This window comes from Eumetopias jubatus, unplaced genomic scaffold, assembly GCF_037043125.1.
Source record: "Eumetopias jubatus isolate StellerSeaLion01/CBP00866 unplaced genomic scaffold, mEumJub1_p1.0 scaffold_4, whole genome shotgun sequence".
Lineage (NCBI taxonomy): Eukaryota > Metazoa > Chordata > Mammalia > Carnivora > Otariidae > Eumetopias > Eumetopias jubatus.
Window position 1 is genome coordinate 173,404,734 of NW_028274810.1, and position 144,179 is coordinate 173,548,912.

Genomic DNA, 144,179 nt, shown 5'->3' on the forward strand with positions numbered 1-144,179 from the left:
CCTAGCAGAAATCAGTCTACTGGAAACAACAGTGACCTAATATAAAATCATGTAAGTAGTAATTAGAATGCATTCAAACTTGTTATTTAATCCCCAATTTTTTGAGCTAAGCATTATTCCTGTCTTGAAAACAGTATGACTTGTATAACTCCCAAGTCCAGTGCTCTCCGACCCCTATTCGGTACGTATATATAGTAAGTCTCTCAACTAGTCCAATTGTAGGAGACAAAACATACTAGTTAACTTTCTGAGCCTCAGCTATAAAATGTAAAGTTTAACTATTTTTATCATCTTTCACTTCAGGCATTGTGTTGAGTGAGAGAAACTGAGACGTGAATAAGTGGCAACAGATTTCCACCTATAAGAATGCAAAAAGCAAATTCTAAAAAATCTGCATGTACAATATAAGAGAATCTCACCCATTAAAAAAATAATATTTAGGCCTGGTCCAAGGAAAACAAGTTTATTTCAAAACAGTAACTTCCTTCAATTGGAGCAGTGGCCAAAATTCAATACTGATACAAATATAAAATCTTAGGAGGTCAAAATATGTAATTCAGGCAAATTTTCTGAATTTTTTTTAAAGGTAGAATTTGTGAAACAATTAGAAACAATGTAATTAACATATGTAAAATAAGTCACAGTTCAAATTTAAGCTGAAAAACATTTGCTAATATTGAGAACATTGCACATATTTTCAATAACTTAAATGTCTACTCTTCCTATCGCCACTTTTTACTAGATTTAAATAAATCCAAATATTTACTCATGGTAGGAGTTTCTGGCATTAACTATAGCTGAGTTTAACAGAAATAGAGAAAACCATAGATTTATCAAGCATTCACAAATGATCACTTACAGCAATTCTTCAGAAGCCCTCAATGAGGAAGGCTGTTCTCCACTTTCTAATAGCACCTAAAGTTTGCTGCATAATGTAATTCAAAGGAACAGCACTCTGACCAATGATAAACAACTTATAGGAAATTCTTTCTCCTATTCAAGGTTTCATTATAAAGCTACTATATTTGACAAATATTAAAAATCTTAAAACTCCATTATACTGCCCTTTCCATTATTATTAACTTAGCAACAAGTCATCTTTATGATGCCATTTATTCAACTGGAAAAAAGATGGTACATTCTGGTTTTCACCTGTTATAGATTTAATTCAATAATTTGATTTCTCACTATATGAAAACTACATTTTCTTTCTCAGCACTAGACAGCACTAAAGTGAAAGCAGCTTTCATAATCTTTCACTTCCCTTTAAACAAAAGCATTATGGCATTTTCAGCAGTGAACATTATCTGGTTCCTACTTGAACCCCATCTCCAAAGAAATGAGAGAATCTAAGGTCCTATTCAAGGCAAAAGGTTCCAATCCTAAGTATTTCACTCCAACAACCTGTGTTCCATCATTGAGTAGTAAATGATCAATGACAACTTGATGGTAACAGTACCCTCACTGACATCATTAAATATTATACTATTTTATATCCAAATATATGCATATAAAATATTTGCACAGATAAATTAGTGTTAATTAAAAACTCATCTACAAATGTCCTTTCTTCTGAAATCTATATAATTGTTTTCAAGACTAGAAACCTAAAACATCCTGACTATACATTAAAAACACATGTTATGTCTGAATACACATTATGGAAAACTTCAGAACTAATCTCATTAAAAAAAAAAAAACCCACAAACTTAAGAGTGCTTTTGTTATTGCTGAATCTAATTAGACTTAAAGAAGACCACTGAATACTAAATTCAGGTATTTACTAAATAGTGTTGATTTCTACTCGTCAAACAGTCCTAACAAACCAACAACTGGAACAAGGATAGTTTTTCTCTGCTGTCTATTAGGAAGTTGAAACATTTTCAATTAAAGCCTTCATTTTTCCTGTAGACTTCAACATGTGTGGCCCAAACTAGAAAAGAAAGAAAAAGTATAAATGAAGATACTGGTTCAGGTAATAGTAATGATACTCTCCCCCTCCTAATCATGGATCAAAGGTCTGGGTAGGTTGTGCATGAAAAACCAAGCAGCTAGATAATATTAAAACCTCCATGAACTGAACATGACACATTAACAGAGTGAAAGGTAAAGAGGTAACCAAATTACTTCCTAGAAAACTATAATCATCTTAGCAAGACCATAAGCTTTAGTCCAATTTTACTTCTCTGAGTAAAAGAATGAAGTACAAGGTTTCCTTTTTTCAATGTCTAAAGGGTTTCAAAGATGCTAGAATTTCTAAGATACCTGCCTCTCTGGAATGGATAAGCACATATTCCACATGACAGTAAAGGGAATGTATAAATTAATATCTGAGTTTCCCTGAAATCTGCTCAATCTCTACCTATGATACGAACACATCCTGTAAAGCCGAGGTCAAATCTCACCTCTTCAGACGACTTTCACAGGACACCCTAAGGGAAAATGATCTTCACTTTGAATTCTCTATCACAACATACATACTGTCCTAAGATATAAATTTTATTATAATGAAATTTCTTCGCTTCATTTTGCTTACATATAAATAAAGCACAGCATGGAAAATTTAACACTGGAGATGCTAAGTAGTGAAACCAGGAGTTGGCTTTTGGTTCCTTTTTTATGCTCTTCTATAAATAATCTACTTGTGGGGATGGGCTAAATCCCATAGCACATCCTTCTCAATCTTGCTGAGACCATGGCTAAATGTCACAAAATACAGGTGTTCAGCAATGGAGTAAATGTCATACAAGGGAAGAAGTGTAACCTAATACTCACCAACACCGTTTCTGAGGTGGCCTCTGATGCAGGTTTTGGAATTCCTTTTTCAACTTCACCTTGACTATCGCTTCGATATCTATAAGCAAATTTCTTTTTCAGAGCCTCTGCTATGAGGGCAGCAGGGTCAGTAGCATCCACCGGCTTGGGCTTTATATCCTGTTCTGACCTTAAGGAAGTGAACAGAAACCAAGGGGACATTTCAATATGCTGGCATACCTCAGAGAAGTACGTTGTGTGCCTTTACATGCTTTATGGTACGTCTCTAGCATGTTACTGACAAACACTGAGAGAAGTGAGATAGAAACCCTAGATTTAAGGCTCAATAAAAGAACACAAAGATACTCAATTCAGCTCCGGAGCACAGATTATGCTCTCCTTCAGGGCAATTACAGTTCCATTCTTCTCCCAAAGCCTACTCATTACCATAGTAGGTATACAACACAGCTTTACTGAATGAACGACTGGACAATAACAAAGACTTAAAGAACTTTAAATGCAATCGGGGAAGGGCACCTGGGTGGCTCAGTTGGTTAAGCGACTGCCTTCGGCTCACGTCATGATCCTGGAGTCCTGGGATCGAGCCCCGCATAGGCTTCTCCCTCTGACCCTCCCCCTCTCATGCTGTTTCTCACTCTCTCTAATAAATAAATGAATAAAATCTAAAAAAAAAAAAATGCAATGGGGGAAAAACTAAAAAGTAACCTGGAGATGTTTCCTAATTTCTTATATTCGGAGACACTGGGGCCTTTTTTTAAACTAAAAACTAGAACTATTTATGGTAATCAGGTTATAAAAGAAAGTTCTCAAGAAGTCTAGTACTTTTGTTTTACAAGACATAACAAAAATAAAGGAAGTGTGAGAGAAGGTAAATGTATCCTCACCTTTTTACTGACCGAAGTTTTACACTGTTCATATCTTTAAGGATCTCTAGCATATTTGGCATATCAGGTTTCTTTGGATTGCTCTTAACAGGAGTCTTCCCAGCACAGGCTTTTTTCTCTCTCCGCTCTTTTATCAGGTCAACAGCTGATGATACACTTTGGTGGAGCCCTGATGGGGGAAGGGGTGGGGGAGGTGGGGGCGGTGGTGGGACAGAGGATGATGGTGTGGTAACAGATATGGTAGGATCTAAGTCACCTACAGAAATAAGGAAAAATCAATTTAATCTTGATGGTAACAGGCAAAATACTTTTAACAGCAAAATTATGTTAAGGACTTTTGTGTACCTGAAATCAATATGCTTAAAAAAAAAAAAAAAAAAAACACTCAGTTATGTAAGTAAAGGAAGTTTGGGTTACTTGGTTAAAATCTTGAATACCTGCATCTAATCCCAAACTCTCCAGATGGAAAAGTTCCATTTAACAGGGGTGTTTTTGTGATCTCAAGTGTTCAAGTCTGACCGCTGCATACTCTGTAACTACTTTTAGATAAAATAAAGTGTGCACTGTATAAACATCTTCAATATACAGTTTGACAATTCAGTACTATATCTGAAAAAAACTGATAAATTTGTGGTTCATTTTAAGAATATTTACATATAAGACTTAGCATTAAAAGTTTTAAGACTTATTCAACAAATTTCTGAAAGAAGAAAAAGTGTTACTTTTCAAAACCGTAACTAAGGTAAGTTAAAGTGGTTACAAAATAAGGATGTAAAAATGCATCTTTCTGCATAACTAGAGGACAGAGTTGTTCACTGGTTGAACTGTATTGATTAGGGGGAGCTCAATGCAAAATTTTTTACTCAAGAGATTTCGAGTGTAAACAGAACATCTAATAACATAAATCTCCAAACTGCCTCACTATTTACAGCAGTTTTCATAGTCTGCCAGAAGAGGGAGGTAAAGCAAAAGAGAAATGCAATTGAAAAGTTAAAAGCAGGACTTCTGGTTTTAAAAAGTTACATGCAAATTTCATTTAAGTAACCGGTTACTTCTCAAGCACTCAGTGCCCCAGAGTGCATTCACCCTCTGTCCATCTTGGCAGTACACAGGTTGGATGAGGTTCATGTTGCATTACATTAAACTCCAGGAGCACAAGTGGCTCAGAGGCAGAGTTAACTGTCCTTATACTTTAACTTTTAGAGATGGCTAATTCTGAGTCGAGCCAGGACTCAGGAACACCACTAGGAAAAACAACTACTACTTGCCCACAGGTTAATGGGCTAGGATTTCAAGGCTATGGTTTCTTCTCCAAAGTAACAATACACACAAATAAAAGCCAACAGTATTAGACCAGTAGGCACAAGACCTGAATTCAGTTTCTACTCCGGGTAAGAGGAAGAGAAATGACTATTAAGTAGGTACTATGTGCTAAAGGCATTGTATATAATTTCCACATTTACTACAACAACTCCACAGTAAAGGTACTCTTAGCCCATTTTAGAGCAGGAGAGGGAGGGAGAAAGGCCAAGGACTTGCCTTAGGACATGTAGGTAAGTAAACAGCACTCAACCCTGTCAGGGCTGTTTTGAAATTACTTCTCGGCTGATAAAACTGGTGCCATTATCACAAAGTTTCCCAGTGCATTCACACGAGCAGCAATTCAACTGTATGAATTTCAGTACTTTTCTAAACTTATCCTCTCTCATAGCATCACTGCATCAAAATTGTTCAAAACCAACAAAATCCACTTAAACTTGACTGGGTCCAGGACTGAACCATGGGAATGACTGACCTTTGGTTTTCCAACAACCCCATGGCTGTTCCTTGCTAATACATTTTAAAATTAGTGCCATTCTCCTAATTTCCAGTTCATTGGTTAAAACAAATGTAGGATTTACAGACCTGCAATGAGATTTTGCTGTTCTTGCAGGATCACAATTTTGGCAATCTGAGCTCTGAGAGCAGCAAGTTCATTTTCAAGGGCACAGATCTTCTGCAGGGCTTCCTCATTTGCTAGTGCTGTCTTCTGTTGAGGATCTTCTGGAGACAGGTTTGGTAAGGAAAACTGCCTGCTTGGTGGCTTCTCAAAGAAAGGAAGGTCATCCTGAAGGGGTTGCCTTGATCTGACCTCTGTCCTGCAAGAAAGAAAGGACAGCTATATCACAGGGTTTGTAAGGAAATACAAAAATCATCATTACCAATTAATGAGAATATGGTATCTGAGAAATACTTTTCAGACTGACCTTAACATAAATCCCTTCCTGTAAGTTTCAAAACAACAAAGTACTCTACAACCTGATGTAGATACATATCAAGCCAGGTTTCTTATTGCCATCATTCTTCTTAATCTCTATATAATATGCACAAACCCACACTGTCAGGAGGCATCACAGATTCCAACAATGTTTTTGCTAATTCATGTTCTGAATGGGTTTGAACTAAGGTGAAGAAACTTTGTAATGCTCTTAAAAATGGTAAACTAATTACCCGTTACATTTGACAACAAAAATCTAATGAGTAATACAATAGCCTCTTGCTGGGATCTTGGCTTCTGCATTTCAAAGTCAGTGTTTTCCACGTTTGACAGAATACAACAAATTTCAAGATGTAGTGTAACAGTATGTCCCAAATACAGCACCAGAAACTGAAAAGGAGGGACAAGAATCAACTGAAACCATGCAGTAACTACATACACAGTCTCATTTTCACTTGGGTTTAAAGAAGTTTTTTAATATGCACTGCTCCATTGTTCCAAATACAAGTCTTTTGAGACTGAGGCTAAAATTCAGGTTTCTTTCAACCATCAATTTATATGCTTAGCTGTTTCCTATTTTCTACAATTAGGTTTTCTGGGCCTTTAAGGCCTTTGTTCTTCCAGCTTTATTGAGGTAAAAGTGACAGTTGTATTTATTTAAGGTGCACAGCATGATGATCTGAGTACACATTTTAAAATAATCACCACGATCCAGTTAATGAACATATCCTGGTTTCCCTCACAGTTTCCTGTGGTCATGTGACTGAGTTCTGGCTAACCAGATGTAGGCAGATGTTGAAAGGAAAGGACTCCAGGAGTCCTTTCACCTATAGCCCCACCCCCACTCCTTCCTCCTGAGTCTTGAGGACAAGATGATGACTGGACTTGAGAGTCCCAGACAGCCAAAGGCTAACCTGGACATAGAAGCCAATGCTCAGGTTGGCAGAGAGCCTGTCTGAGTTCCTGTAGACACTGTAGAGCCACTGTCAGCTTCAGACTATCTACTCTGGATGTCTTTGATTTGAGGGAAACTTCCATCTGTAGAAGCCACCATTATTTGGGGCTTCTCTGTTACATGCACTCAAACCTAATCCTAACTGTTATAAAACCACCATTAAATTCTATTTTAATTTTCCTTTAACTGGATATTGGTATTTTATTTTTGCTTGAGAACTGTTCTAATTCTTCATTCTACCTTGTGTTCTAAATGAAGGAATTCTTGGACCTTTAGCTTTTGGTATTCACGGAATTCAGATGTTTTTCTAATTTTGCTTATGCTCTGTTAACTAATTTAACATACATGGACGATGCATGTAAACTTTTTACCTGTCATATTGTTAAACAAAAATATTTGGGGAATAAATGTCCCAGTTGTTCCCTAGCCTTAGCTTAGCTAGCAAGAAACTTTAAAAATACTAACTTTATTAGTTTTATTTAATTTGGAGTATCTGTGGGACAGAGAAATAGGTTTGGCTTACAAAGCTTTAATTAACATTCCCTTTCTTACCTCCACACTGGGAAGAAACAGGTGATGAAATTTCTTTAAAAGCACGTGAAGACTAAACAATGGTAAAAACTTCTCTAAGAAACTACCTATATTCTGATTACATACATTAATATGTTCTTTGAAAGATTACATGTTATATAAGTTACAGATTAGATGCATATGCTCTAATAACCTGCAATAAAGAAAATAATTTTAATAAGACACATTTTTTTTAAAGATTTACTTCTTTGAGAGAAAGCATGCATGTACTTTGCTTTAATAAAATGAACCCAAAAGAACAATATTTTCATATCTGGGGATGGAAGTGAGAATGATGGTTTGTTTTCCTATTATGTATGTGCACAGAAATTTCTTGAAGTCTATATTGTAACAGCAAATAAATTTTGGATACCAGAATCTTTAGTGTTACTCAACAAAAAATGTTGTAATACTGCTTATTCAAGAAATAGTGGTCATTTTATTTTTTATTTAAGTAATCTCTATATCCAACAGGGGGCGCGAACTCATGACCCCAAGTTCAAGAGTTGCATGCTCTTCCAACTGACCTGGCCAAGTGCCCCCTAGTGGTCACTTTAGTAGAGAATATTTTCCCACCTACAATTCTACACATCTCAGGATCCAAAAGTATTAAATGATTTTAAGTTTGTCTTAAAATGTTACCATTCAAGTAAGCCAAAGTTCAAATCCCATGAACATTTACGCTTCAATATCCAGAACTGGAACAAGATAATATGACAATTTGGATTAAGAGATCAACTTATCAACTATAAATCATGTTTGAACTACCTTCTTGCCAAAATGAACTGAGAGAGAAATAATGAATATTGAACAGCAACTGAAATGTTAAAAAAAGAAGTTACTGCATCTCCCCATAACTCCTACAGATCAATTCTTCCACTTTGATTTTCTACTGAAAATTAAGGACAAAGCACTATTGTTAATCTTGAAAACCAGTGTGCCAGGATAGGAGGAAAAAAGTCTAGTCCTTAAAAAAAAGTAATTTAAGTAACAGTGTCAGATCATCTGTATTTTATATCTATCCTATTTTTACAAATTTGATGATACAGATTCCACATTTCCTTATGCGAAATACTGTTAATGGTTATGTGTCCAAACAAAGTAATTATAGGAAATGTGGAACTTTCAATGTGGATTTTTAGAAGCTGAAAAGGAAAATAATCCTGAAATGATTATGTCTTCTCAAAGCCATAGATTTAGCATTTATAGGAGCTCAAGAACCAAAACAACAACAAAAAAACCCCAAAAAGTTGCTCTGCAATATTCTTGTGTATGTAAAATATTTAGATGTTATGAAATTCTCAGACATGTCCCTTCCTTTAAAAATGCACAAATCCTTTTCCCATAGACATGTTCTATAAGATATCTGACAATTCATTCTCAGAATCGATGTGTTCTGCCATCCTTCAGAGGGCTAATAAAAGCTAGAATGCAGAGGCAGAATTAATCCAAATGAAGAAAAATGATCTTTTCTAAAATTTATATATATAATTCTGAGAACTTTTAAAGAAACAAAGCAAACATAAAACAAACAACAAAAAGAAGGATCAAGTATGGATGTCCCAAAAGCAGAAGACAAATCATGATCATCTCTTAAAAAACATTTTCTGCATCCCAACTTCTGCAGGCGAGATTTCTACCTCTTTTGTTTGAGTTTGGCTCCAAAATGCCTTACAGCAGGCTCCCGTTCAGAGTGGCATTGCACAAGAATTTTCTAGCTCTTATTTCTTCAATGATATTATCAAGGGCAGCCACTTTTGAAGTACAACTTCGATAAATTTGAAGGGCTTTTTAAGCTCCAATATTTCAAAGAAAATTCTAAATTAATATAATGCACCTCTGAAGTCCTTTCTTTCTCCTTATCACACAGTTAATGAAAACTTGAAATTTGAGATCATTTTAAATTAGCCCATTGCCCTATGAAAGACGGTATTCCCGGTAGGATTTTTACTAACTCTCCCTCATCTTTTTAGTTTAGAGAATGGCCCAGAAAGGTATAAAAATACAATCTTAATAGGATCCAGGGAGCGGAAAAAAACAGCAATTTAGTTCATGAAGTTGGGTAGAAAACTAAGTCTTTTCAAAGTGAGCAAGTAGTTGAATAAAGACAACTGGACTGGGAAATTATTTTGACAGGCAAGTAATCCATTAAAGGATTTATAGTGAGGAGTAAGGCAGGATTTTTTTAAGGCTACAGACCCATGTGACAACTGCATTGTTTCAGACTCTGTTCCTGTTTTGGCATTTTAAAAGATGGACCTTCCTAAAAGTGATTACTTAATGAGAATAACATTAAATCCATGTATTTAATGTAGTACTTAACGGCAGTATTTTGATGTACATTATCAATTAATGTTGTGTCAAATAATTAAGATTAAAATATGAATGAGTAACAACTGCTTTTTGCTGCACTATGAGTAGGACACAGTCTTGCTCTAATCCACTGAGTTTCCTGGTCTACCCTCACACCTGTGGAGCTGTGTCAAACCAGCCTGCTTGCATGCTGAGTCATCTCCTTGGAATCTTGTTAGTCAATGTCCTCCTCTATGAGGTCGGTGTTTCTCCCCAACATTCCTTAAACAGAGCATTCCATTCTCTACTTATATTCAAATTTGAAAAATTAAACTGGGTATCTTTAGTCAAAGTCCTCAGTCTCACTTTGCTATCCTTATATCACAGATTTTCATAAATATGTTTATCTTAGTCATTAGAAGATTATAAACATTCTGGTAAGCAAAGGGGCTACGTTTAATACTTTCAAGTCTTATGAACCTATAAATTTGCATTTTATACATACTCATTTTGATAGGTATGTGCCACTCAGAATTAAGAATAAGATACAATCAGAGTAAAATAAAATGAACTGGAATTGAACTTGAAATAGTCCAATATTCCTTCTACTCCAAAAGCTATCAAATACTTGATGACAATGTCTATGCTGTCTACTAAGAAGCCACAGAGATTATAGTCTTTTATAGTCTTTTAATTTCATCATAATTAATTTCATAATGCTATGCTGTGTATATATCTAAAGATACACATTTCTCCTTAGGCTACTATTAGAGAACAGAGGGATTCTTAAACAAGATTATCAGTTATATTGATTCTGTCAAAGAATCTCAATGCTCTTATAATTCTTTCCAATTCTGAGGTCATTCTGTTAATTCAAAGGGAAATTAAAATGTATATAGAAAAGAGGCCTTACGCCGTGTATACTAAGTTCTCTCTAAGTTCTCTCATGTTATCTTCTAAAATTCTCCTATTTTTAAAAGATTGCATTTATTTATTAGAGAGAGAGAGCACAAGCAGGCGGACAGGGAGAGGGAGAAGCAGGCTCCCCGCTGAGCAGGGAGCCCAATGCGGAGCAGAGAGCCCAATGCGATGCAGGGCTCGATCCCAGGACCCTGGAATCATGACCTGAGCCAAAGGCAGACACTTAACCAACTGAGCCACCCAGGCGCCCTTCAAGATAGGTATTAAATTTTTCTAATATAAAGAAAAAAAAACTGAAGTTCAGTGCATTTGAAAAAAAATCATTTGTACAATAACTGTGCAGGACTCTTATATATGCTATTTTCCCAGAGACAAAATACTGTGACATTGTAATGGTTATAAAAATGTCATCAACATAAATTTGAAGGGAGAAAGAAGAAACAAATACCACAAATAACTTTGGCTTTCAAACAAATACAAATATGAGAGGCACAGAAACACTCAAACTGCAATATACAAGTTCTTGAATCTACTCTCATATTGCCTTTAAGATTTAAAAGTTACAAGGGACGCCTGGCTGGCTCAGTCAGTGGAGCATGTGACTCTTGATCTTGGGGTTGTAAGTTCAAGCCCCACACTGAGTGTAGCGATTACTTAAAAATAAAATCTTTAAAAAAAAAGATTTAAGTTATATTTTTAAAATATTTTTATTACATAATCTCCATCTACAATTTGTCAAAAATCAATGCAAAGAGCAATATAGCACTATACTGCAAAAGAAAAAGTCTGCCCAATTTTTCTAATCATGTGGGCCATTATCACTAACCCTGTAACCATGGCCACGGGCACTTCACTGCCTTATCAACTTCCTCCCTCTAGAGCACCACTCAAATCCAGCTGGGTCTCCTCTGTTTCCTTCTTTGTTTTTTCAAGTTCAGATTATCTTTACCTAGAGTACGTCCAGGCACCTTTTCAAAGACCCTTTAGCCAATTATTTTCAACATCACAGACCAAATCCATTATTCAGATCCATTATGCCAATTCAGTTACTATCATCACAATTCCCATTAATAGCTACCCCACGTCATTCTCCGCGAACATGTCATTTGTGTTAAGTCCTTTAGAGACTTCTCTGTCCAGGAAGATGGAGCAGACTAGTTTTCCCTATTCTTCCTCTAACTAAAACTAAAAACCCTAGACATTACACATAAAACAAATGTAAGATGACTGGAAAGCTGGGGAGAAGACAGAATGGCTGGGACTTTGGGATCCAAACAAACGACACAGGAGTGAGTTCCCCAAGTTTTTCTTTTGCTTCATATATCCCAGACTAGTCGCTGGAGTAATGGGTAACCCAGAAATGTCAAGGGAGCAACAAAAGCCTGCTCTCCCTACCAAAGGACCAAGAAAAGGGTAGGCTCCCAAGAGAGAGAACTTACATAAAAATAACTGCTCTAGGAGCGCCTGGGTAGCTCAGTCAGTTAACCATCTGCCTTCAGCTCAGGTCACAATCTCAGGGTCCTGGGATTGAGCCCTCCGTCGGGCTCCCTGCTCAGCGGGAAGACTGCTTCTCCCTCTCCCTCCCACTCGTGCTCAGTCTCTCTCTCAAATAAATTAATAAAATCTTTAAAAATAGTAATAATAAAATAACTGCTCCACTCCAAACACCACCACAGAAAGCCCTGTGGTCCCACCTTTACCATGCAACAAAGGCTAACTCCCATCCTTATTAGGCTGTAAAGAGATGCCTCATACTCTGCAGGATGCTGTCAGAGAAAGCAGGGAGAAGGAACTTAAGAAGGGCACCCCATCCCTCATGGTATAGTGGAGACAATGTGGGGAGCCAGCAATAATGAGGCACTCACATCTACCTGCTGGGATGGTGTCACAAGAGGCCTTGTGGAGAGCTGGAGCTCCCAACAATACCCTCAGGGGTGAATGGAGGCTTAATGGGAAACCTGGATTTCTACTCCCACCTGGCAGAAGTAAGGTAGCACTTACTCTTTCCCTGCCAGAGTGCTATTAGTGAAAAACAGCTAAAAGAAAAGTTTAGGTCCAGAGGCTCCTATACCAAAAATATCTAGATTTCAATCAAAAATCACTCCTTATACCAAGAACCCTAAAGAACATAAACTGAGTGAAAAAGACAATAGATGCCTGAGAAGTTAGAGATGTTAAAATTATCTGACATAAAGAAACTATAATGGGATCCTGGTGGCTCAGTTAGTTAAGCAACTGCCTCTGGCTCAGGTCATGATCCTGGAGTCCCAGGATCAGTCCCGCATCGGGCTCCCTGCTCAGTGGTGAGCCTGCTTCTCCCTGACCCTCCCCCCTCTCATTCTCTCTCTCTCAAATAAATAAATAAAATCTTAAAAAAAAGAAGTTATGATTAAAAAAGTTTCAATGAGCTATTACCAGCATTCTTGAAATAAATAGTCTCAGCAAAGAAACAGAAAATAAAGGAGAACCAAATGAAAATTTTAGAAAATGTAAAATAACTGAAAACACAGTGGACAGGATCAAAGAATGGTGAAGACAGAGGTAGAACAAGAAAAATTATCCAATTTGAAAAGCAAAGAGCAAACAGACTAGGAAAAAAAATGAACAGTCTCAGTAACCTGTATGACTATAAAAGATCTAATTTTTGGGTTAACAGCGTCCCAGAAGGAGAGGAGAAAGAGGGCCAGGCTGAAAAAGTACTTAAAGAAATAATGGGCAGACAACTTACTTAAAGAAAATATGTACAGAAATAATGACAGAAGACATAAACTTGAAAATTCAAGAAACCGAGTGAACTTGAAACAGGCTAAACACAAAGAAATAAATGCCTAGAAACATCTTACTCAAACTTCTAAAAACCAAAGACAAAGAAGAAATTTTTAAAGCAGCTAGAAAGAAAGGGCACCCTACCTAGAGAGGAAAAAAACTCTTCGAATGACAGACGGTTTCTCATCTGAAACCATGGAGGCTTGAAGAAACTGGCACATTTTTCAAGTGCTAAAAGAAAATACCTATGAACTCATAACCTCATATCCAGCAAATACATCCCTCAAAATTGGGGAAATCAAGAATTCTCAAATGAAAGAAAAAAAAAACGAAAAACATTTAGAGCAAGCACACCTAACCTAAAAGAATGGCTGAAGGAGTTCTCTAAACAGAAAGAAAGCAGTAAAAGGAGATACTGCATCAGGTAAAAAGAAAAACACAGCAAAAATGTAAGTAGACTTATTTTCTCCTCTTTCTAAATTACATTTTCTAAATTATGTTTGATGGTTGAAGGAAATATACTGTCTGATGTGATTCTAAATGTCTGCACAGAAAATTTTTAAGAAAGTTATAAACAGAGGAGGGTATAGGGACATAAAGGAGAAGATTAACTGGTAAAATGACAATACCAGTAGAATGTTTTAAGTTTAGGTATATACAATGTAATACTTAGATCAACCACCAAAAGAACTTTACAAGGAGAGACACTCAAAAACATAGATAAATCACAAAGGGATTCCAAAAAAATGTTTAAGTACCCCACAGAAAAGTAGAAAAAAGAGAGTAGAAGAGAAAAAGAGTAGACTTAAACTCTAACATAACTAAAATTACATATATATATGTAAATGGTTTATATATACACCAATTAAAAGATTGGCAGAGTGGATTAAAAAATTATGACCCAACAGTATGCTGTCTACAAGAAACTCACTTCAAATGTAATGACATAGGCAGGGTGAAAGTATACAAACAGAAAAAGAAAACGATCTGGAACAGAGAGGGACATTAAATAATAGTGAAATTATAAGACATAGCATTTCTAATGTGTATGCACCAAACAGACTTCAAAATATAAAAAGCAAAAACTGTTAAAAAACAGAAAGGAGAAATACACAAACCCACAAATATAGTTGGATCTCAACATCCCCTTTGCAACAACTGTTAGACAATCAGGAAGGATAGAGAAAAATTCAACAACGGGGGTATTCCATGCACAATACACATTTTTTTCAAGTAACCACAGAATATAAACAAAAATGGTCCATATCTGGGACGATTAAAATAAAAAATTCAACACATTTAAAAGAATGGAAATATATAGCATGTGTTCTCTGGCCACAACAGAATCAAACTAGAACTAAATAATGGAATAACAGCAAAATTTCCAAACATTTGGAAACTGAACAAACTTCGACATAATCCATAGGTCAAAGAAGATGTCTCAAGGGAAATTAAAAAAAAAAAATACAGTGAGCTGGATTTCTTTAAAAATACAATATATTGAAAGTTGGGTGCAGCTAAAGCAATGTTGAAGGGGGAATTTATAGCACTAAAATGGTTTTACAGTAGTCTCCCATTATCCATGGAAAAATACGTTCCAAGACCCCCATAGAAGCCTGAAACTTTGGAGAATACTGAATGCTATATATACTATGTTCCTGCCTATACGTATATACCTATGATAAAGTTTAATAAAGTAGGCACAGTGAGAGATTAACAATAACTAATAATAAAATAGAACAATTATAACAATCTACTGTAACAAAAGTTACATGAATGTGATCTCTCTCAAAATGTCTTATTGTACTGTACTCACCCTTCTTGTGATGACAGATGACAAAATGTCTACATGAGATGAAGTGAGGTGAATGTAGAATTATTGTAGAATTAAGCTACCACTGACCTTCTGACAATATGTCAGAGGAGGATCATCTGCTTCTGGACCGCAGTTGACTGTGGGTAACAAACTGTGGAAAGTGAAACTGCAGACAAGGGGGACTACTGTATTAGAAAAAAGGGATAAGTCTCAAAATTTAAGTTCCCACTTTAAAAACCTAGAAAAGAGCAAAATAAACTCAAACAACCAGAAGAAAATAGGAGCAATCAATAAAATTGAAAACAGAAAAATCAACAAAAAGAGAACTGATTCTTTGAAAAGATTAATAGAATTGACAAGTCAAAAAAAGAGAAGGTACAAACTACTAATATCAGGAATGAAACCGGGGATACAAATACAGACCTTGTAAACGTCAACTAGATAAGGAAATGCTACAGATAATACTACACACATACATTTGACCACTTAAATGAAATGGACCAATTCCCTGAGAAGCACAAACTACTACATTTCATCCAACATGAAACTGATAGAATAGTCCTGTAACTTTAAGAAAAATGAATTTATAAATTTTAATTTTTTTAAAGATTTTATTTATTTGACAGAAAGAGCACAAGCAGAGGGAGAGAGAGGGAGACGCAGGCTCCCTGCTGAGCAAGGAGCCCAGGACCCTGGGATCACAACCCAGGCCGAAGGCAGCCGCTTAACCGACTGAGCCACCCAGGCGTACCTGAATTCTAATTTTAAAACACCCCAAAAACAAATCTCCAGGCCCAGATGATTTCACTGGAGAAAACTACAAAATATTTAAAGAACAATTAACACCAGTTCTATACATCTCTTCAGAATATAGAGAAGCACTGTCCAATTCATTTTATGAAGCTAGTATTACCTTGACACCAAAACCAGACAAAGGATCCCAGACTTAAATGTAAAACAAAACTATAAAATTAAAAAAAAAAAAAAAAAGCCATGTCCCAACAACACTGAGAAATCAGACAGGATATACCAATGTTCTGCTCCACACAGTCTCCTCCAATGAAACAGATAATGAAAGAAATCACACAAAATGGACCAGTTCAAGCCATAAGACAAGTCCGTGGGGATTTCTTCCATTGTAAGACAGGGATACCTAGACAGGTTACCAGAACAAAAGAAGAATCGGGAAAATATCAAAAGCTTGACATATGCCATCAAACTCCCCGGAGGGGGCACGCTGAGCCCAAGGACAGAAAGAAAAGTTTTGGATTGCTGCCAGTTCCTAGGGACAGTCATGAGGAGAGAATGGCTATTTCAGGATTCTTCAAGCATTAAATGGTTGGACATTGAAAAGTTGATTGCTGGGGCGCCTGGGTGGCTCAGTCGGTTAAGCGTCTGCCTTCAGCTCAGGTCATGGTCCCAGGGTCCTGGAATCAAGTCCCATATCAGGCTCCCTGCTCAGCGGGGAGCCTGCCTCAGGGAGCCTGCCTCTCCCTCTGCCCCTCACCCCACTTGTGCTCTAATAAATAAAATCTTAAAAAAAAAAAAAAGTTGATTAGCACAACTTGGGGCCGACAAGTTCTGATGAACCACGACATATCATTACATTTCCAAAAGGCCATGAATTTAAGTAACCCCTTAAATTGAAATCAAGCAATGTGAGGTTCTCTGTGACGGTGGAATCTTTGTCCCTTCACCCTGTCATTATAATGTGCCTGTTTTCTTGTATCACCCTAGGCTCCATGCTCTGCTTTTTTTTTATATCACTGAATATATAAAAACACGAATTGAAGACAGCAGAGTAGCTAAATGCCTTGGAAGTTCTCTGGTTGTCTATTTTTCTCTCATGACAATGTCCTTTTTTACTCTGATCGTTCACAAAAGTGTGACAGCGCCTGTCTTAAAAGTTCATGGCATTCCTCTGTAGAAATGAAGTAGTTTGTCTTTAAGCAGTGAAGATTTGACAGGAAAGAAAAAAAAAAAAGAAACGGAAACATCAATTTACCATCTTCATAATTTTTTCAAACACATAATTCTTTAATTCAGACCTTGTTTATGATTTGCCAAAAGCAGTGGAAATAGATTGTTTCTCTCAATAAGCTAACATTTTGTTTCTTTTCATATGTCTTAACCTAACTTGCAATCTGAACTCAAAAGGAAAGTAACTTTCCACAGGAAATAAATATTCTTTATGGTAGTTTACATTTATACTGTGTAATGGCCTGTGCTGTAAAGAAGGTGGTGTCTGGGAGGGAAAATTTCCCACCACTCCTCCTCGTTCTTTTGGTTGATCTAATAATTAAAGGACAGATTTAAAACAGAGAGAAAGAGAGAGAGAAAACCTGCAGTCTCTCACACTAGGCCCAGAGTTCTTACACTGACAGCAAAAGCATGATCCATAAAAGAAAAAAAATTGGTAAACTGGACATTAGCAAAATTAAAAGCTTTTGCTTTGTGAAAGACTGTTAAAAAGATGAAAAGACAAACTTTCACTTGTCCCATTATATGTGAGAAAAAGGTTTACAAACTACATACCGGACAAGGACTCATATCTAAAATACATCAAGAACTCTTGAAAAAAACTCCAATTAAAAAATGGGCACAAGACATGAAGAGAACACTTTATCCAAAAGGATAATAAAGATGGCAAATAAGCTCTTGAAAAGATGTTCAACACCATGAGCCATTAAGGAAACACAGATGAAAACCACAATGAAGTACACAACTTCGTAACTACACAACTACTAGATTGGCAAGAAAAAAGAATGACAACAGCAAAGATTGATGAGGATGCATCTGGATAAGCCATACATTACTAGTAGGAATGTAAAAGGGTATAGCCACTCTGGAAAACAGTCTGTAGTTTCTTAAAACATAAACATGCAACTATCTCCTGACTGAGAAGACCCACCAACTGCACTCCCAGGCATTCATCCCAGAGAAATAAAAATTTATGTTCACTCAAAATCCAGTCCACAAATGTTCATAGCAACTTCATTCATAACAGCCAAAAATTGGAATCAATCCAGGTGTCCATCAACTGGTGCATGGTTAAACAAACTATGGTCCACCCATACCAAGGAATACTACTCAGCCCTAAAAAGGAAAAAAGACTACTGATATATATATATATAACAATCTGGACAAATCACTAGAGAATTATGCTTGGTGAAAAAAGCCTGTCCCAAAAGGTTGCATACTATATGATTCAATTTATATAACATTCTTGAAATGACAAAAGTATGAAAATGGAGCACAGGTTAAGTGGCTACCATAGATTAAGGAGGGGCTGGAGAGGGAAGGTTAGTGGGTGTGGCTATGAGGGAGAACTGGGATACAAAAATGTTCTGCATCTTGACTTTTATCCATGTCAACATCCTGCCTGTGATACTCTACCAGTTTTGCTGGATGTTGCCACTGGAAAAAACTGGGTAAAGAGTACAGGAAATGTATCTGTATCGTTTCTTACCACTGTATATGAAATCTATTATTATCTCAAAATAAAAAGTTTACTAAAAAAATAAAATGAACATCTTTAAAAAGAAACGCTCTTTACCTGCTAATCGTGCAATACCTGGTCTGTGTTCATCTACTGCTATGTCATCGCTTCTACTTGTCATTCAAATCAAATTCCTTCTTTGCTCTTGGATTACTTGATTCTTATTTTATCCAGCTAATACCACTCAAATGAAATTACACTTGCTAAAGTCAATGATAATCTTCCAACTGCAAAACAAAATTGAAACTTGCTTGTTTTTTTATTTACCTAGCCTAGTATTTGACACTGATCATTAGTTTACTCCCTTCCATGAAACTCTCCTACCTCTGCTGGTTGTCCTTCCTCAGCTTTAGTATCCTCTCCTCGAGAAGCCTTGCCAAACCTCTCTCATCCCACAGTGGCCTTCTATATTTACCTAGTAACTTTAGAGTACTGAATTCCTTTTTAATCTCCTCTAGCACAAGAAATATTCCTGGAAATCAGTGTCTTGTTTTATCTCCATATCTTTGAGGCCTAATAAGAATGAAGAGTTGAATATGCTGCATGACTGTTTATTAGACTGAAGTATAGTCAGTAATTTATTCAGGCTCTTTCAAATAAATGGAAGCATCTAACTCTTACACATTATGTCCTTTGAAACAAAACTCATCTTGACACAACTTTTGGAAAGCATTCTCCAGTAATTACACCAATTCCCTAATGACTCACAGGTTCCTCTACCCCAATAAAACTATTATCACATATTTATGATAGTTCCTTTTAGTTTCATATTAAACTTCTGAAGGGCAGGCAATTCTATGATTCATAAGGACTTAAGATACAGTTATATGTCTCTAGGAACTTTATAAAATACTATCTGAATCTTTAAAATGAACAGAAAATAAGACTATTTGAGAAAAATAACTGGCTTAGTTACCAGAGATATAGGTAATACTGCAAATATATCATCTTCTGTAAATAAATACTGCATCCCAGTTCTGATAGCCTTCCAGACTAACCTCCGTCTTGTTGAACACTCTCCTTCTTCTTTGGCTACCCATCCAACATCAGCAAAAGACACCACTGCATCCTCTCCTGGATGGCTTGGGCTCCATTCTGTTGTAGGGCTGATAAGCTGTAAGTTATAAGGAAATTCTTTGGCACCAAGATGTTAGAATAAAACTTATTTAATCACCTAAAGGAAAATCATCAGCTCTGGTGTTACAACCACACAGACAGTTTCTAAGACATTGAAGGTCCCCACAAAAGGGACCATTAGTTATGTCACACTGTTGCCTAGGAATGTATGACAATCTCTGAATTATAATTTAACTTTATTCAATTTTTATTTTACAGATCAAATGAGACTGGCTTTAAGTACAAGCCAACAAACAAGCACGTAAAAACTTGTTTATCCTAAAACGTTATGAAAATTTTTATAATTTAAGCATTAAAAATCAACTTTTCTGAAGAGATTTAGTTAAAAAAAAAGTATAGTAACAATAACAAGTGACCAATCTGTGCTAAACCTGGGACTACTTTAAAATGGGTATTAAATTTAAAAATGGGCATTATATAGATATGCTATTAAAATGCTGAAAATACATTTTTTTAAAAATCCTTAAATTGGGGCGCCTGGATGGCTCATTCGGTTAGGCATCTGCCTTCAGCATGGGTCATGATCCCAGGGTCCTGAGCGGGGAATCTGCTTCTCCCTCTCCCTCTGCCTCTCCCCCCTGCTCATGCTCTCTCTCAAATAAATAAATAAATAAAATCTTCAAAAAAATAAAAATCCTTAAATCATGATTTTTAAATAAAAGTATTAACTATAAAGAACAAAAAATACTAATAGCAGAATAGAATTCTCTAGCTAACCTTAACCACATAAATAAACAGAATATTCTGAAATACAATGGAAAGGCATGAAAGTTCTAAAATTTACTTTAAAAAAAGGAAAGATAATTTAATTGAATTAAATTTGTAATGCCTCAGAGCCAGATGGCCAATGAATATAATAATTTTAAAATGAAGTTACCAGATTAATACTTCCTAAAAATTAGTAACAGTGAGCTTTACATAAATGAGAAAATACAGACTTTTTAATTGAAGAAAAAAGTTAAAAAAGGCCAAAGAGATTTACTTATTAATGTATTTATCAAAAAGGTTCTAGGGGCGCCTGGGTGGCTCAGTCAGTTAAGAGTGTCTGTCTTTGGCTCAGGTCATGATCCCATGGTCCTGGGATGGAGCGCTGTTGGCCTAGCAGGGAGTCTGCTTTTCCCTCTTCCTCTGTCCCTTCCCCTGGTTCATGCTCATGTTCTCTCTCAAACAAATAAAATCTTAAAAAAAAAAAAAAAAAAGGTTCTGCTGTAACCCGTGCTTTGTTTGAATCTTCTTTAATACTATCATTGCCAGATCAAACTTTTGGAAGCTACACTTAAACGTAATGCTTTTTCCTCACATGTCAAATATACCTTGCAAACACATTAATAATGAAACAGTTAAAAATTCAAAATGTCTTTAATATTATGAATAAAATTTTAATTGAACATACTGGCTGCTGGTATGTGCACCAATTCTGATATAATTACCTAACATTGTCAACTTAATAAAGTAGCATTAGAAAACTGACATTTTAATAACATACTAAGAATATCAAGTATTTAAAATGCCTTAAATTATGGCTTTTGGGGAGGACAAGGGTACAGGCAACAGGGAAAGGGTAAGCTTTAAAAGGGTAAATATTTAAGAATCGAATCCTGGGCAAACACAAAAAAACAAAAACTAATAATGGAATTAAGGTGAAAAGCCTTTCAAAATACAAATGTTTTAAAGCATGTAGTGGAATAACTGCAGCCACAAGGAAAAAAAAAGTAAGCACTTCAGGAAGTACACTGTCAAGGGATATGATCAAAGAGAAATCAAAAAGACTTTTCTACTTCTCCCCCTTACATTTCAGAAACTTATCCAAGTCAGTCAATAAACACACAGATACTCGGTCAATAGGTATTTTATATAACTTAACATAACTGGGCATCACATCTCCTCTCAAGAGCCAGAGAAATCTGGTAATATTATTCCCATCCATTACTGAAAACAGAATATGTATTAATATTCCCATAACATTTTAATAGGGAGATTCCAAGTAGGTTACATGGAGATCCTTAAACAAAAGGCCCCTAAGTCCCATAGAAGCTCCCAGAAGATACGGTATTTAATGGGCTGTTTTGTGAAAGTGAAAGATCAAAAAAGTAAAACCTGAATGGTACCTTCCTAAGGTGCTAGAGTTTATGAAGATCAATCTGATTGTAACTATTCTAGAAAATAAAATCTTATTGCAATACAGTTCTAGTTTGTAGTAAGTGAGGTATATTAAAACATAAAAATTAAGTTTTGACCTCAAGATTTCTTCCTTTCCCCCAAGTTACAAAAATTGCAATTTTCTTCCTAGATATTTCTGTTTATAAAAGGAAGCAAAATGATACCTTCCTAAAAATACTTAAAAATATAAAAGTTAACCCATTTTGTGACAGCTTTTCAGAGTATTTTATAACATAAAGATTAAACAATGTATCTTAATTTTACATATGTAATACTTCCCATATAAAACATGAAATGTTGCTTTCTGCATAAACTTAAAAACACACACCAAAATTTTCCATGGATTTAGTTTATAATCTTACTAAGAAATGATTATATGTAATCACTGAAATAATACCATGTCTATAACATGTGCTCAATGAGATGAAAACGTTATAATACTGTCAAGAACCAATTCCAGAACTGATCATATCTGTATCATTTCTAATGGACATCCTGCCCCACAAAACAAAGTCATCGGGGCACCTGGGTGGCTCAGCTGGTTAAGCCACTGCCTTCGGCTCAGGTCATGATCCTGGAGTCCCGGGATCGAGTCCCACATCGGGCTCCCTGCTCAGCAGGGAGTCTGCTTCTCCCTCTGACCCTCTTCCCTCTCGTGCTCTCTATCTCTCATTCTCTCTGTCTCAAACAAATAAATAAAATCTTAAAAAAAAAGTCATCTTTGTTAGTCATCTAACGTAGATATAATGTATCTACATAACAGTGATTTATGCCATTAAAAAAAAAAAAGCCTAAATAAGTCCCTGAGGAAACCAAACTCATCCAAAAGACAAAATAAAAGTGAAAAATAACACTAGTCTTTTTTTTAAGGCATTTCAGTTGCTGCTGAACTGTGCACTGAACAACAAGCATGGAATGGCAAGGACAGTTAAGGTGACATCAGTGCAAGCAAGGGGGCTGATGGCATGGAATTGTTGGAAGTACGATTTAGATGCCACTACTGACATGCATGGATGACTTAAGGGAAGTTTGAAAAAGACAAAGCCAACTTACTGAAAGTTCCAGCAAGGTCCTGTCCTACCATAGCTATTGTTAGTGGGGGGGGGAAAGAAATACAATGAAGAGAATAGAAAAAAAATTTTTTCAAAGTTAAGGGCATTACAAAATTTAAAAGTAAAATTAGTGCTTATAGATTTGTAAGTATCCAAATTCCTTTCAGAAAGTATGAAAAACATTTCATCCAGAGCAAAAAATCCAGTAGTAGCATTGTATTTTTACCGATTTTAAGAAGTTTAATTCAACATCTGATACAATTTAAATTATCCAAAATTCAGTTACATTTCAAGAATTTTACTACAGTAACTTTAGATAATTTTAAATATTCTGATAATGTAAAACTGTACCAAGAAAATTGACTGATTTAATAAAATGCATGAAAAACACAAAGCTTGCATAAAAGTTAAAATACCTAGAATAAAGTATTAGAACTTTGTCCTAATATGACTTTTCAAAAAATAAACACACTGTTATTAGGAACCATGATTCTCTCAGTTTCTTGCCAAAAAGGGTGTAATAGTAAATAGACTCAAGTCTATTTTATCAGCATTTGTTTATAGCCCAATGCAAAACATGTATTCTTAAAAGCAGCACAGCAAAATAATCTCTAGCTTTTACTCACAGATTTAATAATTTTTTCTACCAATTCCTGCCATAATAAGAAAAACTGAAAGCGAAATTTCTGTATTTCAATAGTGACATACAGTAAGCCAAGCAGTATACCTGTGTAAACAACACTAAATCCAGTATTCTAGCCAAGACTCAGTCACTCATGTTTCTTAGTATGGTCATTTTTTAAAAACTGAGCATTCAGGGGCACCTGGGTAGCTCAGTCGGTTAAGCCTCTCTGACTCTTGATTTCGGCTCAGATCATGATCTCAGGGTGGTGAAATCAAGCCCTTCACCGGACTCCATGCTTAGTGTGGAGCCTGCTTAAGATTTTCTCTCTCCCTCTCCCACTGCCCCTCCCTAGCCCCCCTACCCCCGTTCATGCTATCTCACTTTCTCAAAAAACGAACTAAAATAAAAACTGAGCATTTATTAAAGCTTTCTATTCATGATGCTTAGAATGGGGGAGAGTAGGAAGAGAAGGTGAGGGGGTACAGGGACAGGAGAGAGACCAGAGAGACAAAGGGAGAGATACGTGTCTGTCAAAATAGCCCAAGAAGGTAAGTAACAGGATCCCCATGGAGAAAGTAGTCTTTAAGAAGTCAATTACTGCAGGACCCCTGTATGACTCACTTGGTTAAGCATCCAACTCTTGATTTCTGCTCAAATCATGATCTCAGGGCTGTGAGATCAAGCCCCTTCTTGGGCTCTGCCCTGAGCATGGAGCCTGCTTAGGATTCTCTCTCTCTCCCCACCTCTGCTCCTCCCCACCCCCCTCACGTGCATGCGTGAGCGCTCTCTCTCTCTTTCTCAAAGAAAGAAATCGTCAATTACTGAGAATGAATAAAACATCACATTCATTACTATTTACAGAGTTAGGCTTCAAATCACTGAGCCAGACTACCAAATTTATAATACATAACATTGTATCTGAATTTCATTATTCTTAATAGCCATTTTAGAGCTAAAAATAACCAAGAAATGAACATCACATAGTTTGATATCACATGCTAGCATATTCCAGAATATCAAAGAGTAACTGAAAAAAATTAAGTTTAACAGTTATTTTTAGAATTAATCCAGGTACTTAACCTTCAGATGCCTCAGACACCAAAGACCACTATACCATACAAAGTCCCACCACACCAGTTCCTGACAGGTCCTTCTCCTAGTTCCTCAAACAGTACTTCTATCTTGCTTTAGAAGCTCTACACATATTCTCTCTTCATCCCACTCCATCCCTCTCCCCAGCTAAGCAGACTGGCTCTTTCTAATCTTTACCTATCATTCCTCTGGATGGGCCTTCCCAGACAGACCACCATTATTATCCTCCCCCATGCTATACTACTTTTTCCTTCATAGCACTGAGTACAAATTGTAATTATATGCTTATTAGAATATTTACTTATTAAATATCTCTCCCACTGAATCATATCCCAATAAGGGTAGAGATCACATCTTTTTGGTCCATCACTAATCAAAAGCCCATAGAACAACATACAGATTTCAAGTTTATTTGCTAAATAAAAATGGGCTGACAAGTAGCTATTTTACTTCCAGATTTCACCATGGTATGTGAACCTAAGTAAGAATTCCATTCATTACCTATTTGGTTACAGAACAGTCCCTCCACCACCAGTTTCAACAACAACTCCTAGCAATCTAAGAAAATCAGGCCAGGGCAGGATTTCCACAAGGAAAAAAGGTAGCCCAGGTTAAATTCCCCAGAGGTCTGCCAGTTAGAAAGCTGGAAGTAAAACTTTTATACCCCACTGCCAAGTGGCCCACCCCACTTTTTCTGGTAATACTCAAGATCACATTTTTTTTTCTTTTTGCCTTAAGTTTTTCAAGTGTAGTCTGTATCACCCCAATAAGCTGCTTTCTGTTCTTTTTTTAACTCATACAATTTAAAATTTATAAAAATGCATCCCCAAAGTGCTTTGTGATTACTTTTATAACTGCCAGTGGATAACTATGTTACTGCCTTAAGGAAAACTTTAGCAAATTACTTAAATACAATCTGTGCCTGAAGCCTTTAACCTCAGCTGCATAAGAAGCTCCTCAAGAGGTAAAAAAAACAAATGTATGAAATTCAGATTTAGTGAGCCCTGAGCAGGACCTGTATTTTTTAAAAGCTCTGTTTTCACAAGGAGGGCGGGCATATAAAAACTACCCGGCAAGACGGGGCCTGCACATGTATATATATTTTTTAAAGTTCCTGGTGATTTAAATATGCATGCAGTGTTGAGAACCACAGCAAATTAAAACCTCTGCACCCCATTCCTCCCAATTTCCCAGAGCTCCCTGCTTTTGCAAGTTCCTCCATGATCTGAATTTTCTTTTGGTTCTGTGAAACTGGAATAAGTACTAGGAGAAAAACAAGAACCCACTCCCTCAGTTTGTCTTAATCTGGGTTCCTACCTCCAAGGGGGCCATAATATTCAAATACAAAAAAAGTTTATGGCCAGAAGTATGTAATTGTGACTAAAGGTTGAGATGTACATATCTAAAAGGTGTAAAAGGGCCAAGGAAAGTTTATTTTTTTTCAATTAAAGTAAATCTGAAGGGTCTACTCTACATCAAAATAAAAAGATTCTGCACAGACAAAACTAAAAGGCAACCTACTGAATGGGAGAAAATATTTGCAAATCACATATTCGATAAAGGGTTAGTATCCAAAATATATAAAGAATTGATACAACTCAAAATCCAAAAAACAAATAATCTGTTTAAAAATGGGCAGAAGACATGGACAGATAGTTCTCCAAAGAAGACATGCAAATAGCCAACAAACACATGCAAAGATGTTCAGCATCACTCATCATGAGGGAAATGCAAATCAAAACTATAATGAGATATCACCTCTTACCTGTCAGAATGGCTAAAATCAAAACACAAGAAACAAATGATAGCAAGGATGTGGAGAAAAGGAACCCTCGTGCACTGTTGGTGAGAATGCAAACTCGTGCAGCCACTCTGGAAACCAGTATGGAGGTTCTTCAAAAGTTAAAAAATAGAACTACCCTACAATCAAGAAATCACATTACTAGGTACTTACCCCCCAAAATACAAAATCACTAATTCAACAGCATACATGCACCCTGATGTTTATAGCAGCATTATTTACAATAGCCAAATTATGGAAGCAGCCCAAGTGGCCATCAACAGATGAAGGGATAAAGAAGATCTCTCTCTCTCTCTCTCTCTCTCACACACACACACACACACACACATGCAATGGAGTATAACTCAACCATAAAAAAAAAGAATGAAATCTTGCCATTTGCCAAGACATGGATGGAGCTAGAGAGTACAATGTTAAGTGAAATAAGTCACAGAAAGATAAATACTATATGACCTCACTCATGTGGAATTTAGGAAACAAAACAAACGAGCAAAGGGGGGAAAAAAAGAGACAACCCAAGAAAGAGATTTTTAACTATAGAGAACAAACTGATGGGTACCAGAGAGGAGGTGGGAGGGGGCATGAGTGAAGTAGGTGATGGGGATTAAAGACTATACTTACCATGATGAGCACTGAGTATTGTACAGAATTTTTGCATCACTATATTGTATACCTGAAACTAATATAACGCTGTATGGTTAACTATACTGGAATTAAAATAAAAAACTTAATTGAAAAAAAGTAAATATGAAGGGTCTAGAGATCCCATTTTAAGTGTAAAGTAGCCAACTCATTTCTAGCACTCACAAAGTATAGAAACAAGCTATGGGGTTATAGGCATGTCTTTTTCAAATAACACAGCGAAGAACCACTGAGTGCTTTTACATGCTTTTTTACACTTATTACTTTATTTTATTCCTAGCCCAGTATTCATTGGGTCCATTAACTGGATGAAGGTGTAAATAAATGTTTTGGTCTGTGTTCTGGTTTCTGATTCTATAAATCCAATTTGTAAAATCAGGGAGTTGAATTACTTGAATAGCAACTAAGTTAATTTGCTATTCAAATGTAAGGTGGCAATAACAACAACAGAATCACTAGCACACTTATATTATACACTAATTATGTACCAGTTATTATACTCAGGGCTTTACATAGATTATTTTGTCTAACCCTCACAACAATAAGTAATGGGCCCATCTTGCCTATCATTATTGGATCAGTGGATGACAGTGAAAAGATGGTGTGATCTAGAAGGAACCATACTGAAGCTTAAGATTTCAGAGGTAAAATTGTTTTGAGGGTGACAGAGTCGAGGTGTTGGCTATAAGTGTGGGCAGCAGAAAAGAAATGGAAGCTAAAGCCAACAGGAATATAGGAAGTAAAGAATACAAAACGCCAAGTTTCAGATAAATCCTCTAAAAGACTGATATTACCTAGAACACTGGAGGGACTGGTTTTGACTACCTAACTCCTGCTTCTGAAATGACTCACGAATGTCCTATTTGCAAGTTTAAGCCATTTTTATTTTTGTCTCCTGAATATGGCCCCATAAATGGTGTCTACTCTCCCTGGGTCCAACTGTGGTTCCCTAGTTCCAGACTTTCTATACAATTTTCTAATGTTGGACTCCTTAGAGAGTCCAAATACATTCCATATCAATCAAATCCCTAAATGAGCCAGAAAAATAGCAAAAATGCATTTTCAACTTCATTACTCTAAATTGCATGTTTTTAAAAATTCCACATTTCTTACTTTACTGATAGATGTAGTTAAAATATAATAGAAGATACAGCAGATTTAAAATATCTACCTAGCAGATAAAACATTCATTTTAATATTGATCTCGGGGATGCCTGGGTGGCTCAGTGGGTTGAGCATCTGCCTTCAGCTCAGGTCATGATCCCAGAGTGCTGGGATCAAGTCCCAAATTGGGTTCCCTGCTCAGCAGGGAGCCTGCTTCTCCCTCTGCCTGCCGCTCCCACTGCTTATGCACATGCTCGCTCTCTCTCTCTCTGGCAAATAAATAAAATATTTAAAAAAATACTGATCTTGAATTTGAAAAGACCCAGTATGCTGTAAAATCATCTGGAAATAAAAATCTCACTATAAACAAATGTCTTCCATCTTCCATTACATTCTCAAGTAGGTCACCAATCTTTCTCTTACCTTACCCCTCTCTCCTATGTTTATCCATCATTATTCAAAAGCAGCTCCTACACTAAATCTAATAGTTTTAATTCTGCTCATACCTTTTTAAGTGACTAATAACACAGAGAATCTCTCCACTGACTGTCAAGGCAGATTTGGATTGTTACTAAAAAATTCTCGATTATCTTCATATCCTTCCATGTCTCTAGCTACATGAACACAAATACTACGCCAAGTTCTCCTACAACTAGGTTAAGTGGATACTAAGTAGACGAAAAGAAAATTTTAATCAAACTGAGCAATCAGAAAAAAGTTAAAAAGCCCTAATTAACACAGTAGTTATTTGAAGGAAGCTGGCAAATGAAACAATCAGCAATTTGTGTCTAACTGAACTGAATTCTCAGAAATTGTGCTTGAGTCACCACCACAGATTTCTTTATTTTCACTATTTTTTTAAAGCCTATAGTTTGATAAAAAATTACTTCTTGGAAAGTTCCATCTGTCACTTTCTAGACTGATGCACAAAGGTTTTGCCAGTCAATTTGCAAGCAGGATTATGAGCATAGTAATGACAACCTTGTTAATCAACCTGAACAAATGCTAATTTCTACCACTTAGGAACAGATATTTACCTCTATCTACCAGGAGTGCTGATTTAGGAGTAAAATATAATTATCAAATAAGCTTGCAGGGACACTACTGAGCTTCTGAATTATGAGTTAAATACATCTTCCACGTTGCATATGCTAATCTATTATTTAAAATTGGTACAGATATCTGAACTTTACATTCTTAAATGTTGAACTGAAAGATTCTGCAGTATTACTGTTGTAAAGAATTACTGAAAAACAAGAACACGTCTAACACTATTATAACAATAAGGAACAAAGCCCAAATCCAGAAAATAACAATTTATCTCCAAGCAAAGAACAGAGTTGCTCCTGATTTGGTGCTATAAGAGAATCTTAAGACCTGTGCATTTAAAAGTATTCCCAAGTCAGGGTTTCACTATCCTCTCATTCAGAGAACCACAATTACTTCTTTGTCTTGACACTTGCCAGTCGCTGCCAAGGCAATGGTTCCTACAATTAATGCTAAGCTTTAAACCAAGGATGAAGAAAGCAACTTATGAGGCAACCCACAGAGATATCTTAAAAATAAACTAGGGGAACAGAATGGCTGTCCAAAGGAGAAGGTACAATGAAGAAAACAAAGGTGGTACCTGAAGCTTCCTAAAGTAACATAAGGCCATGTTCAAGGTCACCTGGGAATTAACTGCTTGGCTTATTATATGCTTCTACAAAGATGTATTCTATGTATTCTTAAGAAGGATTAAGCGTCTTAAAGAGCTTTAAAAAGCTTGAATAATACTTCACAGAGGAAGTAAAATTAGAAAGACTTTACTATGGTTTTATTGCCTTTTACTGACAGTAGCATCAATAGAGGGAAAGGTTCAAAAATACTTTTAAAGCTGTCTTGCCTATTTGTATTTCTAATGCACATATTAATATAAAATTTCAAAATATATAAAATACAGTACCTGAAACTGAACTCTTGGGCACTGGATCAGAGATAAATTAGTACCAATTTTCCTTACGATACTTCGAGATGAACCATATGGCTTCCCAGACCAAAGTACCTGAGGAAGTAGGAAAAACCAAAAGTTTAATTACAAGAGTTATAAAGGTTTGTAGTTTGTTACTACAAAGCACTGGACAATTACTTGCACAACATATTAACACGTTAATTATGGAATCAGAATGCTCTACATGTTATGGGAAATGAGCTAATATTTCTCAATTAAAAGTTGAAGAATATGTATAGCTGGTTATGATTAACACAATAAAGTTTAATATAAGGCATTATATAAAAACAGAAGAATAATAATTATAAAATAATACATTTGGAGTAAAAAATTGCTTTTTCATTAGGTTTTCATACTATTCTGCAAAGGAAACACTATTTTTACCTCCTCTGCTGTATTTTGAGTTTTAAAATTTTATATACAAATTTTTTTAAAACTCTGAGCTACTTTTGTTATAATGCACTTTTCAAAACAAACCCACATCAGTACAAAGTTCAGAATCTGAATTTGTACCATTCAGGGTGCTTCACTTTGTTTGCTACACAAGAATGTCTGGTTAAAGGTAAGTGGGGGCCAAAATCCAGTTGCACTGCATCTTCCTGTAAGGCCCTGTCCCAGGGTAAAGGTATCTTTTTCCTAATTTATACAAAGGTACTGAATGGACTTGTGGTAACCCTAACTAGCAGAATTTCTCAGATGAAATCATAATACACACAGGACATTATGTTATGCTTTACGCAAAAACAAACCCCCAAAGCAAAAAGCGAACAAAAAAAACCACACATGTAGAATGTTAAATCATTATAAAGTACCTTGAAACTTCTCCCCAAGTATATGATTTTTCCTTAAAGAGAAAAACTATCCATCTGTTTTGAGTGCTACACTTGAAAGCCTGGACAGAGAGGTGGTATGCTATTAAAAGCAATTTAAAAAGAAAAGAATGAGAATGATATGACCATTATACTTAATTCATTAAATTTTACATTCAATTATATCCTAAAACTAAATAAGTAATACCAAATCAGCTGGCATGTATTCTGACCAACAGACACTGACCCCTTTTTAAAGTCATTCCATGGCCATTCTAATTTAAAGAATGGAATTACCCTAACATATGCAGTATGAACAAGGGATAAATGTTATTGTAAACAGCAGTGGCTCCAACACATAACCCAAATTAGATGTTTAAACCATCCTAAAAGCATGCACAACTTGTAAAATGAGCACAGAAGTAATCTGACTTCTTAGATTTTAGCAACCCAATCCAATTAGAGGTTAACAGCTGGGCTCAAAGTGAGGATCAGGGGGGTATGTATATAATACCTCTGGTATATGCCTTCAGCTTTTATATAATTCACCATTAATATGTTCCAAGTTTCAATGACTATTACCTAGGAGAATTCAGAAAGTACTATAACCTACACTGGCTACTATAACCAATAAAAACTGTAACTCTTGCTTTGGAAATATAAACTAAAAAGATGGTACAGAGTGGAAAATAGGTCAGTAGAAAGATAAGAAGACATCGATTTTGAAATATGAATACTAAACAAAGAATATTAAGAGGCAAAGCTACTGTGAAGCTTAGAAGAGAATTACCTGTAATTCAGGAATGCAAATCATTCACACCAATGATCACAACTTTATCACACGACTAATGTTAATAACACATGAGGACCAAGAGAAGAAAAACATCTGACTAGACAAAAATGGGGAGCATCACAGTTTTACAAATTCAACATAAAAGGCCAAGAAAAAATAAGAATATGGGCAAGTAATTCTAAAACACAGTATTTAAGCAAACTCTACCTTATACATGTTCATAGGTCTTAACCTTTTAAAAAGAAACCCACAGGGCAATAGCACCTATACCATTCCTTCTCCTCTTGAATCATATTCAGTCACAAGTCAAAACTCTATGATGTATGTGTAGTGGAACACAGTGCATCACAATGTGACAGTTACAGAATCTAAAGTGAATCTCCCATCCCTCCAGTATGCAAAGATCTTAACTGGAGATGAAGAGGATAAAAAATTCACAAAGAAAACTTTGGAAAGGATTTGCCAAGGTCAGGAACTAATGTTTCTGCCAATTTTTAGCATTCCTTGCTATGCATGCTTCAGGGCTAAGTTTCAACTATTATCTTCCCATCTGCTTAATATCAGAAGGAAAGAATACCAGGTGACTTCTACAAGAGAAGTTGGCCAAAGATTCAGCTTTTACTTTTAAGGACTAAGTAGACTATTTAGGCTTCTTATACAAAGTTTTAAAGGAAGTAAAAACAGATTGCTTTATGTGATTTTTTTCAAGTATACACAGCAGACTGACAATGTTTTTCTATTATTTGTGAATTGCACAGCACTTAGCACCAAGAAATATGAGGAAAGGTCTACGTAAGCTAAAGACTGGAATATTTAGAAGCATCGTAACTTTTACCTGACTATAGGAAAAAGAGAGGGTAAAGAGCAGCTAACTTCAGGAACTCTAAAACTAGGTCCTACTTTATTTTTTCTATTCAGCCCTCATGGAGTGGGAGAAATTGTAAATGGCTGTGAAGAAATAATGAACAGATGGTACTGAAAAGTCACCATCTGTGCACTGGGAGACTGTAAGGCCCAAGTGTATCTCCTACCCTAACTGGTGGCTGAACTGTTGTCTTGTCGGTATACAGGAGAAGGGAGACTTCCTCTAAAGATAAACTGTCATTAATATTTTTTCAGATGTTAGAGAGGGAAGGGAGAAAACTCACTTCTAGACAACTGGATTTCGTTAAGAAATAAGAATTCAATTCCCCTAGAAAATAATTAAGTAACTATTATTATTAAACAGAAAAACTCTGCTTTGCTTTATAATGACTACTGACAAATGATCTAATAATGAATGTGTGCATGTGTTTGCACGTCTGTGTCTAGTAATGACAGTCCATAACATTTAGAAACAGAGTTTGAAAGTGATGACAGCAAGGAGGAGGAGGACAACAAGAAAGCAATTTATTCTTTTTTAACATTGCGAAACGCTACTGTAGAAGTGCTGAAGTGTGAGCCTGGAATCTGAAGCCATCATCTGTCTCATCATGACGACTGTCCTCAAGTTTCATGTGGTAATTCATCTGTTATAGACCAGTTTAATCTAAATTACTATTTCAGAGGTACCGTGTAGCAGGAAAAAGTACAAATTTAATTCTAAATAAATATATTTTTCTCAAGTTAAGCTATTTCATACTAATTCAAGGGTCTTCATTCTGGGGTCCATGTATCCCTGAAATTACGTGCAAAATTGTGTTTATATGGTATTTTTCTAGAAGAAAGTCCATACCACTAATCAAAATTTCAAGGAGTCTAAGACACAACAAAATACAAATCCTTAACTCCAAGGGAACCAGGGGAAAATTCAAAGTGTGTGTTGGGGAGAGGGGCCAGATAGGAAGATGAAACTCTGTAACAATTTCAAAATCCCCAATTAAAGACAACACTTCCCTCAGTTCTCTTCTTCCTTACTCTAAACTCTTAGCATCCAAAGCACAAAAGGAAAACAAAGTTACAATTCTTAAGTATTACTGGAAATATATTACTAATACAAACTAGATATTTGCTCTGACTGTGGTTCTACCTGTAAAACAAAGTGTTGTTTTACTGAACATACATAATTTAGGCAAAAGAATTGGATACAGTAAATCAATCAGTGACAGCTATTACAGTGGTGCTGATGTATACAGTAAAATACAAAGAGCTAATCATCAACAGTTGCTCTAATGGCAAAAACAAAACCCTAATCTCAAAGCTGCACTTTTTCTTTTTAAGCAGATAAAACATACAAAGGATGAAGGTAGTTTCTACTTGGAATACTTTCAAACATAGTATCAAGTTCATTATCAAAAAATGGGGAAAAATGGGAAAATATGTATTTATTACTGAAAGGGAGCAAAGAAGTTTTATTTTCAGATGACCAAAAAGTAAAATCTTGGTAGACTATACCTTTTTACACTTAGGCAGCACACTAAGAGATCTTAGAAACTAAATAATTCCAAAGTATCAAATCGCTTTATGTTAAAAGAAAACTTATTTCTATACAGATTTTCAGTTAACTGATTAAAGTTGATGATTATATGAGGGTGCCTGGGTGGCTCAGGCGGGTAAATGTCTGCCTTCGGCTCAGATCATGATATCAGGGTCTTGGGATATGGGATAGAGTCCCGCATTGGGCTCCCTGCTCAGTGGGGAGCCTGCTTCTCCCTCTCCCTCTGCCTGCTTCTCCCCCTGCTTGTGCTGTCAAATAAATAAAATCTTTGAAAAGGAAAAAAAAAAGTTGATGATTATGTTACATAAAAAAAACCAAAAACCAAAAAAACAATCTTTTTCAGTTGCTACTAATAGGAAGGGCCTTAATTGTGATTACAATATAGGGAGTAAGTTAATGCTCCGTTACCTGGTCCATTTTTTGATGAAAGGCATCCATTTTACCACTCAAAATGAACAAAGCTACTTAAATGAACAAGCTAAATAAAGTGTGTTATCTGTTCCTGAAACAAACTTCTGCACTTCAGTCTCAATCAGTATTAGTCACATTTGCCTGACTTGGGGCGGGGATGGGGGGGGGAATGACAGAGCAAAACCATAGAAAATTAACCATTATTGAATGTAACTATACTACATACAAGCCACTGTACTAGGTGTTTCACAGTCATTTAATCCACAGGCTAACTCTACAGTATTTCTTCTTATAATTTGTGGATGAAGAAAGTAACTGGCAGAGACCAATTTCAGATCCAGAGTTGTTTGAATCCAGGATCTATGATCTTTTCAATAAATTACACTTTTTTTTTTAAGATTTTATTTATTTATTTGACAGAGAGAGAGACAGCAAGGGAACACAAGCAGGAGGAGTGGGCAGAGGGAGAAACAGGCTTCCCACCAAGCAGGGAGCCCAATGCGGGGCTCAATCCCAGGACCCTGGGATCATGACCTGAGCTGAAGGCAGACGCTTCATGACTGAGCCACCCATGCACCCCTTTTTCAATTATTATGTTTTTTTTTAAGTAATCTCTATGCCCAACCTGGGGCTCAAACTCATGACCCTGAGATCAAGAGTTACGTGCTCTTCAGACTGAGCCAGCCAGGCACCCCTCTCTTAAACTGTATTTCTTACTAAAATTGGAAAGAAGAATCATAAATTGTAAAGCTTGACATTTTGGGAATTATAAATAAAAGCTTCCCATTTTTCTGGAAGCAACAGAAATTATTTTACTGTCAGTACTAAAATGTTAATCTACTCTCTCTAGCCAAATGATGGTAAATAACAAATGAGAAAGGCGGTATAAGCTGCATTAAGTGAAGTTCAAAACATAGAAAAATGTAAGTGAAAAAGATGAAAATACTATTAACTTCAGAAATCATTTTCCTATTGCTTCTCCTCAAGCTAATAATCTCAAAATTATGCAGCTATTAAAAAAGGTAATTTCATTTGGTTCTTTGCTTTTTATCTCCAAGGAAAATAGATGTAACTCTGGAGGGTTGGGAGATTCAAAGTTTGACTTTCTCTTAACAAGACATGAAAAGACACAAAATAAAAACAAGAGTAAAAGTAGTACATTAAAAAGTATACCCATATTCAAAAAAAAGACATGTATATATACATATACACCCATATTCAAATTATGTAACCTGCCTGTATCTTTAATAAAATTGAATTCCACATTACTAAGGCAAAATATTGAATGTGAAAATGAAAAACAAATATTCCACAAAACATGCCTGGCACAACTACTGCTCTTAATAACTTTACACTGGATCTTTAAGAAAATTATGTATCAGTAGAAAATACTTCAAATAGTAGCAAGATCAGAACATCTTTGGCATAGAATATTATACCAATCTTTTCTTCATATCCATAGTTGTTATATTTTCAGAAAACATGACTTACCTTTTACCTTAAAAAGTCGTATGATAAACTACGTTATAACAGCATTCAATAAGTTCTACAACATTCAGAGTTGTCAAGTGTTAGTCAAACATATTTTATCCAATGATTTCTATATATATTTCTCTTTCTTCACTACTAACAAATGCATTGTTTTTAACAGTCACATGAATACTGGTACATTTTCAATGTAACCCAAAATGTTACTCCCATACTTAGGATGCTAGGTAAAGATTCACTTCTATGACTTAAATAAACATACTGAATTTAAAATGTTGGTCATGTATAGATTCATTTTACTTTCTCAGAAAAAATTCTTAAAACATATACATGTCTGGACTTAAAAAATTAATTTGGAGCACTCACCGATTGCATGCTTACTCCAACCTGTTGAAAAACCATCCTAATTAGGCGCTTAATCCAGCCAAGCATTTAGATGGCAAAGTGTCTCCAAATTTGCATTTCAAGTACTTCAGGCATACATAGCAGCACATGGTCCAATAAGCACACTAAAATTTTAAAATGCAAATACTAAAATGAAATAATTGTTATTTAGAATCTTTACTGTCTGCAACATGTCTCACAAAGTCTAGTCTAAAACATTTTAAAACTTTGTGTGTACTTAAGAGAAAACAATTTTGCCTGTGATCAGTTTTGAATAAACTAACAGTACAGTATTTTTTTAACTATCTTTTTCCAGCCAGGGTTTTAGTTGGAAGCAATAAAAACCCACTGTGGCTAATTTAAGTAGAGAATGTTTTTATGAAAAGATATCTAGGTAACAATCTTAAAAGAACCTGATGTATAGCTAAGGAAAGACATTCAGGACTGGGGCAGAACTGGTCCTGGGAAGACACCATTGCAACTGCTTGCTCTGCCACCCCTGACACAAGAGTCTGCCGGTTCCCACTTTTCTGCCTCACTGGCTCCTAAGTTGCTGTCCATACTGGTGGCATTTGCTTGGCCAAATCTACCCGCCTATAGTTACAAGCAGATTCTGCCTCCCACCAAAAATCATAAAGGAATCCCAGAAATATGGTACAGCAATTTAGATGCTAGAAGATCAAAAAAGACAAAAGTTCTTCCATAGTATAGGCACTATAACCCCTACCTCTCACCTCCTTCCCCATCAACATATGACACATCTGATAGAATTAAACTGTTAACTCATCATACAGCATAACCCAGTTTACTGGAAGTGTTGGTCTCCAATGAAACAGGAGTTTAAACAAAACTGCCAATGTGCTGCTTCCTCATCAAGGCAGTCTTGATTAAATACAAACAAAACTGCTAAACAAAAACAGTATACTTAGTAACATATTTGATTCACATTCTGATGCAAGTTCATCCCTTTAAGGACCAGAAACACTCTATGGTCTACACTTTACGAACTTCATGTACAACTCGGGGACGGGGAGATAAAAGGTGCCACAAATACATCAGACCCTGGGTGAAACATGAACTGAAAAGAGCAAAGTCCTAATGACATATCTAGGTATGTAACAATTCTAAGCACTGGCAGGAATATATAATTTATTGATAACTGTGAAATGGTCATGACTAGAACTTCGGTGAGACAGATAGATATACTATAGTGTTACCAACATCTATTATTGCTTGTAAGAATGTATACTCTGAGAGTTAACGGGAAGAAAAATAGCAAAGGTCCAAAAATAATGTCAAAGCTGGAAATAATGGGACAAAAAACCTAGTCGGAGGAAAAAAGGATGGTTTTACATAGGATTTGAAAACCTATCACTTTTTTTAAAAATGTGATGTAACTTACACAGAAATGTTTATCACTTTTACCTGTTCAGCTTCATGAATTTTATATATGTATAGACCTGGGTAACCACCACCCTAATCAAGACATAAAACATTTCCCAAACCCCAAAATCTCCCTATTGAACTACTATTCTAACTTTTACGAGCTACTTTTTTGGTGGGAGTTTTGCCCACTGTATATACTCTTTTGTGTTTGATTTCTTTCACTTAACAATGTCGGAAATTAATCCACACCGTTTGTATATCATAGTTCTTTATCGTTGCTGTGTAGTAGTAGTTCACCACATTACTATACCACAATTTACTTACCCAATTTACTGTTCATGAACATTTAGGTTGTTCCCATCTTTTATCTATTACAAATAAAATTGCTAAAATAATTCTTGTACATAGCACAGTAATGTACACATAACAATTCATTTCTCTTGAGTATATGCCCAGGAGTAAAACTGCCAGATTACACGATATACATACAGACAGTTCCCAACTTACAAATGGCTCAATTTATGATTTTTTGACTTTACAATGGTGTGAAAGCAAATACACATTCAGTAGAAACCATACTTCAAATTTTGAATTTTAATCTTTTCCTGGGCTTTTGATATGTGGTAACTACTCTCACGTGATGCTCAGCAGCATCAGTGACTGCAGCTTCCAGTCAGCAACATGATCACGAGGGCAAACAACTGATACTTACAACCATTCTGTACCCATACAGCCATTCTGTTTTTCACTTTTAGAACAGAATTCAACACGTTATAGTAGATTCAACACTTTACTATAAAACAGGCTTTGTGTTAGATGATTTGCCCAACTGTAGGCTAATGTGTTCTGAGCACATTTAAGATAGGCTGAGCTAAGATGTTCAGTAAATTAAGTGTATCAGAGGAATTTTAGAGTTACAGTATCTTCAATTTACAATGAGTTTATTGGGACATAGCTCTATCATCAGCCCAGGAAGATCTGTACAGATAAGATATATAGCTACATCTTTAATAGAAACTAACATCTTTCTGAAGCTTTTGTACCAATTACACTCCTGTAAGCAAGTCAATGAAAGAGATTCAGTCATTCTACAATCTCTGTCAATACTAGATATTGTCAGTCTTTTAAATTTTACCCATTCTAGTGGGTTCTTTACACGTTTGGGGGGCATTTGGGTATCTTCTCCAAAGTGTCTTTTGCTTATTTTTTAAAAGGACAGCTTTTTAAAAATATTTTAAAATTATTTTTGACAGCAGGGCGCCCGAGTGGCTCAGTCGGTTGGGCGTCAGACTCTTGATTTCAGCTCAGGTCATGATCTAAGGGTTGTGGGATCGAGTCCTCCGTAGGGGTTCTTGCTGGGTGTGGAACCTGCTTGGGATTCTCTCTCCCTCTGCCCTCCCCCACTGCTCATGCTCACACTCTCTCTAAAAGAAATGTAATATATAAATATAAAATTATTTCTGCCAGGAAGAGATGTTTTACAATCTGACCTAAAGATCGGAGAGCACAGGCTTAGATAAAGGAGATGAAATCTAAGAGTGAATGACTAAGAAGCCAGGATAGAAACTTCAGGAAATACTTGAGGAACTAGCAGGAAAAAAATAAAAGCCCCTAGGGAAAAAGACCAAAGGGTACCAGAAAAATGAGAGAAGTGTCATCAAAGAAAAAAAAAAAAAAAGAAATTTCAAGAAAGGAAATGGTCCTTGTTAAACAGAAAAACACAAAAAAGCAGTCACTTAGTCAGGTGGTAGCCTCCTACTGCCAGCCTCTCCTCCAAGCTTCTCCACTGTGCTCTCTAAAACCTTCCTTAAAGGTTAAAAGTCCCCTCCCTTCCTGAACTGAAACTGGGCTGGCCTTCTCAAATAAGCTGCTTGCTTATTCTCTCACACTTTCTATCAAAGCTGTTCCAATCAGTCACTTCTCTAACCTCTTTTAAAAAACTCTTTCTCAAAGGCAAAACTAAAGGGACAAAAAAACAGATCAGTGGTCACCAGGGGCTAAGGTGGAAGGAAAAGTTAATTAACAAAAGAGCACAGGGAAGTTTTAGGAACATGGTATTGTGGTGGTGGTGGTTTCATGACTATGCTCATCAAAGAAATGTTTGCCAAACAGTGAATTTTGCTGTACACAAATTAATCCCTCATTAAAAAACAAAAACAAAAACAAAACCTTTCCTTTGGAAGCACAGCTTTACCTACCAGCCTCTGCTGCTTATAAGGGTTGACTCAAGGACACTTAAGTCATTCTCTATCATTTAGCTATGACTCTAGCAAAGTCATCTTCTCTATTCCACGTCCTTCCCTAAATTGAATTCCGTGTTTTGGCCCCATTAGCACTAGTAAATCATAAATATTTCATATTTACCAGTGCTAGATGATTCACAGAAATGATGCATCCAACAGAGTACTGTGTAAGTCCATTCATATAAAGATCCAAAATGGGTAAAATTAAAAGTAAGCTAACCATAGATTAGGGATTTTTTTTCCCCCAAGTTTTATTTGTTTTACTGTTGGAGATAGGGGTACCGACTGGTAGGAGGCCTGAGAAGGATTTCTGAGGATGCTGGCAATACTCTATCTCTAACACAGAGAAATACTTAGGTGTGTTTATTCTATGAAACTGCAGGATAGTTGACAATACTGACTCAATCTTTAGCCCTCCATCTTGTTCATGTCCACTTGCTCAATGACCTGTCTTGTGGTTACGTGTTCCTGGCCCCTTGCAGATTAATATACATACCTTAGAAATACCCATCAAGGAGGCTTGCTTTGGCCTCCCATGAATCTGATGGCGCCGTAAGGTTAGCTGTCAATTAACTGCCTGTAAGCCTTCTGATCTCACTATAATACCCTCCTGCATGTACCCTCATTCTATAACATCTAGACTAAGATCTGGACTTTTCAGAGAATAGTTGCACAGATGTCCAGATTGTCATCCAACCAAACCTGTCAGTAAGTTACCCTGAATAAAACCCTGTGTAAGCTGTATGGAGTTGCCTTCTGTGTTTTTCAGTCCTAAGTGCCTTCTCAGTTTGGAGGATAACTTTACAGTCCTTCTCTTCACCTTCTAATAGAAACTTATCAAGATGTACCTTTACATACTTTTCTTAATGTAAGTTATGCTTCAAATAAAAGCTTTAAAAACACACATAGCCTTTGACCAAGTTATGCAACTCTGAGGAATTTCTCTCACAGAAATAAAAGCATTATACATAAAAATATATGTATAAAGATATTGTCTACAGTGTTTTTTCTACTCACAAAATTGGGATCAACTTTAAGTGTTTGTCAATAGAACTGTTAATTACTCCTTTTAGAAAATATTATGCATCGGGGTGCCTGGGTGGCTCAGTCATTAAGCATCTGCCTTCAGCTCAGGTCATGATCCCAGGATCCTGGGATGGAGCCCCATGTCGGGCTCTCTGCTCAGTGGGAAGCCTGCTTCTCCCTCTCCCACTCCCCTGCTTGTGTTCCCTCTCTTGCTGTCTCTGTCAAATAAATCTTAAAAAAAAAAAAAAAGAAAATATTATGCTTCTATTAAGTGACAGACCAGATGGTAATTACACCTGTGGTGAGCACAGCATAATGTATAAAGTTGTTGAATCATCTTGTTGTATACCTGAAATTAATGTAATATTGTGTGTCAACTATTCTCAAATTTTTTAAAAAGTGAAGTCTATGTAATGACTTGACAGCATATACATGATACAGGAAGAATATGTTAATTATGATTTCATTTCTGTAAAAAACAAAAATCCTCAAGTTTTTTATTTACAGAAAGATACACATCAAACTCAAAACTGGCAAGAGAGGGTAGAAGTGAACTTTTCTTCGTATAGTTTGCTTTTCATTTCAAAACAAATTCTAGAAGTTAAAAAAACCAAATACCTCACCTTCTAGCTTTCCCTCACATACTCGTCTGCCCTACTTGGTCCATACTGAGACCTTCAGTCTCTTCTCCCCTGCAGTTTTCATCAACCTAATCAATCCCTTCTTACCTTCACTTTCTTCTACCCCCTGCAGCCAAAAATCACTGGAACCACTCTTTTGTCAGTATTTTCAACTCCTTGTTCTACAGTTCTATTTCTTTTAGAAGCCAGAACCTGATTAATCCAGCAGGCTACATGTTCTAGAATTGGGCTGTAGAAAAATTAAGCCTCACATTTTGATGTTGCTACAAATATTCTACCTCTGATCTCAAATGGGTCCTCACTGCTGTCTAGCATCCTAGGAAAATACTTTCTTACTCTTGCCCCTCTTCCATTCTCCAAGAAGCTTTTTCAAGCATTCTCCATGCTACCCAAATCTCTCCAACCCTTCCTCCATCATTTCTCAGCAGATGACCAAGCATACTACTTCAAGTAAGAGAAGTCATCTGACAGGAACTCCCTCAACATCCTGCCACTCCACATGCCATACGCTTACCTACACACCTATTCTGTCCCCCATTCTCTCCTGTCCCTCCTTCCAACTAAGTGCTCAGGATTATACCCCCCCAACTCACAGGTCTCATTGTATCAGCTCCAATCCGCATACATAAATTCTTTTTCTTGTCACATGTCAACTTCAGTCACATGCCAACTTCTGGTTTCTCCCATCTGCTCTCAAACCCAAGAAATCCAGAACCCAAGTCCCTAATCTTCCTCCTAAATCTGCTGCTCATGTGTTCCCTACCTCAGAAAAAGGCACCCATATTGTCAGTTATTCCTTCTTTCTCTTTCATTCTCTACAACTGAGTCTATGTTTCCTCCAAAATATATCAGATTCCATTTCCACTGCTATTGTATTCCAGTCCATTACAGCTATTCTAAGCCTGTACTATCATAATCACCCCCCACAAATTTTGCTCTCCCCTTTCTATCCGTTCTCAGTACCGAAATAAGTCCTTTATGATCTGGTCTCTGTACTTTCCTAACCTCTGTATCTTTCACACTCTACTCTTTAATCCAGTCATACAGACAATTCTAAAAATTAAACAGGCTCTCTGGACTTTTCTTTTATCCAGTATTCTACCTCTCTACCTCTATATCAAGCTAGCTCCTATGCATCCTTTATTTCAGCTTAGCTATTACCTCCTCCAAGAGGTTATTCCTGATCAACCAGGATTAGGGCCCTCCTGTATAAAGTCTCCTAAACTGCACACTACAACAATGTACCTAAACTGCTTATCTTTTCCACAGCACTAAATCACCTTAAGAGCAAAACTCTTATTCATCACAGTGACCCCAGCACAATATATGGGATATAACAGTTGCTAAATTAATAACAGAATATTAAATGACGGGCATCTAAGCCCTAAGCCAGTGCCTTTTCAACACTATCTCAATTGTAAACAGTTATCTGAGAAGAATTTATAACTGAACTACATAATTTCAAACTATCCTCCCATGAGGTCAAACGACAAAATATGAAAATCATCTATTTGAAAGCATCAGAGAACTATCAAGGCAGAGAAGTATAACCAGGCCAAGAGATGGTTCCTTGAAAAGAAACAAAAAGGACTAACCTCTAATGAGATTTACTGAGTAAAAAGAGAAGACACTTATAACCAGTATTAGGAATCAAATAGGGGACAACACTACAGATCACAGAGGCATTAAGAAAATAATAGAAGGGGGGCACCTGGCTGGCTCAGTCAGTCAAAGGATGTGACTCTTGATCTTGGGGTTGTAAATTCAAGCCCCATGTTGGCTATAGAGATTACTTAAAAATAAAACCATAAAAAAAAAAAAAGAACAAAAGGCAAAACAAAGCTATAGTGCAAGAAGTTACAATGGTGGTTACCTATGGATGGGGGCGAGTAATAGTTGGAAGAGAGCATAAAGGAGTTTCCTAGAGTGCAAACAACTTTCTATTTCTTAATGTGGGTGGTGATTACATGGATGTTTGGTTTGTGATAACTCATTGAGTTATATATCCATGTTTGTTACATTTTTTGTGTTACATTTTTTATGTGTTATACTTCAAAATAAAAAAGGCTTAAAAAAAGATGGCTAAGAATCAGATTGCATTTTGTTTTCTAGGTTCTGTATGAATACATATATAATTTAACTTCAAGAATTTTATGATGATTGGGTGCCCGGGTGGCTCAGTTGTTAAGCGTCTGCCTTCAGCTCAGGTCATGGTCCCAGGGTCCCGGGATCAAGCCCCGCAACCGGCTCCCTGCTCTGCGGGAAGCCTGCTTCTCCCTCTGCCCACTCCCCCCTGCTTGTGTTCCCTCTCTGGCTGTCTTTCTCTCTTGTCAAATATATAAAAATCTTTAAAAAAAAAAAAAGAAAAAAGAAGAATTTTATGATGATGGTGTAAGCTTGAGGCTAATCTACTTTGATGCAGACTATAAGAAATAGCAAATTATTTTGGGGAGGGGAAACAGGTAGTTGACAGGGCCGAAGAGAAAATCAAGACTAAATGAAAACAGATAAACCCTGAAAACAAACTTTCTCTTCCCTCCACAAATACTATGAAAATATACAATAGTGTACAGAGTTAGACCAATTAACATTTACAGTAATCAAATCAAAGATGACACAAAATAACATTGCTTTCAACAAATGCAGCATATGTTTTTGGGATAGTTATAATAAAAATAGCTTATGAGCAGTAAAGAGTTTCACAGTAACCCTGTTAGCAGTAATAACAAAGTTGTCATTAAATTTAAAATGCCAAAAACTGGGGCGCCTGGGTGGCTCAGGCAGTTAAGTGTCTGCCTTTGGGTCATGATCCCAGGGTACGGAGATCAAGCCCCACATCGAGCCCCACATCAGGCTCTCTGCTCAGCAGGGAGCCTGCTTCTCTCTCTCCCTCTGCTGCTCCCCCTGCTTGTGTTCTCTCTTCCTGTCAAGTAAATAAAAATCTTTAAAAAAATAAAAAATAAAAATTGAAAAAACAAAATAAAATGCCAAAGACTTTAAAAGCTACAAGAGTACCCTGGAGCTTATTTTTATAAGGTCTTTGGGAACTATTCAAGGAAATGACCATTTAATTATCTTTACAATAGGAGAGAAGAGAATGACCAATTTATAGTGGGAGTGGAGGGCATCTAAAAGGATTAATAGAACATTCTTACTCACTTGACTAATTTATTAGAATAAGGTTTCCTGTTCTCACAATACTAAAAGATTAATCTACCAATGTATCCCAAATGACAATCTACATTCTAGTGCCAAACAATGATGCAAAAGAAAAATAAGGACCATGAAATAAAAAACAAAAACCTATTCAATTTAGTCACTGTCCTTTATTTTGAGAATATATCCTTCTTACATTTTGGTGTAAAAGTACTTTTCTTTTAGGATATAGGGACAGTAGATGGATGTTACATGATTTTTCAAAAAATGTCCTTACTTGTAACAATGAAAAGTTGTCAATCCTATGTCAACACCCTGCCCTACTTTCTGAAAATTAAAACTTAAAATTCAAATCTAGTGACCACTGGTATACTTCAGTCTGGTTGAGACTTTAAGTCAGGCAACTTTACCACATTATAAGACAATGATATATAGTATTTGACCCATTGGTACAATTTATTGGCAATTATTTAGAATTAATATTCTATAATGTTCATGCAAAATTAAGTACAGGGCTATATTCCCAGCACCTAGCACAAAGTCTAACATATAATAAGTCTCACTTTTTTCAGTCCACAAATGAATAAATCTCATGACCTATACTGTATCTTTTTTTTTTTTAAAGATTTTATTTATTTGACAGAGAGAGACACAGCGAGAGAGGGAACACAAGCAGGAGGAGTGGGAGAGGGAGAAGCAGGCTTCCCACTGAGCAGGGAGCCCGATGCGGGGCTCGATCCCAGGACCCTGAAATCAGGACCTGAGCCGAAGGCAGCAGACGCTTAACGACTGAGCCACCCAGGCGCCCCTATACTGTATCTCTTAACAACCACCAAAAAAACCCCTTATATTAAAAAGTCTAATAACAAACTAATTAAAACATGATGAAAATTCTTTCAAGTAAAAGCGTTTTACATACGAAATTAAATTTCTGATAGACATTTTCTGTAACATTTTTAGAGGTCACCTTCTCTCTCGGATACACAAAAGGTTAGAGGTAGTCTTGTATTTCCATTTGAACTAAGAGTATACCATTTTCATGCGAGGATCTCTGAAATGTAACCCTACAATGAATGACACTATTAAATATATTCTTCTTGAAGTATTTTTATTTTAAGCATTCCCATGCAAATGAACTAAGTACTGCGGTATCAATTTTAAAATAATCTTTTGAAAAGACTGTTCAAATATCTTAAGTGATCCTGAACATCAGTAGAAACAAACACACCACACTACTTGGAACTCAATTAATATTTATCACTAGAAGTGCTGTCCTTGAGCCCACCAAAGTGATGAAAATTCACTATAAAGGTAATTTTGGTAAGTTATATAATAATTACCATCCACTACATATTATGTGTATAAAAAATTTCCTTAGCAGCAAAACGTAGTAAATTATACCTTTGTAAAATAAATATTTTTTTTTGGTGGCTCAGTCTACGCATCTGCCTTCGGCTCAGGTCCTGGGATAAAATAAAGATTTTTTTAAAAAAAACTGAACGGTAGGGCGCCTGGGTGGCTCAGATGGTTAAGTGTCTGCCTTCGGCTCGGGTCATGATCCCAGAGTCCTGGGATCGAGTCCCGCATCGGGCTCCCTGCTCCTTGGGAGCCTGCTTCTCCCTCTGCCTCTCTCTCGCTCTCTCTCTCTGTGTCTCTCATGAATAAATAAATAAAATCTTTAAAAAAATAAAAATAAAAAAAATAAAAAAACTGAACGGTATTTACTGAGCATTAGTGTAAAAAGAGAAAATTCAGAAGCAAATTAAATGTCCATCAATAAAAAAATAGTTAAAACAAATTCAACATATCCATTATAAGTTTATGGCTATAAAAACAAAAAGTTATACACAAAAAGTTTTGGGGCGCCAGGGTGGTTCAATTGTTTGAGCCTATGGCTCAGGTCATGATCCCAGGGTCCTGGGATTGAGCCCCGTGTCGGGCGCCCTGCCCAGCGGGGAATGTTCTTCTCTGCCCCTCTCCCTGCTTGTGCTCTCTCTCAAATACATAAATGAAATCTAAAAAAAAAAAAAAAAAAAAAAGTTTTCATAGTAAGATACATGAAAAAAGTTGCAAGCTAACATATATATATGTGATTCCATTTTTGTGTGTGTGTGATTCCATTTTTAAAAAAAATAAAACAAAGCACAGAGGGGCGCCTGGCTGGATCAGTCAGTAGAGTATGTGACTCTTGATCTCGGGGTTGTAGGTTCCAGCCCCATAGTGGGTAAAGTCATTACTTAAAAATAAAATCTTAAAAAAAAAAAAAAAAGCATAGAAATAGTGACCAAACAGGTAACAGTTTAAGTCAACTAACTTTTAAAAAAATAATTTAACTTCGGCCCAAACAATGTCTATGTAACCACTGCTTATTATTTCAGGACATTTTTCCCAATTCACTTAAAAAACTTAACTATAGGTACCACTCCCTACCGGAGCCCAAAAAGATTGGGATAAAGAGATACCTCGCCTAAAATAAAAGTTGATTCCAGTTCCACCTAAAATCATTTCTCTAGGAAAGCACCTACTACATTGCCAGTACACATTATATATAAAATCGATACTTACTAGCATATAAAAATTCCATTTCAAAAAGTCACTAATCAAATTTCTTGCAGGTTAAAAAATAATCTTATAGTGTTTTACATATTAATACACGTATATATTAAAGAATGTATCACGATGCATCTTCTTTTTAGTCATGGAGACTTAATTTAACTTTCCTATTTAAGTTCACATTTTAATCCACCACTAACTCACCAGTTATAAAAATTAATGAAAAATTAAAACCAGTTGTATAAACTAATCTGTTAAATGGTAACAAATGTTTATACAATTTATTTGTAATAATGAGTTGCAGATTGGCTAGCACCGCAGGATCATAAGTTAAGGGATTGTTTCAGAAGTGGCACATGCTGGTCCCTGAAACTAGAGCCCTCAGTATTCTTCCAGCTGACACAAATATTTCATTTTATTATCCATTCTGCAGAATTTAAGTAATTAAGAAACCAATCTGCAACTTGTATGTAACAAATGATTACTATCCCTAATGAATATAAAGTGCTTGTAAATCAAGAAGTAAAAGATCAGAAAAGCCCAAGAGAAAAACAGAAAAAAACATAAGCAGACATTCTGTAAGTGGAAATACAAATGGACAATAAACATGAAAAAAATTTTAATGATCTCACTAGTAATCAAATAAATGTTAATAAAACTGTCATCTCTTTTTCCCTATCAACTTGGCAAAGATAAAGAAGGGGACAACCCAGGACACCTGGGTGGCTCAGTTGGTTAAGTGCCTCTCAATTTAGGCTCAGGTCATGATCTCAGGGTCCTCAGACTGAACACCATGTCAAGCTCCATGCTCAGAAGGAAATCCGCTTGAGATTCTCTTTCTCCCCATCTACCCCTCCCCTCGCCATGTGCTTTCGCTCTAAAATAAATAAAAATAAATTTTTAAAAAGGGGTGGATGGGGCACCTGGGTGGCTCAGTCGGTTAAGCATCTGCCTTCAGCTCAGGTCATGATCCCGGGGTCCTGAGATCGAGCCCCACATCGGGCTCTCTGCTCAGCAGGAGCCTGCCACTCCCCCTGCTTCTGCTCTTTCTCTGTCAAATAAATAAAAAAATTTTTTTTTAAAAAAAGGAGGCTCAGGGGCACCTGGGTGGCTCAGTCGGTTAAGTCTGCCTTTAGCTCAGGTCATGATCCCAGGGTCCTGGGATTGAGCCCCACATTGGGCTCCTTGCTCAGCGGGGAGCCTGCTTCCCCCTCTGCCTGCCACTTCCCCTGCTTGTACTCTCTCTCACTCTAATAAATAAATAAAATCTTAAAAAAAAAAACTACATTTAAGAAGAAGCGGGGGGACAACCCAGTATTGGTACAGGCATGGTCCAGTATTTCTGACAGGCATCCTGGCACTATGTACATACTAGCAATTTCACCTCTAGAAATTTGCCCCACAGAAAAAATCTGACACTGACAAAAATGTGAATAGAAAAGCTGTCCTCTTATTATAATAGTTTAAAAAACTGGAAAAGAAACCAAAACGTCTAACAAGAGACTTGTTTATCACAAAGGTCCTTCATGCATACCTTGAAAGACTAAGCAGACATTAAAAAGATGGATTTTAAGTCCTGTGAGCTGGACTCTGGCAATAGGAGGCTCCTTATCCTATCCCATCCTAGGAATATGCATTTCAATTGCCTTCCTGCCTCCCAGAAGTTGCCCTAAAGACAAAGCCTTGAGACAGTGATGTGATATTGGGACCATCTAGGGATTATATATGACTGAACCCAGTTAAGGCCCCTATATGAAATTTTCAAGATTTGGCAGGCAGGTGTGGAGACCTACTGTCTTGTGGCTTCTGAAGACAAGCCTAGTAAATTTAAATTCCCTTGCTCATTAAACCTACTACCTACAAATCTGGAGGGCTTGCCTGTTTCTTCAGTCTCTCACTGCCCTCCAAGTAACACGGCTGGTTTCAGATTACAGTCAGGAAGTTCCCAAGGAGCTTGTGAACCAATAGCCACAAAATAGTCCATTTAAATTTATTTCCAACTCCTTTCAAATGTAAAAACCACTCTTAGCTCACATACAAAAACAGACCTCAGGCCAGCATAGGCTATTGGGCCACAGCTGGCCAACCTCTTGCCTAGGACTTACACTAAAACATTATCAGTGGTTTATCCTTACATGGTGGAATTACAGTGACATATTATGTTTATCTAAACTATGTAATGTGTATCAGTGGTACATAACATACAAAAGAATGGTTGACTAGCTGACAGTAGTTAACATTTCAAAGAGTAGCAATACAGTAATAATATTCATCATGAAAACTGCCCAAGGAGGAGGAAGATCAAGATGGCAAAGTAGGAGGCCCCAGAGCTTACCTCCTCCCATAGACACACCCTGGCTACAAGGAATACAGAGCAACTCTCTTGGAAAACAACCTAAAGACTAGAACAGCTCTTCCACAGCTAAAGATATAAAGAAAAAGCAACACAGAGAAGGGTCGGAATGGCAGAGATGTGGTCGTCAGGAACCACACCCCTATCATGGTGACCCACAGGCAGTAGATACAGCACAGGTGCAAAGGTAATCCCTGAGAAGCAAAGAGTTCAAGCCACAGATCAGGCAGCCCTGCCCTAGGAACCTGCACCATGAAGATGAGCCCCATAACATCTGGCTTTGAAAATAACCAGGCTTAACTCCAGGAGAGATGGAGGTCTACAGGAAAATCAGACCCTGCTCTTAAAGGGCCTAAGCACCAACTCACTCACTCCAAGTCACAGCACAGAGACAACAGTTTGAAAAGCACTTGGGCTACTCATCACACATGGAAGACATTTACTGAATAATTTTAGGGCATGTGCCAAGCAGCAGGGATCCATAGGAACTTTCTCTGGGAACTAGGACGGACCACTTTTGACATTCTCCATCAAACCTGCTAGCACCACCTAGGAGTTCTGCAGACCTACCCCCATCCAACACACCCACTTCTCCAAAGCAGCTCCTTCCCTGCTGTGCCAAGCAGACCGTCTCAGTCAGCAACAGCACCGCTCCCCCCAAGCAGGTCCAGCCCTACTGCACAGCTTTGACCAGAACCAGGGACTCCCCAAAGTAGTTCCCACCCTCACCCTACAATACCCAGTAAGATATTTCAGCCCAGGTTGGCACCCTGCCAAAGCAACTCCTGCCCTGGGGGGCACTAGACACCCCAACCAGTGTGCTCACGATCACAGCTGCAACAGAAAGATGCACACAGCCCACAGAGAGGACACAACCAGAGCAACTGTTTCTAGTAACCAGGGAGACTGCACTTCTGGACCCCAAAGGATGCCTTCTACATAAGACCACTTCTTCAAGACCAGGAAATGTAACTGATGTACCTAGCATGTAAAACATACACAAAGAGTCAGCCAAAGTGAGGAGGCAGAGGAATATGTTACAAACAAAAGAACAAGACAAAACCTCAGAAAAAGACTAAACAAAATGGAGGTAAGTAATCTACCTGATAAAGGGTTCAAAGTAATGATGATGAAGATGCTCACTAAACTCATGAGAAGAATGAAACAGTGAGAATTTCAACAAAGAGATAGAAAATATGAAAAAGAACCAATCAGGGCAGAAAAATAAAATAACAAATAAAAAACACACTAGAGGGGGGCGCCTGGGTGGCTCAGTCATTAAGCATCTGCCTTCGGCTCAGGTCATGATCCCAGGGTCCTAGGATCAAGTCCTGCATTAGGCTCCCTGCTCCGCAGGAAGCCTGCTTATTCCTCTCCCACTCCCCCTGCTTATGTTCCCTCTCTTGCTGTGTCTCTATCAAATAAATAAATAAAATCTTAAACACACACACACACACACACACACACACACACACACTAGAGGGAATAAATAGCAAATTACATAATGTAGACAAACAGCAGCGATCTGGAAGACATGGTAGTGGAGAGCATCCACAGTGACAGCAAAAAGAAAAAAGAATTTCAAAAAATGAGACTAAGGGACCTGTATGACAACATTAAGTGTACTAATATTCACATTATAGGAATCGGGGGGGGAGGGACTTATTCGAAGAAATATTACCTGACACTTCCCTAACCTGGGGAAGAAAAAAGATAATCTAGGTCCAGGAAGCAAAAGCAGTCCCAAACAAGATAAACCCAAAGAGGTCTATACCACGATGCTTAATAATTGTCAAAAATTAAAGATGATCTTAGAAGCAGCAAGGGAAAAGCAACAAGGGAACATCCATAAAACTATCAGCTGTGGGCGCCTGGGTGGCTCAGTTGGTTAAGCGACTGCCTTTGGCTCAGGTCATGATCCCAGGGTCCTGGGATCGAGTTCCACATCGGGCTCCCTGCTCAGCAGGGAGTCTGCTTCTCCCTCTGTCCCTCTTCCCTCTTGCGCTCTCTATCTCTCATTCTCTCTCTCTCAAATAAATAAATAAAATCTTAAAAAAAAAAAAAAACTATCAGCTGCTTTTTCAGCAGAAACGTTACAGGCCAGTAAAAAGTGGCATGAAATTTTCAAAGTGCTGAAAGGAAAACTACAACCAAGAAAACACTACCTGGTAAGGCTATCATACAGAACTGAAAGAGACAAAGACTTTTTCCAAAACAGTTAAAGGAGTTCAGAAGGCAGCTGGCTGGCTCCATCAGAACAATCGACTCTTGATCTCAGGGTCATGAGTTTGACCTCCATGCTGGTTGTAGAGATTACTAAAAAAAATAAACTTAAAAAAAAAAAGTTAAAGGAGTTCATCATCATTAAATCAGCCTTACAAAAAATGTTAAAGGGACTTATTTAAGAGGAACAGATAGTCCATAACTACAAATAAGAAAATTATGAAAAAAAAAAAAATCTCGCTGCTAAAAGCAAACATACAGCAAAGGTAGAGAATCAACCACTTATACAGCTAATGTGAAGGTTAAAAGAAAAAAGTAATAAAAACAATATATATCTACAATAATACACAAAATTTTTAAAAAATGTAAAATACAACATTAAAAGTAAAAAATGTGTGGGGAATGAGTATGTAGTAATGTGTTTGAATTAGGTCTGTCAAAATAGAATTCTATAAACACACAGTGTTATATATGAACCTCATGGTCACCACAAATCAAAAACCTAAAATAGATATGCATAAAGAGAAAGGAATCCACACATAACACTAAACAAAGCTGGAGAGAGTTCAAGTTTACAGAGGAGTAGGAGACCTTAGTTTTGTCTGGTCCCATGAATTCAGCTAGATCAAATCATTCTGAACACCTGCAAATTCAACCTGTGATCGGAAGAAAATAATTACTGCATTCTACAAATAGAAAAGCGACTACTTTCTGCAAGGTAGGAGGTGCAGAGAAGTGAATCCAAGGCAATATATCAGAAGATAAACCACAGGGAAGGGAGCCTCCGGAAGCTGGCTAACAGAAAGTGATATAGCAACGGAGCACAAAATCAAAACTCTTAGAAGTCTGCTCCAATAAGAGCCATCCCTGCCTGAAAGGTGCTCAGGTGGTAAAGTGAAGCAGAATCCTAGGTGGGTCAGTGTGGTGTCAAGATCCCAGGGGTCAGAGAAAGAACGGGGGTGCCTGAGTGCAGCACAGATCCCAGGCTTTGGAGCAGAGAAGCCAGCAGCAATCAGTGAGACCAGGAGTGGGCTTTTAACTCAATGCTGCCATAAACTACAAACCCCGGCATGGTTGGGAGACCGCTCTCCAAGTGGGGGGCCCAGCAAGCGGCAAAACCTCTGAGAATCTCCTCCTTTCCCAAGGAGATGCGGCACATGTGCTCACCACAGGAGTCTGCAGAGTTTGCAGACTCGAGGCAGGGTCACGCCTAAAATAGAAACACTTGGTCACAGGCCGGGTGAGCACTGTGACCACGGAGGCCAGATGGAGACCAGGGAGACAGGAGTGATTGACTCTTTTTCCCAGAGGGCAGACTAAGGAGTAGGGGGACAAGTTGTCAGAGTTCTCAGCTCTGGGGCTGGAGATTAGGAGGCGGCCATTTTCATTCTCATCCTCTAAAGATGTGTGGAAAGCCCTCAGGGAACAAAGGCAACATAGAACAAACCAGAGCTGGATTACTTAGCCTGGCCCCCCCAGACAAGGGTGGTGCAGTTCTGCCCAGGGCAAAGACACCTGAGAATCAGTGCAAAAGGGTCCCCCCAAGAAGACCACCAAGAACATCTGGCTAACACCAAGTTTCCCAATCACAGAAAACTGCAAAACTCCAGCCCTAGGGGAAAATAGTATATATAGAATTCATGATTGTTTTTCTCATGATTCTTTAGTCTTTTGAATTCTTTTTCTCTTTCCTTTTCAACCAATTTCTTATTTTATCATCTTTTAAAACCTTTCTAAATTTTCGGGGAACCAGGGTGGTTCAGTGAGTTAAGCATCTGCCTTCGGCTCAGGTCATGATCCCAGGGACCTGGGATCAAGTCCTGAGTTAGGCTTCCTGCTCAGCAGCAAGTCTGCTTCTCCCTCTCCCTCTGCCTCTCCAGCTTGTGCTCTTGCCCTCTCTCACTCTCAAATAAAATCTTTAAAAAAAACTTTTTTAATTTTCATTTTTACAGTTACATTCTATGCTTTAAATGTATTTAATTTTATTATTTTTTTAAAGATTTTATTTATTTATTTGACAGAGAGACACAGCGAGAGAGGGAACACAAGCAGGGGGAGAGGGAGAAGCAGACTCCCCGTGGAGCAGGAAGCCTGATGCGGCGCTCAATCCCAGGACTGTGGGATCATGACCTGAGCCGAAGGCAGACGCTTAACAACTGAGCCACCCAGGCCCCCCTTAATTTTATTTTTGTGTATATATATGTATGTCTTTCTTTACAATTTTGGAATGCAGCTTCTTCTAACAGCCCAAAATACACACAAAATCTAGTGTATCACTCTTCACCTGTCTGATTATATATGTATAATTTTTATTTTTTTTTTCAGTTTCAGGTCTCTTCTGGTTTACTGTATTATTTCTGTGGGGTCACTGTTGCCATTTTCATATTTAGATCTTCATTAAACTACTCTTTGCTGGACAGAATGACAAGATGGAAAAAAATCTCAAAAAAGAGAACAAGAGGCAGTACTAACTGCCAGTACTGATATAAGTAAGATGTTGGAACCAGAGTTAGAATAACGATTATAAAGACAAAAGCTGGACTTGAAAAAAAAAAAAAACATAGAAAACACTAGAGAATCCCTTTCTGGAGAAATAAAAGAACTAAACCTATCAAGTCGAAATAAAAAATGCTAATGGGATGCAATAAAAAAAATGGAGGCTGTAACTGCTAGGATAAATGAAGCAGAAGAAAGAATTGGTGATATAGAAGACAAAATGATGGAGAATAAAGAAGCTGTTGAAAAGAGAGACAGGGGCGCCTGGGTGGCTCAGTCATTAAGCATCTGCCTTCAGCTCAGGTCATGGTCCCAGAGTCCTAGGATCGAGCCCCACGTCGGGCTCCCTGCTCGGCAGGAAGCCTGCTTCTTCCTCTCCCACTCCCCCTGCTTGTGTTCCCTCTCTCACTGTGTCTCTGTCAAATAAATAAATAAAACCTTTAAAAAAAAAGAGAGAGAAAAACAACTACTGGATCATGACGGGAGAATTCAAGAGATGAGTGACACCATTAAGCAAAACAATATTAGAATAATGGGGATCTTAGAAGAAGAGGAAAGAGAGAGGTGCAGAAAGTATATTGGAGCAAATTATAGCAGAGAAGTTCCCTTATCAGGAGAATGAAACAGGCATTCAATTCTAGGAGGCACAGAGAGCCCCCTTCAAAATCAACAAATAGGTCAACACCTCGACATATAATAGTGAGGCTTGCAAATCTCAGAGACAAAGAGAAAATCCTGAAACTAGCTCAGGACAAGAGGTCTGTACAAAAGTGGAACAGTGGATTGGTAGCAGACCTATCCACAGAGACCTGGCAGGCCAGAAAGGACTGGCATGACATATTCAGGGTGCTAAATGAGAAAAATATGCAGCCAAGAATACTTTATCCAGCAAAGCTGTCATTCAAAAATAGAAGGAGAGATAAAAAGCTTCCAGGACAATCTTAAAGAATGGTGATCACTAAACCAGCCCTGCAAGAAACATTAAAGGGGATCCTTTAAGCAAAGAGAGCTCAAAAGTAACATAGACCAGAAAGGAACAGAGACCAAATACAGAAACAGAGACTTTACAGGTAATACATGGCACTAAATTCCTATCTTTCAATAGTTATTCTGAATGCAAATGGGCCAAATGCCCCAATCAGAAGACACAGGGTATCAGACTGGATAAAAAAGCAAGACTCATCAGTATTCTATCTGCAAGAGACTCATTTTAGACCCAAAGATACCACCAGATTGAAAGTGAAGGGGTGGAAAACCATTTGTCATGCTAATGGACATTGAAAGAAAGCTGGGGTCACAATCCTTATATAAGACAAATTAGATTTTAAACCAAAGACTGTAATAAGAGATGAAGAATGACACTATATCATAATTAAAGGGTCTATCCAGCAAGATCTAACAACTGTAAATATTTATGCCCCTAACATGGGAGCAGCCAATTATATAAAGCAATTAATAGCAAAATTAAAGAAACACATTGATAATAATACAACAATAGTAGGGGACTTTAACACTCCACTCACTGCAAAGGACATATAATCTAAACAGAAGACGAACAAGGGTTGAATGACACACTGGATGAGATGGAATTCACAGCTATATTCAGAGCATTCCATCCTAAAGCAACAGAATACACATTCTTCTGGAGTCCACATGGAACGTTCTCCAGAATAGACCACATACAGGGTCACAAATCAGGTCTCAACTAGTACCAAAAGACTGGAATCATTCCCTGCTTATTTTCAGACCACAATGCTTTGAAACTTGAACTCAATCACAAGAAGAAATTTGGAAAGAAGTCAAATACATGGAGGTTAAAGAGCATCCTACTAAAGAATGAATGGGTCAACCAGGGAATTAAAAAAGAATTTAAAAAAACTCTTGGAAACTAATGAAAATGAAAACACAGCTGTTCAAAACCTTTGGGATACAGCAAAGGCAGTCTTAAGAGAGAAGTATATAGCAATACAAACCTTTCTCAAGAAACAAGAAAGGACTCAAATAAACAAGACCTTACACCTAAAGGAACTTGAGAAAGAAAAGCAAATAAAGACTAAGCCCAGGAGAAAAGAATGAATAAAGATTAGAACAGCAATCAATGAAACAGAAAAAAGAACAGTAGAACAGATCAAGGAAACTAGGAACTAGTTCCTTCAAAGAATTAGTAAGATCGATAAACCTCTGGCCAGACTTATCAAAATGAAAAGAGAAAGGACCTAAATAAATAAAATCATGAATGAAAGAGAGATCACAACCAACACTGAAGAAATACAAACAAGTATAAGAACGTATTATGAGGGGTGCCTGGGTGACTCAGTCAGTTAAGCAAGCATCTGCCTTTGGCTCAGGTCATGATGTCCTGCGATCAAGCCCCAAGTTGGGCTCCCTGCTCAGCGGGAGCCTGCTTCTCCCTCTCCTCCCGGCTTGTGCTCTCTCTCACCATCTCTGTCACTGTCTGTCTCTCTCTCAAATAAATAAATAAAATCTTAAAAAAAAAAAAAGTACATATTATGAGCAACTATATGCCAACAAATTCAGCAATCTGGAAGAAATGGATGCATTCCTAGAGGCATATAAACTACCAGAACTGAAACAAGAAGAAGTAGAAAACCTGAACAGACCCATAACCAGCAAGGAAATTGAAGCAGTAATCAAAAAGCTCCCAACAAACAAGAGTCCAGGGCCAGATGGCTTCCCAGGAGAACTCCACCAAACATTTAAAGAATTAATACCTATTCTTCTGAAGCCGTTTCAAAAAACAGAAATGGAAGGAAAACTTCCAAACTCATTCTATAAGGCCAGCATTACCTTGATCCCAAAACCAGACAAAGACCTCACCAAAAAGGAGACTTATAAACCAATATCCCTGATGAACATGGATGCCAAAATTCTCACCAAAATCCTAGCCAATAGAATCCAACATTACATTAAAAGGATTATTCACCACAACAAAGTGGGATTTATTCCTGGGCTGCAAGGGTGGTTCAGCCTTTGCAAACCAATCACTGTGATATACTACATTAATGACAGAAAGGACAAGAACCATATGATCCTCTCAATAGATGCAGAAATAGCATTTGACTAAGTACAGCATCCTTTTTGATTAAAACTCTTCAGAGTGTAGGGATAGAGGAACATACCTCTATCATAATAGCCATGTATCAAAAGCCCACAGTAATTATCATTCTCAATGGGGAAAAATTGAGAGCTTTTCCCCTAAGGCAAGAACATGGCAGGGATTCCATTCTCACCACTGTTGTTCAACATAGTACTAGAAGTCTTAGCCTCACCAATCAGACAACAAAAAGAAAAGGCATCTGAATCAGCAAAGAAGTCAAACTCTTAACTCTTCACAGATGACATGATATTCTATGTGGAAAACTCAAAAGACTCCACCCCAACATTGCTAGAACTCATACAGGAGTTCAGCAAAGTGGCAGGCTATAAAATCAACACATAGAAATCAGTTGCATTTCTATACCCTAACAATGAGATAGAAGAAAAAGAAATTAAAGAGTATACCCCATTTACAATTGCACCAAAAACCATAAGATACCTAAGAATAAACCTGTACTCAGAAAACTACAGAACACTCATGAAAGATATTGAGGAAGACAAAAGAAACGGAAAGACGTTCATGCTCATGGACTGGAAGAAAAAATATTGTTAAAATGTCTATGCTACCTAGAACAATCTATACATTCAATGCAATCCCTATCAAAATACCATCAACTTTTTTCACAGAGCTGGAACAAATAATCCTAAAATTTTTATGGAACCAGAAAAGACCCTGAATAGCCAAAGGAATGTTGAAAAAGAAAACCAAAGCTGGGGTTATCATGATGCCTGACTTCAAGCTATGAGAGCTGTGATCATCAAAACAGCATGGGATTGTCACAAAAACAGACACATAGATCAATGGAACAGAACAGAGAGCCCAGAAATGGACCCTCAACTCTGTGGTCAACTAATATTCAACAAAGCAGGAAAGAATACCCGACGGAAAAAAGTCTCTTCAATAATACGGTGTTGGGAAAATTGGACAGCCACATGCAACTGGAATGAAACTGGAACATTTTCTTACACCATACATAAAAATAGACTCAAAATGGATGAAAGACCTAAATGTGAGACAGGAATGCATCAAAATCCTAGCAGAAAACAAAGGCAGCAACCTCCGTGACCTTGGCTGCAGCAACTTTTTGCTAGACACATTTCCCTTCTCCAAAGGAAAGGGAAAGAGAGGCAAAAATGAACTATTGGGATTTCATCAAGATAAAAAGCTTCTGCACAGCAAAGGAAACAGTCAACAGAAGTAAAAGGTAACCTACGGAATGGGAGAAGATATTTGCAAATGACAGTTCAGATAAAGGGCTGGTAACCAAGATCTATAAACAATTTCTCAAACTCAACACCCAAAAAACAAATAATCCAGTCAAAGAATGTGGAAAAGACATGAACAGACACTTCTCCAAAGAAGACATGCAAATGGCCAACAGACACATGAAAAAATGCTCAACATCACTTGGCATCAGGGAAATACAAATCAAAACCACAAGGAGATACCATCTCACACCAATCAGAATGGCTAAAATTAGCAAGTCATGAAATGACAGACGTTGGTGAGGATGCAGAGAAAGGGGAACCCTCTTAAAGGTTGGTGGGAATGCAAGCTGGTGCAGCCACTATGGAAAACAATATGGAGGTTCCTCAAAAAGTTGAAAAGAGAAAGATTGGGTGTAGTAGATTCATAGAACTCTTTGTTCACTCATTCGTTCAGTTTCTATAGAGCTACCCTACAACCCAGCAATTGCACTACTGGGTATTTATCCCAACGATACAAATGTAGTATATGCACCTGCACCCCAATGTTTATAGCAGCAATGTCCACAATAGCCAAACGATGGAGAGAGCCCAGATGTCCATTGACAGATGAATGGATAAAGATGATGTGGTGTATATATATAAAATGGAATACTACTCAGCCGTCAAAAAAAAAACAAACCTTACCATCTGTAATGACATGGATGGAACTAGAGGGTATTATGCTAAATGAAATAAGTCAATCAGAGAAAGACAATTATCATAGGATCTCACTCATATGTGGAATTTAAGAAACAAAACAGGATCATAGGGGAAGGGAGGGGGGAAAAAAAAAGAAAATCAGAGAGAGAGACAAACCATAAGAGACTCTTAATCATAGGAAACAAACTGAGGGCTGCTGGAGGTGAAGGTGTTGGGGGTTGGGGTAACTGAGTGATGGACATTAAGGAGGGCACGTGATGTAATGAGCACTGTGTATTATATAACACTGATGAATCACTGGGGAAAAAAATAAGATCCCATTCACAAGTTAAAAAAATAAAATTTAAGGGGCACCTGGGTGGCTTAGTCGTTAAGCGTCTGCCTTCGGCTCAGGTCATGATCCCAGGGTCCTGGGATCAAACCCCACATCAGGCTTCCTGCTCCGCAGGAAGCCTGCTTCTCCCTCTCCCACTCCCCCTGCTTGTGTTCCCTCTCTCGCTGTGTCTCTGTTGAATAAATAAAAACTTAAAATAAAATAAAATTTAATTAATTAAAAAAAAACACTAAACAAGGTCGTTAAATAAGGGAAAAGAGTAAGAGAAAAAGGATGGAACAGAGAACTACAGAAACAACCAGAAAATTACCAAAATTATTCCAGGGATGCAAGGATGGTTCAACATCTGCAAATCAATCAATGCATTAAACCACATTACAAGGGCGCCTGGGTGGCTCAGTTGGTTGGGCGACTGCCTTTGGCTCAGGTCATGATCCTGGAGTTCCAGGATCGGGTCCCGCATCGGGCTCCCTGCTTGGCAGGGAGTCTGCTTCTCCCTCTGACCCTCTCCCCTCTCATGCTGTCTCTCTATCTCATTCTCTTCTCTCAAATAAATAAATAAAAAATCTTTAAAAAAATAAAATAAAATAAACCACATTACAAAAAGAAAGATAAAAATCATATGATCATCTCAATAGATGCAGAAAAACCATCTGACAAAATTCAACACTCATCATGATAAAAAAAACTCAACGAAGTTGTTATAGATGGAATGTATCTCAATATAATGAAGGCCATATATGACAAACCCACAGATGACATAATACTCAACAGTGAAAAGCTGAAAGCTTTTCCTGTAGTATGAAGAACAAGGCAAGAATGCCTACTCTTGCCTCTTTTATTCAACACCATACTGCAAATCTTAGCTACAGCAATCAAGACAAAAAATAAAAGACATCCAAACTGGTAAGGAAGAAATAAAAAATTGTCACTTTACAGATGACATGATACTACATATTGGAAACCCTAAAGACTCCACCAAAAAACCATTACAACTAATAAACGAATTCAGTAAAGATGCAGGATACAAAATTAATATATAGAGTAACCTGTTGGGCTTCTATACACTAATACAAACTATCAGAAAGAAAAATTAAGAAAATTCCACTAAAATTGCATTAAAAAGTAGAAAATAGCTACAAATAAATTTAACAAAGGAGTAAAAGACCTGTGCTCTGAAAACTGTAAGACATTGACAGAAGGAACTAAAAATGACACAAATAAATGGAAAGATACACCATGCTCAGGGGTTGGAGGAATTAATATTGTTACAATGTCCCTATCACTCAAAGCAATCTATAGATTCAATGCAATCCCCATCAAAATTCCAATAGCATTTTTTCAGAGAACTAGAACAAATAATCCTAAAATTTGTATAGAAGCACAGATGATCTATAAAAATTGGCTATAATCGTGAGAAAGAAGAACAAAGCTGGAGATTTCACGCTCCCATATTTCAAATTGTACTACAAAGCTACAGAAATCAAAACAGATGATACTGACATAAAAACAGACACAAAGATCAATGGAACAGAACAGAGATCCTAGAAATAAGTCCACACATAGGTAGTCAATCCATAACAAAGGAGGGAAGAAAATAAAAAGGGAAAGAGACAGTTTCTTCAATAAATGGTGTTGGGAAAACTGGACAGCTACATGCAATAGAATGAAACTGGATCACTTTCTTACGCCATACACACTGAAAATAAAAGATTAAATGTAAGACCTGAAACCATAAAATTCCTAAAACACAGGCAGTAAACTCTTGGACATTGGTCTTAGCAGTATTTTTTGTTATCTGTCTCCTCAAGCAAGGGACAAAAAAAACAACTGGAACTACATCAAACTGAAAAGATTTTGCACAGCAAAGAAAACTATAAAAGGGAATCTGCTGAATGGGAGAAGATATATGTAAGTGATATATCAGATAAGGAGTTAATGTCCAAAATATATACATGCAACCCCCACCCCCCCACACACACAAAAACAAAAACAAAACACCCAAATAATCCAATTAAAAAACAGGCAGAGGACTTGAATATACATTTTTCCAAAGACATAGTTAATCAACAGACACATGAAAAAATGCTCAACATCACTAATCACCAGGGAAATGCAAATCAAAGCAACACTACCACCTTACACCAGTCAGAATGGCTAGTATCAAGAAGACAAGAAATAAAAAGTGTTGGCAAGAATGTGGAGAAAAAGGAACCCTATGCACTGTTGGGAATGGAAACTGGTGCAGCCACTGTGGAAAACAGTCAGGAAGGTCCTCAAAGAAATTAAAATAGAAAATACCATACAATCCACTAATTCTACTTCTGGGTATTTACCCAAAGAAAACAAACCCACAATTTGAAAAGATATGCATCCCTATTTTTATTTCAGCATTATTTATAATAGCCAAGATATGGAAGCAATCCAAGTATCCATCCATAGATGGTTAAAAGATGTGGTATACACACACACACACACAGGAATATTACTTAGCCATGAAAAAGAATGAGATCTTGCCATATGCAACAACATGAATGGACCTAGAGGATATCATGCTAAGTAAAATAAGTCAGAGAAAGACAAATACCATATGATTTCATCTATATGTGGAATCTAAAAAAAAAACATAAATACAAAGAATAAACTGCTGGTTGTCAGAAGGGCAGGGGGTCAGGAATGAAAAAAAAGGGTGAAGAGGAGTGGTTGCTACAGGCTTCCAATTATGGAATAAGTCACAGGAGATGAAAGCTATAGCATGGATAATATAGTTAATGGTATTGAAATAGTGTTGTATGGTGACAGATAGTAGCTATGTGTATGAGCATAGGAGAACATAGACTTCTAGAATCACTAGTTGTACCCCTGAAACTAATGCAACAGTATGTCAACTAGACTTCAATTAAAAAAAAAAAACTATATTGTAATAAAATTTTTTAAAAATACTGATGGGCAATTAATTTTCTTTTCACAGAACTCTAAACATTTAAAACACAGATGATCAGGATACCTGGCTGGCTCCATTACTAGGGCATGCAACCTTCAGGGCGGTAAGTTCGAGCCCCATATTGGTGTAAAGATTACTTAAGAAAATATATATATATATATATTTAAAAATAAATTAGTACAGATGACCAAAATGTTTCAAAATGGTGAGTAAATATTTTAAATTAAGAAGTTCTGATTTTTAATGTAGTTCAATTTATCTTTGTTTTTTGGTTAGTGTATTTTATGTCCTTAACAAATCAATCTCTGCCTATACCATGATCATGGAGAAATTCTCCTATATTTTTTCAGGAAGTTTTGTTTCACATTGCACATTTAGCTCTAGATACACCACAAATTCATTTTTATGATTAGCATGAAGCTGAGAATTTGGTTGTTTTCCATATATTCAGCTGCCTCAGCACAGTTTACTGCAAGGACCATCTGAGCCTAATTCTGGATACTTTTCTTTGTACCACTGTTCTATTTATCATAGCTTTGTAATCAGTTTTGATATCCAGTGGTCTAAGTTCTCTGACTTTGTTCTTTCGATCATTACTGCTTTTGGTCTTATATATTTTCATATTAATTATAGAATCATCCTCTCCCAACTGCCACAAAACCAAAACCTACTCAAATTTAATGAGAATCACAGTAAATTTACAGATCAATTTGGGGAGAACCGTCACCTTAACAATATTCAAACTCCCAATTTACTTAAATTCCATAACCCCCATTTTATTTAAGTCTAATTTTTTTAAGATTTTTATTTATTCATTTGAGAGCGAGCACACACATGAGCAGGGGGGAGGGGCAGACAGGAGAAGCAGACTCCCTGCTGAGCTTGGGAGCCATGGACATGGGACTCGATCCCAGAATCCTGGGATCATTACTCGAGCCGAAGGCAGACACTTCACCAACTGAGCCACCCAGGCGCCTTAAGTCTACATTTTGTCGTTCTCCACTTAAAGGCTTTGCAAATATTTAATTAGATTTATTCCTCAATATTAGCTCTTTTTTTTAAATTTTATTTATTTGACAGAGAGGGACACAGCGAGAGGGAACACAAGCAGGGGGAGTGGGAAAGGGAGAAGCAGGCTTCCCACCGAGCAGGAAGCCCGATGTGGGTCTCGATTCCAGGACCCTGGGATCATGACCCGAGCTGAAGGCAGATGCTTAACAACTGAGCCACCCAGGCGCCCCTCAATACTAGCTTTTTAAAGCTACTAAAAAGTTTTATGGTTTGTATAATTTTACTGTCTAATCTGCAGTAAGTATTAAATAATTCTGTTAAAGTAGACTTTCAAATTTTTATGATGATAATCACGTCACGTTTCCAAATTTTGTATATTCTTTGTCTTTTTCCTGGCTTTATTGAATTGTTCGGAAGTGTTGACAGTAGTCACTTTTGTCCTCTTTCTTAACTCACATAAGGGAAATAAGTATTTCATCATTAAGTAGGATACATATACTGTAACTTTTATGGAAATCCTTTTCATCAGATCAAAAGTTCCCTTTTCATCATTTTTAAAAAATCGGCCTAAGAAAACAAACTTGTTGGGGTGCCTGGGTGGCTCAGTCGGTTGAGAGTCTGAGTCTGGATCTCAGCTCAAGTCTTGATCTCCCCGTCATGAATTCAAGCCTGGCATTGGGCTCCACGTTTGGTGTGGAGCTTACTTTAAAAAAAATAAAACAAAACAAAACAAACAGAAAACTCATGGAAACTGACATTTACCAGCACTTCAGAACTATGCTGTCTTTTCATCCCTTTTTGGGCTATTTGTTTTTCTCTTTTCCTTGCCTTATATCCATAAATTCAACAGTTACCCAAATCTATTTCCTATATATCCCCCAGGTGAAGTCACTAATCTTTTCACATCTCAGGTGAAGCCATCTTTTTGATAGTGCCCAGTTCACTCTTCCAAGAGATGGTTGCAATCAGTGAGCCACTGTTTTGCTCAAGTTCAAACTCCTTAAACTTGGCACTCAAAGTACTTCACATATGAGTCTAACTTTAATTCTAGACTTCTGAATTAATCCCCTACAGTAGGAATCCTAAACTCCAATTTAACTGGTCTTTCCTACCGTCCTCTGAAAAAGCCCAGCTGTCTTTCTAGTTCCTTACTCCTCTAACATTATTTGGATGAAGATACTGTCTTAGAAATAGTATTAAGATTGAGAAGATAAGGGACACAGTTTAAAGTATTCAATATAAATAGGCAGTACAAGCTAAATGCCAAAGAAAGTAGAGACTATTCGTTGATATATATTTTTTTCTGGTTTTCTTTCCCCTTTAACTGGTCCTATAGTATAGGAATTGTAAACACTTCTATTTATTGATCTACATTTACATACTTTGATTTTTAACTTAAAATTCAATTGCACTAACCTTTTACTGTTTGAAAGAAACAAAAATACCTTACTACTGTACTCGTAAATTCCAGGGGTTTTTTTTCCATTATGGATTTTTTAAAGATTTTATTTATTTATTTGAGAGAGAGAGAGAATGAGAGATAGAAAGCACTAGAGGGAAGAGGGTCAGAGGGAGAAGCAGACTCCCTGCTGAGCAGGAAGCCCGATGTGGGACTCGATTCCGGGACTCCAGGATCATGACCTGAGCTGAAGGCAGTCGCTTAACCAACTGAGCCACCCAGGCGCCCTCCATTATGGATTTTATAGCTAAATAGAAATGATCCTCAGCAGTTACATTTATTCCACAATTCTTAGGAAACTTAATTATGGTTAAAAGAGCAAGAACTTGGCACTGACCAGGGTTAATATCCTAAACCCGACCCCTTACCCTCTACTCCCCCCTTATTTACATCAGTGTGATCTTAGGCAAATTGCTTAGTCCCCCTTTTCCTTCATCTGTAAAACTAGGTAATATCTACTTCACATGGCTGTTGTAAAAATTAAATGAATAGGTGGAAACAATTTCACAGTGCTTCATACATACCAAGAGCCACATAAATAGAAATTATCAATATTAATATTACTGCTCAAAAACAATAATGCTACTGCCAAGACTAGATTGTTTGGTACCTTCGTTTTTAATGATTTTGAAAACCTGAGTACAGGGTACTGAAACTGCACTGTTGGAGAACTGCCCACATTCTTGAAGCGCAAACTAAATTTGCGCCGTCTACACCTTTACGTTTGCCTTATTTTTACTCAACCCTTCTAGAAGGCAAATGATTAGAAAAATAGTATAATTATTGACCATGACAAAGCCGTAGAAATATCTAAGAGAGATTAAATGTCTGGGATTTGCTTGAAAATAACCCGTGGAGCGGGAGCAAACCCGGCCATGTGTTGACAATTGTTAAAATTGGGTGAAGGGTTCGCCAAGTTCGTTATACCATCCTCTCGACCTCCGTACGTTTGAAGATTTCCATAATAAAACGTGTTTTTTTTTTTAATGTCCAAAGGTCGATCTTTTTTGTGGGGCTTAACGCAAAATCCTAGCTACGTCCAGGAAGCTACACCGAGAAGTACTGGGAGGCTGAAAGTGAAACAGCAACACAAACCAGGTAAGACTGGTTAAGCCTCCCAGGCGTACCAGAAAGTGTGCGTCTCCTCCCAGAATCCCCGAGGCCCGGCCCGGAGGCGCACCCGCGGAGGCCGGCCGGTCTAATCCCGGGAAAGAGCGCAGCACCCAAGGCAACTACAGCAAAGGGCGGCCTTCCTGGGACCGCCGCCTGGCGGCTGGCGAGCGAACTGTAGCCTCGGAAAGATGGACCTAAGGGCCGGGGGGGAGGGGGCAGATGTGGGTGGGTGAGGCCCAGCCTTCAGTACAAGTCAGCCGACTTCCCTCCGCTCTGCCGGAGCTCCAGCCCCAGCAGAGCCCTCAGCCTCCCCGGCTGCCCGAGAGCGTCTTCGCCTACCTTCAGCCGCGGCGCAGACCCCCAAGCGGCTCACAGAGCCCGCCGTCCTCCCCTCATGCCCGAACCGGGGACTCCTTCAGCTTCCACTTTGTTACCAGGACTTCCCACCGCCCTCAGGCCTGGGAGCGCCTCCTCGACCGCCCCCCTCCAACCGCTTTCTTGAGTCCCTAGCCCCACTTACCTCGACCGCGCGGCAGCCGGGTGCCTTCTTGAGCTTCTCCGGCTTCCAGCTTGGCTCTCCCGGGGACTTACTGCCAATCACCCAATCTCCGCCCCAAATCCGGACCAGACTGACCAATCAGCTGCTTCCTCCGGCCCGGAGGCCGGTACTGAGAGCCCGGAGGGAAGAAGACGACCCGCCCACAGGCCTGCACAGACCTCTCACCGTGAGTGTGCGCAAGCGCGGTGCTTGGCTAGAGGCGGGCGCTTTCGCATGGACTTCGCTTTGTGTCTTCACTGCTCTGCCTAGGAAAGTACTCTGTTAGTAAACCCCAAGTGTGTAGCAAGACTCACATTTTGAATGTAGCCACAAGTGTGTATTACCTTGAAAGAAGCTGGGAGTTTTAAGCCCTTGTTAACCTGACTTATCTTGAGTCCTTTTATCCCACGCTATTGAGACTTCTGTTTACCTGACAGATCTTCCCACGTGAACTACAAATCCCGGGTGCGTTTGTGTTTAGGGGAGTTGAGGGTACGGAGTGTATAAAGAGCATGGATGAGGATTTTACTGTCTTCAGTTCCACCGTCTGTTTAGTCTGATTCGTGGGACATGTTTTTTAATAGTTGAATATTCTGGGACACTAAGATTTCAAATAATTCTGCCATGAAAATGATCATTACATCTATAGCTAACAATACATTCAGCATGGTAACGTGTGTAGGCCCAATAAGAAATTCATATGTAGAGTGAAAAACCTGTTTTAAGTATTTATGTATGGCCTTTAAAGAGGCTGTTGCTGATTGGCTGTCTCTCTTACCCTCCCTTTGTAATTGATCCCACAGGTCACGCAGCAGGCACCAGAGCTATGGTGGTTTTGTCCCGGGTGCCCGGGTCTCTTCCTGGAGAGGGCTTCCCAACTTCAGCAAGAGCATTAATCCATTTACTCAACAAGGATTTACTGGGAGCCCATTATGACAGTGCAAAAATTTTTAAAAGCCTTGAACCACGCCCTCAGCCTCCAGGCTAACAGGAAGACAGAAACACAAACTTAACCAAATGTTATAATGGCAGAATGGTGGAAGCCTGGGAGACCTGCCTAAGCCAGCCCAAGGGCTCAGGGAACACTTTCTAGAGGTGTGCTTCGGCTGAGGCTTGATGAAATAGTGCTTCTGAGCTAAAGGAGTGGAGGCAAAGGATAGCGGCATTTCTGGCAAAGTTTACCTGTTCCTTCTGAGATCTTTAAAGGGTGGGTTTACTGAGAAGCTAATGAAGCTTGTCCTCAGGCCCCCTGACTTGCCCCAGACCTTGCCAAGACCCAAGGAGGGACCCTAGCCCTGAGTTCACATGGTCATGTTGTTTTCTACTCTTTATTTTTTTTTAAGATTTTATTTATTTATTTGACAGAGAGAGGCACAGCGAGAGAGGGAACACAAGCAGGGGGAGTGGGAGAGGGAGAAGCAGGCTTCCCGCTGAGCAGGGAGCCCGATGTGGGGATCGATCCCAGGACCCTGAGATCATGACCTGAGCCGAAGGCAGACGCTTAAGGACTGAGCCACCCAGGCGCCCTGTTTTCTACTCTTTAAAAGGAACGTGGCTTAAAGAAACCTTCAAACGGATAGGTTAAGATGTGCCTTTTTTTCCCATTCCAGCTTCTTTTTCTTCACATTTCTCTGCATGCTAGGTGCCCTCCAGTGACCCTGGGCATTTTGGGGATCTGGGTGGGGGGAAGAGGATTGAGTTGAACTTAGATTCCTTTTGTGATCAGTTATTACTGACTCTCCCGATGTTGTAATGTCTTCCCAGGATACTCCTAGCCATACTATATGCCATCTCACAGAGGGCCTATGGATGTGTTTCATGGCACCTGGCACCAGAAATATGTGGCTGGTGGAGGAGAAAGAGTGCAAAATGTGTTGAGCCAGAAAGTAGGGGAAGATCTTCCAGTCATCATACTTGAAATTATAATCAGGATGCTTCACTTTTTGCTTTCAATAAACTTTATTTTAGAATAATTTTAGATTTACAGAAAAGTTGCAGATTGTTCAGAATTCCTGTTTACCCCTCACCCAGTTTCCCTTAATGCTAACATCATGCATTACCATGATGCATTTATAAAATTAAGGAGCCACCATTGGTACATTACTATTTACTAAACTCCAGACTTTATTGTTTTATTAATGTCCTTTCTCTTCCAGGATCCAATCCAAGATGCCACATTGCATTTAGTCATCATGCCTCCTTGCTTAGACTCCTGGTCTGTGACAGTTTCTTAATATTTCCTTGTTTTTCATAATCTTGATATGACCATGACAGTTTTGAGGAGTGTGGTCAGATATAAAATATGCCTTGATTTGAATTTGTCTGTTTTTCTCATGATTAGACTGGGGTTGTAAGGTTTGGGAGAAATATCACACACTGAGATGCCCTTCTCATCACATCATATCAGGGGGTACATGATATTAGCATGATTTATTTCTGCTGATGTTAACTTGACCATGGTAGTGTTTGCTAGTTTCTCCACTGTAAAGTTGCATTTTTTACCCTCTTTCCATATTCTCTTCTTTGGAAGCAAGTCACTAAATCCTACCCACCCTCAAGTGTCATGAGATTAAGCTTCAACTCTTGGAGTGGAATATCTACATAAATAACTTATAATTCTTCTCTAAGATTTGTTTCTTCTGCCCATTTACTTATTTATATTCATTTATTCATAAAGAATCATGTATATTTATTTTATATTTTGTTTATATTTTATATGTACAACCTCTCAGTGGACAGAGCTAGGAATATATTACCACCACGTTGTTTTTTAGTTCTTTGTTTACATCTCTATGATAGGTAACCTCTAAAAAGGCCCTCAATGATATTCGCACCCTTATGCAATCCCGTTAAAGAGGGTGGGTTTGACCTAGTGACCTCCTTCTAATGAATCAAATACAAGAGTGATAAGACGGCAATTAAAAGATTAGGTTAAAAAAGTGTGGCTTTCATCTTGCTTGCTCTCTCTTGGTCTCTCCTTCCCTCTCTCTGAGAGAAGCCATCTGCCATATTGTGAGCTGGCCTATGGAGAGACTTATGTGGCAAGAAACTGAGGGAGGCCTCTGGCCATCAGCCAGCAAAGCAGCTGAGGCCCTCTTTTCATCAGCCTCTGAGAAACTGAATCCTGCTAACAGACATGTGAGTGAACTTGGCAAAAGATCCTCTCCCATTTGAGCCTTGAGATGACAGGAGCTCCATTGATACCTTGATTGCAGTCTTGTGAAAGACCCTGAACCAGAGACCCTGAGCTAAGGCACACATGGATTCGGCATGCACAGAAACTATGAGATAATAAACGATTATTGTGTTAAGCTGCTAAGTTTTGGAGTAATTCGTTAGGAAGCAATAAATAATACAATTTCCGTCTTCTCTGCAAGATTGATGGTTCTGAAACTCCACTTTGGAGAGTATGTTTAAAAATATATATACCCAGGCCCCTTCCCTGAATCTTAGGTGATTGTTTTGCACAACTAAGTTTGGAAATTAATGTAGAAGGTTACAGGGCAATCCATTTGGAGACTTTAGGAGAAAATGACTTTCCTTTTCTTTTTAGTGTATCTGATCCTGGAGTTCCTCACCCAAAAAATGGCTCAGCTTCCTTGGCAGAATCCAGAAAAACTGAAACTTCAGTAGTTATTTAGTGAAAAGAGGAGAAAGAATCAGGTCCTCTCTTACTCACCCTGCAGCCTTGAAAAAGTCCTTTGACCTTTCTCTGCCTCCAAATTCCTAACAGATTAAAGGACTATAGTGTCATTGTTTAGGGAGAGATTTATCCATCATTAAGTGTATTTTAGGCAATAGAAAGGTGACCAAGGCCAGTTGTGGGTCAGCTCCCTTGCAGAAATTTAACAAAAAGGTCAGATTCCCACGTTTGTATTGGTAGATGGTGAAGCAGAATTCTCTTGTAGAAAGTATGTGAACTTCCAAGTCAGACAGACTCATATTCAAAAATGCCTCTGCCACTTATCAGCTGTGTGGCCCTGGGCAAGTCAGTCAGCCTCCCCAGGTCTCAATTCTCTGAACTGCTCAATGGGGAAAATAGCCACCTCACAGGATAGCCCTGAAGACCGATTGTGTAACATTTGTAAAATATTAAGGGTTATACCTGGTTTATCACAAGAGCCCAATAAATAATACCCATGAAAGACATTTAGTTGGCTGTGTGGTATGATCCAGTGGTTAGTAAAGTAGGGGACAGACAAATGTCCAAATATGTTCATCAGCCTGTCTCACATTAAGTTTAATGACAATCCCATTTGGTGAGATGGGTTGATAATCTGCAAGCTTTAAACGGTATCTTCCCTGAAAATCCAGACCCTTTCTCTCTAGTTCAGCATTTTTTCCAGCTCCGACTGCCTGTCTATAGAAAATATAACACACTGAAATGGGCCTTAAGAGGTTCCAAGTTAGAATCCAGAAAAACCTAACTGGCAAAAGACCACCAGGTAGGACAGTGAAGTGCCCACGTGAGGGGCATTTTAAGACAAGGTGAGGCCAGGGGCGCCTGGGTGGCTCAGTCATTAAGCATTTGCCTTCGGCTCAGGTCATGATCCCAGGGTCCTCAGATCGAGTGCCGCAGCCCTACTCAGTGAGGAGCCTGCTTCTCCCTCTGCCCCTCCCCCTGCTTGTGTTCCCTTTCTCACTGTTTTTCTGTCAAATAAATAAAATCTTTTTTTTTTTAAAAAAGATTTTGTTTTTTTATAAAGATTTTATTTATTTGAGAGAGAGAGAGAGAGCACATGAGAGGGGGGAGGGTCAGAGGGAGAAGCAGACTCCCCGCCGCGCGCAGGGAGCCCGATGTGGGACTCGATCCCGGGACCCCAGGATCATGACCTGAGCCGAAGGCAGTCGCTTAACCAACTGAGCCACCCAGGCGCCCAAATAAATAAAATCTTAAAAAAAAAAAGACAAGGTGAGGCCGGATGTGTCATTTATTAGCTAATTGGTCACCTTGAGGCACGTCTGTAAAGCAAGTTGAATGCTTGTTTCTTAATATTTACCAGTTTTCAGAATAATTATTACACATCAACTATTTTGTTACCCTGAAATATACTACATATAAGAAAGGCTGTTTTAATGCTTGGTTTGAGTCTCTCCATTTATTTACCAGTTTTCAGAAAAATGAGTTGGTTCCTTCAAATTCTCTGAAGGTGACCGGTGATGTTTCTTTTCTTCATCTTTTCCAGTATTAGTAAGCACTCAAGAATTTTACCATTACAAATTAGCTCTTATTAGATCTTTTCTGGAGAGTAGATTTTTATACAGAGAGAAGTGGGACTAAATGTACATTTATGGAACAGCCTCTAGACACTGGGCTGGGTGTTCTCCCTTAACACTATTTTATGTTGTTTCCCACAGCAATCTTGGAAGGCAGGTGCCATTATCCCTGTTTTTTAGAGGAGATTGAGGTCCTCAGTAGCAAAGTGACTAGTATAGAGTCATAAAGCCAGCGAGTGGTCAAAATCAAGATTTGTCTGACCCAAATGGCACCGTGTAGCTTTTCTGAATGAGGTCCTACAGACACTGAGTCACACTGGGTAGGGCTTACTAGTTACTTCATCAACCTCCTATCTTAGATCTTACCATATATCCTCCTCAGATGTAACTGTTTTGTGACCCCAAGTTTATCACTCTCATACGTGGAAAAGCAGTTCCTTGAAACTAAATACCACCTAGATTTTACTTAATGAAAATTTATATTATATTTACACCCCCCCTCCAGTAAATTTAGTTTACTTTTTACTTTTTTGTGCTCAGTCGGTTAAGCATCTGCCTTCAGGTCAGGTCATGATCCTAGGGGCCTGGTAACAAGCCCTGAGTCAGGCTTCCTGCTCAGCAGGGAGCCTGCTTCTCCCATTCCCTTTGCTGCTCCCCCTGCTTATGCTTTCTCTAATAAATAAAAATCTTAAAAACAAAAAAACTTTTTTGTGGGGCGCCTGCGTGGCTCAGATGGTTAAGCATCTGCCTTCGGCTCAGGTCATGATCCCAGGGTCCTGGGAGCCTGCTTCTCCCTCTGCTTTTCTCTCTCTCTCTCTCTCATGAATAAATAAAATCTTTAAAAAAAAAAAAAACTTTTTTGTGTGTGGTGGGCTCCTACTCTCTCAGATTCTGTCCTACATATTCAGGTAATATATGCTGAAAACCTCGACTGTATCTTTCTATATATTTTCCATGCTCATAGAATAATATATAAAGATATATTTATATAAACATATGTAGGATATGATTTGTTATTGTTTCCAAAAATCAGGCCATAGTCTATATTATACTTTGAAGCATATTTTATTACTTAACATTGTGGAAATCCCTCAACGTCTCTTCCTATAGCTCTCATTTCCCTTTCTTAAAGGTTTTCTAATATATTTTTCATTATGGCCCATGGCCTATAGATATACCATCATTTACTAAAACATTCCACTATTGATATGCCTTCATTTGATGTTTTTTACTGGTGTTGTTTTGGGTTTTTTTGCCAATATGAACATTACAATAACCACCTTTGTTCTTACATCTTTATATACTGATGCTTTTTATTTCTATGTTTGGAATCTTGAGGACAGCTGAGTTAAACAATATTATCTTTTAGAACAGATTTTGCTGAATTGCTTTTTAAAAGTCTATAATAATTTACATTTCCACAGCAAAATCTGAGAGTTCTCTTCCTACCATTAATGCCAGCAACTTTGTCATTTTGATTTTTTTGCCAGTCTGATCAGCATCGTGATTGTTCTCATTGTTAATTTGCATGTTCTTATTAAAAGTGAGTTTAAATATCTTCACATTTATTGGACTTTCTCTTGATTAAATACTAATTTTTATTGTTCACCCAATTTCTATAGGGTTAATCCCTCTTGACAATTTGTGATCAATATTTGAGTGTTAGCCTCTATCTACCCAGAGTTGCAAATTTACCCCCATATCTATTGTCTGTTGACATTGCTTATGTTATTTTTTTGCCACACAAAAAACTGCTTTTTAAAACAAGTGTAATATGTCCATTTCTTTCTAACTTCTGAGTTTCTAGTCTTGTTTAAGGTCTCACCTACTTCTATAGTTTTATGTAGTCTCCAAGATTTTCTTAAAGGATTTTTGATTTTTTATGTTTTACACTTGAGTTTTTAATCCATCTGCAACTTAAGTTTTTTGGTAAATAATGTATACAGATATAATTTTATTTTCATTCAGATAAATAAAAGTGCTTCTATTTATAATTATTTCTCCTCTAAAATTTTCTATTTTGACATGTTTTTTAGTCTACTTATTAGTTTGATAGTATGTACATAGAATTTTGGAATAAATAATATACATATATCAAAGCTGTAGGCTCAAAACTTTTTTTTTTTTAAAGATTTTATTTATTCATTTGAGACACAGAGATAGAGAGAGCATGAGCAGGGAGAGAGGCAGAGGGAGAGGGAGAAGCAGGCTGCCCAATGAGCCAGGAGCCCGATGAGGAGCTTGGGCTCCTCGATGAGCCCAGGACCCTGGGATCATGACCTGAGCCTAAGGCAGACGCCCAGGCGCCCCTAATATGTTTTTAAGCTGAAAGCGGTACTTCATCAAAAGGTTTTGGAAACCACCATACTAGACCATAAACTCCTTGAGGACAGTAATTATGTTTTCTCTTATTTTTGAATCCATTGCTAAGACTGTCTCTAGCACATTCTATGTGTTCTGAAGATAGTTTTAAAATAATTGAATAAATGAAAACTGCCATTATCTGATTCATGGGTCTTAAGCAACACAGCCATTGAAAGACTTGACATTCCAGCTGTGTCCTGTGGCAAGATATCTGAGAACAAGCAATGACTCATAGTAGCAGGTAGTATAACTTTATTGGTGTCAAGTTCATACATTTTTAATATGGGAATATAAATTCTTAAAACCTTAAGAGATTTCATTGGGCTTGTAATCCATAGGTGCTTATGAAATTGTTAATTATTTTTTGTGACTACAATCCCTGCCTTTTAAGGCCAGTCATCTAACTCTCTGTTAATGGCAGTTGGTAAGGAAGAATTAATCTTCTCAATACTTTAATGTCAGAGGCGTGATTATATTTAATTTTAGATTTTGAACTTCCAAAAGACAAAGACTCTATAGAACATACATTCTGCCAAAAACCTATGTCATCAATTACTAGTTGGGAAAATCCCAATTGTCCTCTCTCTTTCTGATATACAAATTAACCTTAGAAAAAATAGCAAGTTGCAGCACCTGGCTGGCCCAGTGGTGGTGAGTTCAAGCCCCATGTTGGGCACAGAACCTACTTAAGAAAAAAAAAAAAAGCAAGTTTACTTTCTGTGTTATTGCACTGTTTTTAATAACAATACTGAACAAAATTTCATTTACTCAATCAAATGGATTATGTTTAACCCGTGTCCTTTGGACTTCCTATATTGACTTTTTTACAGCTTTTTTTTTTTTTTTTTTTTTTTTAGAGTAAATGTATCACAATCTCCTTTTTCCCTTTTCCTTTTTTCCCCCCAGTTCTAGCAGTTGGTTGTCCTGGTTGATTATTACAAATTAGGCTGGTGCTTCTACCGCTGGACATTATGCATCATTTCTTTCTACTTTTTGTTTTGCGTTCAGTATTCACTTACCACCACTCTCTCTTCTGACTTTGGGAAACAGAAATCATGCCAAAGACTTGTTTTTGCTATAGGTCAAATGGTGTGAAAAGGACCTTTTCTATTCCACTTTGCTAGTATTTTTTCTTGAGCTTGTTAGAAGGAAGAGGATAACCAAGATTAAGGAAAGGCAAAGAAATTTAAGCAGAAATAACTGGATTTTTTTTTTTAAAGATTTTACTTATTTATTTATTTGACAGAGAATAGAACGGCAGGAAAAGGCTGCTTTTCCCGCTGAGCAGACAGCCTGATGTGGGGCTTGATCCCAGGATCCTGGGATGACGACCTAAGCCAAAGGCAGACGCTAACCGACTGAGCAATCCAGGCGCCCCAACTGTTTGGAGTTTAAATTCACTTAGGAATCAAAGTATTGGAGACAATTGCATAGAACACAGTATGGATTTTTTTTTTTTTTCAAGTAATAGCCACACCCAACTTGGGGCTTGAACTCAGGACCCGGAGAGTCGCATATTCTACGACTGAGCCAGCTAGGCGCCCCGGGAATATTTATTCTTACGCACCCTCTTTCCCCACTAGAGGCCTCTTAAATTCCTGGAGACTTGACTTTAATACAGGCGCTACGTGGCAAAATCAAATTGTGAAAAGAGACTCTAGACTCCATTCAGTGAAGTTATTGGGTGCAATGGATGCCTTATTCTCAGAATGGCCTGTGGAATTTAAATTACACTTATATTTAGAGAAATATCTTTAAAAACCAAGATCTATACTTAAGCAAAACAAATCGGCCAGTGACTAGCAGCGACAAAAGTATATAAATCCTTACTATGATAAACTAAATAAAGGACAATATCTAAAAAATACTTAATGATGAATTTGAGGAGATTCTGACTCTAAGTCCCTTTCCCTTACAAGAAAAAAAATCCTTCCAAAAAAAGTTATTTGAAACAAAAAACTGTACTTTGCAGCCTTCGCGCTTAGAAGACAGCGAACACGAACAAGAACGCAATCCAAAAAACACCTAACATAGGTCTAATGTTCTTACCAAAAACTCAAAAAACTTTAAGATTATGAATTAAGACTCAGAAAAACGAATGAAATATCACGAAAATACTTTATTAGACCTGAAAGAGCTGCCAGAGAAAAACGTACCATTTGATTTTCCGAACGCAGGAGCAGACAGCTTCTTCCTTCAGCGCCGGGAAGCTGGGAATTGTAGTCGGGAAACTGCAACGGTTTCTCCGCCGGATTCAAGTTTCTCTGCTTAATGCTTAGGGGTGGGAGACTCTTTCACTCCAAGTCCAGTGTGCCTGGGCTCTCATTGGACTCTTCCGTTCAACACTTAGTGCATTTCCCTACGTCACCAATGAACGCTTTAGCCTAAGAAGGCCTTCACATACTGGGCGTCTTATCCTCGCGTTGGAATGGTATCAGCCAATGAGAGGGCAGAACTGACGGATGTTGTAGGGTCATGGGGGAGAGTCTGTAGAGCCTTTCCCCGCCAGCGTCCTCGCTCTTCGGCTTCTCGAGTTAACCTGGTTGTTTGTCACCGCTGAGGCCGTGGCTGCGAGCGGAGCGACCCGCTGTGCGGCTCCTGGGTCCCTCTACCTCGTTCGTTGGTGTGGCCCTAATGGTGCGGCAGCCTCTGGACTCCTAAAGCTCTGGCGCGGTATGTAAGGGTCCAGGGGCGGCAGACAAAGCGGTGGAGCTAGGAAGGCCGCGGAGAGAGGCCCCTGCATCAAGTCTGCGAGTCGGCCTGGGCCGAGGCGCTTCCCGCTGGCCTTCTCCCGACCCAGCAGTGCGTCCCACCAAGCGCTTTGAAGGGCCTTGCCCTCATGTGTCCTGTGAAAACGTTAGCTTTGCTCATTTCCTCTCCATCCCCCGCACGTCCGATTTTTTACGAACCCTGTCGTTATAAATGGATGTTATCTCACTTCTTTCTCTCTCCAGCTTGTTCTTTGGTAACTCTTGCGCACCTGCATGTCTGCTAAGAGTGGAAGGACATTGTTGTGGTTGTCTTCATTCAAGAGAGATCAGCATTCACATCCCTATATTTTAATAACTTCTTGGAGGCCTTCGTGCAGTTAGCAGTTCGTTTCGTGATAGTGCACTGATGTGTTAGGGAGGTGCAGAATATACCCCAACACCTGGTGGAATAGAAGTACCACAGGATCAAGTGTTGTTCTTGTTTGGTGATTGCTGATGCTCTCTTCAAGTTATTTTTTTGATCCTGATAATCACTCAGGATTTTTGAGAGGAAACGGAGGCTCAACTTCTTGAAGAGTTACAATTAGTTGCTAGTAAGGGAAAGCCAGATCTGAACCCAATGCTTATGTTATTTTTTTAAAAACTTGCTTAACTGAATATGGATTTAGGCTGTGGTTGTGTACTCTCTGTAGCTCTTAGTTGTAAGAGACCTAAATCATTCTTTGAATCGAGTGGTAAGTTTTGGCTGAAGAAAAGAAAATCGTAATTATAGTCTCACATCTATCACCTAAATTCCCAGTTCCAGCAGGATAGGCCTCACCTGGGAGTTTTTTGGAAATGCAGAATCTCAGGCCTCGCTCCATCTACTGAATCAGATCTGCTTTTGAACAAGATCCCTTAGGTAAATCAGTTCTCCTTAAATTTTGGGGAGCATGCATTGTTTTATGATTTGTTTGTCCAAATTGAACCAAACGAAAGAGAAAAGGTATGCAGTGTATGCATTTGTGTTCTAATAGATGAGGAGAAAGTTGTTTTTTTCACATTTTCCTCATTTGCTAGTGAGGCTTTGATTTTTCATTATGTCTGTATTGGCAAGTTTAGCTTAGCAGCCAAAAATCTTAGAAAAGACTATTTTAAAAGTAATTAAAAACTAATTTGTAAGTCATCAGGTATTGGTCTAAAAAATAAAATGATTGAGACAAGAGATGTTAAATAGCACTGCTAACAAATAAAATTTCAGGAATCTTCTGTTTACTCACAAAATCTGTACACAAATTCTCCACTATAATTTCCCCCCACAATTTTGTTCCTTTGATTAAGAGCTTCCATTTTCTTTTGAAGGAGTCAGTAAATTTGCTACTGCGAGTGGTTTTTTAAGTTTATTTATTTGGTTATCTGGTAATGAAACTGAAACATAGTCCCAAATTCACTTACTGTCATGTTGCACAGTAATTAAAGTATCTTGTAGAATTTAAGTGTGCAGGGTTTTTTTTTTTTAAAGATTTTATTTACTTATTTGACAGAGGGAGACACAGCAAGAGAGGGAACACAAGCAGGGGGAGTGGGAGAGGGAGAAGGAGGCTTCCCGCGGAGCAGGGAGCCCGATGCAGGGCTTGATACCAGGACCCTGGGATCATGACCTGAGCCGAAGGCAGACGCTTAATGACTGAGCCACCCAGGCGCCCCAAGTGTGCAGGGTTTTATTCAGATGTTCCCAGCCATATTAAAAGGACATGCAGTTACCGACCAAAGTTTAAATTGCTCTTATTTGTACCAGGAGTCACCTGGTGTGCTTATTAAAATCATGTGTTGGGCCCTACCTCCAAAGATTCCTAGTGAGGTCTGGGTATGGGTCTTGGAACCTGCATTTTAATAATCCCAGTTTATTCTGATGTAGGCTGCCCAGGTCCACATTTCTTGGCATTAGTATTTTAAAATGAAAAGAGCAACTAGAAAGCTAGCTTATTTTTTTGTTTTCAATATTTTATTTGAGAGAGAAAGGGAGTGAGGGGAGAACACGAGCAGCAGAGGGAGAAGCAGGCTCCCTGCTGAGCAGGGAGCCCCATATGGGGCTTGATCCTGGGACTCCGGCATCATGACCTGAGCTGATCTTACCGACACTTAACCAACTGAGCCACCTAGGTGCCCTGTAAGCTTTTCTTTTGAACCTAATGCAGTACTCATTACAGTAGAAAAGAAAAGAGCTGTTTTGGTTTTTTTAACTTAAGTTTTGGTTCATTGGTTGCTACAAAATTACTCAGATAAGTGTATTTAAAATGTTATTTGGAATTATTTTGAGGGACGCCTGGGTGGCTCAGTTGGTTAAGTGTTTGCCTTCAGCTCAGGTAATGATCCCAGAGTCCTGGGATCAAGCCCCGCATCCGGCTCTCTGCTCAGCGGGGAGTTGGTTTCTCCCTCTCCTGCTGCTCCGCCCGCTTATTCTCTCTCTTTCTCTCTCTCTGTCAAATAAGTAAATAAAATCTTTAAAAAAAATTATTTTGAGATCTGCCAATTTGAGAATAAGAGAGGGTAAGATAGAATGGATACCAAAATGTATCATTTAAAAAAAAACTCAGGTCATGATCCCAGGGTCCTGGGATCGAGTCCCACATCAGGTTCCCTGCTCCTTGGGAGCCTGCTTCTCCCTCTGCCTCTCTCTCTCTCTGTCTCTCATGAATAAATAAATAAAATCTTTAAAAAAAAAAAAAAACATTTTTTCCCGCCTAAGAAGGCTAACATTTTTATCAAACAACTTGAGTGTGTGAAAATGATACAATTAACACAGAAAGACTAAATGTATCTAGTACATGAATTGGCGGTAAAGTTCTAACTTTTGTTTACTTTTTTCCATTCTCTCAACTGTTCCATAGCTATCTTATAAAAACTGCTATGTGAATTCCTCAATCCACAGAAATAAAGATCATTTAACAGGATTCAGGCAATTCTCAGAAAAACTTGATATTGGCAAGAATATTAAATAAGGAAAGAAAAATGAACTCTAACACTGAGGAAATCTCTCGAAGTTTTACCTAAAAACTCATCTAATTTAGGGGAGAAATCATAGCTTCTGTCTACCTTTCTTGCATTCATTGAAGTGCCATAGGAAATGCAGTGCTTGACCACAGCTTCTGCCTCTGTTGTGTTAGGATTTTTGATGCCTTGTGGTATTTCTGACCTTTTCCTTGGAAGATCCTGATTTGAGTCCTCTCCTTGTCTGTGGGCTTTGAAAATTGGAATTTTTAAATGTTTTGGCTCTTACTCATCTCAAAGGAACAGGAAAGGCCATAACTTTTTCAGCATCATTCCCACTGAATAGTTACAAGGACTCCTTAGATAAGAATGGAGCTCTCTGGTGAATGCAAAAGGACCTCTTTAAGTGTATTTGGTTCTTAAATGTAGCTCGGCTCTTGGGTCTTTGAGCCAGTAATTGGTTCTTCAGGTACCAGTTTGGATAAGATATGTGCTGGTGACAGCACATAAAGCTCATGGATAAGGTCGTTTGTAAACAGGGATATTGAGGATGCTGAATATAGAGGCACCTAAGAGACAACATTACCCCAAACCCGTTAGTCTTATCTCTGTGTGTTCAGTCTATTGCTTTTTTTCTAAATCCTTTTTTAAATTGCCACAGTAACTATAATATTTTCATTTTTTGAAAATAACCTGCCAAATACTATCTCGCTAAAGCCCTGTTTTCTCTGAGTCCTTTATTTTGCATTTGCTTGCATACCTAAAAAATTTAATGTATTTTATCTTGAATAGGATTTCTTTTTGCCATGTGGTATGAATTAAACTTGCTTAGCAGTGGTTTTAAACTGCATAGAAGTCATTCCAGTACTATTTATTGAGTAATCTTACTATTTTTGATTGATTTTGGGTTCCATGTAACTTAACACTTTATTGAGCATTTACAATGTGCTAGGCACCAGTCTGAGCCCTTTTCATGTATTGCCATTTTATTTAGACAATACACCTTTGATAACTGCTGAAATTAGCCCTATGTTAACAGATGAAGAAACTGAGACAAAGAGTAGGGGATTTGCCCAAAATTGTATTTACCAAGCAGTGGAGCCTTGGTCTGACTCACTGAGAGCCTGCTTTCTTATATTGAATGTATAAATAACTTTTCTGGGAGAAGTATCTTTCTTTTGCAGTCCCCCCCCTTTACTATTTATAGCTTTGTATATTTCAATACCAGGTAAGAGCATTTCTGCATTATTACCTTTTCCCCCCAAAATAGCCTTTAGTAGTCTTTCTGGAGTTACAGAAAAATTTTGTCCCTCCCTTCCCTAATTGGCATTGTTTTTGAAATTGGCACTAAACATACTCATTTATTCATGGAAAGTATTTACACCTTTATAGTCTTACTAATAAGGAATATGCTGTGTAACTTGGTTAATGGAAGTTATTATTTTTAACTTTCTGCACATATGAAGATTATTCCTTGATATTTTGTTTCTTTAGCTTTTGTATGTTTAGCATGTTATATTTTCTAAAATATCCAGGTTTGCTTTTATGGGGAAAAGGTACGTGAATTTACAAGGACTGTATGAAGGGGAACCTGAACCTGGGTGGCTCAGTCGGTTAAGCAGCCGACTCTTGATTTTGGCTCAGGTCATGATCTCCGGGTCCTGGAATCAAACCTCACATATCACTCAGTGCTCAGGATGGAGTCGGCTGGAGATTTTCTCCCTCTCCCTCTGCCCCTACCCCCACGCATGTGCTCTTTCCCTCTCTTTCTCTCTCTCTCTCTTATTCTCTCTCAAATAAATGAATAAATTAAAAAAAATAAAAGTACTGTATGGAAAAAATAAAAAGACTATGGAAGGAAACAAAGAGGGTTGCTGGAGGGGAGAAGGGTGGGGGGATGGGGTAACTGGGTGATGGACATTAAGGAGGGCACGTGATGTAATGAGCACTAGGTATTGTGTAAGACTGAAGAATCACTGACCTCTACCTCTGTAACCAATGATACATTATATGTTAATTGAATTTAAGTAAAAATTAAAAAGACTACGGAAAATGGACAGGCTGTTGATTAGGAGATAAGATTTTAGCACTCTTTTATATTCACTAGCTTTTGTCACATGGGGCAAATTATTTAACTTCTCTGTGACTGTTTCCTTATTTGTCAAGTGAATTATCTCAAACTGTGTTCCATTCTTCTGAATATGGCACACTCAGGTGTGTTTAGATTCAGTTCAGATTCACTGTGATCTCCCTAACTCCTGGGGCCTGACACACAGGGTGAGATACCCTTCTTGGCTTTTTTTGTTGTTGTTCACATCCTTTTTTGACTTCCTCCTTTTTCCTAGGGGATTTTATCTATTGTAAACCTAGTATGCTGGGTTTTATTCCTAGATGAATAAGAAGAAAAAGCTTTCAGCTAGCCACCTTTCCTTGAAACACTTGTATTAGGCCCCAGAAATGTTCTAGAGGAGAAAAGCACTGGCAGTGGTATAATTTGAGAAGTATAGTGAAGGTTATGAGCATGAACTATAAAGATCTTGTTTATTGTGACTGTAGTGTTAAAATATGTATTGCTAAAATGGAATTTATTGGAATATTGAAGATGACATATGTTCTTTAAATTTGTGCACATAAATAACTTGATTTTTTTTTTTACTCAGCTTCTTATGTTCATTTTACTTAAACTGTGGAATTGCCAATTCTCAAATTTTTGTGTGATTTAGATTCATCTGTTTCTTTCTAAAGGTGTTGTAATCCTGATTATTTGACAAATGCCAGAATGTACCTCAGCAGCCTAGAACTAATTTTGCAAACCATTTCTACAGAATTTAAGAAGATTTTGTTCACGTGTATGGCATAGAAGATGAATTCTTCCTCCTCCACAATGAATGAAGAACCTGATGCTCTCTCAGTAGTTAACCAGCTACGGGATCTAGCAGCAGATCCATTAAATAGAAGAGCCATTGTCCAGGACCAGGGATGTCTGCCTGGCCTTATTTTGTTTATGGACCATCCCAACCCCCCTGTTGTCCACTCGGCTTTGCTTGTAAGTTACCTTTAGTAATTTTAGTCTCAGTGTTACAATTTTGCAATTCAGAAGAATTTTAAAAAGTGTTAGATGACATGGTAAAAAATTAAAAGTGACTTTAGAGCAAATAGTGGTAAGTCTGCATTTCTGTACGTGCAAACTCGTATGTGTGTGTATAGTCCTTTGACACAAATGGTAGCATACTACATGCATGGAATGTTCTGCAACTTCCTTTTTTCACTTAAGAAATCTTGAGGATTGTATCATTTCAATATGGATAGACACATTAAAAAGATATGTATTGTTTTTATTTTATAATACTTTAATAAGGTCTGAATCACATACCATACAAGTCACTTATTTAAAGTGTATCGTTCATTGGTTTTTAGTGTATTCAGAGTTGCAGAGCCATCAGCACAATTTTAGAGCATTTTCATCACCTCAGAAAGAAACTCTTCTACCTATTGCTTCCCAGCCCCCCTAAGTAACCACTTTCTCTGTGTTAGTCTATTTGGGCAAAAAAAAAAAAGCCTATATATTTTTTACATAAATAGAATCATGTAATATGTGGCTTTTGTGACTGGCATCTTTCACTGAGCATAATGTTTTCAGGATTCATCTTTATTGTCACATGTCTAGTACTGCACTCCCTTTTATGGCCGAATAATACTCCATTGTAGGGAAATGCCACATTCTCTTTATCCACTTATCAGTAGATGGACATAGCACTTGTTTTAGTAGAAGATGGGAAGGAAAGATAAAAGGAGAGGAAAAGAGAAAAATGTACAGGATCATAGGTAATAAAGTAGAAGGAGCTACCATGTAATGAGAAATGTGCAAACTAGAGAAACGTGAAAGAACAATGCAGAGCAATCAGGCACATCCAGAATGTGATAATTTCTCGAGGACAAACAATCTGGTTTTGTGAACAGTAAATGACATTAAAAGCAAAGACAGTTGGGCTAGAGGAGAGGAATAGTGGTAACTGTTAAAGATTAAAAGTGATTTAAGAGACTTATCAGCCAAGGGTAATGTGTGGACCAGGTTTGGATCCTAATTTGAACAAATCAACCAAAAAACGTATTTTTTTAGATAGTTTGAAATGAATATGGATCAGATAGTAGGTATTAAAGAATCATTATTACTTTTGCAGGGTATAAATTTATTAACTAAAAACTAATTTCTTAAGGATGTGACAGTTGAGGCCTTCTTAAGGATTTACTGGAGTACTTACAAATGAAATTATATGTTCTCCGATATTTCCTATAAAATACTAATATTCCAGTGTAGTGACCGACAGGGGAGATGGTTGATAAAATTGTTGGTGCTGCATGATGAGTTCAGCAGGGTCACCACACATTTTCTCTACTTTTGTGTCCTCTAAAATTTTCATAACAATGTTTGAAAGAAAATTATTGTAATAGATATTTTAAACCATTGCCCTTTACTTAAAAACCCACGATGAATTCCCACTTAGTCTAATTTCACAAGTTTATACAGAATAATAATATATGCATTTTCCTTTTCAAAAATCAAACTTCATAATACAGATTTTCTATTTTACCTTCATAGATGAAATTTAACAGGCAAAACAGACATTGACAAGTGAACAGTAACAACAAATGGGAAAATTTGCATGGCCCCTAGTTTGGTCTTAATTGCAATAAGGATGAGAAGAGAGTGTTGGTCTCTAGATAGGGACTTGGGGTTGAAGGAAGAACTATTTTTTTTTTTGATGGACTAGACTTGGACCTATTTAAATTCAGAAGGCTAGGGGCAAAAAAAAAAACGGGCTGTCAGAGAGTGGAAGAAGTTTAAGGGGGCTCTTACAATTGTTAGGGAAAATGGGACAGGTTGTTGACTGAGGAGAATGATGAGATTGTTTAGCAGTGAAGGCCGGATTAGGTTGGTAACACTGAATTGAGAAGATACTTCTGGCTCACGAAACTCCTTTTTCACCTCCCTTCAGGCCATTGGTAGGCCCTGAGAGCCAAATAGTTGGATTTGTTCAGAGTTGATTCCTGGCCAGGTAAGTTGTACAGGAGGCTAGGCAAGGAAATTCAGGTTCTTGGCAAGAGATTAGGTGAAAATGATAGCCTGTAGATGCCAGGCTGAGCAGGAAGGGAAGTGAAGTCATGGAGGGACAGAGCTAGAGAGAAAGGAGGGGAATAAGTGGGTGCCAGTTCTCCCACTGAGGTTGAAGAGCAGGTGTAGTGTTTTTATAATTTCGTTTTCTCTTCACTCTTGGCTTATAAACTATACTTTCTTTCATTTCATATGATTTCTAATGAGATTGCTGTAATTCTTAATCTTTCTTCCTCTCTACATAATTAACTTTTTCTGGCTTTTTTGGTGACTCACTTTTTCAGCAAATGATTATGATGTGGTTGGGATGGGCGGTTTTCTTTGTGTCTTGTTTTTGTTCTTGGGATTTGTTGAGCTGCTTGGATCTGTGGTTTTATAGTTTTCATTAATTTGGGGAAATTGTCATCCACTATTTTTTCGGGTTTTTTTAATGCCTCCTCACTCCTCCTCCAGTACTCCAGTTTCATGTATGTTAGATATTTCATGTGGTCCTACAGGTCATTGTTGTGCTGCTCTTTTTTTTTTTTCCCCTTAAGTCTTTTTTTCCCCTCCTCTCTGAGCTTCATTTTGGATAGTTTCTATTGCTACATTTTAAGCTCACGGATCTTTTTTTCTGTAATGTCTATAATCTGTTCTTAACCCATCCAGTTTTGTTTTCATTTCAGATATGTTTTTGTCCTCTAGAAGTTACATTTGGGGCTTTTTAATATCTTCCATTTCTTTCCTCACCATGCACATGTTTTCCCACTCATCCTTGAACATATGGAGCATATTTATAATAGCTGTTTTTAAAATGCCCTTATTTTCTAATTCCATCTCTGTCACATCTTGGTTTGTTTCTATTGATTTTTCCCCTCCTCTTGGTCAGATCCCACCTCTCTTTTATTCTGCTCTGCAAATTCTAGCCACCTGGGGTGTTTTCTGACACCAGCCAATTCTCAGATTCTCTGTGGACACCACCTGGGTGTTCAGCAATTCAGTTCAATTCAGACCTACCCACCTGGAGTTAAGTGTCAAACTCCCCCAATGTAAGGCTCACTCCCACAAGACTGCCTGCACTTCAAAGGCCAGTTGCAAGTATCAGGTCACCCGAATTTCTGACGGAGCAGCTATAAATTGGGTGTTCCAATGGCCCCCTCAGTTTTGATAATTTACTAGAATGGCTCCAGAACTCAGGAAGCTACTTGACTTATATTTACCAGTTTATTATAAAGGGTACGAATGAATAGGTGTATAGGGCAAGGTCTGGAGGGGTCCTGAGTGCAGTATACCATGTGTCCCTGTGGGGTTGAGGTGTGCCACGCTCCTGGCAGATGGATGTATTCACCAAATCAGAAACTGAAGCCCCTTGTTCAGGAGTTTTTATAGAGCTTAATCTCCAGCGCCTCCCCACCTCCAACCAGTGGGTGAGGCTGAAAGTTCCCACCCTCTAATCTCTTGGTCTCTCTAGTGACCAGCCCCATTCTGAGGCTATCCTGGAGCCTCCACCCAGCTCACTTCTTTTACATAAACCCAGGTGGGATCAAAAAGGCTGCCTTATGAATAACAAAAGAAACTGCTGTCAGTCAGAAAATTCCAAGGGCTTTAGGAGTTCTGCACCAGGAAATGGACAAAGACCAAATACTTCTTTTTATTATACTGTACCACCCTAACCTCCCCACCTCTGATCTCTGCATCCCTAACTCAGCAAGACCACTGGGCTCCATTTGGGTTCCCTCTCTCTGTGCTAGTTTGAAAACTGCCTCCAAAGCAGTAAGATGGGGGCAATTATAAGGCCGTCCTCATCATTTCTCTCAGAGGTTACAGTCCTATGCTGCCTCTTGTTCAGTGTGTTTAATACATGTTGTCCTGTTTGTTAGTTTTTTGTGGAGGGAGGGCAGTTCCCATGGCAGTTAATCCTTTATGGACTGAAGTGAAAATCAGGAGTTGCAGAAAGGATATGAGATTATAGACAGGTCATTGAATTTGTGATTTGGTACCATTTTCAGTAATTACCAGGCACCTGGGAAATGTAGTGTAGGGGATCAGTAGCAAATGTGAAGGTCAGCAGGCTGAGATGGAGAGTTTTGGATGGTGTAGTTCACAGACATATTCCTGAGAATCAGGTGCCAAAGTCTTCAGTAAATGATGAGCGATTAGGTCTGTGGAACAGCTAAATGAAATCCCTAAAGAATCAGCACGTCAAAGAAATACTTGCAAAACTTACTTTAAATTTTAAGAGAAAAGCACCGTAGAAAAGTTAAACTGCACAATAGAAATTTGTGTGAGTTTATCTGTTGCTTTTCAGTAAAAAGACATTTTTAAAGGTGAATTGTAAAACTAGAAACAGTTCATTCTGTAAAGGTGGTTGTATGTTTTGCCTCTTTCAGCAGTTTCTTTTAATTAATAGGTAAAAAGCATCTAGGGAAATGGTGGCTATTGGGACTACTCCCTGAAATTCATAAATAGTACATGGTTCCTTGTATCTCCGTCAAGATGAAGTGGTGAAAATAAAGCCGGAACAACCTAATTTTGACCTTGCAGATAAGTTCGGAGCCATCATTTCAAAGAGCAGATTCAGCTGCTTCAGCTCAAAGGATCATATCTCCCTCAGGGGACTGCTCTGATTATCACATTTAAAGAAGAGTTTCTACTTCAAAACCAATTCTAAAAACAAAAACCTATTTTTCACTCTTTTTCCTCTTGCAGTAAGTTAGTAACGGGTTTAGTTTTGAATAGTCTGGAGTTGTGAATTAACCTGTCACTGTTTTTGCTGTAGGCTCTGCGGTACTTGGCGGAATGCCGTGCTAACAGAGAAAAGATGAAAGGAGAACTGGGGATGATGTTAAGCTTGCAGAATGTTATACAGAAGTAAGTACAATAGAGGGTGTCTCCTAAGGCAGTAGAAAAATGGATCTTCCTGTTAAATGTATGCTGATTGTTAATATATCATTTTACTGAAATTTTTATTCCAATGTGAAGGCATACTTTTGTGGGTTATATGTCCAGAAATGTTCTGAGGGTCAATGTTCTGATTATTCTTAAACATTTATATTAGTAGTACTTATGAAAATGCTCAAATTTTATTTAAAATGTTGATAAATATGGTACTTATGAATCATATCTTTAAAAAGAGAAAATCCTACCTTGTATGAAGTTATGTGAGGTGTATGTAAATTGATTTGCTAGCAGAGCAACACAGGTTACTAATCACATTTGAAAGTATGCAGTATTGGGCGCCTGGGTGGCTCAGTCCGTTAAGTGTCTGCCTTTGGCTCAGGTCATGATCCCAGGGTCCTGGGATGGAGCCCCAAGTCGGGCTCCCTGCTCAGCGGGAAGCCTCCTTCTCCCTCTCCTGCTCTCCCTGCTTGTGTTCTCTCTCTGTCAAATAAATAAATAAAATCTTTTAAAAAAATGCTATATTATAGTACTTTACAAAGTTCTTTTACTGTTTCATCCCTATTTTACTCAAAAGAACCAACATCAGTATCATGGCAGAAAGGGGCTTTTGATAAGATTTTCATGAGCATTATTTAGACATTTCTGAGAGACTTAAGAGCCATTTAATTTGAATTTTAGCAAATGGGTGGTTTTTAATTGTACCTTTCATCTTACTAAGATTTTCATATCCATTGTCTCATTTTGTTACTACAACTTTTTGAGGTAGATTTGACAGATAACACTTCTATGGGTAAGGAAAAAGGAAAATACAGAGTCTAAGTTACTTATCTGTAATCCTTCATCTGTGTTGCCCCTGGGAATGCCTGGTTTTGTTCCTTTCTTAGTCTTTACTGATTTCCTGTTAGAAGGCTAGAAATTGAAGATTAAGTGTTTTGATATTTCCACTATGTCTCGAAGCAAAAAAGCTATTCTTCTGAGGCTTAATCTTAGTTTACTGGCTATTTTGATCTTCTAGACTTGACTGCCTTTAAAACTATAATGAATAACCATTTAGTTTTATTTATTTATTTTAGGTTACTTATTCATTTTGAGAGAGGGGAAGTGTGTGTGAGAGAGAGAGAGAGCACAAGCAGGGGGAGGAGCAGAGAGAGGGAGAAGCAGGCTCCCCGCTGAGCAGGGAGCCAGACTTGGGGCTTGATTCCAGGATCACGGGATCACGACCTGAGCTGAAGGCAGACACTTAACTGACTGAGCCACCCAGGTGCCCCTAATTTATTTGATTTAAAATAAATTGAGTAATCGCCAACACACCTGTCTTACATTGGCATTCTATCTCTTGCCATCTAATCAATGCAGACACAGGTACTACTGAGAAGTGTCCCAGTACAGGGTATACAGATGAGGTAATTTATAACAACATAGAAGTTGTTACTCTGTAAACCCTTGCCCTCACCTCCCACCCAACTGGGTCTTCTTTCTTTTCTTTTTTTTTTTAAGATTTTTTTTTTTAATTTGTCAGAGCACAAGCAGGGGGAGTGGCAGGCAGAGGGAGCAGCAGGCTCCCCGCTGAGCAAGGAGCCTGATGTGGGCCTCAATCCCAGGACCCTGGGATCGTGAGCTGAAGGCAGACACTCAACCGACTGAGCCACCCAGGCCCCCAAAACTTGTATTTATTTTAAAAGGCTCTTGGGTGGCATTTCAGAGTCCTCTGCATTCACCTTCAGTTTTTTGCAAGATCTGATGCATCTTCGGAGGTCCACCTGTCTGCAGCTCCCCACATCAGCCTCAGCCACAACTAGTTTCTCTGAGCTGCAAGGGTAGGATGTGAAGTCTCGATTTATAACCCTCCTCCCCACCTGGAAAGAATTCATTAGTTATAAGTGTCCTGTTCGAATCACAATTCCAGTGCAAACCTAATCACAAATTGCATCTCTGGCACATCCGGTGCTTTTAGCTTTTGCACAAATTCAACATGGTAACCCTGACAGCATTCCAGGGCATAAAAGGGTCAAGAACAATAAATATCCACTGTAAATGACCACAGGAAAGAAATTCTTTGGCTTGAGTGCTCACAAAAGTTCTGTACTTCCCAAACACTAATGGTTAAATTGTATCAGTGCAGAATCATCTAAACTGACTTCCAAGGCTGCGTGCGTTTTTTTCTTTTCTTTTTTAAAGGTTTTATTTATTTGACAGAGAGATACAGAGAGAGAACAAGTAGGCAGAGAGGCAGGCAGAGGGAGAGGGAGAAGCAGGCTCCCCGCCGATCAGGGAGCCTGATGCAGGGCTCGATCCCAGGACCCCGGGATTATGACCTGAGCCGAAGGCAGCCACTTAACCGACTGAGCCACCCAGGTGCCCATGCGTGCGTTTTTTTCTTAGTGTTCTTGGCTTCTGGATAAATTTTACTTATTAATCTTATTTTTTTTCGGAATCTCTAAAATATTTGTTCTTATGGGGTCAGCTGCCTGGTAGGGTGCCTTAATCTTTGATGATAATAAGATAGAGACTGAAGTTTTTTCCTTGTTTTTATTCAGGTGATCAGTCAGGAATAAATAACAGAAAATGTTAACTGCCATCAGATGTGTTAATTATTCCCTATGGTTTGAGGTCAATTCCACTAGTAAAAATTTGCATTTTAGTTCTTGAGACAAAGACTCTCTTTGACCCTCAGTTTCCTTACTAAAGCCTACAGTGATACGTGCAAAGTGATCAAGGACTGAATGGGATAATATATGTAGAAATGCTTTGTGTATTTTATAATGTATGAAATATAAGGTGGTATTCTTGTTTCTGGTATGCTTTAATGCCATAGAGTTAACTATTTTTAACTGGCATATTAGCTCTGTTGCAAACAGTGAAAGGTTTAAGCATAATATGGATGCTTCTGTAGGACTATTTCATTCATATGATGAACTTAAGGTGGTGTATTCCTTTAACACATAGATACTGAAGTTGAAATATGTGGTAAAAATTATTTAAGTATAAGAAATTAGATGAAAAAATTAATGTTGCTATTTTAAAATACACCTTAAATTTGAACTTTGAAGATTTAGAGCGAGTTTTAGAGGTCCCATAGATTAAACCTGTAAAACAAGTTTTTAGTTTGGTTGGCTAAGGTTGTAGTATAGTGTAGTATATATGTGTGTATATGTGAGTGGATATATATGTAAGTGAGAGAGACATCTATAAAATAGTAGGGAGACTTGGGGCGCCTGGGTGGTTCGGTTAAGCAACTGCCTTCGGCTCAGGTCATGGTCCCAGAGTCTTGGGATCGAGTCCCGCATCGGGCTCCCTGCTCAGCGGGAAGCCTGCTTCTCCCTCTCCCACTCCCCCTGCTTGTGTTCCCTCTCTTGCTGTCTCTCTCTCTGTCAAATGAATAAATAAAATCTTTAAAAAAAAAAATAGGGAGACTGTTTATATCTTTGTAAGAGAGGTGGTGTGTCTGTTCAGGTCATTGGCATATCGTCTGGAAAGGAGATCTTAAGATGGAGTTAGAAATGGAAGAGGTTTGTTGTGGGATAAGGTCTGTAAAGATAGAGGAGAATGAAGAAGGCCTGGACCACAGTCTTTAGACTTCAATGCAGATCTGTCATCTGCAGGATAATGAAGAGGAAATTGAGTGAGGGAAGGAGTCTTGGATTGCAGTGCAAATCTGATAGTCAGTTCAGTGGGGAGCTCCAGAGCAAGGATTACCTTGAGATTGAGTTTTGCCTTGGGCAGAAATGGCCAGGCCCTGGTGTCCCCACTGCTCAGTTATTGGCTGGGGGCTGCCCGTGAAGAGCCAGGTTGAAGGTATGGTATGAAGTTTTGAACGGTGTGGTGGATCTCAAAGCCAAGACAGCTGGTGGCTCTCCTATTCTACTTCCTGCAGCCAGAGGGCAAGTTTCTTTCTTAAAGGGAGGTCTATGAAGTATATCTCTTTGGCTGCCACAAGTGGCTAAGCTTTTTAACTCAAAGTATGTTTTTTCGGACAATGTGGTAATCATTGCTGGCTCTTCCAGTAGTCAAACAGATGTACAACCATTGTTGTACACTCCATTATAATTTAATCCTATTGCCCTCTCAAAAGTGGAGATAAGATGTAGTAATTTGTATATTTTGCAGCTCATTTGACTGTTGGAGATCTCAGATTTGAAGGTTGCCTTTTAGTTTTTTTAAGATTTTATTTGAGAGAGAGAACACAAGCAGGGGGAGCTACAGGCAGAGGGAGAAGAAGAAGCAAGCTCCACACTGAGCAGGGAGCCCGATGTGGGGCTCGATCCCAGGACCCTGGGATCATGACCTGAGCCGAAGGCCGCCACTTAACTGACTGAGCTACCCAGGCACCCCCATTCCTTTATTTCTGAATTCCTTTATTTAAGATTTTATTTATTAATTTGACAGAGAGACATAGTGAGAGAGAACACAAGCAGGGGGACTGGGAGAGGGAGAAGCAGGCTTCCCACGGAGCAGGGAGCCTGATGCGGGGCTCAATCCCAGAACCCCGGGACCATGACCTGAGCCGAAGGCAGACGCTTAACAACTGAGCCACCCAGGTGCCCCTCCATTTCTATTTCTTGAGTGACTGATATGTTTAATGTTAATTCCTTTTTGTTATTGTTACCGTGTATATTATGTTATAGTAGTTGTATATCTTTTTCTGCCAGAGTTTTCTTCTTTCACTTTGAAAAAAATTTTTTTTAAAGATTTTATTTATTTATGTGAGAGAGAGAAACAGCATGAGAGGGGAGAGGGTCAGAGGGAGAAGCAGGGAGCCCGATGTGGGACTCGATCCCAGGACTCTGGGATCATGACCGGAGCTGAAGGCAGTCGCTTAACCAACTGAGCCACCCAGGCGCCCAAAAATTTCTTCTGATACTTAAAAAGATTTGTGTTACTGTTATAATGGTTGTTTTTGCGCTTATACTTTTTAAAAATATTCTAAGTTGTCTGTTTTCTTACTTAAACTTCCAGTATCTTAATTTTTAATGGCAATCTTTTGATTCCCACTTATTTAATGTTCCATAGTCATTGAGCTTTTTCTGCTTTCCTCTTTTCTTCTCCTTTTTTTTAAAAATTGTTTTGAGTATAGTTGACACACAATGTTATGGTAGTTTCAGGTGACTCTCCTTTTTTTAAGTTGGGTTATTTCTGCTTTGTCAGAACATTTCATTCTCTGTCCCACCTTTGTTTTAAACTTAGATCCACACTTAAATATAGAAAATGTTCATTGTCCTTTTGGAGAAGTTTTCCTGGCCATCTCTTGATTGGTTGAAGCTCATTGTCTAGTAGATTGCTCAAGAAAAGGCTCAACTATTCCTTGACTTCTTTCATATTTAAGACTCTTTCTATAACCTTAATACTTGAAGGACACCTGGACTAGATCCATAACTCACCTTTTTTTTTTAAAGATTTTATTTATTTATTTGAGAGAGAGAGAGAATGAGAGATAGAAAGCACGAGAGGGAAGAGGGTCAGAGGGAGAAGCAGACTCCCTGCTGAGCAGGAAGCCCGATGTAGGACTCGATCCCAGGACTCCAGGATCATGACCTGAGCTGAAGGCAGTCGTTTAACCAACTGAGCCACCCAGGCGCCCCATAACTCATCTTTTGTTTCCTTGGGATTCTTGAAAATTTTGTTGCCATTTTGCTCCATTTTCCCTTGATTTTTATTTTGTTTTTGAGAAATCTGATGCCAATATATTTAATAAAAGATAAGGACAGTAGTAGTAATTAATATATCAGGAGCATTCTTCCATATAGCCATTTTCCTGTAGCAGCATTCTTTTTTTTTTTAAAGATTTTATTTATTTATTTGTTAGAAAGACAGAGAGGGAACACAAGCAGGAGGAGTGGGAGAGAGAGAAGCAGGCTTCCTGCTGAGCAGGGAGCCCGATGCAGGGCTTGATCCCAGGACGCTGGGATCATAACCCGAGCTGAAGGCAGACACTCAACTGAGCTACCCAGGCGCCCCCTGCAGCATCATTCTTAATGGCTACAGTCATGTCCCACATCCTTTGTAGTTGTTTTTGTTTTTCAGTGTCTTTTTGTAATTATTTGGAACAGAGGTTGGCAAATATTTTCCTTGAAAAGCCAGATAGTAAGTATTTTAGGCTTTGCCAGACATTCAGTCTCTGTTGCAATTACTCTTACGGGTCAAAACAGTCATAGTTAATATATAAATGAATAAGCTTTGGCTCAAGGATCATAGATTGCCTGCGTTGGATTTCAGTGCTACCTAAACAGAGCTGTTGACTTCTTTCTTAGAACGCTTTTTAAATTAGGATTGTTTTGGGGTGCCTGGGTGACTCAGTCGTTAAGCGTCTGCCTTTGGCTCAGGTCATCGTCCTGGGGTCCTGGGATTGAGCCCCACATCAGGCTCTCTGGCGGGAAGCCTGCTTCTCCCTCTCCCAGTCCCCCTGCTTGTGTTTCCTCTCTCGCTATCTCTCTCTCTGTCAAATAAATAAATAAAATCTTTAAAAAAAAATTAGGATTGTTTTTGCATTGAAAAATGAAGTATAATTTTCTGGGTTACATAAATGTCACCAGAACACATTTTCTTAGCAAACAACACAGAAAAAAAAAAAAAGCAGTTCCAAAAGGAAAAGTTAGGATGTTTTTCAAAAGACAGTAGCAAGTCTTTAACAGTAAAATAGTATATTCATTACTTTTGTATAGTATTTGGAAATCTTAACTGACCTTTATGAGCAATATAAAATGTTATTAGCAACATCTAGAATAAGAGTGCATTGGTATTTATGACCAGTAAGGAAATATATTCAGAATTAAAATTTTTTTTGATATATAATAAAGATCAAGGTTCTTTTAGTTGTGTTTTATGAATAATGCTGTGAACCTTTTCAGTATAGACAACTAATAAGAAAAAGTGGTGAGGGATCAATATATACTTCATTATGGAATAGTAAATTACTGAGAGCAAAATTCCAATTACTTAGATGAAAGAACTTTTCAAGGTAGTCTTTTTTTCTGATGTCAGATTTTAAAGACTGAACTAAATCCAGGGCATTATTAATCAGCTCTTTCAGTTTTCACTTGCCTAAGATTAGGACAATTAATACTTGTTTAGTTATACAGTCTCTCTTACATTTATGGCCAAATATACCATAAAAGTCTAGACTTTTTGAATGTTTTGAATGATAGTATTTGAACAGTAATTTTTTTATTTTAAAATTTTTTTTTAAAGATTTTATTTATTAGAGAGAGAGCACTAGAGGGGTGAGGGGCAGAGGGAGAAGCAGACTGCTTGCTGAGCAGGGAGCCTGATGCGGGGCTCGATCCCAGGACTCATGACCTGAGCCAAACGAAGGCAGACGCTTAACCAACTGAGCCACCCAAGCGCTCCAACAGTAATTTTTTTTAATTTAATTTTTATTTTTATTTATTTTTTTTAAAGATTTTATTTATTTATTAGAAAGAGAGGGAACACAAGCAGGGCGGAGTGGGAGAGGGAGAAGCAGGCCTCCCGCTGAGCGGGGAGCCTGATGCGGGGCTCAATCCCAGGACCCCAGGACCATGACCTGAGCCGGAGGCAGACGCCTAACGACTGAGCCACCCAGGCACCCAGTGATTTTTTTTTTTTAAAGACTAAGATAGCTTCTAAATATGTAGATGCTTTTGGATTTTTCTTTTTGGTTTTAAAAGCATTTTTTAAAGATAAATAATTATTTATAATTGACTTATTGAACAGATAGTTCATAGTGCCCAGATCAAGAAATAACTTCATTTGTAATTCAATTTTCTTATATGCTTTTGTCAATTTAATTTTGCCTAAGACAAAATTTTACTTAGTTTTGAGAGGGATCTGGGTCTGTAAATAGATTCCTTAACTGTTTCATAGGAAGGGTATCAATAAAATTAGTCTTTGAGGTACACCTGAAGACCATATTTAACAGTGAGAACATCACATTGATTTGATTATGTTATCCTTTTAAAATCTTTCAGTTTTTAAGTAGGTAGTAATGGAATTTATTACAGTGTGAAAATGATGAAATTTTGGAATTATGAAATAAGGAAGTTAAAAGTGGTGGTAGTTGGAGTATTTATTTCATAGAACCATTTTTCTAATCTGTCATCTGTAATTGCTTTGTTTATCTAAGCAGGCGTACCCTGTGTGACTCTCTAGGTAAAGTATAGTTTGTTGTAAATCCTTAACTTTCTTTTTTTTTTTAAAGATTTTATTTATTTATTTGAGAGAGAGAGAATGAGAGAGAGAGAGCACGAGAGGGAAGAGGGTCAGAGAGAGAAGCACACTCCCTGCTGAGCAGGGAGCCCAATGCGGGACTCGATCCCGGGACTCCAGGATCATGACCTGAGCCGAAGGCAGTCGCTTAACCAACTGAGCCACCCAGGCGCCCCTTAACTTTCCTTTTTGTTTTTTGTTTTTTGGGTTGCTTTGTTTTGTTTAGTTTTTTGTTTTTTGTTTTTGTTTTTTGTAAATCCTTAATTTTCTAATTGAAAGTTAGTACAAATAGCCCCTGTAGCCGCACAGGCAATTGTAAATGCACATATATCACCTTTGCAAATTGTTTTTATGAATAAATGGAATTTTCTTCCCTCAGTTGCTGTTAATATGGAAACCACTAGTATAGGTTTATGAGAGAATTAAGCCCCAAAGTCCTAAGGAATCCTTTAGATGTAATAGCTTATCTTCTCTCCTGTGACTCTGGAATGGCTCTAGCTCTGTACTATCCTTCGGAGAATTGAGAAGATAGTCACTTATCTAGTTTTCTTGTAGAGCTAATTTCTTTTGTAGGATCTCAGTCAGAAAAGGTGTTAGAGGAATGGTTTGTCAGACATATGGGAGCAATTAATAACCAGGAAAAGGAGGGTTAGCTTAAGGAAACTGACAGCAGAGGTAGTCTCCCCTTTTTTCTAAAACTTCTGTCCAATATGGTAGTCATTAGCCACATGTGGGCAGTTTAAGTTTAAATTAATTAAAAAAATTTTTTTAAAGATTTTATTTATTTATTTGACAGAGACACAGCGAGAGAGGGAACACAAGCAGGGGGAGTGGGAGAGGGAGAAGCAGGCTTCCCGCTGAGCAGGGAGCCTGATGTGGGGCTCGACCCCAGGACCCTGGGACCATGACCTGAGCTGAAGGCAGATGCCTAACAACCTGAGCCACCCAGGTGCCCCTAAATTAATTAAAATTTAAAAACCAATTTTTTGCTTGTACCAGCCATATTCTAAGTGTTCAGTAGTCATGTGACTAGTTTACTACATTTCCATCATCTCTGAAAGTTATGTTGGGCAGTACTGTTCTAAAATTTCTTTGCCTAACTATATAAAAGGGTATTTTTATATTTTGGATTACTTTTATTTCGTGGATTATTTTCTTAACAAGTTCCAGTAGAAGAATTACAGAATCAAAGAGTATAGATATTTTTGTGTCTTATCACTGTTAATTTTTTTCAAATAGTACCAATTATATTTTTACCAGCAGTTGCCACTTTATTGATTTTTTTCAAACATTGGATGGATTGTTACATTGCTGTTCTCCTATTCTGCCCCCTCCAATTCTAGATCAGTTTAAAAAAATGTTAAACCATCTGTCTTCTTCGAGGTTGATATAAGATAAATGGCATGGGTAGGTACATAAACTCACTGAAATTGATGTGGAAAATTTTTATATTTGCATTTTTCGTGAAATATTCTTGAATTTTACAGCAGATTCTCAAAGGCGTTAATGGTTTAGAACTACTGTTATAGTTCTGATTCTGCAGAACAGGAAGATAATCATTTAATGTTACAGTGTTTCAATATTTTTTGTCACTAGTTCATCAGGAGACAGTTTTTGAAATAATATATGCATTTTAAAATTTTTTATAGGAAGGTCATTAGTTAAGTCTTCTATTATGTGTTGTGATTTTTTTTTTTATTAGATGCAAACTCTTGGAAATGGTATTGATGGTGGAAAGGGGTAGGAAAGACATTGTTGTTTTTCCTCCTAAATTCATGAGTATCTCTACTGTCCTCATACTCTTTACAACTTGTGGTTGGCTAGTATTTAAAATATCTCAGAACTGTAGTGACCTTTTCAGTACCGTAAAACAGCTACCAGAAAAGTGCTGAGACATCTCCCCCCTCAAAATAGTCTTTTTGATAGCTTCTTGGAATACACGGCCAAAATCATTCAAAGTGATTGATCTCTGGGGTCAACAGTAGCCCAGAAAAGCAGTGGGTATAGTAAATTGAGTGCCTGGATAATTGCCGGATTAGTACCCCTGGACCTGAAGCTCTGTGTAACTAGATTTATAGTTTGAATACCGGAAATTGAAGTGTTCCTGCTCATTCAGTAAACAAATGGATTGTAAAAAGTTTAGTGAGGGCCTGTGGAGAGAATACATCCCCATTCTTGAAGAGAAAAAAATAGAAAATTAAGATGAGTAGTATAAGCACAAGTATAGTATTTTATTAGTTTTTAAAAGATTTTATTTATTTATTTTAGGAAGTGCGAGGGGGGAGGGAGAGAGAATCTTGAGCAGACTCCACATTGTGTGTGGAGCTGAACAATGGGGTTCGATATCATGACCCTGAGATCGTGACCTGAGCTGAAGCCAAGAATGGGACGCTTAACTGACTGAGCCACCAAGGTGCCCCAGCATAGTACTGTAAATGTAGAGGGAGGAATGGATTATTGGAGTGAGAAAGCTTCATAAAGATGGTAGTTGAGGTTGAGCCTTCAAGGGAGAAGTAAGAGTTTGAAAGCGAATGGTCTAGGTAAAGCTCTTTTGGTTGAGGAAAAGGCATCTATAAAAGGTATTCATAAAAAGACAAAATGAGCTGATGTTGGTAGAGCTGAATGGGGATAAACTTAAAGGCCTCGAATGTATGTTATAAGATTTGGACTTAATTGAGTTTATCTGTAAGTGAAATGAGGGTTATTTTTAACACTTATGTGTATTTACTGTTTATTCAGTTTAACTATAAAAAGCATTAGATCTGTGCTGTCCATTATGGTAGACACTTGTCACATGTGGCAATTTACATTTAATTCAAAGTAAATCATTTTTTAAGTTGTGGTTGCTCAGTAGCCATATATGGTGAGTGGACAGTGCAGCTATAGAACATTTCTATCAATGCAGAAAGTCTTTTTGGACAGAATGGCACTAGATGTTTATGTGAGGAGCTATAGTAGGATTTAGAAGTTCAAGAATGAAAACTTTTGTTTTAGTTGTGGCTTCATAATACAAACATGCTTTGTAAAAGATATGTAAAAAATGTAAATTTAAGAAGCCATTTGAATTTATTAAGAAATCTCCTTATTGAGATAATATGAATGATCCTCTCCTAATTTGTTTTCTCCTTTTGGATTTTTCTGTGTTATACCGTCTTCAAGGTCAGGGTACTTTCAAGTTATTTTAGTATGAATTCAGGGACAGGTTGTATCCTAATCTTTTTAGTTGATTGTTTAATTAATGATTTTGATTAAATATGGTGTTCTATTATAGTGATAAGTTTTGAATCTCAGTGAACCATGGATTTAAAACGAAATTAGAAGACCTTGAGGCATCTGGGTGGTTCAGTTGGTTAAGCTTCAGACTCTTGGTTTCAGCTCAAGATTGTGGGATTGAGCCCTATGTTGGGCTCAGCACTCAGCCAGGAATCTGCTGGAGATTCTTTCCCCTTCCTTCTCCCTCCCCTCTGTTACCCCTTCCCCCCCCCAGCCCCGCACGCATGTGCACACACTCTATATATAATAAAATTTTTAAGAAAATAATAAAAATGAGGGGCGCCTGCGTGGCTCAGTCATTAGGCGTCTGCCTTCGGCTCAGGTCATGGTCCTGGGGTCCTGGGATTGAGCCCCACGTCGGGCTCCTTCCTCGGTGGGAAGCCTGCTTCTCCCTCTCCCTCTACCCCTGCTGTGTTCCCTCTCTCGCTGTCTCTCTCTCTCTCTGTCAAATAAATAAATAAAATCTTTAAAAAAAAAAAATGAAATTAGAAGACCTTATGATCAACTAGGTGCTTTTGCTATGTTGTTGATTATTCTAGGATTCACTGGTGTTTTCCTTTCAATTGAACAAAGCATCAGAATGAAGAAAACAAGGCTCTGCAAAGTCGAGGTCTAAAATTACAGAATCAGTAGAAGTGACAAGACTAATTAATTTATATGTGTTTCTTTTCAAGGAGTACAACCCCAGGAGAAACAAAACTGCTGGCTTCTGAAATTTATGACATTCTTCAGTCTTCCAATATGGCAGATGGTGATAGTTTCAATGAAATGAATTCACGTAGAAGGAAAGCTCAGTTTTTTCTGGGAACTACAAACAAACGTGCCAAAACAGTGGTTTTGCACATAGATGGTCTTGATGATACGGTAAGACTTAAACACATGGTTCATAAGATGGGGTGGGGAAGTGGATGATCCTCCTTCTGACATATCAGAAGGTCAGTAGTAGCCTAAGGCTATGTCACAGTGCCTATGTCATTTACTTTATCTTATCACGTAGGCATTTTATTACCTCGCATCATCACAAGAAGAGGGGTAAGTATAGTATAATAAGATATTTTGAGAGATCACATTCACATAACTTTTATGATAATGTATTGTTATAATTGTTCTCTTTTAGTAATCATTATTGTTAATCTCTTACTGAGCCTAATTTATAAATAAACTTATGTATGTGTAGGAAAAAAACATAAGTATATATAGGTTTTGGTACTTTCTGCAGTTTTAGGCATCCCCTGGGGGTCTTAGAATGGATCTCCCTGTGGATAAGATGTGGAAGGGGGACTATTGTAAATAGTTTCTTCAGTGACACTTGCCAGGTCTTGAAGAATAAATCCCACAGGGGCATTTTGTTCTAAAGGTATCAGTTAATCAGAGGACACAACAATTTTAAATATTTATGCCCTAATAATAGAACTTCAAAGTATATGAAGCCAAAACTGACAGAAATGATAGGAGAAATAGACAAATCCACAATTAGATCTGGAGATTTCAACACCACCCTCAATTAATAGAACAAGTATACAGAAAATCAGTTAAGGATATAGAAGACTCAACACTAACAACCAACTCAACCTAATCTATATTTATAGAACACCCTATCCAGCAACAAGATAATAATCATTCTTTTCACATATTCATGGAGTATTTACCAAGGTAGACCTTATTGTGGGCCATTAAAACAAGTATTAATAAATTTAAAAGAACTATGCAAAGTATGTTAGCACAAGGAAAAGCAAATTAGAAATCAGAAACAGAAGTTATTTGGAAACCCCCCAAATACTTTGGAGACTAAATAATATATTTCTAAAATAATCCATGAGTCAATGAAGAAATCAAAAGAGAAATTATAAAGCATTTTAAACTGAATAAAAATGAAAATGAAATATCAAAATTTGTGGGAAGCTGCTAAAGCAGTATTTAGAAGGTAATTCAATAGCACCGAATGCCTAAATATTTATATACAAGAGAGAAAAGTTCTCGGTAACTTAAGCTTCTACCTTAAGAAACTAGAAAAAGAACAAATGAAATCCAAAGTAAGCAGAAGAAACAAAACAAATCAGTGAAATGAAAAGCAATAAGAGGAAAAACCAGTGAAATCAAAAGCTGATTCTTTGACATGATCAATAAAATCGATAAACTTGTAGCCAAACCAATCAAGAATAAAAGTCACAAATTATCGATACAAGAACTAAGAGAAAGAAAACATCACTGTAGACCCTATAGACATTAAAAGGAAAGTAAATGAGTATTTTAAATAACTTTATGTCAATAAATTTGGTAATATAGATGAAATGGGAAAATTTCTTGAAAAACACAGATTGCCAAGGTTTATTCAAGAAGAAATGGATAACCTGAATAGCTCAATATCTATTAAAGAAATTGATTTTGTAATTAAAAACCTTCCCATAAAGAAAACTTTTGTCCCAGATGGCTTCACTAGTGAATTCTACCAAATATTTAAGGAAGAAATAATACCAGTTGTACACAATTTTTTAGAGTGTAGTATAGTATAGTAACATAGTAATAGAATATTGTAATATTAGAATACTGTAATAGTCCTACAGGATAGTTTCTTCTGAATTCATTCTACCTTGTCTGCTTTTAATATTAGCTTCTGCTTGCTTTTGCTGAGTGTGTATCTTCTGTTCATGTCTGTATTTTAAGATTTCTTACAGACACTATATAGTTGGGCCTTGCCTTTTAATCCATTCTGAAAATTCTGCCTTTTAAATGGAGTGTTGGGGTCATTTAAATTTGATACGATTATTAATATGGTTAGTTTTAAAACAACTCTTACTAATTGCTTTTTTCTTTTTTTTTTTTTTTAAGGTTTATATATTTATTTACTTAAGTAATCTCTGCACCCAACAGGGGGCTCAAACTCACAACCCAGAGATCAAAAGTTGCATGCTCCTCCAGCTGAGCCAGTCAGAGGCCCATTACTAATTGCTCTCTATTTGTCCCATAGTTCATTGTTCCCCTTTTCCATTTTCTGCCTTTTGGACTAATTGAATATTTTTTATGATTTCCTTTTAATTTCCTTTGTTGGCTTATTAGCTACAGTTCTCCTTCCTTTCTTTTTGATCGTTGATTTAGGGTTTTTTAAATATATCTTTAATTTACTATAGTGCAGCTTCAATTAATCTATCACTTCATAAATAGTATAGGGCATTTAGAACATTATACTTCCATTTCCTCTTTCTCTCCCTCTTTGCAGTTGTTACATGTAGTATTCCCACATGTTATAAACCCCAAATGCATTGTTATTACTTTAAATAGTCTTTATTTTTAATATTTTTTTCACTTTGGTAAAATACAGGTAAGTATAAAATTTCCTGTCTTAACCATTGTTAGGTATACAGTTCAGTGGTATTAAATACATTCATGATGTTGTGTAACCATCAACTCTATACTTCTTATGAATGTACAGTTTGTAAAACCTAAAACTCTGTACTCATTACACAATAACTCCCCTTTAATCCTTCCCCCACAGCCCCTGGCAACCACTATTTCACTTTCTGTCTCTGTGATTTCAAAAAAATCAGTCTCTTTTAAGACGTTTTAAAATAAGAAAAAGTATTTTCTGTCCACCTACTTTTTGCCATTTCCAGGGCTCTTTATTCTTTTGTGTAAATTCTAGATTTTCATCTGATTTCATTTTCCTTCTGTTAACATTTCTTATACTAGTACAGGTCTGCTGGCAATGAATTCTTTCAGGTTTTTTTTTAATTGAAATAGAATTCACATACTATAGATACACCATTTTGAAGTGTACAATTCCGTGCTTTTAGTGTATTTACAGGGTTGTGCAGCCATCACCATAGTCTGATTCCAGAACATTGCATTACTCCGAAAGGAAGCAGTCACTAGCCCCCGCCTCTGATAACCCCTAATTTACTTTCTGTGTCTGTGGATTTGCCTCTTCTGGACATTTCATATGAATGGAATCGTAGGCTATGTGACATTTCATGCCTGGCTTTCACTTTAGCATAATGTTTCCAAGGTTCATCCCTATTGTAGCATATATCAGTACATCTTTCTTCTTTATAATATTCCATTGCATGGATGTACTGTATTTTGTTTATTCGTTCATCAGTTGGTGGACATTTGGGCTGTTTCCACTTTCTGGCTATTAGGAATAATTCTATGGGTATTGCTGTATAGTTTTTTGTGCGGATTTATGTCCTCAGTTCTCTTGGATATGTTCCTGGGGTAGAGTTGCTGGATGATACATTAACTTTGTTTAGCTTTTTGAGCAACTTCCAGAGTGTTTTCTACAGTGGCTGCAGCATTTTACATTTCCATCAGCAACATATGAGGGGTCACTTTCTCCACAGCCCTGTCAACATAGATTTCTGTTGTTTAATAGCTATCAAAAAAAAAAAAAAAAAAAAGCTATCCTAGTAGATGTGAAGTGTTATCTTATTGTGGGGTTTTTTTGCTGTTGTTCTTGGGATTATTTTGTTTTTCTTTTGTTGTGGTTTTGATTTGCATTTCCCTAGTGATTAATGATGTTGAGTATCTTTTCATGTGCTTATTGGCCATTTCTCAGTGGTTTCTTTAGTGTTTATTGCATATATCTTTAATTTATCACATATTTTCTGTTTTGGAGAAATGCCTATATTCTGTTTTTAAATTGTTTATTTGTTCATTGTTGAGATGAATTCTATTAATATCATGTATTACATTGGTGATTTTCATATATTTCTTTAAGATTTTATTTATTTGTCAGAGAGAGAGCACAAGCAGGGGGAGCGGTAGGCAGAGGGAGAAGCAGGCTCCCCGCTGAGCAAGGAGCCCGATGCGGGACTTGATCCCAGGACACTGGGATCATGACCTGAGCCAAAGGCAGACACTTCACTGAGCCACCCAGGCATCCTGGTGATTTTCATATTTTGAATCAAACTTTCATTCCTAGGATAAATCCCAGTCATGCTATATAATCTTTTTAATATGCTTCTGGATTCAGCTTGCTGGGATTCTGTTGAGGTATTGTGTGGTGTGTGTGTATTCCTACAGGGTATTTTATAGTTTTATTTACAATTTTCTTTCATGTGATATCTTTTTCTGGTTTTGGTATCTGGGTAAAATGAGCTAGGAAGTGTCTGGAAGAGTTTGTGAAAGATTGGTGTTGATTATTCTGTAAACATTTGGTAGAGTTCACCAGTGAAACCGTTTGGTCCAGAGCTTTTTTTTGTGGTATATTTTCTGGTTTTAATTTAATCTCCTTACTTATTATAGGTCTGTTTTTCCTTTTCCTTCCTTCAGTTAGTTTTGATAATTTTATTTTTCTAGGAATTTGTCCATTTCATTGAGGTTATCTTAATGTGTTGGCATAATGTGTTCATAGTATTTGCTTATAGTCTTTTATTTGTCAGATTCGTCATAATGTCCTTTTATTCCTGATTTTAGTGATTCAAGTCTTCTTTCTGTAGCTAAAAGGTTTATCGGTTTTGTTGATCTTTTCAAACCAACTTTTAGTTTCATCAATTTTTTTTCTTTTTCCTATTTTTTTCCCTTTTCTCTGTTTCTTTTTTCCCCTGCCATAATCTTTATGATTTCCTTCTACTTGCTCTGGACTTTCTTAAAATTTGAGATTTTCTTCTATTTTAGTATAGTTATTATAGCTTATAAATTTTTGTTTAAGCACTACTTTCTTTGTATGCCATCAGATTTGGTATGTGGTGGTCTCATTTTATTCATCTCAAAGTATTTTCTAATTCTTCTTTGACACATTGGTTATTACTTAGGAGTTTGTTGTTTTATTTCCATGTATTTCTGAATTTTCCAAATTTCCTTCTGTTATTAATTTCTAATTTCATGTGATTTGACAACATTGTATAATTTCAGTCCTTTTCAATATATTGAGGCTTGTTTCATGGCCTACCATGGTCTGTCCTGGAGAATGTTCCACATGTCCCTGAGAATGTATACACTCTTGTTTGGGAGTATTCTAAGTGTCTGTTGAGTTTTGTTTATGCTGTTTTTTAAGGCTTATTTTCCTTGCTCATCTTCTGTCTACCTATTATATTCATTTTTGAAAGTCAGATATTGAAGTCTCTAACTCCTTCAGTTTTGTATGTCTGGTAGAGTCCTTATTTTATTTTATTTTTTTGGAAGGATTATTTTCAGTGGGTGTGAAAATCTAAGTGACAGAATTTTTTTTTTTTTTTTTAACACCATACTTTGAGACATTGCTCCACTGTCGTCTTCCTTGCATTGTTTCTATTTGGGATTCTATTCTTATTTTTGTTCTTCTATATGTAATATATTTTATTTTTCTCACTCTGCCTACTTCTGAGAGTTTCTCTTTCATCACTGCTTTTGGTCAGTATGTTTATTACGTGCCTTGGTATAATTTTCTTCATATTTATTCAGCTTCTTGGATTTCTGGGTTTGTAATATGCAGCAAATTTGGACAGTTTTTTTTCCATCATTTCTTCAAATATTGTTTCTGTCCCCCTTTCCCCTTAGTCTTTCAAGGTATTCCTGTTACACATAATTCAACCATATGAAGTCTCACAGCTCACTGATACTCTAATTTTTTTCTTCCATTCTTTTTTTTCCCCCTCTGTTTCATTTTGGATAGTTTCTGTTGCTATATTTGCTAAATTTTTCCTTTGCAAGTGTTTAACTTTCTATTAATCTCTTCACTAATTTTTTTTTACCATAGACATTGTTTTATTTTTTTATCTTACTATTTTATTTTTTTATTTTAGGTAGATTCTATGCCCAATGTGGGGCTTGAATTCATGACCCTGAAATCAGGAGTTACATGCTCTGCAGCCAGGTGCCCCTTATTTTATTCCTAGAAGTTTGATTTGGGTCTTTTTTTTTTTTATAACTCCTTAACATGTTTATACTTTATTTGAACATACAAAAGATGGTTGGAATAATTTTAATGTCCTTGTCTACTAATTTAATCGTCTGTGTTTTTTTGAGTATGTTTTTATAGATTTTTGTAATTATAGATTGACTTTTCTAATTATAGGTTGTATTTTTTTTTTTTTTTGCTCCTTTGCATTCTTGGTAATTTTTGACTAGATGCTAGGCATTGCAAATTTTACTTTGTGGGGCACAGCATATATTTATTCGTATGCAAATCCTTTAAAAAAATTCTTGAGATTTGTTCTAGATCACAGTTACTTGCAAACAGATCTTTTTGAGGGTTGCTTTTAAGCTTTGTTAGGCAAGACCATAGCACCCTCATCCTAGGGATAATTTTGCTACACTACTGAGGCAATACTCTTCCGGGTTCTCTGTTCATGCCCCCATGTATATCAGAGTTTTTCCACTCTGTATGATGGAAACATGGAGTATTTCCAGCACAGTTGAGCCTGCAGAATTGTTCCTTCTATTCCTTTACAGTCTGGTTCTTTATTCAGCCTCAGGTTCTTTCTTCACATGCATGTACTGATCATTGTTCAGCTGAAAACCTGAGGGGAGCTCGCTGCAGATCTTTAGGGTATGCTTTCTCCCTGTGGGCCCTCTTTGCACAGCTCTGCCCTCTCTTGTGCTCTGTCCTATGAATTATAGTTGCCTTGACCTCCCTGAATTTTCAACTGTGTCCTTAACTGACAGAGACTGCTGGTTCCCCTTGAGTTCTCCTTTCCTAAATTACAGCCTGGAAACTTTCTAGGCAATATGCTGAGGTCTTTGTGGAGCTCATTTCATTTATTTTCCTTCTCTCAGGGACGTTTGTTTTCCACTCTCTGGAAATCATTGTTTTATTCATTTTATTTTGTGTATATTGGCTAAATCCAGTCCTTGTTACTCCATCTTGACTGGATTTGGAAGTCTCCCTGAAGTTACTTTGAGCAGTGATAAGTTATATGACTTTACATATTTAGGGGTAGCAACCCATAGATTACCACTTATCTTTTTAGCTAGGCCAGGTAGGTTACATTAGATTATTCATAGCAATTAGGCCTCAGGATTTAGGATTCTCTAAGTAAGAGTGGGGAGAAGTTTTTCATATGCATATTATCCATGACATTGCCAAATAAGATAGTTAACAACTATCTTACTGAAACTGGGGCCACAAGATCCTGAAAAGTTTCTAGAAAGCAAGCTCCAGTAGTAGACATAAGTTGATTGAATGGAAGATAGTAAGATATATAAAATATCACCAGTCCCATCTAATTTTAATGAATAAGAATAATACAGTTCCTTTTGAAAGCTAGCACAAACCAAATGATAAAACTCAACAAAGCACACCTGAGAATACAGGCCAATATATTGTATGAAAGTGATTGCTAAAGTCTCAAATAATAGCAAGTTGACTAGCACCATTCTATAATGGTAGTAGGGAGATAAGCAATGATAGTTCTTTTGAAGGATTATTAGAATAAGTTTGAAGACTGATTATATTCAATGGAAGAAAAGAGTGAGTCAGGTAATTTGAAGGCAGTGTTTCTCAGGGTGTTCCAGGGATTTGGGGTCAATTGCAGATGCCTCTCCCATCAGAAGTACTGAACCAGAACCTGGTTTCAATAAAGACACAGAAAGATGTAAAGATGGTGATGTGATACATGAGCTGGAGGTGGAGGAGGGATAAGGTGAAACTGTAGTTACTTTTTTTATTTTATTTTTTTTAAGATTTCATTTATTTGAGAGAGAGCACAAGCAGGGGGATACACAGAGGGAGAGAGAAAATCTCAAGTGGACTCCCTGCCGAGCATGGAGCCCAACGCAGGGCTCGATCCCATGACCCCAAGATCATGACCTGAGCCGAAATCAGGAGTCCGATGCCTAGCAGACTGAGCCACCCAGGCACCCCTGTAGTTACTTTTTAATCCATTTTTGCTTTGGATCTTGTGTTTGAGATGACCACTTGATATCCAAATGGATATGTCTGATAGCAAATGAAAATAAAGTCCTCTTGGAGATACACATCTTTGTTCTCCATGGTAATAATGGTTGAAGTGATGGGAATAGTCTACTGAAGGTTGATGTAGAAACAAAATCACTTAGTTTTAGGCACTGGACCTTGGCGGCAAGATGAGACAGATGGAATAACCAGTGGTCTAAGTAGTGTATTATTAGGAGTCAAACATTGAAGGGGGTATGTTTTATTGTGTTGTCAGAGGAAAATGAGAACTAAAAAGAGGGTATGAATAACCCTTGAGAATGCAGTGGTAACCATTGAGAACGCCATAAATGAAGGATGTAGTGATATTTATAAATACCAAGTACTTTAAAAAATAGTGAGTCAGACACTGAACACTCACTAATTCTAACATCAGTCTATCAGAATTATCCTCAGAGATTTTTAAGTAGAGCATGGGTCAACAAAGCTTTTCTTTAAAGGGCCAGATAGTAAATATTTTAGGTTTGGCGGGGCATATGGTCTCTTATACTACTAACTCTGCTGTAGTATAAAACTAGCCTCAGGCAGCAGGTAAACAAATGCGTGCGGCTGTGTTCCAGTAAAAACAGTGGGTGGACTATAGTTTGCTCACCCTTAAGCTAGAGGACCCTCTGCTTTTCAGCATTTTTTTCTATATTATTCTTCCATTCCTTCTGCATTAAGATTTAAATTAATATTGGCTAACTTATTTCCGATAAAAATTATTAAAACTAAGTATTAGTAATGAAGTTTGAAAAAATCCAGCAGGAATTATTAGTCTGTTGATCTTATAAAATTTAATAAACTTGACTAAACACCACCACCAGCGTGCCCTCAAGAATGAGTCGGTAGAACTGAAATAGAGACATTTACTTACCCCGCCCCCCTCCGATGACTAATTCAGTGTGGTTTGAGTTGATTTGTTTATTTTTATTTTGCCAATTTTAATAATTTGTTTTTGTTTTTTTACCTTTTCAGTCTCGGAGAAATCTCTGTGAAGAGGCTTTGTTAAAAATTAAAGGTGTTATTAGCTTTACTTTTCAAATGGCTGTTCAAAGATGTGTGGTGCGGATCCGTTCAGATTTGAAAGCAGAGGTTAGTATTTTAAATGGCTGAATATGCTTGAGGTTATAGGTAAACAAATCAGTGTTCAAAATTGTTCCTTTTAATCCTGGCCTAGGCTTTGGCATCAGCGATAGCATCAACCAAGGTTATGAAAGCTCAGCAAGTTGTGAAAAGTGAAAGTGGAGAAGAGGTAAATGCTTTATTTAGTTTTCTTTATACCTAACTGACTCTCCTGATTATTCTTTATGGCTAGCAGATTGTAAGTATTTTCAGGCTATTAGTTGCCAAATATACAGGAGTGTGGTTGGGTCGGATTATCTTAATGTTTCTTAGCTAACAATTAACTCTTAGAAATAGAGGTCTTTTGTAGATTTCAAAGTCTGTTCTTATATTTTGTGGATTTCAGAGTCTGTTCTTTGTCTCAGTGGAGACATCTTCCTAATTTTATATGGAAATAAAGGATATCTAGTTTCCTTGCGCTAGTTTTTAAATTCTTTCTAACCTTAGTTTTGCTAATCCAAAAAATAAAGGTCTGTTCCCACCAGGGATAGGTAAATACAGTGAAAATCTTTGCCTCTTGCTACTTTTGCCACTAGCTTTGTGATAGGGAAAACAAATCTGCATTCCTTTAGCTTATTTGTCTTCCCATAGAAAGGAGTTTCAGTGGCCCTTCAGGGGCACACAGTAGCCAGATACTTGCTTTTGTTTTCTTTAAATAGACAGGGATTGCACATTTATTCCTGGAGCCTCAGGAGAAAAGCATCTTAGTTTTCATGTGTATTTCTGCCTTTCTGTGCTCAGCAGTTGGGCCTACCTTCATGTAAGAGGAAGATTTTTAAAGGAATATAACCCCTGTGAATAAATATGGTGATTAGAATGAGGAGTAAGGTAGACCTTTAACTTAAGACATAAATATCTGTGTCCATTAGGATGATTTTGTAATAACTCTTAACATGTTCTCTGTCAGATGTTGGTCCCATTCCAAGATACGCCTGTGGAAGTAGAACAGAACACAGAACTGCCCGACTACCTGCCTGAGGATGAGAGTCCCACAAAGGAGCAAGACAAAGCAGTGTCCCGGGTCGGCTCACACCCAGAGGGTGGAGCTAGCTGGCTGAGCACAGCTGCAAACTTTTTATCCAGATCGTTCTACTGGTGACTTCACTTTGGGTCTCAAGGACTGTGTGAACCAACAAGGGGCCAGTTTTCCATTGTTGTGGTGAACTGTCAAGTGCAATTTGCAATAAGTTATCATGAAAAGTTTTTAGATTACATGATTGCGTATGCTGCATTTTACATTTTATTGGACATTTTGCCCCACTCAGTGGTAAAAAGGACAGAGGCTACAGGTGGAGTTCTTTGTTTATGAAGGTATTTTGGTTTTGTTTTCCTTTAATTGCCTGACTTTTAAAAAAACATGGGTCCACTGTTAAACCAAACATATATATGTGCAGCTTTACATTTTTATTTTACATGAAGCACGTGATTAGGAAAACTCATTTCTCCTCAAGCCTCAGGACCTATCTGAAGAGAAGGTTTTTTTGTTTTTGTTTTTGTTTTAAGCTCAAGTCGTGCATGAATTACTGAACATTTTTCTCTACTTTTCTTCATGAAAGATACTTCCTTTGGGATTCTTCACTGAAATTGAAAACATTTCTCATTATCCCCCTCTTGTGCCTTTTTTATTTTGCCAACCATGTTTATAGAAAGAACATTACTATAGAGACATTTTGTGATTTAAAATAATATCCATATGAACATAGCAGTCCCCTAAGACCACAAGCCTACAAAAACCTTGCAGTCTTACTTGTTGTAATTTTAAAAAGATCAACACAAAATCAGCCGAGAAGAAGGAAACATGTATATTAGCAAAGTACTATTGGAAACTATTTGAATGTGATCAGATGTGGTTCCAGTTGACTATTGTTCAGTTTGGTTTATATCAGCTCTTAAGAGTTCCGTCCAGCATAATACTGGGAGCAACTATAAATGGTCTCTAGGCCTTACTTTGTGATCATATACCATCCCTTGCTAGGAAAAAAAAAATAGTAAAGAACTGACAAACTTGAAAAAAGAAAACAAAAATTGAATGCCTATAATGCCATAGTGCCATTTGGTAGAGTCTAACCTTAAAGCATGAATTGCTTGGCAGATGCCTATTCAGTAGGTGTTTCCTTGTATTGCCTTTTGTGAATTTATTATGAACATGCGATCGAACTGAATGAAAGAAAGACTCAAATTATTGCTTATAAAGAAATAAAGCCAGCATTGGTCCACTTAATCTTGTTCTCATGTCCAGCCAGAAAAAAAGAACTTCAGTGAAGGTAAGATAAATAAATATAAATATATATACATATATATTTTTGGTAGATAAGAGCTAATTACATATATGTAATGCTTTATTAAATTTCTGAAATATTTGACAACTAAAATTTTCCTTTTGGAAATCCAGCTAAATCCACATAAATTTTAGTGCTAATATGATTAAGAAACTAATATGGAGAGATTGAAATTCTTTTTCATCAACATGTAGAGCTGCTATTTTATTGCTTGTGGAGAATGTGAAGTGAAAATTGGACCCTGGAGGGTTTCCTTGCATTTTCATCGCTTCTCTTTTAGAGAAAATTAAAAACGTCCAGTGTCACTGGAAAAAAACTGTAAAATACTTCACCAACAAGAATCTTGAGTTCACGACCTTCTGGAGGGAGGGGTAGCGAGGGGATTGGGAATGATATTTTTCATGTGTCTGGGCACTGATTCAGATGACACGCACAACTGAAAGTAGAAGCTTTCAGGGCATGTATTGCTTTAAATGCATAATACAACTTGCTGCCAGAACCAGATGTGTTGAAAAACGAAAACAAAACCACCTCCTTTTGATAGCCATTAAAACAAAGTTTACTGTTTGTTTTAACAAGTTTGTATTTTATTTTGCATTGCCACACATCTGCCTATTTAAAAAACTACATCTCTTTGGTAGTAATGGCTCAGTACAAGTAGGTATTACAGCTTGATGTCTGTGTGTTCTAATTCTAAGTGTTCTTTTATTCCAGGTCTTATAGAGCAGTTAAGGCAACTGTAACGGCATTTTTTGAAATATATTGTAAAATAATAAAAGGTAACATAATTAAAATTGAATGGATATTGCATTTTTGTGGTATAAGCATTATTGATTACTCTTGAGCCTGTTTGTATCCACACTGCCTAGCACCTTCTCCTAGCTCCCTCCCGACTCATTCCCATGCATCTTCCCTTTCATCTCCTTCCCAGCACCACACCTGCCTCTCCCTGGGTTTGGATCAGCTGCTCCTGTACATACACTCATTGTAGTGTTTGTCATATTAGATTGAAATTATATTTACCAGTGTTTCCTCCCAACGTAGCTCTTTGAGAACCAAGAGAGTCTGCAGCTGTAACTGGCTAGTAGTAACTGTGCAGATATTTTTTTAGAAGGATGAACAAAGAATTTTTCTTGAATCAGTAAAAATAAATGACAGGTATGAATTGTTGGGCGAATAGGGAAAATGTCAGGTGGTATTTTTTTTTCTGGCATGTTTGTTTCTGATTTATTGGTATTTAGCAAGTTTCTTCATTTGCTTTGTCATTTGGTTTTTATTTTTCAGAAAAGTGGGAGAGGAGCATAATATTTGCTCTGTTGAATAAAGTTAAGGTTAACTTATAATATCGTGATTCTTATAGAATTGTTATAGGAGAAATTTATTTATTTCAATTTCCTGTTTTATAACTTACTAGCTATGTAACTTTAGGTAGCAATGTAGTCTCTGAGGTTTTTCTTCATTGATGGAATGGAGATAATTCTTCCACTTTATGGGATCATTATTTGAATCCAGTGAGATCATCACAAGTAACTTGAAACTAAAATCTTACAAGTTTAAGATGGAATTACTGTTACTGGAAGTTTGACACAATTCTCCTCTTGTGCTCAATTCCAAGTGAGACACTATACCTTTGTAAACACACTTTATCTGGCTCCTCAACTTTCTCTATCCAATTGAGGGTATTTTTTGAGAGTTAGTTCACAGGTATTTGATTTTTATCGAAATGTTCCTTGAAGAATTCATCTATTGTCAGGATTTCAGTTACTTTTGTGTTGATAATTTCTAAATCTCCACATACTGTCATCTTTGATAGCTCTCCTTTCCTTCGCCATACCTATCAGATATAAAGTCTCTGAATTTTTATTTCTCTTAGAGCCAAGCTCATGGTAGGCCTGCAGTGGACACGAAAACTAAATCTGTGTCAGCACCATGCTAAGTGCTTGACAAATACTTAGTCCTTTAACTCTTAACAGCCATACTTTTGTGTCTCCATTTTCCAGCTGGGGGAAATGAGGCAGAGAAATCGTGAGTAGCTCACTAGTGCCAGGTGACAGAGCTAGACCATGGTGAAGCCGGGACTCGAGCGCAGGGGGCCTGGCCCCCAGGTCTCTACACTCCCATGAGGCAGCCTGCATCTTGGTTCCTGCTGCATACCTTTCTGGTTCTACCAGCACCATTCCTGCCCCGGTCCTCGGCCCTACTCCTGTCAGGGGACTTACTCAGGGCTCTCTTGGCAGTCACAAGCTTTGTCTGGACACCATGAGAGAAGTAAGTCTGGTTAGGCCACAACAGAGGAAAACACATGTAGAGCCGCTGGCCTGTCTGAAGAGGGAAACCATGTTTGCCACATGAACTGTGGGCCTTTAACAATGCTGAGCTTCTGGACGTTGTAGCTGTTCAGACCCTTAAATACTCCCTGTGTCACAGACAACATGTCTGGGCCAGAAATCGGCTATTTTTACTTCTAGGGTAGCCACATTCTAATCTATCAGATTAATCTTAACAGTATTTTTGTCATTTTCTGCTGTGATGTCAACAAAGGACTCTTAGACTGTCTAGCACCAAAAATGTCAGGAGAGTTTAGCTACCAACGTAGTCTTTCATACATTCTATAGCATTATTACAGACTTTCTGTACAGGAGGCACGGTTGTTTATCTCACTGTTAGAAAATATCTGCTTTATTTAGTCTTGTCTATTTATTATAACCAAAGTATTTTGTATTCATCCTACCTGCTAGATCTTTGCTCATATTCTTTCTTATCTGGAATTTCCTCCTTTATACTATCTCTCCTTTAAAATACTTTATTATGGGGCACCTGGGTGGCTCCGTCGGTTAAGCGTCTGCCTTCGGCTCAGGCCATGATCCCAGGGTCCCGGGATAGAGCCCTGCATTGGGCTCCCTGCTCAGCAGGGAGTCTGCTGCCCCTTCCCCCTGCTCTTGTGCTCTTGCTTGCTCTCTCTCTCAAATAAAAATCCTTTTTAAAAAATTAAAAATAAAAAAATAAAATATTTTATTATGGGGACACCTGGGTGCCTCAGTTGGTTAAGCATCTGCCTTCGGCTCAGGTCATGATCCTAGGGTTCTGGGATTGAATCACACGTTGGGCTCCTTGCTCAGCAAGGATCCTGTTTCTCCCTCTCCTGCTGCTACTCCCCTTACTTGTGCTTTCTCTTTCTCTGTCAAATAAGATCTTTAAAAAAAAAATCTTATTATGAAAATAAGCTCAGTATGTTATAGAAATGCATAAAGAAAACAAGCCCTCTGTCATCCTACAACATAAAATCCATAACTAAACATTTTGATTTATTCTCAATTGTTTTCTTTTAATTTGTTTCAGTTGGTAAGAAATATACATTTAAATTTTTTTTCTTTTTTTTCCTTAAAGTAAGCTCCACACCCAGCGTCGGGCTTAAATTCACAACACTGAGATCAAGAGTCACAGGTTCTACTGACTGAGCCAGCCAGGTACCCTTACACCTTAAATTTTTTAAGTGTTCAAAATGGGTATATAGTGAAAAATTTATCTTTGAACCATTGAACCTGGTTTTCCTCACCAGGGATAGTTACTAATTTTGTGTGCCCATCAAGAATATTCTATAAATATACCAACTTTTTCAAATTTTCTCCCCATACATGTGGTAATAAAATGCCTGGCATCTTAGTTTTTTCACTTAAAGTGTATCTAGGAAATTATTCTATATCCTTGTATAAAGCAGCTTTTTCTCCCCTAGCTTCACAGTATTAATGTTCCACCATTTATTTAGCCAGTGTTTTGATTGTAATCCTTTGCCTACTACAAATAGTTCTGTGTTAGTATATCCATAGAGTATATTTCTAGATGTAGCAAAGCCTGTGAGTGCTTTTAATTTTGATAGATTCGGCCTCCTTAGAGAGTATATCAGGTTTCTTCTCTCACCAGAATGGTATGAGAGTCCCTGTTTCCCTTCAGCCTCTCCAACTGTATTATCCCACATTTAGCCCTTTGTGATCTAAAAAGAAAAAAAAAATTTCATCCGAATGAAAGTTAGCTTTTTTATATATTTAAGAGCTGTTGTTTTCCCTAGGAACTTTTTAGTTTTCAGTGTTTTGTAGAGGGGCGAGGGGATTTGAGTTTTCTTACCTGATTTATAGAAGTTTTCACACTAAACAGATTTGCCCATTTCTTTACTAAAAAATATTTGTAGCATACACATTACAAAAGCATTTCCCAGTGCTTCTTATACAAATCCTGTGAACAATTTAAACCCCATGATTCCTTCTTCCTCTTAACTGCCATGTTTACTTTTTCGTTTGGGACCTGTCATTTATGGTCCATAACTTTCCCTGAGTATATTCTTAGTGGGATCAAGATCCTTAAGGGGAGGGAGCGTTTCTTATGTTTTAGTGCCACACTATAGAGCATAATACAGTGTGTGCTGAGCATTTGGGGAGTGTTTACGAATGAGTTATGGTGGTGGAACAATTATTGTAGTATTTCTATGTTGAAGGGATGGGTATTTGGTACTTTGGTTCAGATCTTGTGGTTTTTAATTATTGCACATCTGGATTAATGCTACCGGCTTGTTGGTAACATTTAACATTACTTGAGCACGTACTGTGTTTCAGGCTCTGTACTGGGTCCTTTACTTGTGTTATCTTCTTTCATCATCACAGTGGTTCAGTGAGCTAGGGTTTTTCATACTCATTTTACAGAGGAAATAAAGTAATTGGAGTCAAATACAGCTACTGAGTATTGGGGTCGGGATTTTCCTTCTTAGTGACCAGATAGTTGCCCAAATAATTGTTAGGTATTTTTAATTTCTACTCTTCTGGTTATAAATCTTCAATGACTTCATTGTGTCAAATCCAAATTATTCTGGTTTCAAGACTCTCTGTAACCTCTCCTACTCTTCTGATTTACCTGACACTTACTTGTAGTTCAGTTGACATTTTTAGTCTTCAGTAGATGCATTGTATGTTTGTCCTCATCCTAAATTACCAGATTCTAGTTTTCCAGAACTGGCTATTCCATGGAGCCTCCTTGGCTGTCCATTTTGGCCCTTGCCAATCTGTCTCCCAGTTCTTTAAAGTCTTTCAGCACTTAAGAAGTCTGCTGTACGTTTGACTACTCAGTTGTATCATTTGTCTCTTCATTCCCAAATGTGTTCAATTTGTAGATTACGACAGCAGAGATTGCTTTCAAAACTCAGCCTTCCTCTTCTGCACTGCCTCTTACCAAGCCCAGAGTGAAGCCTAACCAAGCCTCCTCATTATTGCTGTCTTCAGGACCAGCCTGTTTGCTGAGGTTCTTTGCAGCCCTTAACTGGCTCAGAAGCCCTTTCCTAACCTATTCCCTTCTGATAAGTTTCATGTGAAAATGTAAGTAGGGTACCCATTTTTTCATGTTTACGTATTTCAGGTAGGAAGATAGTTTATCAGGACACATTAAAAATAGTGTGTAGGGGCACCTGGGTGGCTCAGTCATTAAGCGTCTGCCTTCGGCTCAGGTCATGATCCCAGGGTCCTGGGGTCGAGCCCCACATCGGGCTCCCTGCTTGGCGGGAAGCCTGCTTCTCCCTCTCCCACTCCCCCTGCTTGTGTTCCCTCTCTCACCGTGTCTCTCTCCGTCAAATAAATAAAATCTTAAAAAAATAAATAATAAAAATAGAGTGTAGTCTGTGCAAACAAATATTCCAGTGGGGCAAAAATTGGGCAATATAAAATACACTTTCAGAGGGAAAAGTGACTTTGTGATTGGGAGAAAAAAAGGGGAAATTTTAGATTAAGATAAATGAATTAGAAGATTGATAGGTGAGAAAGTACCAGTGAATGACTTAAACAATGGTAGCAGGAAATGAAAGAAGATGGAAAAAGGGAGGAAATGCATGGAAAATCAGCTATACCAACCTTAACCAATGAATAAAAAAGGGTTATAGCAAACGTAGATGAAAACCCTAAGGCAGACTGAAAATGTTGAGCCAGAAATCAGGACTCAGCTTTAGGAGATAAACTTTAAGGGAAAAAGGAATCCTTACCTCTCAGTGCAGAAAGTCGGAGAAAATACTGTTTTAAGAAAATTGTGTACGTAAAAATAGAAATAAAGTTATAAAGCAAACTACATAGGTATTTATACTTTTAGTTTTGATTTTAGTTTTTTAATTTATCACATTCTTCCAGGCAATAAGATGTGTTTTTTAAAAATAAGATCCATGTGACATAGCATTAAAGCAAGATGTATCTAATGGGAACAAAACCAAGTGTTTATGGTCCATTGAGATAGGAGAACTAATTTAATATTAAATTCAGTAGAAAACTAGCTTATTGACAATAAACAATGTATAAAGACACTTCTGGGTGAGGATATTTATAGGGCTTGATATAAGGACTACTAGTCTTACTAACTTCTTGTGGGAGCAGAATGTAGTAAAATTCTTGGAGATGACCGTCTATGGGAATCTTCTTAACCTGTGACTAAAAAGTAAGTAGCAAGTATAGCAAGTAAAGTAATGAGTTAAAATGTATTCTAAATTAAGATTCTGATCACCAAGTGATTAGTAATTACCCAGGATGGGAAAGCAGATGAGTGTTTTTTCTTGGTGTTGAAATAGCAAAATAAGCCAAGCAGATGTTCTCTTACCTCCACAGAAGTTATGTTAGATGTGTAACTTTTATATTCAAAAAGTTGTATTGGAAATAAAAAATGAAGGTACTTTCCTTACTCTTTATGGTGTAGTATTTCTGGTTAGTAAAGCTCAAAGGAGACAAAGTGATAGAGAAATGCCAGCAATTACCGATTCGTGCTGAAGGGAGCCACAGGCTTCTATTAGAGTGTAGCATTTATGGGTATTTTTCAGTTGTGTCATTAAAATCAGTTACTAAAAATTTGAAGACTTATATTCTCCCAGTCATGGTGCTTATTGGAGGGATTATGGATATAACCTTTCATGAGGCTCACTGTCGAAGGAAGATCATGGAATAGATAATGGCAAATGTGATGTACCAAGAAGTAGTACAGGTTTGGGAGACCTGATATTGGTGGGGAAGGGGGTGGGGGAGTCAGGGTAGGTTTCTTGGAGAAATTAAGATTTAAACCAGAACTTGAATGATGAGCAGGAGTTAGTTGGCCAAGTGGGGCAAGGAGAGCATTCCAGACAAAGGGAACAGTTTTATGAGGCTGGTGTGTGGAGTCTAACATGAGACTGGAATGTTGGTGGCGGCCAGATTAAACAAGACTGTAGGCCTTTTGATTTAGTCCCTTAATATTATATTTCATCTCCTAATATAAGTAGTTCAGTCCCTCTTAAGTATTTGTACATTAATAAACATAACAGTGACCTTTTCTGCTTTGCAGTTGCTAACCGCTTTAGTCCAGTATTCATTTGATCTTCGCAACAATCCTATGAAGTCTGTGAAAAAAAAAGGACTTTACATATGAAGAAACTGAAGCTTGGGTTTGGTAATTTGCCAAAGTGGGCTTATTTAGGTTACAATATGGAAAAGGGAAGAGTGGATCTGAGGATACTATATTATAAGGCTACTTCTATACTTGCAGTAGAGGGTCAATGGTGGCTTGGCCTTGGGTAAGTATGGGCATGGAGAGAGGTGACCTGTTTGAGAGACCTTTTTAGGCAGTATCATAGAAGAACTTGGTGGTTTGTTGTTGTGAGAGGAGATGCCCAGGATTGTCAGCAGCTGCCCTGGTGGGCTGCGCCGATGGGTTTGTGGGCAAGGATGTCTGGGATCTAGGCATGTGTGTTTTTAAGATGGGAGAGACTGAAATGTTTAAACATTAGTGGGATGGATTCAAGAGAGATGAGATACAGAAAAAAGAGCATTCAATGTAGAATGAGGGTCAGAAGCAAGTAAATCCAGAGTATGGGTGGAAGGACTGGCCTTTGATAGATGAACTCCTCTGGGTCCTTCTGTACAGCTGAATAAAGACACTGGACTGACCCATTAAGACACTACTTATATTACTATTCTTACATTCCTAATGGACTAAAAAGGCAAGGGGAATGGTTTTCTCTTAAGTCTATTTAAGATTAAATCAGAATGAGAATGTGCTCAGTCTTGATAATCTGGTCACTTGTATTTTTATAATAAATTAGCATATGTTAGCATGGATGAGTTTCTTTCCATGAGACATCATCAGACTCCTAGATTACCATCCAGCTTTCTCTGATCCTTTCATTTGATTTTTGCATTTTGGTTCAGAGAGTCTCAACCCTGTCTGTACATTAAGATCACCTGCATGCTTTTAATAAATATCATTGTTCATGTCCCCATTCCAGAGCCAGAGTCTAGGGATAGGGCGAGAGTCATGGGTGGGGATTGGGGTGGGGGTGGTGGTGGTGGTGGTGGTGGTGGTGGTTTCTTTGTTTAAACAGCTTTGTGGTAATGCCAATATACAGTGAAGACAGAATCATGACTTAGTTCTTATACTTTTAAGATCTAAAGATCTTGTGAGAGCTGTTACCTTAAGCTTTCGCTCAGTTGAAGAAAGCCTCTTTCCTCCAACCAATTGGTTTCACAAACTGAAATTGAGAGTGAAAGCTTATATACAAAATTTTTAATTGTTAGTTGAATATCTTTGCTATTTTATTATCAGGTTTGTATGGTTTTTATTGTGCTCATTTTGCCCTTGTACTTATGTCAGGTGTGTTTCCTATTTTAATGTCAGGGTACTCTGTCTTCCCTACACAGCATCTAGTATGCTGCCACCTATTTGATGCGTTATTCTTCATAAATTTGGAGTTTTGTAACCTTGAAATTTTCCTTTATTTTAGCCCCTGGTGGTATCACGTGTTCTGAAATATTTCAACACATATACCCCAAAATGTTTGGATTCTCCAGATATCCACAATCTAGGCCATGATCAAAGTAAAAAGATATTAAAAAGTCAAGAATAAAGTTTAAAAAAATTTCTCAAGGCACTGCTGGGCAGAAAGCTTAAATTTAAGCAAATGAATACTTAAAGTGGATATAAAAATTTTAGAGCTAGCAACTACTCAGAAGCATAAATGTTTTAAGATCAAATGCCTTTGATAGTTGTAGTAAGCTTGCATTGTATTTGGTATCTGTTATAAATTACAGCTTCTATTATTACATAAACATGGGATCATGTTAGTCTGTGAGTCTTGGTAAACGGGTGTCACACATTTCCTGTATATTTATAAATTCTCCAAATTAAAAATATTAATCCAACACTAGAAGCAAGAATGTCATCAGTAGAAAGGCAGCTATTTTATATGACTTTTTAGCAAGTTATGGCTATTGTTTTTCTTCACCTGATTCAAAGGAATGCACAGGATATGTTCACATAGAATATACCCATAGTGCTTACTATAGAGGAATGGTATTCACAATCTAATTTCAGTTGTCTACATTTTCAAAACAATGAAGACATATCACTGACCATAAAATAGAAATAGCAGCCATTCAAAATAGCTGAACATTTATTGTATCATTTACTCTATAGAGGCAATCTCATTATTACTGTAAATATAGCCAGTTTATGTGCATATGTAGATGCAGGGATCTATAATGCACATTGCAGTTTATAACAAATACACAGATGTAATGGATATTTTGGATTATTTTCAATACAAGCTTATATAAACAGATTCTGTGGCTGTGTGCTCTCTAAGGAGTGGTTTTGATTTCAAGACTTGAAAGTTTTTAAATGAAATTTTGCCTCCCTCCCCCTTTTCTTGCAGATGAATTATTGAAGAAAAAAGTATGAAAGCAGATTGATTCTGTACCCACTTTTTAGATTCCAGATTCACATACATTTTAGTAAAAGTCTCCATGCAGTCTTAATTTGGTTAAGGCTTTCTGGTTTGGAGTTCATATACATAATTGTGCAAAGGCTCTGTGGTGTAATATCTTTGTTATATGTATAGGCATAACAATTTTCCAAAAGTAAGTCTGAAACTAATGTATAAATGTGCTCTATAAAATCAATAATATTAATAAATCTGAATTGCTTTAAAGAAAAATCTTGGATGATATGTGAAATTTATAAACAGAGATAACCTGATTTTCCATTATACTTTATTCTTTCATGTTAAAAAGAGGACCAAGTCCTATGTGGTGTTTAGGGGTGAGTGGGAACCATGATAGGAAGAGAGAAGTACAATTCCTGAGTTTAGAGTTCTGACTCAGAACCCTTCTTTGACTTAAGGGGACGCAATTATCTATTAGAATAAACGGTGTTCATTATTCATAATATATGGATGTATTACTCTAAAATCAAATCCAGCTCAATAATAAAGAAGTCAGCAAGTTAAATTATGAGTTATAAGAAAATTTTCCAGCTAAATCTTACACTGAATATATCTAGTCCCCCAAAAACCTGTTCCAAAGAACTGGCTATATTTGCCAGACTTTGTCTATGTCTACTATATTGGCCACCACAGTGATTCTTGAAAGGGGTGAAAGGAGTGGTCATGTTCTCACAATATCTGGAAGCACATTCATGCATCATGCCCACACACTGCTATGGTTATAGTAATGTAGTGAACTCTTGGGTTCTGGGGCCAGAGATGCTAAGCTCCTGCATTGCTCAGGACAATCCCAAATGTTGAGAATTGTTCTGTGGAAACTGCAAGTAGAGAAACACTGATAATAAATATATTGAGTGTATACCAGTAATAATACCAGTAATTTTGCTGGTTAATAAATTATGTAAATTTAGGTCAAATATTTCACATTTTATTTGAGTATGAATCAGTAGCAGGCTCAGATTTTAAAACAAAATGGGACAGAAGATTTTTTATATTACATGTTCATTAAATCTCAAAGCAAAATTATGGTAACCATTCAGAAATCATGAAGTCCTAAATCACTAATGAGGAGATGTTTCTTTAATCATTGACAGATGTTCTAATGGAAGATGGGTTGGTCAATCTAAACAATCTCCACTCAGAAGCACTAAATGTAAGAAACAATTATATTTCATTAAACTGAATCAAACAAATAATGACTTATGAGTAAACATACTGAATTCCTTACATTAATTTTGAAAAATTTAAACCATCCATTTTTCTAATGATCCCAAGTTTCCTTAAACTATATTTCTGATTTTTTATGCAAAAGAAGGAAAAATGGTAAAATTCAGTTTGTTCACTTGACCTTTTTGCTCTAGCTAGATGAATAATATGTTAAGGGAAAGATTGTGTTACTAAAAACAAGAACCTTTTAAATTTGCGTTATCCTATTTCAGCAAGATAGGGATAGATGGCATTCCTCGTTTTCACTAGTCCTGTAATACAAATTGCTGTAACTGTAAAATGCATGTTTCCGGAGGCTGTTATTACAGTCAGATTGTCTTACCTTGTCCTATTTTGAACTTATATATTCAACAATTGAAATAATTGTGTAGTAACTATTTTATATTCTTTTCATGTTCCTATAATGATTACACCAAAGTTAGCTGTTGATTTACTTATCAAGAAACCTACTAATTCAGCTTCTTGGAATCTGAGGAGATCTGGATTTAGGGTCCAACTGTAGCCCGAAACCTGTGTGACTTAATCGTGCTCTTCAATTTCTCATATGCAAAATAAGGTTAATACCTATCTTCACAGGATTTGTGTGAGGCTCAACTTGGCATCTTAATTTTATTCGAAATGAAGGTAAACTTGAATTTAAGACTCTTTAACAATTTTTAACCAGGTGTTTTCTTTCTAAAAACAATCTCATGTTGGGGCGCCTGGGTGACTCAGGCAGTTAAGCATCCAACTCTTGATTTCAGCTCAGGTCATGCTCTCAGGGTCGTGGGATTGGGCCCCACGTCCAGCTCCATGCTCAGTGTGGAGTCTGCTTGTCCTCTCTCTGCTCCTCCCCCTGCTCACACACACACACTCTCTCTCTCTCAAATAAAAAAAATAAAATCTTTAAAAATAAATAAAAATAATCTCGTGTGAACTTACCATGAAGAATAAATAATGGCTTCAAATAATCTATGTGATGATTTGGATGGGCTTGGTATTTGGTATTTGTACTAAATAAGGATGGAGCCTTAAAGTGACAGCCTGTTAAGTTGCCTTTGTCAGAGGAAAATAGCCCAAGGCAGCTTTGTCTATTGGAAGAGAAATGTTTGCATTTTGCCATGATGTTGACTCAGCCATAGCGGTGACTGAAGGGGTCAGAGATGATGGATGGTGACGAAATGACCCAGTCAACTTTCAGCTTGGATTTTCTGGAGCTAAAAAGCCCTGACATAAACAGGGATAACAGTGTCAAAGTACTAGTACCATTATTGATGCTGATAAATCTTAAATCTTTCTCCTTTAAGTTTACCTGGCATGTTTCTTACTCTGAGCAGAGCAAAGCAGAAATTAGTACCAGGAGTGGGATATGAACCACCATTTCAAGATCTTTATTTCATTATCAGTATCTTCATGTACATAGAGGAATCCCATCAGAGATACATTCAAATTTTATGACTCCAACTGGAGTGCTGGGCCAGAGAGAAAGTGAGGGAGGTTGAGAATTTAAGTCATGCAGTCACTTCTTCCTACCATTTCTCTCGAGTATCCCCCAGACTAAGTGTTAAAAGGGAGACATTAATCTATGGCTCCCTCAATTGGTCATAGATTCTTTGTGCCTTGTAGTGTGAGCTTCTCACTATGCAGAGTGTGATTCTAGTGTTTAAAGATAAGTATTTTTTTTATACAAGATGGCCTCAAATACAAGCCAACTACTTCATCTGGTGCTCACCCAAAGAATGAGCCATCTGTTTGAATGCTGAAGGAAAAATTGGCTGTGTTGGACATATTGAGAGTCTGCCTCCAACATGGTCTGTAAATGTTGTATACTGTATTTTAAAGGTGACTTAGATTTCCAAGCATAATTTTGACTTTATGAGATTTTTTTTCCTTGTATGTACATCTCTGTATGAGAAGTAAACTCTACTATAATAAATGCTGCATCCTTCCAATTTCCCTTTGTTACTGGATAACAGATAATTGCAACAGTTCTTATCTTCCAAGGTGTATGGGGACATTAAAAAAAATTTTTTTTTCATTAAAGGAATTAAAATAATGACCTGAATATAAAGTAAGGTTTTCAGCAAATAGTTTTAAAGTTTCTATATAGCTGCAAATGACCCATACAAAGTCAAAGCTATTATACAATTTAATCAAATTACATAATTAATGAAGTAAGCCCGTCATGGCAACGGCCATTATCCTCTTTAACCATCCTTTGTCCAGTCCAGGCTATGTGGCAGGGTTGGGTATGGGCTAGAAGATGATGCTCTAGATCAGAAAATCAGAGATCAGCAAACTTGTCCTATAAAGGACCAAGTTCGTCAACAGTGAATATTCTGGAAAGGACTAAAAAAAGGGCTTTGTAGGCTATAAAGTTTGTCCCAGCTACACAAGTCTACAGTTGTGCCAAGAAAGCAGCCAGAGACAATATGTAAGCAATGAGTATAGCTGTGTTATAATAAAGCTGTATAAAGAGAGGACAGGTTGGATTTGGCCCCCCCGGGCTGTCCTGAGCTAGAAAATGGTGCCCTAGGCAGTGTGGTTCTCTTAAGTTTGATTTCCAGACCAGCAACATTGACATCACCGGACACTTGTTAGCAATGCAAATTCTCAGACCCCACTCAACAGTAGCTGCTGGGTCAGAAACTGGGGCTGGGGTCCAGCAATTAGGGTTTTAATAAGCCCACGAGGGGCCCCTGATGCATGCATGCTGAAGTTTAAGAGCCGCAGCTCTAAAGATCTAGACGCCTCTGAGGCCAACCCTAAAACTACACAAGATGATCTTTTTGGTAGTTGTCACCATTGGTGCACAAGACAATAAAGTCATTTGAACACTGAAGTAACCATAAGCACTCTACTGAGTCAGAAAACAGTTTTATACTTCTAGTAAGGAAATTTTTGTTTTTCAATTTCTGAAGTTGTCTTTTCTGGTTAATATGTTTGAATGTATTATAAATTTCTCTTGAAAAAATTTTCCCTTAAATTTGAGACCAGCTTTTGTTTGTGCTATCATCATATATACTAAAACCTATGAAAATAGTACAAAGTTTCCCATTGTGGGATTTATTTTAGAGTGGAACCTAACAATGTTGCAAAGTTGTTGCATATAATCATTTCAAATGCCTTTAAAAGACCCATGTCTTACAAATGTGGGTGTCAGGATATTCAGTAGGAAATTTCCTATTATTCTGGAATTGCTGGCAATGCCCAAAGCTGAGAAGAAAAGGTACTAAATTCTCCCTCCCAGCCCAAAGTGTACTATATTCTACTGTCCACCACTACCAAATTCTAGATTTATTGTATCACCATTTCCTTTACCCACAAGCTTATGTAAGGAGAAGTTTGAGGAAGGGGGAGTGAAATTTTGGCCTTAAGGGGAAATAGCAGAGGACTTGTTCTACTTCTCCTGGTGGTTTCTCCCAATCCTGGGGAGGGGGAAGGATGGCTTCAAGACAATCAGTCTGACAACAAAAGTGCCAATAGGTTCTTCTTGCATTATCACTTTAGTGGAGCATGGACAGAGCCTAGAGAGCAGAAAATATTTCCCCTAAAATTTGATTTTTTGGTTTTTTTTTTTTAGATTTTATTTATTTATTTGACAGAGAGAGATACAGCGAGAGAGGGAACACAAGCAGGGGGAGTGGGAGAGGGAGAAGCGGGCTTCCCGCTGAGCCGGTAGCCCGATGTGGGACTCGATCCCAGGACCCTGGGATCATGACCTGAGCCGAAGGCAGATGCTCAACGACTGAGCCACCCAGGCGCCCCTGCACGTGACTTTTTAAGATTTTATTTATTTATTTGTCAGAGAGAGTGAGAGAGAGCACAAGCAGGGGGAGCGGCCGACAGGGAGAAACAGGCTTCCCGCCGAGCAGGGAGCCCGATGCGGGGCTCGATCTCAGGACCCTGGGATCATGACCTGAGCCAAAGGTGGACACTTAACAACTGAGCCACCCAGGCGTCCCTAGAATTTGGAGTTGTATGAAAAGTACACAGAACTACTGTGTGCTTCTGTTTACGGGTCTCTGAAGGCAGGAGGTCAGCAAGAGTAGCCTCTGTTAGCAGAGTGTGAAGGGACCTTGAGGTGCATGTGGCATGAGTGCCTCCATAGAAGAGGTGGGAGGTGCCACCCTCTTCTAGGTTTGCGCAGCCCTTAGGCTATGGAAGAGTTTCCTACAGGTTCTTTGGGCTCCTTGAGAAGGAACTTGGAATTTAAAGGAAGGACAGGAACTGTACAATTACCTAGGTCAGGTGAGAAGACTACCCACCTCAAGAGGGGCTTTGAGGACAATGGTCACATATGAGTCAAAGGGACAAGCTCCTCCTCCCTGAAGGAGCTGGGATGAAGCTGACAGTAGTGCAAGAACACACATAAAGCCTATTTGGAGACCATCAGCATGAGACAGAACCAAGTCCAGTCAAGAGAAATGAGGGACCCTTCCTACCACCACCACCAGGCAAGCAGTTACATATTTCTACCTCCCTGATCCTTCCTCCTTGCCCCAAGCTCCAGACTTAAAGAAGGAAAAGAAGAAAGTATCACAAGGATGGACAATACTGTTACAGATCCTAGAGTTGCCATCCAGCCCATGATGGAGATGGATTGAAGGGTAGGGATGGGCAAGGGGTTTTGCATTAGATATCAATGTCAAGAACTGCAGAGGGTCTGATTTTACCTTGCAAGCTAACAAGTTAGCTTCCATGTCTGCTGGCAGAAATTAGATTCCTAGGTCAGAAAAATTGCTTCTATTCTCACCACACAATAAAAGCATGAACCTCAGCATATTGGTTGGTTTCCTTGTCCCCAAGTCCCACTGGGTGTGGGGGTGATTCATGGGCTGAGATAATATGAATACACAGAGTGGGTTATGCTCCAGGAGAAGCCAGGACCAAAAACAGCAAACATTGTAGAAAAGAGCAAGCAAGCCAGTTCCCCTCTTCTTAAGATTGAGCAGTTAGATGGGAGTTGTCTGGGCTGGGAGAAGGATGAGGTAAGGGGGGGCATCCATGGTGCAAACTTGAAAGAAGCACTCAGTCCTAGGTTTGCACAAATGCAGGATTAGCACCTAAGCATGAGAACCTCCTTAACTTTTGTGTCCTGGGCATCTTGCTTGCCTCACCCTAATCCTGACTTTGGGAGTCATGCTGGACTTCCTGGTGGTCACCTTGATTTACTTAATTGTCTATGTGAGTGGCTACAGAATTTGCTCGGTGTCAGAGGACACATATACCTGGCAGTCCAACACACGTGGCAGGAACATGCTTCTCCCAAGAATGAGATTGAAGCTCTGGGCACCTGGGGGGCTCAGTCGGTTAAGCTTCTGCCTTTGGCTCAGGTCATGATCCCAGGGTCCTGGGATCAAGCCCCACATTGGGCTCCCTGCTCAACGGGGAGCCTGCTTCTTCATCTCCCTCTGTTGCTCCCCCTGCTTGTGCTCACTTGCTCTCTCTCTCTGTCTCAAAAAGAAAGAAGGAAGGAAGGAAGGAAGGAAGGAAGGAAGGAAGGGAGGAAGGAAGGAAGGAAGGAAGGAAGGAAGGAAGGAAGGAAGGAAGGAAAGAAAAGAAAGAAAAAGAAAAGAAAGAAAAGAAGGAAAGAAGAAAGAAAGAAAGAAAGAAAGAAAGAAAGAAAAAGAAAGAAAGAAAGAAAGAAAGAAAAAGAAAGAGTTAAAAAAAAAAAAGGAACGAGATAGAAGCTCAAAACTGAGCTGTTTTAATAATCCATGGGTCAAATCCAGCCCCAGTCCATGGTGTTGACATTTTTTCAAGGATCGCAAAATAAACAAGAATATGCAACAGAGATCATATGTGACTCACAAAGCCTAAAATATTTACTATCTAGTTCTTTACAGAAAAAGTTTACTGATTCCCATAAAAACTGAAAGGCATTTAATTTGGGCCTATCTTTAAAAGATGAGAGAGGGAGACTCAAAGTAGTATAGCTTCAGGCAATAATTTTAAAAAAATTGTTTTACATTTATTCCCCTAAAGAGCTATTTCTTCAATAAACTATTTACACAGATGATGAACATCAAGCCTCTTTCAAATGACAAAAAACCCAACTTTAGTTAAAGCTGAAAGAATGCATTGGTTCATACAGACATCTTGCAGAAGGGGCAGGTGCAGAGTCAGCCGCAGGAGGTGGCAACCATATCCCCCAATGGGATTTGAATGCCATTGGAACCTGTGCACACGCTAGCTTCATTTCTGCCTCTATAGACTGCCATGGAAAGGCTTTCGCTGAATGGCAGGGAACAAAGCTCAAGCCACTCCAGCATCCTCCCTTGGCCACTCTGAGAGGCAATATGGCGTCTGCATCCTAGCTACAGGTCGGGCCATTGTCCAACCCTGGACCCGGCCTCATGGCCAGTGTGGGAGAGGAGCTGTGCGAGTAAGCCGGCTGTGGGGTACCTGTGGGGCCAGCGCGAGCTTCTATAGAGCAGTGACGAGCAGGAGCACAGACGTGACCCTGGGTGGCCACTGGCAACTGCCCCAGTGTGTGTCTAACAGTGTCCTTTCGTTTGGAATAGCATGTGAGATTTTTAGGCCCTGTCAATGCCTTCAGTTGAAGCTCTTAGCCTATAAAACTTTCATGTGTTTAAAATTAGCCGCTCTATTTCTGATTGATATATCAGATTGGCCTCTCTACCCTTGTTTCTACAGTTTTATCATGTTGTTTGGAGTTGACTATGCCTTGCAGCACTTCCTCTTTTACTGTGGGCTTACCATGGAAGAGTTGCTTAGGGAACTTTGCTTAATCATCCTATTATGGTCAGGCACTCCTGTCTTTCTGGCCTCGCCGGATAGTTCTACGGCAAACGTTACACTTCCGACTCTAGATTCTCTGTGTCCTATAATCACAGTGATGAATCTGTTTTGCTAATTAATTTTTAGTGTGGCTTGTAGATGATGCTCATGAAACGAGTGAAATGTGACAGGCTTACAATCCATAAAGAAGACTGAGGAAAGGCAACCATTCTCTAGATGGTTAACTCTGTTTGGGACGTAACGCCAGATTGATCCTGGGGCCCTCCCAGACTTGCTAGGCTAACTCGGTTTTCCTTTGTTTTGTCTGACACTCTGTGGCAGCTTGAGTAGTTCCTACTATCCATATTGGGTCAAATTTTGTATCAAAAGTATTTCCCAAGTGTCTACTTTCTCATCATAAATTTCGGAAGCAACCTCTCTCCTGTTACACCTCCATGTCTGCGCTGGTCTGTTCTCTCTGAGGTGAGGTCCAGCAGGTTGGCTGCTCTATTATCCTGTTCATTCTTCTCCCACCCAAGAAACCAATTCACCAGGTTGATTTTAAAGAGACTAAATTTTTGACAAGGACATTTCTATTGGACGATATATTTTCATTGGTTTTCAGCAATAAGCTAGGTTTTTATTTCTGGAAGCTTCTTACTCGGCTCCTAAAATCGTCAATTGCCCCTAGCACCGCAAGCTTAAAAATATAATCTTTCACTAAAAGTTTTTATTTTCAGTTGCGTTTTAGGACTTGTGAAACGTGAAAAAGAAAGGTTCTTAAAGACAGTGAGTGTGGATTTGTGGGAAGTAAGCAAATTCTTAACTTCTGAAACAAATCCATGTAAGAGTTGTTTTCCATTAGAACGTACAAAAATCCAAACAAGTTTACCGTTTGCGTGATGTTTTGTTCTACAGCATTAAAGCTATATTAAGCATATGTCAGTGTTACTAGGTGATCACTTAGCCATGAGGCAGTGAAAGTATTTTAACAGCTTCTTGGACATCAGCATACTGTTTCTGGGTTAATCCCAGCATGTGTAATATAGAAAGACATGTTTCTGTCCTGAAGATAAAATTATACTTTTAAAGTTATTATTAAATAATACATACACATAGTTTTGAAAAATAGATTGGTATACAGCGGTTTTAAATAACAAGTAAAAATCTTCCACTCTATCCTTAATATCACTTTTCAGAGGCAGTCACTTTTTTTTTTTTTTAAGATTTTATTTATTCGACAGGGAGAGACAAAGCGAGAGAGGGAACACAAGCAGGGGGAGTGGGAGAGGGAGAAGCAAGCTTCCTGCCATGCAGGGAGCCTGACGTGGGGCTCGATCCCATTACCCGAGCTGAAGGCAGCCACTTAAAGACTGAGCCACCCAGGTGCCCCAGAGGCAGTCACTTCTTAACTGTTCTATTTTTATTTATTTATTTATTTTTTAAGATATTTATTTATTTGAGAGAGAGAATGAGAGATAACACGAGAGGGAAGAGGGTCAGAGGGAGAAGCAGACTCCCTGCTGAGCAGGGAGCCGATATGGGACTCGATCCCAACCGAGCCACCCAGGCGCCCTTAACTGTTCTATTTTTAATTCTAAAGGTGGCTACCACCAGAGTAAATAATATTCCTAGTTCTCTGTTTCCTGACGTATCATATTTAGGCTATATTGGTCAATGTCCTGATGTGAAAGATGACTCCCACCTCCCCCCTGCCCTTGAGTTTGTTAGTTATATTATTATTATTTTTAAAGATTTTATATGTTTATTTGACAGAGAAAGAGAGCACAAGCAGGGGGAGCAGCAGGCAGAGGGAGAGGGAGAAGCAGGCTCCCCGCTGAGCAGAGAGCCAGACTCAGGGCTCAGATCCGAGGACCCTGGGATCATGACCTGTGCCAAAGGCAGACACCTAACCGATTGAGCCACCCAGGTGCCCCAGTTATATTATTATTATTATTATTTTAAAATATTTTATTTATTTGAGAGAGAGAGAGACAGAGAGAGCATGAGCAGGGTGGAAGGGGCAGACGGAGAGGGTCAAGCAGACTCCCCTCTGAGCAGGGAGCCTGTCTAGAGGTTTGATCCCAGGACCCTGAGATCGCAACCTGACCCAAAATCAAGAGGCGGTGCTTAACCTACTAAGCCACCCAGGTGGCCCCATTAGTTACATTATTATTTTGTGTTTTTTTGGAGGTGGTTACTTTTAGAACCTTAAAAAATAAACATCTATTCTTTATTCCATCAACCTTAGTCAGAAAGTATCTGTTAACGGGTACCCAGCTGGCTCAGTTGGAGGAGCATGTGAGTCTTGATCTTGGGGTTGTGAGTTCGAGTCCCACATTGTGCGTAGAGATTACTTAAAAAGAAAATCTTAAAAAAAAAAGTATCTATTAATATCCTATGGAACCGGCCATTTCTTGCTCCTAGTGATTCTCATCTCCTTATGATCATGGACCTCAGGGTTGACTTGTGTAACCAATAGGATACTGCTGAAAAGTTGGTGTGTGACTTCCAAGATTAGGTTAGAGATGTTGCAGCTTCTGCTTTGCTGTCTTTTGGATGATTTACTCTGGAGGAAGTAACTTGCCCTGTCATGAGGACATGCAAGCAGCCCTAAGTGGAAGTGCATGTGGCAAAGAACTGAGATTTCCTGACAACAGCCAACACCAAATTTGCCAGCCATGTAAATGAACCATCTTGAAAGCAGATGATCCAGCCTCAGTCAAGCCTTTGGATGACTGCAGCTTGGAGCCAACTTCTTGACAACCTCATGAGAAACCTAAATCAGAACCACCCAACTAATTTGCTCCTGAATTCCTAATCCATACGAATTTCATGAAATAAAAAATGTGTGTTGGTCTTTAGGCCACTACATTTGAGGGGAGGGGATATTTCTTATGCAGCTATAGATAACTGACACACATCTTGTAGGTCAGATGATGTCATTTTCCTCTTCAGAGTAACCTTCACCTCTTTTCCTAACCCCTTCATTTCTCTTCCAAATTCTGTCATCTATTTCATTACCTTTGTCATTAATTCATTGCATGGTTTATTATATTTATATTGCTTTTTAAGAATGATTACAAACTATAACCATTCATGCTTTGTGTCAGTTCTAAAGTTAGAAATAAAAAGAGTATTGTTATTATAATTATAAAATATAAGAATATAATCTTATAAAATATGTAATATAATTATTTTCAAAGTTTGTTTTGTTTTCTATTTTTTTTCCAGCTTTATTGAGATATAACTGACATAGAGTATTGAGTAAGTTTAAGAAGTACAATATGATGATTTTATATATATGTGTGTGTGTGTATATATTTATACCAATTTACATTCCCACTTAGAGTGTGCAAATGTTCCCTTTTCTCCACATCCTCACCAGTACTTGTTTTTTTTTTTTTCATTTGGATAACAGTCATCTTAACAGATATGAGGTGATACCTCACTGGGGTTTTGATTTGCATTTCCCTGATGATTAGTGATGTTGAGCACCTTTTCGTGTACCTGTTGGCCATTTGTATATCTTCTTTTTTTTTTAACTTTTTTTTTTTTTCAGTAGGCTTCACACCCAATGTGGGTTTTGAACCCTGAGATCAAGAGTTGCATGCTCTATCAACTGAGCCAGCCAGGTGTCCCCATTTATATATCCTCTTTGGGAAAATGTCTATTCAAGTTCTTTGCCCACTTTTTATTTATTTATTTGTGTATTGATTTGTTTATTTATAGTTTTATTTATTTTTAAGTAATCTCTGCACTGGATGTGGGGCTTGAACTCACAACCCTGATAACAAGAGTTATATGCTTTGCCAACTGAGCCAGCTAAGTGCCCCTTTGCCCATTTTTAAATTGGATTTATTTTAAATTTTTGTTGCTATTGAGTTGTATGAGTTCCTTATATATTTTGGATATTAAACCCTTCTCCTATATATGGTTTGCAAATATTTTCTTCCATTCTATAGATTGCCTTTTCATTTTGCTGATTACTTCTTTTGCTGTGTAGAAGCTTTTTAGTTTGATGTAGTCTTACTTGTTTATTTTTGCTTTTGTTGCTTTTTTGTTGTTGCTGTTGTTGTCATTGTCGCTTGTACTTTTGATGTCATATCCCAAAAATCATTGCCCAGACCAATGCCAAGCAGGTTTTCCCCTGTTTTCTTCTAGGAGTTTGACAATTGCAGGTCTTACATTTAAGTCTTTAATACATTTCGAGTTAATTTTTGTGAGTGGTACATGTAATATTATTTAACACAGGGCCAGCAGGATTGAACCAATCGAGAAAGAAACATACTCCCACCAAATCAAATCTTTGCCACTTGAAAGAAGATGCTTCCTATTTGGCCCATGATTTTTTTTTCAGGTTTCTAAAATTTTTCCAGAGTTTCCAGAGTTGCCTTTTAAGTTCTTGTTGAGAGAAAAAAAAAATGTTTCTTTGCCATATCTTTCAGCTTCTTACTCATATGATTTGCTGAATAAAATCCATTCCAACATTCTTTTTGAAGACATTCTTCTTTATATCTTCTAGTGTCTTGTTTTAGCCACATAGCTGTCATCATGAGATTTCTTTTCATAGTAATGTGGGTTAATCTTATCATTTTCAGATTCTACGGAATTTTTTCCCAGAAGGGTGTGCCCAAGGGTCCTTGCATATCTATGAAACTTTTTATTTTTCTTCACACTTGGCTTTATTGCTGCTCTGAATGGTATCTTACTTTCAATTATATTTTCTTTTTCTTTTCTTTTTTTTAAAGTAAGCTCCATGCCCAACCCCTGGCTTGAATTCATGACCTTGAGATCAAGACCTGAGCTGAGATCAAGGGTTGAACACTTAACTGATTGAGCCACCCAGGTGCTGCTTAATTATATTTTCTAATTGGTGAGTGTAGAATAATGCTATTGAGAAGTTCCTTTTTTATCTGGGAACTTTGCCTAACTCATTATTTCTAGGAATTGACTGATAGTCAGTTTTATCTTTTTCCTTCTAAGTCTTATCATTTTCTTATCTTATTTCCTTGATCAGGATGGCTGGTACTATGTAGTATGGGAATTGTAGATCTATACCATTTTTTTTCTCCAAAATTTTAAGATATTGTCTTATATTATTCAGGCACCCTGTTGAGAAGTTTAATATTACTTTGAATTCCATTCTTTTGTAGGGAACCTGTTTTTTTTTTTTTTTTTTCTGTCTCTAGGAGTTTATGGTCTTTACTTTTTCCTTGAAATTCTGCAGTTTTACAAGGATATACCTTGGCACAATAAGGTATACCTTGGTATATATATATTTATACCTTGGTGTAAATCCTTTTTATTTATCATGCATGGCATTTCATCCTGAAGACTTTTGTCTTTTCAGCTCTAGGAATTTTCTTCCTTTAGTTGTCTCTCCCCACCCCAACTCCTATTTGACTAATATTGGACTTCCTCAGTTGATTCTCCATTCTCCAACTTTATTCTCATATTTTTCACTGCTTCACTTTTTTGGTTTGCATTGTGGAATTTTCTCAACTTTGTCTTCTAGGCCTTCTATTGAAATTTTTATTTAAGAAATCATATTTTTTTATTTTTAAGACTCTTTCTGGTTCTCTGCCCCCCTTTTCTATTTTTTATTTTTATCCCCCCCTTTTCTTAAAAGATTTTATTTATTTGCTAGAGAGAGAGCATGAGAGGGGGGCGGGGAGAAGGGCAGAGGGAGAGGGAGAGGCAGAGGCAGTCTCCCTGCTGAGCAGAGAGCCTGACGTGAGGCTTGATCCCAGGACCCTGGGATCATGATCTGAGCTGAAGGTAGACGCTTAACCGACTGAGCCACCCAGGTGCCCCGTCTCTGCTCCCTTTTTAAAGCAGCATCCCTTGGAACACCTGGATGGCTCAGTTGGTTAAGCGTCTACCTTTGGCTCAGGTCATGATCCCAAGGTCCTGGAATTGAGTCCCGAGTTGGGCTCCTTGCTCAGCGGGGAGCCTGCTTCTCCCTCTGCCTGCTGTTCCCCCTGCTTGTGCTTGCTCTCTCTGGCAAATAAATAAAATCTTAAAAAAGAAAAAGGAAAAAAAGCAGCATCCCTCATTTATTGTCTGAGATATTCCGAAGTGTACTAATTATATTCAATTCTTTTGACTGAAAGTGACAGGAAATCTAAAGGCAGGGATGTAACTCATTGCTCACAAAACTGAAAAGGTTGAGTAGTAGTGCCTTCTTCAGGTGCAGTTTAGTTTTATATGGGAGCTTATATAGTAACACAGCACCTGCTTTTTAGCTTTCTAAACTTTACCTCTGTTTATTCTAGTTCCATTCTTGGACTCCCTACACATGGTAGCAAGAGACAGTAACAGCTCACCCTACTTAAGTTAAAGTTGCATGAGAATGTGAGGACCTCTTTCCTGTAGTTCTCAGCCCGTGTCTCATGATACCTCACTGATTCTGACTGGGCACGTTCCTAAACATACTCCAGTGGTTGTAGGAATGAAATCTGGAAATTTTGTTCTAGGGTGGCTATAGCCATCTTTCTCCCATATGGTCTGTCTGACCGTAGAGTTTAGGCCTAGGTTGTGGAGTGAATTCAAAGGCATTTGACACACGAGAGCTGAGTGTACAAGGTATGGCTCAATAGAGCAAAATGGGGTAACCACAAGGAGGAGGGGTCCTAGGCACAAAATGTAACAGATATTTTCTGCAATCACATAACTTGGAAAAATCAAAAGGTTTTGAATATGTAGGGGCAAAGGCAGATAAGTGTTGGGCATTTTACTGAAATGGAGGGCAGTAAGCAAGGGACTGGCCAGTATGTAGCATACAGATTGTCCAGAGATGTCTATGTCCCAGTATTACAGGTGGTAGTGGGGGCAGAGAAAGAAACCCTTGATGAGTAAAAATATCTTTGTATTTATGCCTAAAGTTTCATCAATTTTGTTAGAATAGGGAAATGTTGCTATGTGGATTGGGAAGATTAGAAACTATTAATCATTTCCATTTTAATGGGAATTGTCTTAATCAGTTTTCCTATTTCTAAAAGAGATCACCCTATACTTACATATATAGGAACATGGGCTGTTTCTGGGGAGATGGAGACAAAGCTTCCCCACACAACATCAAGGACTTCTGACAGGAAGATGTCTTAAATAAAGGAGTGTTTGATGAAGGAAAAGTTCAAGGAAAAGGAGGACAAGTACTCCACTATGTTGATGTCATTTCACCCTTTTCTCTTGGAGATGGAATCTCAGCTCTATTCTTTTTTCTCCTTCTTCCCCCTCTTTATTTTTTTAAGTTAGAGTGACAGGCAGAGGAAAGAAGGCAATAAATAACTAGCATCAGCAATTCATAAGTCAATTTCTATACTGTATCTACTCTGGGAACCAGTTGTCAACACAGTGTGAATTTTCCAAACCAGTTTGTTTTAGTTAAATTCAGACATAAGCCTTTGATTCAACCTTGTGAGGATAAAGGATGGAATGACTAGATTTTACCTGCCGAATTAGCTGGAAGCATCATATTTAATTTTAAGATCTTTTTCTGTTTTCCTTCCTAAACCCACTGTGCATTTTGCTCTAGCTGTAGTGTTACAGAGTTGGCAGCACTTGTTCTTATAACTCTTTTAAAACCTCTCTCTGCTTTGACAGCTTTGGTGTCTGGAAGCATGAATTTATTTGTCATTTTGAACTTGAGATATGGACCAGTTCATCCACATGGCCAGAGGTCACCTGAGGAAACAGCAGCCAGGATAAGACTCTGGGCGGAGTCTGCAGATTAGGGGGCAGCCACTCTGATGGCCACAGATACAGGACGGTAGGCTTCTGATATGCTGGATGAAATTTCTAAGGTTATTTCCAGCTTTGACATTTTATTATTTTATTATCTGACAAACAATGTGTAGAGTTTTGTTTTGTTTTGCTTGTTTTTTGTATTGGGTTCACACTGGGCATGGGGCCCAATGCAGGGTTTGAACTCATGACCCTGAGAGCAAGACCTGAGCTGAGATCTAGAGTCGGCCGCCTAACCAACTGAGCTACCCAGCCACCCCAACGATGTGTAGGTTTTGATGTTAACCAAGAATCAGACAGTTCTGATCTATTTATTTGAACTAAATCTCTTCACCCAATAGTCACACTTCATTAGTGATGAGACCAGGGCCTATGGAGGGCAGAAGAGAGGGTGAAATCTGAGTGTTCTCTAGATTCCTGTCTACATCACACATGTATCAACTCTGCTTCCTCTCCCTGCTACTAGACTATGAGCTATTTGGGAATAGGAGCTGCTCTTATTGATCTTGCTCTTCCCAATATCTAGCATGGTGCCTGAATCCAGGGGTGCTTACTGAGTGTCTGATCTATTGAATTGAATAAATCTAACTGACGTTCAATACGACCTTAAATTATAACCTTAATGTAATTTGCCTTACTTCCCCCCCTTTATATTTGGAAAACCTGTTACTCAGTGTATTCTTATGATACTTTATCTTAATAATTAAAAATATTAGCCTTATATTAAAAAGGAATTTAATAGTTTGTTTCTTTTTTCCCAGTTGAGATGTCAATTTAATTTAATATTCCCTTTGGGGAAGGGAAAGATTAGTGTTGCTAGCTAAAATTCAGGATGCCAACTGGGAAATTGAATTTCGGATAAACATTGAATAAATTTTTAATATAAATATATCCCAAGTTCTTTAAAAAAATTTTAAATTTAAATTCAATTTAAAAACATATACTATATTATTAGTTACAGAGGTAGAATTTATTGATTCATCCGTTGCATACAATACCCATTGCTCATTACTTCAAGTGCCCTCCTTAATGCCCATCACCCAGTTACCCCTCCCTCTACCCACCTCCCCTCCAGCAACCCTCAGTTTGTTTCCTAGAGTTGAGTCCTTTATGATTTGCTTCCCTCTCTGTTTTTGTCTTATTTTATTTTTCCTTCTCTTCCCCTATATTCATCTCTTTTGTTTCTTAAGTTCCACATATGAGTGAAATCATATGGTATTTGTCTTTCTCTGACTGACTTATTTCACTTAGCATAATACCCTCTAGTTCCATCCATGTCATTGCAAATGGCAAGATTTCATTCTTTTTGATGGCTGAGTAATATTCCATCGTCCAATTTCTTTTTTAAATCTAAAATTTTAATTTAACTGGATGCCACCCCCCCCCCCGCAATTAAGCAACCCAGGCTTTCCTCCTGGTCAGTGTAATATTCTGTCTTGAAGTCCCCAAGCATAGATTTTCCAGAACCTAATGGAGAAGTGGCATTTTAGAGCCAGGATCTGACTCAGAAGATATGATCTATCAGGTCAGCACCTTTCTCTTCTTATGGGACCATCTAAATTACAACCGGAGATAAATAAATACTAACTGAAAGTGCATATTAGTACCCTGCTCTCCCACCTTTCCTAAAAACTGATTTACTATATATATTATGCCCAGACTACCAAACGGCTGCAAGGTCTGACAGTGACCATAGAAATAACATGTCCTCCACCTTGTTCATGGGCTCCTGAAGAACAAATTTGGAGAGTCTCATAAAGGTCCTCTTAATAGGTTCTTTTAAGTTCTTTCAAGTGGGAAAATGCTATACTTTTTCAGGTTTACTGGGGAAAGGATTCGGGGAATTTTTTCCACTTTCTTCTTCAGTTCTCCAATATATAATATTATGACTAACAATTTCTATTTTTTCCCTTCTATCCCTTTCTGGATTTGTTGCTGACCCTAAAACTTGGGTACTCTAAGGAATGCCTGCAAGTCCAGAAATGGTACAGGACATTTCAGCATGAATGAGTAACAACACTTGACAGTGGGTTTGGCAGCCACATAGGAAATGTATCCCCACACATCACAGGAGCATTCACCCACTGGGACCGCATTCAGAATCTGATGACAGATGATACCCATGATCTGACACCAGTTTCATTCTGTGTGTTTTCCAACACCACCAAGCAATTCTCTGGCGTTAGCTGGGAGTCCTACAGTTCAACTCAGTTCCAACACTACCTGGAGAGAGCACCACATACATCATGCTAAGGGCTCAGTCCTACAAGACTGCCCCCTCCACATACTTCAGATGACATTTGCTAAGTCCAGATTGTCACCTGTGTTTCTGATTGACCAGCTACAGATTGGAGGTTCTAAGGATCCCTTTTTGGGTGCAACTGATTTGCTAGAATGGCCCACAGAACGCGGAGAAACATTTCACTAACTAGATTACTAGTTTATTATAAAAGGATCTACCTCAGGAACAATCAGATGGAAGTGTTGCACAGGGCGAGGTATGGGGAAAGGGTGTAAATCTTCCGTGCCCACTCCAGGCGCCCCACTCTCCCTGAATCTTCATGTGTTCACCAACCTGGAAACTCTGAACCCTCTCTTTCTGGGTTTTTAAGGAGGTTTCATTACATAGGTATGATTGATTAAAGCACTGGCAATTGGTAATTGATTCAAACTCTGGGGCCCAGCCTTAGATGTGGTCCAAAGTCACCTCATTAACATAACACAAGACACCTTTATTGCTTTTGTTATTTAGGAAATTTCAAAGGCTTAAGGAGCTCTGTCATGGGAATGGGGACAAAGACCACATATATATTTCTCATCATCATCACAATATCACATTCCCATTTCCCCTTTCCCTGCTCCTTCCTTTCCTTGCTCTCAGTGTTTGTAGAGGGGAACACCTCTGAAGTTATTATACTCCTACCTGGCCTCGTCAAAAGCAGGCTGGTGCTTCTTTCAGGAGGGTGATCCTGGCTCTACTGTGTGGTCACATCACCAGGTGAACTCAAGCAGAAGACCTTGAGGGCAAAGCATCCCCTGATGGAAACCGAAACTACTCCGTCCAGCAATCAAGACTGCCCTGAGCCAGCAAGCCCCTGCCTGTGACTGACTCCAAGACTGTGATCTATTTGAGCCTCCCTGCCTACCTGCACGTACCCACCCACCTCTGTCCCACATTTTCCTTATATAAACCTCGAAGTATTTTTGGCACTTTGGAGACAGTCTTTGAGACTGTAGTCCACTGTCTTCCCAGTGTTGGCCTCACCGAAATAAATTCCTTTCTTGTTTTACCACGACTCATTTCTCTGTCTTTGGATTTTGGCAGTGGCTAGTGGCTGAACCTGATCTGTTTGGGATCCCTGGAGCCAGGTGCTCTTGCGTGCCTGCACCCCGGCTACAATTTCCCAATGGCGTGTGGGTTTGGAGGGACTGGGTTTGGAGTTAGGCCAAAATGCCATGTATATTACCTTTTAGATATGGTATTTAACTTTTACTTTTAAAGTTTATTTATTTAAGTAATCTCTATAACCCAGCATAGGGCTCAAACTCACAACTCTGAGATCAAGAGTTGCAAACCCCCCAGGCTGAGACAGCCGGTGCCCCAGGATTTTGACTTTGTTTTCTAAATTTTAGTATTAAGTGATAGAGATAATGCCAATAGTATACATTACAACATTAGTTGTTTTTTTTTAAGTGATCCATGCCTTAATATAGCATGTAGCCATTTTAACTTTTTATTATATAGTTGGTTAAAAATTGCAGCTACAAGTCTTACCGTCTACAAGACATTAGTCTTTTATAATAATTATTGCCTAAGTAGTGACAAAAACATTTGTTTCCCTATCAAGTTAACATTTGAAAACTAGAATATCTTAAACTTAAAAATAAATCTGGTTCTTAGGAAGATGTGTAATATGTTAGGAATAGTATGCCATATAAATTGAGTTATATTTTGTCCCATCAAATAAATAGTCATAAACAATCCATGAGTCTTTTCATATCTGGCATAATTTGGCAGGGAAGGACTTTAGATTTGCCTGTTCCTCAGTTTTGACTGCATTTATCTCAGTAATCCACGAGATGGCAGCAGAGAAATGTTCATTTAAATTTATCATCCACGGAGAGGTTGTTACAAGTGCACTTCAACGGGAAAACAGACTAACCTTTGTAATTTGGTTCTTTCTGAACATAGAGTAGCCAGCGAGGGCTTTCAGACCACCTCTCAGGCCTTTTATGAGAGATGCACTGAGGATTTTATTTTCTTTGTTCGTCTTGAAGTTGTTTTCCTTGCTTACCATATTTTGCATTGAGTCAGGTCTGAACGTGGGACGTTGTACCTGCTGGTCTATGTATTTCTGTCACAGAATTCTCTTAAGTAATCTTAGAAAATCTGGGAATCTTTGGGATCTTACTGTGTTCTTTGTGGTGATTGACAACCTGCTCCCACCAATAAGCAAGACAAGAAAGAAAGTGGTTTTCAGGTCTTGGGGTCTGAGCTTAACTGGGGGAGTTTGTATGGGTAGGGCATGAAGAGAGAGAGTGCTTTGGGGAAAGAAGATAGTTCTACCTAGGCTGCGGTTTCACCTAAATTTATATTTCCATTATTGGCTTCGTTTCCATGTATTTGTTTGAGTGGGTAATTGCAGTTAACAATAGATGGTTGCAGGGGCTTTTGAGTCAGAAGACAAGATATTGTTTTCCTGTGAATGACCTCAGTCTTCTCAGTTTAGGATCATGTATTTCTTATGAAGTGATAAAAGGCATAATGTAAGTCTGGGTATGATTAATAACAAATTAATTGCCATTACACTGTGCCATTTATTACTTTGGATTTTATTATGTCCAAAGTTCGGAGACGTGCATACACACACACACACCTGCATGTGTTTTTTTTTTTTTTAAGATTTTATTTATTTATTTGAGAGAGAGAGAGTGAGAGATAGCACGAGAGGGAAGAGGGTCAGCGGGAGAAGCAGACTCCCTGCTGAGCAGGGAGCCCGATGCGGGACTCGATCCCGGGACTCCAGGATCATGACCTGAGCCGAAGGCAGTCGCTTAACCAACTGAGCCACCCAGGCGCCCACACCTGCATGTGTTTTTTGTTCAGAGTAATAATAAATGCTTGTTGCAAACTTCTATTTTTTTATTATTTTTTAAAAGATTTTATTTATTTACTTGAGAGAGAGAGGGAGAGAGCACATGAGGGGGGGAAGGGCAGAGGGGGAGAGAGAGAAGCAGGCTCCCGCTGAGCAGGGAGCCCAACTCAGGGCACCATCCCATGACCTGAGCTGAAGGCAGATGCTTAACCGACTGAACCACCCAGGCGCCCCTGTTGTAAACTTTTATTTTTATTTTTTTAATTTTTTTTAAAAAATTATTTGACAGAGAGAGATAGCGAGAGCAGGAACACAAGCAGGGGGAGTGGGAGAGGGAGAAGCAGGCTTCTTGCTGAGCAGGAAGCCCAATGCAGGGCTCCATCCCAGGACCCTGGGATCATGATCTGAGCTGAAGGCAGACGCTCAACGACTGAGCCACCCAGGCACCCCTGTTGTAAACTTTTAAAACATAGGAATATGTGAAATAGAAAATGAAGTCTTCCATAATCCCCTCAGGCGGTTTGTTAATATCCTTCTAGGTATCTCTTTATGTAAAGACAAACATTTACATTTTTAATGAAATGAGATCATGCAACACTGATACTGTTTTGTAGCTTACCTCTTACATTTACTTTATCATCACCTTCCTATGTTTAATTTTTACAGGCTATATATTATTCCAAAGTATGTTGGTGCTGTAATTTCTTAAACTACCTTAATTGATGAGTGTTGTTTTCCATATTACTCTTGTTTCTAAGAACAATGCTGCACTAAACAATTTTGTAAGTTTATCTTTGTGTACTTAAAATCTAAACTTTTGACCAAACAACATTTTCAAAACTGGAACACCACCGTTGAAGTTACTAATAAAATCCTACAGTTACATTGTTGCCAGAGTGGGCAGAGTCTGTGCAATAAACACAGGAACATGTTGATAAAGTGTCCTTCTCTCTTTTTTTTAATTTTAAGGTGAAGCCTGCGCTTGAACGGTGGCAGCAAAGGACGGAAGACATGCTTTCCCAAGTTTTTAAATGTATTAGATAGCAGTGATGTTTATAAAAGCCCCCTCTTTTCCTTGGAATTTCTTTACACCTGTGCAGCCTTGACATTGCAGGCTCCGGGCGTAACTGCCGAGCAGGTGCAGGTGCCGGCTTTTATCCAGACAGCCAAGTAGAACTGAAATGTGCTCTCCCCAGGAGCCCTCCTTTCTGTTATTCCTCCACGGTGCCAGGGATGAAGGAGCTGGAGGCTTGAAGTCTGGGAACTCAGGGTCAGGGTATTCTCAAGGAGAGAAACAGGACCCTGGAATGCACTCGGTCCGGAGGTCCCGCGGAGCGGGGTCTGTTTGCCTTCAGGGCGCCACGGAAGACCGGGAAGACCCGTCTGTTTACTCAAGCGTGTTGCTGAGGGGTCGCCTTATGGTGGCTCCCCTCACCCACAAGCATGGGTAGCAGCAGCAGCATCTTGTCATCTTTGTCACTTCACACGGACGGGCTAATTCTGGCAAAGATGGTTTT

At 38.0% G+C, this 144,179-nt stretch overlaps 2 protein-coding genes across 4 annotated transcripts; one reads left to right on the forward strand and one right to left on the reverse strand.

Moving 5' to 3' along the window:
• Positions 1 to 488: 488 nt before the first annotated feature.
• Positions 489 to 67,185, reverse strand: MTFR1 (mitochondrial fission regulator 1). Of its 2 annotated transcripts, none has more exons than XM_028112655.2 (8): positions 67,123 to 67,185; positions 36,622 to 36,764; positions 30,294 to 30,392; positions 19,734 to 19,849; positions 5,565 to 5,797; positions 3,660 to 3,915; positions 2,776 to 2,944; positions 489 to 1,933 (listed from the first exon to the last, which is right to left on the reverse strand). In XM_028112655.2, exons 2-8 carry the CDS (start codon positions 36,685 to 36,687, stop codon positions 1,865 to 1,867), a joined length of 1,008 nt encoding a protein of 335 aa, XP_027968456.1. In that variant the 5' UTR covers positions 36,688 to 36,764; positions 67,123 to 67,185; the 3' UTR covers positions 489 to 1,864. The 2 variants fall into 2 exon arrangements, with proteins under 2 accessions (XP_027968456.1, XP_087878950.1); XM_088022824.1 differs by lacking the exon at positions 67,123 to 67,185 and adding an exon at positions 66,617 to 66,661.
• A 10,014-nt stretch (positions 67,186 to 77,199) lies between these two features.
• On the forward strand, positions 77,200 to 112,880 carry ARMC1 (armadillo repeat containing 1). Of its 2 annotated transcripts, XR_003610749.2 has the most exons (8): positions 77,200 to 77,394; positions 83,228 to 83,448; positions 88,274 to 88,365; positions 100,524 to 100,713; positions 109,676 to 109,792; positions 109,878 to 109,952; positions 110,730 to 112,086; positions 112,816 to 112,880. XR_003610749.2 is itself a non-coding variant. In XM_028112867.2 (7 exons), exons 2-7 carry the CDS (start codon positions 83,266 to 83,268, stop codon positions 110,919 to 110,921), a joined length of 849 nt encoding a protein of 282 aa, XP_027968668.1. In that variant the 5' UTR covers positions 77,200 to 77,394; positions 83,228 to 83,265; the 3' UTR covers positions 110,922 to 112,679. The 2 variants fall into 2 exon arrangements, 1 of the variants encoding a protein (XP_027968668.1); XM_028112867.2 differs by lacking the exon at positions 112,816 to 112,880 and having other exon boundaries at positions 110,730 to 112,679.
• Positions 112,881 to 144,179: the final 31,299 nt, after the last annotated feature.

What these genes read in the sequence shown, in the direction of transcription:
- MTFR1 (XM_028112655.2), bottom strand. Translation starts at nt 36,687, where the DNA reads ATGCTTGGCTGGATTAAGCGCCTAATTAGGATGGTTTTTCAACAGGTT. An exon ending in GAGTGTTCAACAAGACGGAG is followed by an intron (nt 5,798 to 19,733) that starts GTTAGTCTGGAA and finishes TCTTTCTTGCAG; the next exon opens with GACAGAGGTCAGATCAAGGC. An exon ending in CCACCTCAGAAACGGTGTTG is followed by an intron (nt 1,934 to 2,775) that starts GTGAGTATTAGG and finishes TTTCTTTTCTAG; the next exon opens with TTTGGGCCACACATGTTGAA.
- ARMC1 (XM_028112867.2), top strand. Translation starts at nt 83,266, where the DNA reads ATGAATTCTTCCTCCTCCACAATGAATGAAGAACCTGATGCTCTCTCA. An exon ending in GTTCAGATTTGAAAGCAGAG is followed by an intron (nt 109,793 to 109,877) that starts GTTAGTATTTTA and finishes ATCCTGGCCTAG; the next exon opens with GCTTTGGCATCAGCGATAGC. An exon ending in AAAGTGAAAGTGGAGAAGAG is followed by an intron (nt 109,953 to 110,729) that starts GTAAATGCTTTA and finishes GTTCTCTGTCAG; the next exon opens with ATGTTGGTCCCATTCCAAGA.